The sequence below is a fragment of the Miniopterus natalensis genome, chromosome X, assembly GCF_054644295.1.
Source record: "Miniopterus natalensis isolate mMinNat1 chromosome X, mMinNat1.hap1, whole genome shotgun sequence".
In the NCBI taxonomy this organism is placed as follows: Eukaryota; Metazoa; Chordata; class Mammalia; order Chiroptera; family Miniopteridae; genus Miniopterus; species Miniopterus natalensis.
This window is the reverse complement of record NC_142103.1, coordinates 65121200-65234051: the sequence shown is the minus strand read 5'-3', so window position 1 is coordinate 65234051 and position 112852 is coordinate 65121200. Positions and strand designations below refer to the sequence as shown.

Sequence of the window (112852 nt, the reverse complement as noted above, 5' to 3'; positions counted from 1 at the left end):
TAATCTGAAATTTTATTAAGTCCTCTCCTGTGGTCTGTTGTTTCTACTGGTTTTCACTGAGGACCTTCTGTCTTTGCTGTTTGCTACTGTGAGCAGTTCATTCTCTTTGGAAAATTATTTGTGAGAAAACGCAGAGACCTGGAATCAAGGTATGTTCCTCTAGAGCAGGGGTGGGAAAACTTTTTTCTGCCAAGGGCCATTTGGATATTTATAACATCATTTGTGGGTCATACAAAATTAACAACTTAAAATTAGCCTGCTATATTTGGTCAAACATTTAATTAACTCACCCCTAATGTGATGGCTGGAACTCTTTCTCTATGTTGAGGCCTTGGCAGGGCCAGACATTCCTCACCCCTGCTATATATGATCATACTTAAGTCTTCACTCAAAAAGCCCATTTGCTTTGCCTTCTCTCCAAATATCCATCATGCAATTTCCCTCCTTTCTTTATAGTCAACCCTCTAGAAAGAGCAGCATGTACTTGTCTACCCTTCATTCTTTCATTTAGTCATTCATGCATTCCAACAAATATGTATCATGTTTCACGCACCCTGTTGGGCAGTACAGCCAAGAATAAGACAGAAATGGTCCTGCCTTCACACAGCTTATAATGTAATGAGGAAGAAAAACATTCAACACATAATTTCAATAAAGTATGGCAAATGGAATGATAAGGGGCGTATAGAGTTCCAGGGGAGCTTAGGACAGTGGGACTAAAGACATTATTGAGGGGAGGGGCATTGGGGAAGACTTTTATAATTGAGTGACATTTAGGCTGATAGAGCTATTTAGATACTTGTTGAATGAATGACAGCAAGAAGTGGGGCTATTCCTCCTGTTTCTTTTTCCTCTCTTCACTGTAACATGGCTCCTTATCCTGGGATATGGAACAAGCCATAGCACCTCCTTGCTCCTTAGTGGTGCTAAAACAGGTCTGGTGCCAAAACCAGTTTCTCAAAATTGAGCTTGTGCTTCCCTGTAGCTGTCTGAGCTAGAGTCCTGGCCAGTGACTTTTAGCTATTATTTGGCTTCTGTCTCAATGAAACAGCTCTCACATAGGTCCCCCAGTGACCTCCTACTCTCCAAATTGAATGGACATTTTTCACCTTGAATTTATCAGCTCTCTCAGGTTGCTTGCTCTTGGAAATTCTTTTCTGTTACCTCTCATAATACAGCTGTTTGCTTCTACATTTCTTGGACCTTCCTTCTCCATCTCATTCCAGGTCTCCTCTTCCTCAATCTGTCCCTTAAAACCTGGAGTTGGGGCTTGTTACTTATCTTCACTCACTTGTATGGGCAATATCATCCACTCCATGGTTTTATCTCCAAATTTGTTTTTATCCCTGACTTCTTTTGTGAGCTTCAGGTCTTTATCCTCAACATCTTGGATGCATGTCCTCTTACACTCAGCATGTCCCAAACTGTCTTCAGCACTGCCCCTTTACTCCTCTCTTGATATTCCATTTCTGGAAATGCTACCATTTGCCACTCAATTACCTTAACCAAAACCTCCATATCATTGACTTTTTTCTTGCCTCTTCCTTCCAATCAGTCACCAACTCCTACTTACTGTTTTTCAATCTGTGTCTTTATTCATCTGTACTCCTCTGTCTTCCATATCTAGTCAACTACAATACCTCAAACTGGCCTGTCCCCAGTCTTATCACTCTGCAATCCACCCTCCAAATGGCCGCCAGAGTGACTCATATTTTATCCTATCCCTTCCATGCCCACAACCCTTCAATGGCTCCTAGGGTAATGAGAAGAAAATGTAAGTTCTTTAACATGGCCCCTAAGGAGCTCCATGACTGGTTCCTGCCTACCACTCAGTCATCTTCCGACCTCTAGAACTGTAACATACTAAATGTGTCATAATAAATCGCCACTAGCTTTGTGGTGATTTCTTACAACAGGAACAGAAAACAAATATACAAAGCAAATGCCATCTTGTGCCGTAAATATTGTATGTGCACAAGTGATTAAAATGCATTTCTGAGAAGGGCTGTTTTTGAGGTGTGCAGCCCATACCCCTGATGAACAAATGGACACTGAGGCCCCTCCCAGGCCTCCAACCTTCCATCCAAAAAGTAGTTCAGAGTCCAGACAGGAATCCAGGTCTCCACATGTCCCAACCAGGGCTCCTTTTAATACAGGTTTATGATCTAAAGCTCTTGAAATGAGGTGAAGAACTTTCTTTTATAATTTATATGGAATGCACTGTGAAACAGTCAATTTCAGAAGCACATAATTTTTTTTTTTTAACTTTTTATAATTTTTATTTTTGTTTAAAGTATTACAGATGTCCCTTTTTCTCCCCAATGACCCGTTCCCCCCCATTCCTTCCCCCTCCCCAGTCACTCTCCCCACCATTGTCCGTGTCCTTGGGTTGTGCATATATGCATATAAATTCTTTGGTTACTCTCTCCCCCTCCACCCCCTTGCCCCCCTCCATCCCTCTGACATTTTGTCAGTCTCAACTATGCTTCCATGTCATTGAATCTATTCTGCTTGTCAGTTTATTAAGTTCTTTAGATTTCACGTATAAGCGAGATCATGTGATATTTTTCTTTCGCTGCCGGGCTTATTTCACTTAGCATAATATTCTCCAGGTCCATCTATACTGTCCCAAAGGGTACGAGATTCTTCTTTCCAGCTGCGTAGTATTTCATGGTCTAAATGTCCCACAGCTTTTTTATCCACTCATCTACTGATGGGCACTTGGGCTGTTTCCCCAGATCTTAGCTATTATAAACTGTGCTATGAACATAGGGGTGCATAAATCCTTTCTGATGAATGTTTCAGGATTCTTAGGATACATTCCTAGGAGCGGAATCACTGGGTCAAACGGCAGCTCCATTTTTAATTTTTTGAGGAACCTCCATACTGTTTTCCATAGTGGTTGCACCAGTCTGCATTCCCACCAGCAGTGTACTAGGGCTCCCCTTTCTCCACACCCTCGCCAGCACATGTCGTTTGTTGATTTGGTGATGGCAGCCATTCTGACAGGTGTGAAGTGATACTTCATTGTGGTTTTAATTTGCATCTCTCTGATGATTAAGGACATTGAGTATTTTCTCATGTGTCTCTTGGCCATCCGTATGTCCTCTTCGGAGAAGTGTCTATTTAAGTCCTTTGCCCATTTCTTAATTGGGTTGTTTGTCTTTCTCTTGCTGAGTGCTATGAGTTCTTTGTACACTTTGGAAATTAACCCCTTATCAGATACATCCTTGGCAAATGTTTTCCCAGACTGTGGGGTTCCTTTGTATTTTGAGGCTGTTTTCTTTTGCTCTGCAGAAGATTTTTAGTTTGATGTAGTCCCATGTTTTTTCCTTTGTTTCTCTTGCCCTAGGAGTTGTATCAGTGAAAAGTCCACTACGTGGGATGTCTGTGACTTTACTGCGTATGGTTTCTTCCAGGATTTTTATGGTTTCATGACTTACATTTAAGTCTTTTATCCATTTTGAGTTTATTTTTGTGTGTGGAGAAAGTTGGTGGTCTAGTTTCATTCTTTTGCTTTTTTTAATTTATTTTTATTTTTTAGCACATAAGTATTAAATGCTGTAAATGAATAAATCATGTTCTCCAAAGCTACTAGAAAAATGAACTGTTAGGCCTTCACAGTCATGTGTAAACCTTTGGCTACACTACGTGGCTTAAATACATTATTGCCTTTGCTTTTAAAGGACAAATTATTGCAAATAAGGAATAAGCCATATCTAAATCTAAATCCCATAAGGAAATGAGAATACTTTATTTTGCTGATCTTTCCTCCTCCAAATATATTTAATACAAAAGACTGCTGATAATTCTTTAATTAAGTTATAAATCTATCAATAGATGTTGGAGTATTAGACTTTTACTTCAAATATTGGTATTTCAGCATCATGCATTTGGTGATTCTATGAACCTACAAAATTCAGATGCAATCTACAACTATATAAGGTTTTTCTGCAAATGTGCTAATCCTTGTTCTTGTTGGTGGGCTCCACACTGTATATATTTATTTCCTTTGGGTGTCCTCTGCTTTTGATTTATGGCTACCAACAGCTATGTTCATGAAAAATGTTTCATGAAATTTCAGTCATTGGTGTGTAGACTCTAATAAAATTCCTGTATTTTAAGAATGTTCCTTTTATATAGTTCTGTTTTTGTCCTATGTCTCCAAATGCCACAAGAGCTGTCTGAATGACACCGCAAATCTGCATTCTGTAGAGAGGACTGCAGATGATGAAATACTAGTCAGCTTATTTTGAAACTTCTGAGTATTCCTTTCAAAAAACATAAAGATAAGCTTTGTTGTGTTATCAAAAAAAAAAAAAAAAGATCAAAAGTGCTTTGACTTTATTAAGAAAAAACTGTTATATTATTAAAAGTATGTATGATTCCAAATTATTTGGAGGGCTGTCCCAGGAAGAGAGACTGTTATATTTCATTTCAGAAGGCAGAGCTAAGGTATTCAGTGGGAACTTGAGGCAGAATTCAGTTTAATCTCTGTATACATTTGTTTTGATGCTGTGGGACTTGGGGCATGTTGATAACCCTTGGATCAACAACCTCAGCTGAAAAATAGGGATAACAGAATACATGTAGCCCATGAGGTCCTAGTGAGGATTAAACACAGCAATGTCTAACGAAGAACCTCGCAAAGCATTTCAAATACTCATAGTTTTAAAAGATACTTAATCTTTTTAAAAAAAAAAAATATCTTTATTGACTTCAGAGAGAGGAAAGGAGAGGGAGAGAGAGAAATAGAAACATAAATGATTAGAGTCATTGATCGGCTGCCTCCTCCACACCCCTGACTGGGGATCAAGCCTGCAACCCGGGCATGTGCCCTGACCGGGAATTGAACCCCGATCGCCTGGATCCTAGGTCGACGCTCAACTGCTGAGCCACGCCCGACTGGGTAAAATACTTAATCTTTTAAGAGATCTATTTGGATTTTAAAATAATGGTTAAATTTAGTTTCCTGCTACACCTATTTAGCATTCTTCAGATGCATATAGGTAAACAATGTTATTTCAAATTGGCAATACAGTTTGAAGAATTTTAAAAATTCTTACCTAAACAGACATCCAGTATGCCTTATTTCAACCAAAGTTTCACTCTCCCTTAATATCAACTGCTTTTTCCTCCATCCAGAGTCTGAAGTCTTGCGGTATGCACCCCCAGCACTTTTGTGAAAACTGTCCTTACTTTAATAAAGACAATTATGACTATTAAAATCTGAATTGTTAATACACTTAATGTCTAGATAGTTGGGATCTGGGGAGAGCCCTACAAGGTTATTAGTAAGACGAAGTGCATGTGAAGCTGAGCCAGGAAAAAAAAAGATGACACCATGCACATTTAAGACACATATACAGTTACATCCCTGAAAACAGAGTGCTATATTGAGTTAATATATTTATTACAGCAGGTCTTTAGTCATTATTGCCATGAAAAATGTTTCATGAAATTTCACAAAATCCTTTAAAGCTATTAGTATTAACTATTTTTTTCTTTTTATGGACTGACACTTTGTTAATTTATGAAGTATTTACAGCGTTTACAAAAAGCACGAGAATGTCTAATAAAATTTCTTATACATACAAAATTTATACATTATACTACTGTTTTTGAGATCTTAACTGGTAGATCAATTAAACTATGACATAAAATAATTTACAAAGATATATTTAATCTCTTATTCATTGAAAACATAACCATATTAGCTATAAATAGTCCTTTACAGATCATTGTAAAACACATTAATTGCTTTAACTCTAGCCTTAACTTTTACAAATATACTTAACTAAATTAATTAGTTGAAATATCAAATAGAACTGCATTTGAACTTTCATTTAATACTACTGGAAAAAAACCACCTGAAAAAGCAAACTGCCAGGTACTTCAAGTAACAATTTTGTAGAACCAGTTTTTATGCACACTTAGGAGGAGGGGCACCCAACACCATTTGAATCGAAATTAATAAACACAATACTTCCAGGAATATGCTCAACAAATGTACATCTGCAGCTTTTATTTCAAAAATTGTTGTTCTAACAATAGCTCAAACATCCAAGATGGTAAACCCTATGGCAGATAAGCAGATAAGTCATTTCGCAAATGACTAGAGCAACATTTGCGAAAACAGTCACCTCAGCAGTATATCACATCCAACATCCTTGCACAGAGCTATACAAGTGGTTTCTCACAACCTGAAAACAGGTCATAATTTTAGGCAAGCTCATGGAAAAACTTAGAAAATAGAACTGGCAAAGTTTTCAAAAAATAAAATCATATTTAACTGGGCCCCATCAGGTTTTTTTTAAATATAAAAATAAGCTTCTCTTGAAAATTAGGGGAAAACACTTCATATTTCAAAATTTCAAAATAATGGAAAACTCATCTACACAACTATTTCTCCTTAAGTCACCACTTACGGTGGTATAAAATTTGGCAATTATTGAAATACCTTGCTTTTGGATAATGCCTCAGAAGCTGAGCTCAATTTGGTTTTGGCAGTAACACATCCTTCACATCTGCATTTGTTTTAGATAATCTGAAGCAATGGCTTTTAAGCAACCTGAGGAAAATCCATCTTATAAACCCCTTTATCCCCTTTATGTTGTTCCAATTAAGCCCACAAATTACATATTGTATACATAGCATTTCTAAAGAGGCAAATTAAATTTAAACTTTATATTTTTCAAAAACTTCTTTGGAAAAGTATCAGGATTTTCCAAAACCCCATCTGGGCTTCTTTCTTCTGACTGCTGTGTAGACACTGTAGTTTTCTTGTAATATGTAATCTAGAAGGCACATATTCAAGAGTTTAAGATTATGTTAGTTCAAGTTCTACATGGAGGCAAATATTTTAATCTACTTTGTACAGAAGCCCCAAATGAAAGTCAACTACTTCCTTTATTCAGAGCTTGAATGCAGTGCCGGGCAAGGCTCCCTCTCAGAAGTGAGTTTGCACGTGGGGCAACATTTGTGAAGGGCTGGAAGGTGAAGTCGAGGGATCAGAAAGCTTGGCAGAGTTGGAGAGCTGCAACTCCTCCAGCCGCTTTATGTATTCGTCACGCAATGCCAGGAGTTCCATGTAACGCTGCTCCACTGGATTTGGCTGCTGGAGAGAAGCACGAGCCTGAGTTACTGCCTGGTTCCTACCATGTTACAAAAATTCACCTGTTCCACACACATCTGCTGCGGGTCCTGCTTTCTGAATATGCCCTCTAACCAAGGTTAAACATTCATACATAGTTTCCTTTCACACTGCATAATTTAAAAATACAGAAAAGTACCAAGAATGATAAAATGCCACCAAGAAATAACTATACACATTTCCTTCCAAATGCATCACTATCTTTTTAAAGTTTTTCAACCCAGACACAGCTTCTGTCTCCTGTGTTGCCTGCCCCAGAGCCAATGTCCTTTTGCTCCCAGAGGCAACAAGTCTTCTCAAGTTGGTGGGTAGCCTTCCTTCCTGTGGAGATTTGTGACACTTGTCCTATAAGTGAGTATCCAGAAACAAAATACACTATTATTTTCTATTTTGTGAAAGTTCACATCAAAGGTGGTATTCTGTAGTTAATTATCAATTGACATTTCGACCTGACATTGTGTTTCTGAATTTGATCCTTGAGTTCCACTGAATGAATAAACCAGTTTATCTATCCATTCCCACATGGATGGGTAGCTGGCAATTTCCAGTGCTCCCCACTACATGCAATGCTTTATCCTCAGATACATCTCCTTGTGCACACATGCAAATGTTTCTTGAAGGAATCTGACCAGGTATGGAACTGTTGGAGAGGACAATATGATCTCTCTAACTTCACTAGATACTGCCAAATTGCTCTCTGAGGTGGTGATAGGAATGTAGGTACCCACTAATGAGTCCGGTAGCTCCTGCTGCTCCATATCCTCACCAGAACTTGGGAATAGAAGAGTATTTTTTTTGCCAATCTGAGTGCAGTAACATGGTAGTTTTCAGTTGCCTTGCTCTGCTCTACCACATCTTTTACGTGCTATTGCTCATAGTAATAAATGCACACAGCTGACAGCAGCAGCTCTGACACCTGCTGGCCTTGGTGTGAATCTCGGGTCTGCCTCCTACCAGCTATGTGGTGCCTCCATTTCCCATCTGTCAAATGGGAATCAAAACAGCACAGACCTCACAGGGGTGTTGTGAGAGTGAAGCCACTCAATACAGTCTGCTTTGCTACAATGTCAAACACTTTGATTGATAAATAGTGCATTGATGGCAATATAAAGTGAGAGGTCATGCTGGAAAAGAATGTGTGATTCTCCCTAGAATGTTAATTTTTAAAACTTTTGTGCTGAGTCCTGGCTGGTTTGGCTCAGTGGTGAGAGCACTGGCCTGCAGACTGAAGGGTCACAGGTTCGATTCCTGGTCAAGGGCACATACCTCAGTTTCAGGTTCAATCCCCAGCTCCAGTTGGGGTGCGTGCAGGAGGCAACCAGCCGATGTGTCTCTCTCACATCCATGTTTCTCTCTCTCCCCCACCCATCCCTTCCACTCTCTCTATAAACTGATGGAGAAAATGTCCTTGGTTGATGATTAAAAACACACACAAAAGACTTTTGTACTGAGATAAAAATTATACATTAATGTGCACAAATCTTAAAAATGTTCAGCTCAACGAATGTTTACATATGTTGATGCTAATGTAATCACCACCCTGGCCAATGTATACAACAGAACAGCCCTGGAAGACTCCCTTACCTTTACATTAATATTCTGAAGTGATCAAGAGCAAGCTTCTAGAAAGCTGAGCAATACATGAAGACATTAAGAAAACAGATAAAAGTCTACAGAAGTTCCTTCCTTTAGCACTAGTGGCTTCCAGAACTGTCCTGCTTTTCAATGGTTTAAGCTATTTGCCAAAGCTGTGAACACCAACAAGGAAGCTGTGAAGACGATGCACTAATGAAGGAGGATATACCTTGGATCTGACTATTAATGCTGAGGGAAATGGTCCCAATTAGAAGCAGATGCCCTCCAGGACCTGTATCTCAGAGGAGGGAGCATGAGGCCTGGGGTTTAAGACTGTATTAGTTTCCTGTGGCCACTAACAAATTAACACGAACTCGGTGGCTTAAAGAAGAAACTTATTTTCTCACAGTTCTGCAGGGCAGAAGCCTGAAATCAGGGTGTCAGAAGGGCTATGCTCAACTCTGGAGGCTCTAGGGGACAATCCTTCCTTGCCTCTTCCAGTTTCTGGTGATTCTAGGCTTCTGTGACTTGTGGCAGCATCCCTCCAATCACTTGTTTTCACATGGTGTTCTCTGCTATATGTGTCTATGGCTCAAATCTTCCTCTGCTCTCTCTTCTAAGGATACCTGTCATTGTATGTAGGGCCCACTCTGAATTCATGAGGATCTTATCTAGCAATCAACTTATTTCCATCTGTAAAGACCCTTTGTCCAAATGAGGTCACATTCACAGGTTCTGAGTGGGCATGTGTTTTGGGGGTCTCTATTCACTCCACTACAGGTTGTCAAGGAGTGATCGATCAATGGAAGCCAAGTGCAAATGCACCAGACATGTAACTATGCCCACGTTTCTACTGAAATTGTTGCTTTAGAACTCTGGTTACAAAGGTCCATAGATTTGGAGAGGTCTCCTCCTAATCCTATTCTTCCTGTAAACCCTATTCTTTTTTTCTGCGACTTTACAGAATGTGAGGTTTCTCTGAAATGCATCTATAGCATTAGGATAGAAATGTTTGGTAGAGTAAGTCCTGTGTGCTGCTTGTTAATATCCTTTGCCCATTTTTCTCTTTATGCATTCCACTGAGGTCCAGACACTGTTCTAGGTGCTCAGGATCCATCAGTGAACAAATGAGGCCCAAATCTCCATTTTTATGGTGTTTATCTTCCAGCAGGGGGAGACAGGCAAACAACAAATACAATGATCCTGTGAGTTACATAGAACATTCAAAGGTGATGAATATAATGGGAAAGAAGTAGAGCAGGGTAAGAGGGATGGGGGCCAGTGGGGTGTTGGTTACTCTCTGAACAGTGTGGTCTGGGGGGCTGCACTGAGGTGACTCCTGAGGGAAGGCTTAAGGGAGAAGAGGGAAGGATCCAGGTGGATATTTGAGTGTCTGAGGACGAACAAGAGCACAGTGTGGCACAATGAGAGAGTTGTTGATAAGGAGGCGAGGGGGTTAGAGAAATAAGGGGGTAAGGTGGGGGTCACATAAGGCCTCCGAGGCCTTCATAAAGATGTCAGTTTTGGCAGCCATTCTGACAGGTGTGAAGTGATACCTCATTGTGGTTTTAATTTGCATCTCTCTGATGATTAGTGACATTGAGCATTTTCTCATGTGTCCCTTGGCCATCCATATGTCCTCTTTGGAGAAGTGATCTCGCTTATACGTGGAATCTAAAGAACTTAATAAACTGATGAATGGAACAGATTCAACGACATGGAAGCATAGATGAGACTGATGAATGTCAGAGGGATGGAGGAGGGCGGGTGGGTGGAAGGGGAGAGAGTAACCAAAGAATTTATATAACCAAGGACACGGACAATGGTGGGGAGAGGGACTGAGGAGAGGGAAGGGAAAGGTTGGAATGGGTCATTGGGGAGAAAAAGGGACATCTGTAATATTTTAAACAAAAATAAAATTAAAAAAAAAAAAAGATTTCAGTTTTGACTCAGGGTGAGGTGAGCAGCTACCTGGACAGTTTTGAGTAGAGCAGTGGTGGGATCTGGTGTATATTTTACAAGGGCCACTTTGGCTGCTGCGTTGGGAACAGAATAGAAGCAAGCAAGGGTAGAAACCAGGGCTAAGGGCAGGTGGCCTGGTTCATGGTCATGGTGGGAACTGGTGAGAAGTACTTGGAGGCCATACAGATTCTGAAGGCTGGGCCCAGCAGGCTCTCCTGACAGACTGGATACGGAGTGTGAGAGAGAAAGCCATTAAGGATAACTCTAAGGTCTCTGGCCAGAATGACTAGGATGGAATTGCAGAGAACTGAAAGGGGAAGATGGAAGGAGGAGCAGGTTTGGGGGAAACATTAGGAGTTCCAGTTTAGACATGTTAAGTGTGATTTGCTATACCAGCACCATTTACCAGCCAGTCCATCTTTTTCCTATGCATTAATGATGCTATCTTCTTAACCTACCAAGTCTCCACTTCTATGTGTTCTGTTTCTGGGTACTATTCTGTTTCAAATAAGTCTTGATATCCAGCAGGGCAAGCTCTTCCTCAATAATCTCCTCCAAAATTATCTTGGCTATTTTTAAAACCTCCCTGTTTCATATGACTATTAGAATCAGTTTGTTACTGTACCAGCAAGTACAGTTAGACAAGAAAAAGAAATCAGAGATAAAAAAAATCATTTTTGCTGATGACAAGGTTGTGTAATTAGAAAACTCAAGAGAGCAGATGGAAAAAAACTATTAGAGATAAAAAGACAATTCAGTCTAGTAATGGGTACAAAATATATGGAAGTCATTAGCCTACAAACAAAAATCATTTAGGGGATATAAATAGAACTATCCATATGTGACAGAATACCAAAAGACAAAATAATGAAAAATGAAATTTAAAGTCAAGTGACTTTAAATAGTACATCTCAACTTTTTAGTTGGAAAATTATGAAGTAAAGAGTGTGCCAGTTCAGCAAAGATAGAAGATAGGCAATCAGCTACATATGGAAGTATTTTAGGGTTCAAATGATGTTTATATTAATATTCTTTTCACTTGTCTATCAGAAATGACTTATACACCACACAGGTCAGTCTGCTAATATCTGACTATCTTTGTTCTCATTCTTGAGTTACCACTATGCAAAATGTGAACTTGCCCAGTGCAACCCTGGTTGACAGCTACATGAGGTGCAGTGGTTCCCCAAATGTAAAATGAGGTTTACCAGCAGCAGAGGGTTCCCATTTAGGTTTATAATGTGACTAATTTGTACTTCTGCTTTCAACATGAGTAATTTCCTTATATTAAATAAAAGTACCAAATTTGCTTATTGATAGCTTGTCAAATGTAAGCACTGGTTTTTCCATCAACTCTGATGAGTTTTTATGTGGTACCAAGGGTCAGTGTCTTTTGCTTTTAAAAGCACACTTAACCCTGCGTTCTTCTAGGTGAATAGCTCATTATTGGGAGGGGCTGAATATGCTTTTGGATCTTTCAGTACTGACAGCATACTGTAGTGTTGGGAATGCTCTAGATACCTAGGAATTGTTTGTATACCAACTGGGCCACACAACTGAATAACAATTTAACTTTTAAGTGGAAGTGGTGAAGTATATTCTTTTAGGTTTATATTATATAATTTAAAAAGCCCTATGTGATCAAATTTTAATCTATTTCTGTATAAAATAATGTTCTACATAAGATCACTTAAAAAATCTAATGCACTTAAGTCACACCTCTTTTATCATATTTTCCCCCAAGCATAATAATCATTGGCTTAGGTTCCTGGGTACTCCCACCAGCCTGGGAGTTCCTTGTGTGTGAAATCACCTCTTCCTAATATCCCTGTCCCCCTGTGCCTGATGCATGGGAACACTCAGTATTTGGATGATGAAAATACAGTGTAGAAGCACAGAAAGATATGTGTGGGACTCTCCATATTCAGAAAAATCTATATTGAAAGGATAAGTTATTTTATTTTTTGAGTAAATTTCACAGACCATAATATAGGCCAATTACTGTCTTAAAACAAAACAAAACAAAAAACAAAACCTCTACCAACGAATGCTTAGTCCTATCTGGCCCAGTCCATTTTGCTAAGCTCTTTGAGAAGAAGGGGATGCATTACAGCAAGGTCTTCTAATGATGCCCCTTCCAACTTCCCTTGTCACACTATTATTATTACCTTTATATATTCAGAAATGAATTGCTCTAAATTCCTTGAATTTCAAGAATTTCTCCAAGTACAAATGGGTGGGGGGAGATTATATAATCTATACAGAAACTGTCAACATTTTCTAATAACCAGCGATTTTTAAAAAAGCCATGATAAATACAGAAAAGGCTTAATGTATAGGACAAACAGTGCTCATCTATATAATATATATTTAAAAAATATTTTTATTCATTTTTAGAGAAAGAGGAAGGGAGGAGAGAGAGATAGAAACATCAATGCCCTGGCCAGGAACAGAACCAGTGACCTCTTGGTGCATGGGTCAATGCTCAACCACTGGTCCACACCAGCCAGGAGATATATATGTATATATATATATATTTTTTTTAATTAGAAAAGGGACATGTCCTCTGTAACAACAGTTAGAACCCTGGAAAAATTCCCATTTCTTTTCTACTTGATATTCCACTCACTAGAACTACTGCTAAATAAATGCCCTCAACATGTTTCTCAAATCCCAAACTAAACAAGTGAATGTTCTCCAGCCCTTTCCAAAAGCTTACACATTTCAACCATTACTAAGTTACATGAGCCTTTCATGCATGCAGCAGAGACCTTGAAATGAGAGCGCCAACTTGAACCGGGCATTTCCCCAATGAGAAGAGAGAGCACAGAATGGTGTGCAGCCAGCTGCCTAAGTGGAATAAACCTCAGAGACAGACTGCAGCACCGGGTCCCTGCTGTTGCCCAATGATTTCTAGCAGGATTAAAGCCAGCACTTATGTAAGACTGGCCTGTGAGAACAGGTAGTTGACCATCCAACCACAGGAAAATGTGCAAACCTTTACATAGAGCAATCACAAATGTTGAATACTTATAGCACTTAGAACAAATCATTAAATGAAGCCTTTACAAACAGGCTGTATTTTCCTTCTGATTTCTAATGAAGTCAGGGTGGGAAAATGGAAAGCCTGAATCTGTCTTTAATAAAATGCAGAATGTTTTGGGTCAAAAACCACTGTTTCCATTTTCGAATGATGAATGTCTAGTTAAGTGTACTATCCATTGACAGAGCAATTATCTTTATTTCAGAAGTAAAGACCCTCAGTAAAAAAAGCACTCTGATGTTAGTTGACCTGTACATACCCCTGAATCAAAGAGCAGAAAATGTTTTCTTTCCTATGATGTGTAAAAACTTCTAGTGATTAAAGGAAATCCTTGACTATCAAAACTCAGAAATTTTCACCCTGACCAGGTAACTCAGTGGGTTAGAGTATCGTTCTGATACACCAAGGTTGTGGGTTCGATCCCTGGTTAGGGCACATACAAGAATTAACCAATGAATGCATAAATAAGTAGAACAACAAACTGATATTTCTCTCTTTCTCTGTCTAAAATAAATCAATAAATAAAAAATAAATTCAAAAAAACCTCAGAAATTTTCCAGAGCTATAAATCACTTTACATTTTAGTGAAAAAAATTATTATTCCCACTGACAAAAGAATGTAAGTTTAATCCCAATCAAAATAAACGGTTTAGTAATTAAAAACAATTTTTAATGAAAGGTGTTTAAAAGCAAGTATGACTTTTTAGTCTGATAATTTCCCCCTCATGATATTAAAAAAACAAGAAACTACCAAATAACATTATCAAAGTGCCAGTTCATTTACCTGTTGTTTGATTCTGGGGTTCCATCTAATGTAGTAATTCACCCAAAGTTCCAAATGACGCATACTGGCAACTGGATATAAAACTCGATTGATTTCTTTAGTATAGAAGGGATTTTTGAATATGTCTTTATTACTGTTTATCAGCGACCACAAAGAAACTGTTCTTTCTGTAACTTTCTATAGAGAAAAAGAAAGTGGAAAGCCTAAGTAAAAACATATGTGAACACACAAAACATTTCACAGCCTGTGGCAATACAGTTGAGCACCAACTTGAATCACACATTTACATTATACCCAAAATAGCTCAAAAAGCGTCATGGGCCACTGTGTGCTCTGTAGCCATTTACTGATATTTGCATAGATAATGGCCAAACTTGAGCCACTATTTCTGCCGGGAGATAGAGGTGCAGGATGCTATAACATTAAATGTAATTCACTGACCTAAGAAGATTATTACTGGCTAGGCAAAAAAATTTATGAACAGAAAGGCAGTATGCTTTTTCAAATTAAAGAAAAATACTAAGACTCCACTGACTTTTTTCATTTCTGTATGTTAGAACTATGAAATCTTAACCTGTATCCACTTGACCGTAGGCATCCAGATATAAAGTTATTTTAATCAATGATCCAAATGTTTAACCTATATCATGCGAACATCCAGATATTTGAAAAAACCTGGATAACTGACTTTACTGAATCTTCACTTTTTAGTCTGGTGTCCATCATCTCATACAGATATTCACATTTTCATTTTTTTTATTATAGATTTTTACCTATTTTGACCAAAAACTAAAGAAAAACCAAAGCTTAGGGGGGGAAATGCAAGTATTAAAATGATCAAAGGCAGAATTTAAAACTCTTACTATTAGTCACTTCAATAAGAAAGGACCAATAAGCTAAAACTGGAAACTAAAAAGAACAACTTGAAATAAGTGACTGAAGAAATTTCTTTAACATACATACTTGATTAATGTGAACGATAATGGCAACATAATTTGGCCTTTGTTGGAATCCACCTAAAACTTCATCTGTACCTTTCTGATACCATAATATATACTTCATTGTGTTTATTTGCATGCTTATTTTTATTTTTATATATGCACATAGTTTAAAAAGTCAAATAGCTCAAAACAGTTTTGATTTTTACAATCAGTTGATTTAATTATTTGGTATTTACCTCCAGATCTCTAAATATCATGCTTTTCTTGCTACCTGTTGGCTATCCAGTTATAGGCATGAACTACAACAATGACACACTGAGAATGTCTCTCCTCCATCCTGCCACATGCACACACTTTACATCCTGCCTCATACTCCCAATATATAGCATAGCTTTGACCACATTGATGTTTAGTGTTTAGATTCCATGACAAAGCAAGTGCTGTTGCTAGGTAAGCCACACAGTCACTATTCTGTGATTTATTTCCCTGCACATTTTTCCCCCCTCTATTTAACAACTGTCTGTTCTGTTTATTTACTTTTCTTGGTGCTTATCATTAATTCAATCCCAAATTTTTCCTCCAGTCTCAAACTTATGTCAAGACATTGCATATCTGAGCCCCCAGTTTCATCTTCAGAGGAAAGAAAGCTGCACTGGGTGCCCCTGCACCTTGTACCCAGCCGTCATTTTGGATCTCTTCTGTTTTGCCCTGAGGATCCCCTCTTGCCTTTCTCTGTACTGGAGCTCCTGCTTCCTCAATTCCATGCAATCTTCTTTTTTTTAAATCCTTATTGTTGAAAGTATTACAGATGTTCCCCCCCAACTGATCCCCTCCACCCCGAGTCTGCCCCACCCCCAGGCCTTCCCCATACTATTATCTGTGTCCATGGATTATGCATTTATGCATATAAGTTCTTTGATTAATCTTTCTCCACGCACTCCCCCATCCACACCTTCCCTCTGAGATCCCTCAGTCTGTTCCATGCTTCTAAGTCTCTGGATCTATTTTGTTCATCAGTTTGTTTTGTTCATTATATTCTACATATGAGTGAGATCATGTGATACCTGTCTTTCTCTGACTTGCTTATTTCGCTTAGCATAATACTCTCCAGGTCCATCCATACTGTCCCAAAGGATAAGAGATCTTTCTTTTTTACAGCTGCATAGTATTCCATGGTGTAAATGTCCCACAGCTTTTTTATCCACTCATCTACTGATGGGCACTTGGGCTGTTTCCAGATCTTAGCTATTGTAAATTGAGCTGCTATAAACATAGAGGTGCATAAGTTCTTTCTGATTGGTGTTTTAGGTTTCTTCGGATCTATTCCAAGAAGTGGGATCACTGGGTCAAATGGCAGTCTTCTTTCTTGTTTGCATGGAGCACATATCCCAGTAGCTTCCAGAGAAAGGGTGTGGTGTGAGAGGTAAATCTTTCTTGTTGCCATGCATGTCTGGGAATATCTTTGGTTTAGTTTCGATTTGGTTAACAGTTTGGTGGCTACATAATTCTATGTTGAAACCATTCTCCTTTAAAATTCTGAAGCTACCTTGGCTGGTATGGCTCAGTCTGTTGGGCATCGTCCTGTGCACCAAAAGGTTGGTAGCTTGATTTCTGGTCAGGGCACATGCCTGGGTTTTGGGCTCGATCCCCAGTAGGGGGTATGCACGAGGCAGCCGATCAATGTTCTGCTCTCACATAAATGCTTCCTTTTCTCTCTCCCTCTCCCTTCCTCTCTCTCCAAAAATCAATATTTAAAAAAATATATTTTTAATAAAAGAAAAAAGAAATAAAATTCTGAAGGCAATGCTCTACCGAATTCTAGCTTCCAATATTGCTGTTGAAGAATTCAGTGTTCCTGATTTGTGTATTTTGTTTGTTTTTTCAAATAACCTATTTTTTCCTCTTTGGAAGCTTACAGTTTCTTCTTTGTTCCTGTTGTTCTAAAACTTCAGAAAGATGTGCCTTTTTATGGGTCTATTTTTGTCCACTCTGCTTGTGCACTTAGCAGGCTTTCCAATGTAGAAATCCATGTACTTCAATTCTGGGAAATATTTTCAAGTTATTTCAGTAATTTCCTGCTCTCTGGTTTCACTATTTTTCTTCCTCTTTGTAGAAGTCCTATTATTTGGATATTGGAACTCCAGGGCTGATCTTCTAGTTTTCTTGTTTCTATTTTCTACCTGTCTCTGCACTTTGTTTTCTGGGAGATTTCAACTTTATCTTCCAACTCTTCTTTTGAGTTTTTAATTTCTGTTGATAGCATGTTTTTATTTCAAGTTATTTTATGATCTCTAAATGTCCTTTCCAAACAATACACTGTTATTTCATGGTATCTATATTATTTTTCTCTTTCTTGGGATATTATATGCTAGCTTCTTGTCTACATTTCCCCTATACAGTAGCTATTTTTTCCAAGCTGCTTTCTCTCTCTCTCTTGGTTGTCTGCTATTATGTAAGAGTGGAGGAATGAAGAGTTTATTGGAAGCTCTGAGATCATGAAGCTTGTCAACTTGAGCTTCACTGTGAGGAACGCTAGGTGTTAGTTTCTCTAGGTCCTTTATGGGCTAGTCAAGTTTCTCCAGAGATTTTTTTTTTTAAATTGAGGTGGAGTTCACATACTATAAAATTCACCATTTTAAAGTCTACAACTGAGTGGCTTTTAGTACATTCACCATGTTGTGCAACCATCACTTCTAGCGAGTTCCAAGGTATTTTCATCATCCCAAATGGAAACCCTATACCTAACCAGTCATTTCCCCCATTCTCCCCTCCCTCCAGCCCCTTTCAACCACAGATCTACTTTCTGTCTCTATGAACTTATTCTGGATATTTCATATGAACAGAATCATACAATATGTGGCATTTTTGTGTCTGGTTCCTTCAACTTAGCATAATGCTGTCAAGGTTAACCCATGTTGTGGCATGGATCCAAACTTCATTCCCATTCTGGGCTTAATAATATTTCAATGGGTTAATATAGCACACTGTGTTTATCTATTCATCAGCTGATGGACACTGGGGTTGTTGCCACATTTTAGCTATTATTAGTTGTGCTGCTATGAACATCTGTGCACAAGTTTTTGTTTCAACCCTTGTTTTCATTTCCCTTGGTGTATACCTAGGAGTGGAATTGCTAGATCATATACTAATTCTATATTTAGCTTTCTGAGGGACCACAGACAGTTTTCCACAGTTGCTACACCATTTTATACCCCCGCCAGAAATAAATGAGGGCTGCATTTTCTCTCCATCCTTGCCAACAGAGAAACTTCTTTCATGCTTCCACCTAGAAAACAAACCTGCTGCCAGAATGCTAGGAGTCAGTAGAGGAAGTGAGTTGTGGCTCTCACAAGCCAGCTCGTCTCCATTCACATCACCCCTCTGATGACCTAGGTCCCAGCCAGAGACCCACTCATACCCTCTCTCACAAAGAAACCTGTCGGGGTCTTCAGCTCCACAGAGTGGTAGAGGGGACCAGGGGAAGCTAGCTGTTTACTCTAAACAGACCTTCAGGTTATCTTTTTTTCCCACTTCATCCCACACACCTGGTATACCTCTGCCCCAGAACCCCTGAGTCACCTGGACTTCCTGCAATGTAAAATGGGCTGGTTTTTTGGCTTCCCTGCTGCTGGTTTGAGGTTCAGTTTTCTCAAACTAAGTTATTTATCACTTATCTAATAGCTTTCCAGCTTCCAAAAATTTGCTATGTTTTCCTTTCTCATTTTCCCTGTTCTTGTTGGTTTACACCTTTAAAAATTTCTCTTTACTGACATTTTTATGGCTTTTTGGGGAGGGAGACCTTGCATATCTATAGCTTTACTCCTACTCCCTGAGGGCAAAGTCAATGTCTTACCTGTGCAGTAAATACCAGACACTCAATAAACCTTGGTTGAACTGAAAACACCCAAGCTTGAGGTAAAACATAGAGACACTTTGCATTTACCAAAAATCAAGTTATTGAATTCTTTTAATTTCATGGCACACTAGATACAGGTAACTATAAAGATTAGCATTTTCATTCACCTGTCTTTCTCGAGCAGATTCACAGTTGTATAAGAAAGTACCAAACCGGCAACTATACAGATGATCCAAAATTGTCATCAGAAATCGTTCATTGAATTCAAAAGCTGTAGGGAACTAGACAAAAACAAACAAGTAAACAAAGCATGAAAACTAGAGTTGACCTTTTACAGAACTGAAAAGAGATGCATAGACTTTACTACACTTTGCCTTCCAGGAAGGACAGCAAAGGCTGCATTTGGCATATGCTCCATTCTCATTTGTTGGTGCTTTACAGAGGACTGAAGAGTTTAAATAAGGGTCAAGTAAAGTAATAAAGAGGAAATGGAGGAAAAAAACAAGCTAATTTTCTGGGTTCTCCTGAGTGTACAGAGCATACTGGATAGTTTAATTATTTAAGGTATTTTAAGTTATCAGACACATCTGTCTACAAATGCCAGTATAGAATGGATGGAAAAGATAAATTGGTATTGTCAATTCCATTGCTTCTTCATTAGTACAGTTAATACAGCTAAATATTGAATTTTTAAAACTTTATTATGGAAAATCCCACATACATAAATAGTAGTGAGAATAAAAAAGGGAAATCCATGTACCCATTAACCAGGTTCAAAAATTATTTGCACATGACCAAACTCGTTGTGGCTCTTATTTCTGCCCTGTATTATTTGGAGGCAAATCCCATATATTATAACAAAATATTTAAACATTAAGTTGAATGTATTTTTATCCTATATATCCCTTACCTGTTTTGACATCTGCCATACACAATCAATAAACTGGAGAAAAATAGGAGACCGGTCAGCATCTGCATGGTTTTTATCACCATGACCTATTCTCTGAAATAAATTGATGAAGATTAATTTATAGGTACAAAACCAAGAAAGCACATAACTCACAAAATGTGACAATACAACTCAGCAATCTGTTTTTCAAATACCAAGTCTCTCAGAAAGTAAACAGTGTATTTTTCCTTGGCAATATAGAAAATAATATAAGGTTTTGAAATAATGAAAATTAAGCATATAACCTTTCATAAAATACCAATACAAATTGTCAAAGCATCATTATATGTGAGTGCTACAACTATATAATCTGATTGGAATTTTGTCCAAGTCCTGGGCAGCTGCAGGTAGACTGGACTGGATTATCCTGCAGAGCATTACCAGTTGCTAAGGGACCAGCCCTAAAGTTTCAGGACTTGAAACCATACACAAAAGGGTGTGATTATTATAATTAAAAGTAAGTTATTTCTCTCTTAAAAACAAGACAAAAACCTCACCATTTATTCATTTTCTAAACAATGATTCTTTTTACTTAAAAATGTTATTCACACTACTTATGAAGTTTGGATGAAGGATAAAAGGCTACGTAGCAGTGTTTCTGAATATTATCTGGGGAGCTGTTGAAAAATGCTTATTCAATGAGTGTCTAGAAATAAGACCTGGAAATAGAAATTTTAATACATTCTCTCGATTTTCAAAATGTATATCAGAGAAAAATAATGCCAAAAGCCTTTACTGAAAGCCTCGTGTTTCTATAAAATATATTTGGCTCTAATAGCTATATTAGTTGAAAAAGAATTGTCATCCTATCTTCCTCCTTTTCTGCAGTTTCAATTTAAACATTTCCATGCAGACTCTTTGTATTACTTTTAAGTGAAACTATAAATAGTGCAGGTGGATAAACATGTCTCCTAAAGAGACTTTCTAGCCCAAGGCATCACCCATTTTTAAACCTGTAAAGTATTGTTTATTATTACATTCCTCAGACTCAGATTTTCTATTTTAAAGTGAAGATATGGTTTAACAACTAGTTTTTAAATGCCAAATGGCAGTGATCTGACTTTTAAAAATCAGCTTTATTGTTTACTTACAGATGCAAATTTATGTCCAAAACTTATCCATTCTTTTTGTACCAATATTTCAAACCCTTCAATGCTCCGATAGAAGCTGTCCAACATTAGCATGGCCAGGGACGTCAGCTGGGCAGTCCTGTCCCATCCATCACTACAGTGCACAAGCACAGAGCTCTTCCCCGAAGAAACTTTGTCTGCTACTTGAATGGCTCCTGTCAAAATAAGCTGGCAAAGAAACACATACAAGTCAGTAGGTAGCTACAAGGTACTGCTTCAATTTGGAATGATAGTTTTTAACCTTAGAAAAAGTTCTGTTTTAAAATACTATTTATGTCTAGAACAGAAAGAGTTCTGAAAATGGAAAACCAGGAGCTGTAGGATCTGTTGTTCTTCCTCTATAGAAACTGTATTTCAATGCAACTAGGTATTAAAACAAACAAACAAACAAACAAACACAAACAGCCAAACTGCATTTCAAACTCCTATTCATATATTCAATCATCTCAGTCTGCTGGGGCTGTCATAACAAAGTACTACAGACTGGGGGCTTAAACAACAGACATTATTGTCTCCCAGTTCTGGAGGCTGGAAGTCCAAGATCAAGCTGTTGGCAGAGCCATGTTCCCTCTGAAGGTTCCAGGGAACAACCTGTTCCAGGTCTGTCTCCTAGCTTCTGTTAGTTCCCTGACTTGTGGCAACTTAATTCCAATTTTCAGATGATGTTCTCCCTGTGCATGTGTCTCTGTGTCCAAATCTCCCTTTTCCACAAGACTTTAGTCTTACTGGATTAGGGGCCCACACTTTTCCAGTATGACCTCATCTTATCTAACCACATCTGTAATGACCCAAGTTCCAAATAAGGTCACACTCCGAGGTACTAGAGATCAGGACTTCGACATATGAATTTTAGGGGGAACACAATTCAACTGATAACAGTAATCATATTAGAAATATCACTGGCCCAACAGGTCCAGTCTAGACCTTAAAGGCATAATGCAATGGAAATCACCTTTTAGCATCTACTTGACCCAGTTTCCTATTATTGACATCATATAATAGTGTGGTATTTTTGTCACAGCTAATAAACCAATGTTGATATATTAAAATGTTAATAAACTTATTAACTTATTTTTAATAAAGTCCATATTTTATACCTAATGTCATTTTTGTAATCCAGGATACCACATTACATTTAGTTGTCACAGGTAATATTTTTGCAATTCATTTTTGAGGATGATAAATTAAGAAAAAATGAAAGACAGGTGAAATAAAAATACAATTCCTATTGAGTTGGAAAATAAAATTTCACTAGAAAACAATCCATCTTAATAATTCACCAATTTTAAAGTAGGTTTTTTATTTGTTTATAGAACCAAATGGCAGCTTCTAAAAGTGCTAATTCCCTCAGATAGTATCAAGTACTTTTACTTTTAAAATAATGGAGGTTTTTTATACATATATCCAAATGAAAGATAGAATACAATAAAAACACAAAATTTATTCTTTAAAATTAGTCAATTTGAGATTGGTTTCAATACAAATGGTCTCTCTCTGGCCCTTGAAGGTCATAGCAAGTAGTGGTTAGATAATAAACTGGCTATTCCTAAATAAACCTGTGTGAAAGACTCAACTACTTACTATTGACGAGAGGGAGAATGACATCTCTAAATATGCTAAAAATATTCTGGAGGTGATATTGTGAAGTCTTTCTTTGTTGCTGTTGTTAATCCTCACCTGAGGATATTTTTTCCACTGATTTTTAGAGAGTGAAAGGGAAGGAGGGGCAGGGAGGGGGAGAGAAAGAGTGAGAAACATCAATGTGAGAGAGACACATCAATTGGTTGCCTCCCACATGCGCCCCGAATGGGGCGGGGATTGAACCTGCAACCCAGGTATGTGCCCTTGACTAGGAATCCAACATGACCTCTTGGTGCATGGGCAAATGCTCTAACCACGGGAAATGCTGTGAAGTCTTTAATTTAGGTACACAAATTATAAGGAAATACAGAACTGTCAAATGCAGAACCCTATACCACAAATATTTCATCTCTCACCGTTCAATATTTTTAAATTTAAGGATTGAAAATTCCTGTTTCACTAAACAATTACTGATTTTTAAAAAATATACTTGCCTTGATATGTTCTAACCAATGAGTCGACTCCAAACTGGACAACCAGTGAGATTCTTCCACATTAGGATAAACAATGTCTTTGACTTTTTTTAAAGATTCTCGCATAACATGAATGTTATGAATGTCTAAGAAGAAAAGTTCAGTGTTATGATATGCATCATCACTTTCATATCCTCCTCCTGTTGCCTAAGAAACAAGATATACACACAATCAGTTGCATTTTCTATTCCTTTTTTTTTCTAATTCCATTTTGTAATTACAGTTTACACTCAATAATATTTTGTATTCATTTCAAGTATACAGCACAGTGGTTAGATAATCATATACTTTACAAGGTGTTTCCCTCAATACTTCTAGTACCCACCTGGCACCATACCTAGTTATCAGAATATTACTGACTATATCCCCTACATTGTAATTTATATCCCGGTGAGTATTCTGTAACTACCAATTTGTACTTCTTAATTCTTTCACCTTTTTCACACACTCCCTCCACCTTTCCCTCCCTCTGGCAACCATCAGTTTGTTCTCTGTATCTATGAGTCTGTTTCATTTTTTTTTGGTTTATTTTGTTCTTTAGATTCCACATATAAGTGAAATCATATGGTATTTGTCTTTCTCTGACTGACTTACTTCACGTAGCATAACACCCTCTATGTCCACCCATGCTGTCACAAATGGCAAATTTAATTCTATTCTATGGCTGAGTAATATTTCATTGTATATATGTACCACAGCTTTATCCACTCATCTACTGTTGAACAGTTGGGTTACTTCCATATCTTGGCTATTGTAAACAATGCTACAATGAACATTGGGGGTGCATATATTCTTTCGAATTAGTGTTTTGGGCTTCTTCAGATATATACCCAGAAGTGTAACTGCTGGGTCATGAGGCAGTTCCATTTTTAATTTTTTGAGGACCTTACATACTGTTTTCCACAGTGGCTGTACCAATCTGCATTCCACCCTACAGTGCATGAGGGTTTCCTTTGCTCTACACCCTTGTCAACATTTGTTGTTTGTTGATTTACTGATGATAGCCATTTTGACAGGTGTGAGGTGAGGTGATATCTCATTGTGATTTTAATTTGCATTTCTCTGATGATTAGTGACAATGAGCATCTTTTCGTATGTCTATTTGCCTCTTTGGAGGAGTGTCTATTCAGGTCCACTACCCATTTTTTTTTTTTTTTAAATTGGATTGTTTGATCTTTGGTGTTGAGTTGTATGAATTTTTTAAAATAAATTTCGGATATTAATCCCAATTAGATGTATCATTGGCAAATATGTTCTCCCATGCAGTGGGTTCACTTTTCATTTTGTTGATGGTTTCCTTTGCTGTGCAAACCTGTTTAGTTCGATGTCTCATTTGTTTATTTTTTTCTTTTGTTTCCCTTGCCTTAGGAGATATATCAGAAAAAATATTGCTGTAAGAAATGTCAGAGATTTTGTGTTTTCTATTTCATCAGTAACTTACACAAATATTTGAAAAGTTATTGGGCCTCCAAATCTCAACCCCAAACCTTGCAAATTACATACAATAACTGATGGGACTTGACTTCCTATCCAACACTAGTCTCAACATTTTGACCTAGAAAAGGGATGGCGGCTGGCAATTTTGGAAGGATGTGTATTTGTGAGAAAAAATAATTTTCAAAATGTTCTAGAATTATTAGCTCTTCTTGCAGATGTGGAAAGGCAAGAACAGGTTCTGAATGGTTCTTCTCCATCAGTTTTATAACAGTACATTTCAGGGGGAGGCACTGACTTTGTAATATTGCTTGCATGGGACACACGGGCTAGAGGAAGACAACAGTCTTTGAAGTCAGACAGAACCATATTGATAGCTCAGCTTCAGTCCTTCCTTGCTGTGTGATCTGGGGGAAAGGCACTTAACCTCTCTGAGGCTCAATGTCCTCTCTTGCAGAATAGAGGATAATACTACCTAGATCTCACAGGATTAAAAGAAGCCTACTTTATAAGAGCTAACACCAGCCACTTTTAATGAGTCCCTATGATGTCCCAGATACTGTGATTCTTGCTTTACATAATTTTATTTAACTCTTATAGCAATGCTACAAGATATGTATTACCATTCCAATTTGCAAATCAGAAGAAATGCTACTTAACTATCCTTCAAAATCATATAGGTAATCAGTAGAATTTAAGTCGTCGACTTCAATGCCTGAACATTTTCTAGTGCGCCATGACTGCTATGCAAACACCAAGGACAGCGTACTGCACATAGTGGGCTCTCAAAGCACAAAAGGTGTCAAGAGGAGATAAGACAGCTGCCACCTACTGTAATACCTACAAGTATTAACTGCTAGGGCAGTCATTGGTTCACCTTCACAGCATGGTGAAGATTCCCCTTTTTCCATGTAAACAAAAAGAAATGCTGTAATTCTGTTTAGAAACCTGGCTGCATTCTCCTTAATGTTTTTATTTATTTTTTATTATTTTATTTAATTTATTTTATTGATTTCAGAGAGAGGAAAGAAGAGGGAGAGAGAGACAGAAACATCAATGAAAAGAGTCATTAATTGGCTGCCTCCTGCACACCCCCAAGTGGGGATCGAGCCCACAACCTAGGCATGTGCCCTGATAGGGAATTGAACCATGACTGCTTGGTTAATAGGTTGATGCTCAACCACTGAGTTATGCTGGCCAGGCCTTAATGTTTTTAAATGCTATGGGACATGTGGCCTCTGGCTCTTTAAGAAAAAGTTAAATAATTCAGAGAGCTTGCTAAGAAAACAATGTTCTATAAGCTGAAATGAAAGGATGCTAATTAACATCATATACATATGAATGTGTGAACTCATCAAAATATATATATACACTGTCAAAGCAACATTATACTAACTTCAGAGTAGCAAGAGGAGGGAAATGTGCTTGGAGCTGAAGTCAAAGGTGTAGGCACCAGAAAAATGTGCCATCACTAATTTATGTGCTTTTCCTTTTTATTTATAACAGCAGAAGGAATATAAACTTGTAGCTCAGGACAGAAGGGCCAAACACATCCTGGGTTTTTTCTAGGTTTAGTCACAGAGAAGTTCTCCTACAGTAGAAATAAGGCTACCACTTAAACTTCAAACCTGGAGACTTACGTACAAGCCAGAAACCTTGGTCTCCACAGAGTCTAGGTAAGAAAGTATTATTTTATTTAGACAGAAATGTGTTTTTTGCTGAGCCACACACACATAAAAGAAAAAAATATACTTATTACTCATTGCCAAAATTTCTGGCAAAAACAGATGTTAATACAGTTTCACTTTAATTCATAACAGTGTGCTGCTGAAAAATTAAAGCAGCTTGATACTGAATCTATTCACCCCTGGGTTTTGTTCGTTTCTTGTTTAATTTAAAATGGTGTGATGTTGCTTGTTTTATCTGGGGTTATGAACATCTAAATATCCACAAGAGAGAAACAATTAGGTCCAAAGAGAACAGAAGTAAGAAGGGTAAAATCAATTAGTCAGGCATAGATTGAGTTCTTAAAAGTGCAAATTCTCCATCTCTGGTTAGTTTTAAAATACTCTTTCCAGTTTTCTTCTTTTCAACACAAAAAACAACCCAGATTGCCCAGTATGCCAACATAAAGGTCCAAGAGCCTGTTGCTATGGATATAAATGACTAGGCAAGAGACACAGCCTAGGGAGGAGGAGGACGTGAGGATGCTTTTTAAAGAATGATGCAGAGCCTGGCCTCCATGGCTCAGTGGTTGAGCATCGACCTATGAACCAGGAGGTCATGGTTTGATTCCTGTCAGGGCACATGCCTGGGTTGCAGGCTCGATCCCCAGTAGGAGATCAGTGCAGGAGGCAGCCAATCAATGACTCTCTCTCATCGTTGATATTTCCATCTGTCTCTCTCTCCCATCCTCTCTCTGAAATCAATAAAAACACAATAATAATAATTAAAAAAAAATGATGCAGAGATCTTTAAAGCCTAGGGTTTTTTTTCCTTATTTTTTTTCCTTCCCTTCATTCTTAAGGGGACTAGAAACATGGGCATATTTCCTGAGTGTTAAAATGGCATTCAATAATTCTATTGCTATAACAATGAGCTTTACATGATGTATGCATTTTATACATTTTAATATTTTAAAATATTCTTTCTAAATACCTCATTTTAATGTTATATCTATTTCAGGTTAAATATATACATGGAAATATTGCATTTTCTACATGTATTCAAGCCTGAATTCTAGGAAAAGAAATATATAAAGTTAAGGATAATCCAAGAAGATATTCATATTTAGACTTAATTTCCTAAATATTTTACTTATAATTCCGAATTTAATGACTGCATTTCCTGATTATTTTACATATAATTTCAAGATCATTTTCATCCCCTAAACAAAAATCACCTGAAGTAACAAATAGCTGGTTCAAGAGCATGCAAGGGGCAGAGAGGCCCCCAGGAGTCAGTGTGTAAGATGCACCACCATGTAAGTGGAGACCCCTACACACGCCTTCTCACACACATGCATGCAGACAGATGCCACAGGCCCCACTAAGGAAGCTGCTGCAACTGTCTGAGCTGCTCAAGGACTTGTTTTGCTTTGAAGTTCTTGTCTTGTGCTCTGAAAAACTGAAGATGCCAGATAAATGACCTTAGGATAAGCAAAGTATTCAAGATGATGAAATTGAAGCCTATCGCTGACAAGAAACAAGGGATCTCAAAGGCAGACTGGGGATGAGCAACTTGGAGCAGGTCCAGTGTGAGCACTTGTGATGGCTGGCAATAATGGAAGAAAGAAAACAACAAAACAGAAAGGAAAATTCAAACATAAAAAATATAGCACAATCTGAGGCCATTTAGCATAGGGGCAAACAGCCTTATACCTTGCAGCAGCCTCTGAAGAGCTCCTGAAGGCAACACTATGTAGTCACTGATATTCACAGTGACAATCCCAGTCAACTTCAGGGGCATTCAGCATTTTCTGCTTAAGAAGGCTATGAAGAAAACTGAGACAGATTTCTTTGAAAAAAATAACATTGTACGTATGGTTATAAACTTCACATACATAGATCTACTCATTTCTTGAATTATTTTACATAAATGAGAATACACATTGATGAGTATAATGAAGAGACTATTTTGATAAAGCTACACAATTAGGGTTTTAACAATTACAGCTTCCCGCAAATCCTCACAGATGCCTCAATAGTGCAGAAATTGAGAATAACCATCAAAGCCTAAGGAGCTCCAAAGAGATTCTAACTTTTGCCTAAGGAATATTGTAACCAAAACCCAAATTCATCACAGTTCTAGACTTGCCTAATTTACCTAAGGAATGTTTCCATTTGATTTTAATATACTCAACTTTTGAGATACGTTTTGTGATTAAAACTTTCTACTTCAGTGAACTATTCTTATTTAAGCTAAGTTTAACTATTAATTTAAGCCCACATGTTGAAATGATATGGCAAAAACATTCATGTGAAACACCATACGCTGTATATAAGACAAGTTTCTATCATGTCATTAAATACACTCACCTTGTTGGCCACTGCATTTACATTGGGTCTTGCATCATAAATCGTGAGTTTAGAAATTTGTCTATTAGTCTCTCTGATGACGTCGAGATATTTTTCATCATCTTTATTTCGTTTACCACTCATACCGACAAGAGGCTGACTGCAGCGTACAATGACTGTCTTGTTTTCTGGATGAATCCATGACAGCACCTATAGTTGGTACAGAAATTTTAAGCTATCAAAACAAATCTCAAAACACAACTAGAAAAATAAAGCACTAACAATCATGATGAAGTGAATCTGCTTTTTGCTGAAATGGAATATTTATTCACCTATGATTTCACTGTGTGTGCCCAGAAACACACATTTAACAAAGTCTCTATTAAGAGACAGCTAGAATAACCAATTGCTTTACTTGTGCTTTCTTAATTAGCACCACATCTAACAGAAACTGTTAAATCACTTAAAGGAAATAGAAAGCTTCTGATATTATTTCAGTTCTGTAGCTTGCACTGATTTATCATCATAAAGAAACAGCTTTAGCAAAAAGTGAGAGGTAAAGGAAATCACCTCTGATATAACGTGTTTCTATAATGACAACTCACACCTGCAGGTTGTTTCCCCAACAGTCCCAATTCTAGAATCTAACATGGAGAGTAGGCAATAACCCAAGGAAAGCAAAAAAGATGTCTGGACAGCGAAAAGAGCTGACAGTCTCTACAATGAAGCATGGATACCCAGCTTCTAGGAGAGCGCTTCAAGCCTTCACTCACACTTAGCCTTCTCTAATTTTATACACATGCCTAGCACATTTGATACCTGGTTTCCCAGCTCACAACACAGGAGAAACAGTAACTGTAAAGGGTAGCTAATAATGTAATACATCAAAAGCTATAGAGCTGTCCATTTTAAATGGGTGAGTTGTTTGCTGTATACCTCAATAGAGCTGTCAAAAAAAAAAAAGGAGCCAGGAGGTGAGAGTGTTGGGTAACAGCGTGAGCTCTGGGGTGGCACATCTCTGCTGTTGCTCTAACCTGCAAAGTGAGCTCACAGCCTCTGTTGCTTCCCTTTCCTTTCATCAAATGGGGAGTAATGTTATCCTATGGTGCTGCTGGGAGGACAAAGTTAGAATGACTGCAGGTAAAGTACGCAGTGCAGTACAGAGGGCTGGCTGGCCTGAGTTAGCATCTAGAGGAAAGTGGGCAGCCAGTAAAGTCAGATATGGAAAACTATGAAAAGCAGACATAAGAACTAAAGAAACATAACAGTTTGAGCTCATTTAATACAAGGCCAAATACACTGTTGTCTTTTGAAGTCATTCACTCCATGGCAGCAAATGATAACCATTGATGTTCATAAAACTGATGTTCATAACAATGACAATGGGTTGGTGAGAATGATTATATGATAATATGAATACTCATTCACTGAGTCTTTGTGCCATGCCAGAGACCATTTAAAAACACCACTGTGGCCCCTAATTGTCCAAAGGCTCAGAACTATGAAACCCTGGGAAAAGCACTGGCCCTTCCTCAACCTCCATTTTCTAATCTTTAATATGGAGAGGAGACCTGCTCCACCTACCTCCTATAGCCTTTGCTTCAAGGGAGGAAATACATTAGATCTTTTATGTATTTATTTTTAATTGAATTTTCAGGTTTACTGAGATATAACTGACATACAACATTGTGTAAGTTTAAGGCATACAACAGCTTGATTTGATATATCACTTACTTTTGTTGTTGTTAATCCTCACCTGAAGATATTTTCTCCCTTATTTTTTAGAGAGAGTGGAAGGGAGAGGGAGAAACAGAGAGAGAGAAACATTGATTGGTTGCCTCCTGCATGTTGCCGGACCAGGACCAGGGATGGAGCCTGTGAACAAGGTCTGTGCCCTTGACTGGAATCGAGCCTGAAACTCTTTAGTCTGTGGGCTGACACTCTAACTACTGAGCAAACCCAGCTAGGGCTGATATGAGATCACTTTTAAACAGCAAATCACTACAGATAGAAGAGATTTATTATTTGATAAAGACCATTATCAAGTTTTAAATTTAAATGAGGTCATATGCAAGAAACTGTCCTGTGCCACCAGTACCCTCCTTTCTAATGCCCTTCTCTCTGCTTGGGAGATTTAAGACTAGGATCACCAAGCCATGTTAAGAAACACTACTCTTATGAGTTGTTTCACCTCTTACTTTCTTTTTCTTTTGAGATCTCAACTAACTTTTAAAAGAATGCTTGCTGTATGGCTGACCAGGTACAAATAATGTTAATTTTACTAATGGCATGTGGATTATCTCATTAATCAGTGATATAAGTTTTTTTCTTATTTACACACAAAATAGCAAGATTGCTTTTTCATCAATCCTTTTTGTACTTTTATATGGGCTAAAAAACTAAATATCAAATATTAATGATTTCACACTGAAAACAAATGATTTCTGGGTTAAAGCCAAGAGTCAGGTGGTTAGAAAGTATATAGGAAAGAGTACATTATCTACTATTAGATATTATTAAGCCTGGTCATCTATAAAGATGTAGGGGTAATGGGCAGCTTAGCCTCAGTTTTGTTAGGAAAAATAAATGCAAATTGGTGGCCTCACAAAGTAAGAAGGATCCATAAAATGGTTCAACAAGTAAAAAGTTTAGCACTCTATTTGCTCTGCAGTAGGCTCTCATTTACTCATATTAGTGGGAACTACTAGATCAAGATGGCAGCCTGAGCATAATGGATTGGGCACAGTTGTTTCATTTCCTCTCTTGTTCCAAATCCCATCACACACACACCTTTGACACAGTAGATGTTCAGTAAACATTAATTGAATGAAGGAGTGAACAAAAGCAATTCACGCTACCCGAATCCAGTTCTCCTGTGGGCAAGGCATGTATTAGCAAGACAGATGGCCAAGGCAGATGTGGAGTCTATGGCTATAGCATAGAAAAGTATGTCTTAATAGAGCACAAGAGGAGTGAACTTGTAACTCTAGCTTCCTTAGCATCATGTTCTTAAAAAATGAGCTAAAAAACATACTTTCAAATACAATATATATCATGAAGAGATGAATAGATAAACATAAGTAGAAAACCAAGCGAATTTTAAAAGTTACAATTCATATTATGTTGACAGTATACAAAAGTTTCACACAAATATCCTTTTATGGATAAAAATATCTAGACTTGGGATTTAAAGGCAAGATGACATTAAATCTTAATTTCTTCAACCCTTGTTTTTAAACCAAACCAAAACAAAACTATGTACTTATTATGACATGTCCTGAAAATTAACAGAGGGAAAAATATTCTCTAAATTCTTAGTCAGTAAAATTTATATACATAGAGTAGACAGTATGGCTTGTACATAAATATTTAAGAAGCAAAAGGAACTTCATGAACTAGGTCCAATGATACCACAAGTATACTGTCTGGAATAATCTTCACTTGGCTCCAGTTTGCAAATGGTACTAAAGCAACTTGCAAATGTGATGAGGATAAGCTCATCCTAATAAAGGCAAGCATATATAAAAGCCTGTACTTACACATTCTATAACATAAGATAGTATCTTTTTTCCAGCAAGACTCAGCTGACACTTATCAAAAGCCTATCATATGTCAGGTACTGTGCTACAAAGATGAAAACCACAAAGACCCCGCTCTACCTTCTTTCCTTCCACCTAGCACTTGGTTTACATATCGTTATTTGTACCCTCCCTTGAATAAGAATTACTTGTGTTCATTCTCTGTCCTTTATTGCAAGCTCTTGGAAGGCAGGTGTTTTTCTTCATTTCCCATTTAACATGGTGCTCTGTGCTCAGAAGGCACTTGATAATTATTTGTTAGATTGAAATCCTAGAGCGTTTCTCTGAATTACTTAACTACTGCTCTTATGGAATAAAAGGCACCCTTTGAAAAAAAAAGATTAATTGCATACTCACTGGAATTCGATTTCGGGATCTGAAAGTTGCAACTCTCTTGAGATCTTCATCTGTGGCACGAAATGGAACCACCAAGAGAGGAGGATAAGTGTCACATAGTTCATAGCACTTATTAATAAAAGTTATTCTCCAGTGGTGATTGGGCAAGCCCTGCAGGAAAAAAGGAAGTCCAAGTAAGTACTGCATGACTTCATCTCTGCATTAGCCTTGGGTCTCCTTTCTTCATACTAGCAGAATTTGGAGATGCCTCTTTGACCATAGTGTAGTGACAGTATATTAATTTATAATAAGGAAGCTAAATCAATGATCCAGACAACGTAAGAAAACAAGACTGAACACTGGTAATTTCCATAATTCTAAACTGTCATTGGTAAATAAAGACTCTCTTGAATTTCTTTATTTCATGTCAAACTATTCTTTACTACTAGTACAATAAAGATAAACCCAAGTTCATTCCCCACCCATGTGTCACTCCAATCTAGAAAAAGTGTATCATGTACTCTTATTCTGTGTCTAATTGAGGATAGAAAAGAAATCAGGCAACTCCCTCTCCCTGCTCAAAACAGTAAATGCTTCAGTTTGCTACAAAGTAGAAAGAGGCTAAGTATATGAAGAAAGTCACATAGGAGAAGTAAAGGAAAACCCCTCCTAAAAGGCTCATTTCGCCACCTCCAAAGTTTTTTTTCAATCAAGTTGTTTGGAATTGGTGACTGCCATATAGGTTGCATGAGAAATACAGTCATTTGCAGTCTAAGCAGACTGCTAATGTGACAGGGAGACATGGAAGACACCTCCCACGCTATCTATCATCTGCCCACAAAATTTTATCTAGTGTGGAAAAGAGCCAGAGGTGGTAAAATATTCATTCCCCATACTAAAAAATACACAAATATACACACAAAAGTAAGCTATGTGGGTGCTTGTTTTCAGGACAAACATTGTACCTTTGCTTCAGGTATGGTCCTACAGACGATGGACCAACCAGATAAGTCTGATGCTTAGTCCAATTGGAGAGTTATAAGTCACATCATAAAGTTATAAGAAAAAAGATGGAATGTAATTGCAGTCTAGAACAAAATACCTTCAACAGTTCATATATGCATGCAATCTTAAAAACAGGAACTATTTTGTATCAAGCTAGAAGCTTTGACCTTAAAAATGTCTTAATATTATCAGTGAGGCTCCTAAAATAAGGTACAAATATTTTAATACATACTGCTACTACAGAGATCTCCAAACTATGTAAAGTGTTTTAATGGTCCTTCTGCCTCAATAACTGACCCAGAACAAAAGTCATTAAAATGAGAGGTATAGGATTCCAAGATGGCAGCAGACGGAGTAGAAGCTATACTGACACTCTCCCAGGACACAACTGGAATTACAACTAAAATATAGAAAAACCATCCTGAATAATCAACTGCAACTGAAGACAAGCTGGAGAGCACCTTCGTAACACAGGATGAAAGTGGAGACCATACAGAGACTTGTAGTAGGAAGTGCAGAGGCACAAGAAGGCAGCTGGGCTCCTAGAGGAAGCAGCTGAAGGTGCTGAGGGATATCACAGCTGTGGGAGATTCCCAATGAGAACTCTGGGGCTTAAACCCCAAGCTCGACTCCCCAGGCCACAGCACCAAAACCGAGAACGGTACCCACATAACAACTAGCAGTGAAAAGCAGCAGGGTTTCTGCCTGCCAAAGAGAGATGGGTGGAAATGCAGGCACCTTCTTAAAAAGCCAACGCACAAAATTTTGTGTGAAGCCACTCACCTTGAGCTCCAGTGGAGGGAGGGCAGAGTGGACTAGAGCTGTGTGAGAATCCAGGGCTCTGGGCTCTGGGAATAGAGCTCAGAGGGCAGCCATTTGAATTCCTGTGCTGAGTCATTTCTCCAAAGGCAGAGGACATCTTTCTCAGGCAGACATTTACCTTCAAAGCAGTTTTTGCCCGGGGGAGAAGCAACTGCCATGCCCTATGAAGTTTCTACAGCCTGAGGCTCATTAAGAGACTGAATAACAATCAGCCAGTGGGGGCTTTGAGTCTTTGCCTGATTTCCTACTGGACCCAGGGCTTGGAAGAGCAGACCTTGGTCCTGTCCAAACACACCCAGTTCCAGCAGAGGGAAATAAAAGCTGTGGAGTGCGGAAAGCTTCAAACAGGGTACTCAAGGCCAGTCACAAACAGCATGTGACATTGACCTCTGCCAGAGACCATCAAAAAGACTGGGAATCCTACCAGATCTACCTAATAAATAGAAATAAATCCAAACAGACAGCCAAACTGGGGAGACAAAAAAACAAGTGCTAAATGAAAGAACAAAAGAATTCTCTAGAATAAAAGCAAAATGAAATGGAGATAAGCAATCTATCAGATACAGAGTTCAGAATACTGATCATAAGGATGCTCAACAGCATCAGAAAAGAAATGTAAACTATGAAGGAAATTAAAAATGACATAATAGAAGTAATAATTAAAAAAAACACAAAAAACACAGTGGAGGGAATAAAACAGCAGTTTAGAGGAAGCTGAGGATCAGATCAGTGAATCAGAAGACAGGGTAGAAAAAAATCAGTCAGGACCAAAAAGAAAAAACAATTAAAAAACAGGAGGACAGTTTAAGGGAGCTGTGGGGCAACATGAGGCGTAACAATATTCATATCATAGGAGTTCTAGGAGAGTTAGAAAGTAAGCAAGGGTTAGAGAAACTGTTTGAAGAAATAATAGCAGAAACCTTCCCTAACCTGGTGAAAGATAAAGTCACACAGGTTCAGGAGGCACAGAAAAGTTCCGAGCAAGAAGAACCCAAATAGGCCCATTCCTAGACACATCATAACTAAAATGCCAAAAATTCAAGACAGAGAGAATATTAAAGGCAGCAAGAGAAAAGCAATCTGTTACCTACAAAGGAGCTCCCATAAGGCTGTCCGCTGACTTCCCATCAGAAACTCTACAGGCCAAAAGGGAATGGCGTGAAGTATTCAAGGTAATGCAAAACAAGGTTCTGAAACCAAGACTACTTAATAGATGGTGAAATAGCTTCCCAGACCAAAAAAAAGCAAAAAAAGGCTAAAGGAGTTTATCACCACCAAACCAGCACTACAAGAAATGTTAAAGGGACTGCTGTAGTAAGAAGTTGAAATAAGAAAAAGAGAAACAGGCATAAAGAAATAAATGGCAATAGATAAGTACCTATCAATAATAACCTTAAATATAAATGGATTAAATGCTCCAATCAAAAGACATAGGGTAGCTGAATGGATAAGAAAATAAGACTCAAATATATGCTGTCTACAAGAGACCCACCTCAGAACAAAAGACTCACACAGGATGAAAAAAACCCCACAAAACTTCTGGAGGATTCATAGTAGAGGACTTTAATACCCCACTGACTTTACTGGATAGATATTCCAGATAAAAAAATCACCAAGGAAACAGTGACTCTAAATGACACATTAGATCAGATGGATTTAATTGACATTTACAGAACATTTCACCCCAAATTTGCAGAATATGCATTCTCCTCAAGTGCACATGCAACATTCTCAAAGATAGGCCACATGTTAGGACACAAAACAAGTCTCTACAAGTTTGACAAGACTGAAATCATATCAAGTATCTTCTCAGACATTTATACCATGGAATACTATGCAGCTGTGAAAAATGAAGGGCCCCTTACCCTATGAGACAGCATGTAGGAACCTGGAGAGTATTATGCGAAGGGAAATAAGCTAGTCAGAGAAAGACAAGTATCATATGACCTCACTCATATGTGGAATCTAATGAACAAAATAAATCGATGAACAAAATAAGATCCAGAGACATAGAAGCATGGAACAGATTGAGGGAATCTGTTCCCTTAGAGGGAATGCAGGGTGGGTGGACACAGAGAATAGTGTGGTGAAGGTTGGGGGAAGGGGTGTAGGGTGGAGGGGATCAATGGGGGAAAAAGGGGGATATTTGTAATATATATACATATATATATTTAATATATCTTTATTGATTTCAGAGAGAGGAAAGGAGAGGGATAGGGAGATAGAAACATCAATGATGAGAGAGTCATTGATCAGCTGCCTCCTACATGCCCCCAACTGGGGATTGAGCCCGCAACCCAGGCATGTGCCCTGACTGGGAATTGAACCCGATCGCCTGGATCCTAGGTCGACGCTCAACAGCTGAGCCACGCCCGGCCAGGCTGTAATATTTTCAATAATAAATAAATAAATAAAATGAGAGGTATACACAGACTTTGAAAACAACAATCTAAAGCTGATTTCTAGAAGCAATAGCACATATTTCCTCATACATGTGTTCTACAGAACTCCTACACCACCACTTCTGAGCATCAAATTTGCTTATGAATACACACACCACTGATCAACACTAAATGGAAATCAACCCAGGTCCTTAGTAGTGAAGGTGGTGGCTAGAGGGTTCTTCTCAAGTCTATGGTTCTGCAATTTTACTTTACATTCACTGTCTTTACCTGTAACACTACTGGGCTTGATTTGATTCTCAAAGGTCACTCAACAAAATGTCCCAATTATTGTAAGAGCTTATAGAATGATAATTATGAAAAATTCCATCACAAAACTCCTAGCTGTCCTAGAGATTTGGTTATACCAGAGGTCAAATTGTGGCTGTTATTACATAACATGCACAGGCTCTTCTTCACAAACATGCCCCAAGAGACCTTTGTCCCTAAACAGCCATCATTATTCCAAGCCTCTTCCCTTTATTACAGCAAATAAATATGCATGTAGGTGATGTTTACATAAGAGAGAGATAAGGGCAATTCTAATATATATTCATCAAAGCTTTCTTGGAAAAGGCATTATTATAGGAAAACAGTTTTAATTCATTTGAATCTATAAACCAGAATGCATATAACTAAAATCTAACTGCCATTAATAATTAAGCTTCCAAATATATAGATACATATTGACATCAACTCTTAAATAGGAAGCTATAAAGGTTTGACTTTTCTAGATTCCAAGTATTTGCTTCATTTCATGAACAACATATAACTGATATTTTTCATGTAGGGGAAGGAAACAGAACTTAGCCAGCCAGCCTTCAATGCAGCTTAAATATGGCCATGGAATAGACAGAATAAGCTATATTATACCACTGCCACTAAAATCATATTTAGCAAGGCTATTATTGATCCTCAAAGAGCATGACTGGTGACATATTTTCACCATGCATGTTTCAGATTCACCACATGCCACAGGGCCTATTGGCTTACCTGCCTTCTGTATTCTTCAACTGGATTATAAACCATCCATCCATCCACAATAAACTTTTCTTCATTTAAAAATGCAAATATTGGCTAGAAAAGGCAGAGACAAAAAATTCAGAGTTCAATGTGAAGAAACAAATAGTCTACTAATACTACATCCTTTGATTTTTCACTAGATTTACCTACCCTGAAATCACACCCAAACCTGAAACTTTCAACAAAGAAATAACAGTGAAAAAAAATCAGACTAGACTTGTACTACACTGAAGATAAAAGTATCTTCAGTAATTACTTTTGATACCTCAATTTCTTTGGCTACAAACATTTCTTTTAAATATTTTTAAAATGATGTTCCACAAAAATCAGATTTTCAGGCCAAAAAATGCCTATCAATATTAAACAGTATTAGCAATCCATCAGATAAAAGCCACTAAAAAAAGCAAAAGGGAAAGGAAATTCAGGAATGATTATTAAAAAGTGCAACCGGCCCTAGCAGGTTTGGCCCAGTGATTAGAGCAACGGCGAGTGGACTGAAACATCCTGGGTTTGATTCCAGCCAAGGGTATGTACCTCAGTTGCAGGCTCGATCCCCGGCTCAGGTCGGGGCAAGTGCAGGAGGCAACCAATCGACGTCTCTCACATCGTTTCTCTCTGTCTGTCTGTCTCTCCCCCTTTCACTGTCTCCGAAAAGCAATGGAAAAAATATCCTTGGGTGAGGATTAAAAAAAAAAAGTGCAAAGGAAGCTGGTGGCACTCTGACAAGAAGCCCTGTGCACTTGCTCCCAGCCACAGACTGAATTTACAGCTAAAATACTGCATAGGCAGCTTAGAAAAACAAGGGAAATATACCGAATGAACATATTTCAAGTAAGGAGCACTGAAGAAACATCATAGTCTGGTAAGAGAGGGGGGTGTAGATAGGAGGAGTCCCCCCTGAAGCTAGTGCTGGGCTGCAAGGCATGAGGGTTAGAGGCTGCAAAGCTCCCTCCCCTTGGGTGTGGACAGGCATCCAAAAGCTGGGATCTCAAACCTGGAGCAGAGGAGAAGGGAAGGAGAGCCCATGCACGGCAGGCTGAGGGAGCCAGGGGAACAGTGTGCCTGTGTGGAAGGGGCTGCACCTTCCCAAAGAAACAACATGCCTAATGGCGGCAAACAGGGCAGGAGACTTTTACCCCAGGTGCTGACTGCAGGAAAGGCTGTCCTGCAGGGTTTGGATTCCGAATAGAAAGGGGCCAGAGGGCTGCACTCAGCAGCAACCTAAAAGGGACCCTTTGCTTTCCTGTAAGGCACTGTGTAGAATTCCAGAAACCATTTGAACTGTGTGGTGCAGGGAAAGGGAAGGGAGCCCTCCCGCCACCAGAGAGGTACCAGGGCTGCTGATGTGGCAAATAGGGGATTTTTGACCTTCTCTGAAGAGAGCCAGGATAGTGTGCAAAGAGCTGCCCCAGCTTTTCTGAGATCAGCTGTGCAGGGGACCTGAATGGGGCTGACTTTGTAACCCCTCCTGCTTGGATCCAAGGCTGAAGGGTGCCAGATCCTCACAAATCAGGTTTTCTGCCTATTTGTTGCTTTGTGCGTTTTTCAGTTTTTGTCTGCTGAACGGACGTCCACCTTCCTGGCTTGCATTGGGTAGACACACCAGTGAAAGCTGCGACTTGTGTCTGCATTGTGGAGAGTTTGAACTGAGGGTCCTGTGATATCAGCCAACCAGAACTGGGAAAGGAGGGGTGAAGCACACCTGCCTCTCCAGGAGGCTAAGAGCACCACTCCCAACAGGAAAGGGGCTGCTGGTTCAGCTCACTGAGACCCCAGATATCCCCTGCAGGGCACGGTCCTGAGGGGGAAGGTAGAACAGCTCACAGGATGACAATACAGGAATAAGACTCTCAGGGACTATTGTTTGGGAACTGGAGGAAAAGCTTAAAACCCCTTCTGGGGGCTGGGCAGGCAACATGTCCTCTTTTGATCAAACCCACTGAGCCCAGGCCTCTGAAACCGCCCATACAGAAAAGGCAATAGACTGAACTCAATCTGAACCTGCAGCAGGTCATTGTATGGGGAACTAGAATTGGAGGAGGGGAACTAGAATTGGAGGATTTGGTAGAAAAAGAGGAGTTGGCTTTGAAGCAGGGACTAACATCCCCACAGTGAGTGCCTGACAGCGAAATCTCTAAGTAAGGGGAGCAATAGCCCAAGCTACACTAGCTGGTCTGTACCCTAAAGACTCTCTTCAGAAGATTCTGGAGAAAGACCAGTCAACCACAATGGGGAGGCAAAATAGCTGACAGAAGGAGGTGGTCCAAAGAGAGCCTCAAACTAACCAGCTATGTAAGAACACGAGAGCCAAACCTAGACAGCTCCTGACATTGGTGGACACATAAGTACCTCATAGGAGACCCCGAAATAAGCATATAAAACAGTAAGCCTCAGACAACATAAGCTGATGAGATGAAACTCAGCTGGTTGACTTTTTAAAATTTAAATTTTTATTTTTAAAAAAAAAAGAAGGAAAAATGTATTTTAATTTTAAAATTGATTTTAATGTTTTAATTAATTTTTTTAGGATTTGTTCTGTCTTGCTTTGCTTTTATTTTAGTTTCCTTTGTTTTATCTTTTGTTATATTATAAAGATTTTGTTAACATTGTCTGCTATATTACTGGGATTATCATTATAATCAATAAGTTTATTGCTTTTCCCTATTGTTACTCCAGATCTCTTATTGGCCTCCTTCCCAGACCATGCTTTACCTCTCTCTCTCTTCTTATTCCACTGGCATAACATATTTTTTTTCATTTTTCTCCTCCTTTTAGTCTCTGTCTTCCAGACTTTTTGATTGTTTTTGTTTTTTTGTTTTAATTTTTTTCTTTTTGAACCATTTTTTTATTTCTACTCTCTACACTCATTTTTTTGCTTGCCCTTCTTTCCTTTCAGACTCTTTTCTCTGCCCATTTATCTCCCAGCAGATTCTCTATTTTTAAATTTTTTATTTATTTTATTATTATTTTATTTCATTAATTAATTTTATTTTATTATTTTATTTTTACTAGTAGGATTAATATCCTTTTCTCTCTTATTTTTGGCTATACTATTTGTGTTTTCACTTTGCTCACCAATTCGACTTTCTCTTGGGTGGTTTTCATTGTGATTGTCAAGATATTTTGTAAGTTCTTATTTGTTTACCGGAAGTTTGGTTGGGTTTTGTTTTGACCTGTCAGCACGTGTACAACAGCTCACATGATGTGGTTGGGGCAGAGCCTCACCGTTTGGCAACTTGAGAAGAGGATCCTTCCATGAACAAGTCAACAACAATCTAGACCCAATCACAACAGGAGAGCTCAAAGAACCCATAAAACGGTCACCCACAAAAGGGACACACCGAGAGCATATAGCTCAGAAGTATAAGGAAAACACACCTCTGGGTCTCACTGGACATACACTACAAAATCCCACCCCACAAGACTGGGAGACAGCAAATATATCTAATATACAGATACAAACACTAAGAGTCACTAAAATGGGGAGACAAAGAAACAACCCACAGACTAAAGAAAAGGAAATATCACCAGAAAAAGACTGTGATGAGATGAAGTTAAGCAAGTTATCAGAAACAGAGTTCAGAGTAATGGTTATAAAGATGCTCAAGAAAATTAATGAGGACAACAAGACACTTAATGGGAAGGTTCAGGGACTTAATGAAAGCTTCATCAGCATGAAAAAAGATATAGATATGATAAACAAGAACCAGGTAGAAATAAAGAATACTATATCTGATATCAAGAATATGCTGGAAGAAATTAAAAGCAAGGTTAATGAAGCAGAGGGGAGAATAAGTGAATTAGAAGATAAGGTAGAAAAAAAACACTCAATCAGAGCAGCAAAAAGGAAAACACACTTAAAAAGCATGAGGATAGTTTAAGGGAACTTTGGGACAAAATGAAGCGAAACAACATTCACATCACAGGGGAACAAGAGGGAGAGGAGGAGGAAATAATAACAGAAAACTTCCATAAGCTGATTAAGGAAAAAGCCACACAAGATCAGGATGCACAGAAGGTTACAAACAAGAGGAACCCAAAGAGACCAGCTACAAGACACATCATAATTAAAATGGCAAATGTTAAGGACAAAGAAAGAATATTAAGGGCTGCAAGAGAGAGACAAGCAGTGACCTACAAGGGAGCCCCCAAAAGGCTGAGAGCAGATTTCTCAATGGAAACACTTCAGGCCAGAAGGGATTGGCATGAAGTTCTCAAAATAATGAAAAGCAAGAACCTGCAGCCAAACCGCTTTTTTCCAGCAAGGCTATCATTTAAAATTGAAGGTGAAATAAAGAGCTTCCCAGAAAAAAGAAGGCTAAAGGAGTTCAGTATCACCAAACCATCATTGCAAGAAATGCTAAAAGGACTGCTTTAAGAAAAAGAAGAAATATTGAGAGAAAGGTACATTGGCATAAAGGGAAAAAAAAATGGCACTAAATAAGTATATATCAATAATAACCTTAAATGTAAATGGAATAAATACCCCAATCAAAAGACAAAGAGTAGCAGAATGGATAAGAAAACAGGACCCATATATATGCTGCCTAAAAGAGACTCACCTGAGAGCAAAAGATTCACACAGGCTGAAAGTGAAGGGATGGAAAAGAATATTCCATGCAAATGGAAATGAAAAAAAAGTTGGAGTAGCAATACTTATTTCTGACCAAACAGACTTCAAAATAAAGACCATAACAAAAGACAAAGAAGGGCATTACATAATACTAAAGGGGCCAATCCAACAGGAGGCAATAATCCTTATAAATATATATGCCCCCAATATAAGGATACCTAAATAGATAAAAAATTTCTCAGTGGACTTTTTATTAAGGGAGAGATTGATAGCAACACAGTCATAATGGGGAATTTTAACACTACACTGTCATCATTGGACAGATCACCAAGACAAAAAATTAAAAGGGAAACGGAGACCTTAAATGACACACTACTTTTAGTGGATTTAACTGACATTTATAGAACATTTTATTACAAAGCAGCAGAATATACATTGTTCTCAAGTGCACACAGAACATTCTCAAAAATAGACCACATGTTAGGGCACAAAACAAGACTTTAAAAGTTCACGAAGATTGAAATTATATCAAGCATCTTCTCGGATCACAATGGCATGAAACTCGAAATCGACGGCTATAAAAAAACTCCAAAACACTGAAACATATGGGGGCTAAATAGCATGTTAATAACAATGAGTGGGTTAGCAATGAGATCAAGGAAGAAATCAAACACTTCCTTGGAAAAATCGATCAAAGATGAACAGATAACCCAAAATCTATGGGACACGGCAAAAGAAGTCCTGAGAGGAAAGTTCAAAGCATCACAGGCACATGTCAAGAAAGGAGAAAAAGCTCTAATAAACCATCTTACCCAATAACTAAAAGTATTAGAAAGAGAAAAGAAGAAAAGCCATGGGGAAGTAGAAGGAAGGAAATAATAAAGATCAGAGCAGAAATTAATGACATAGACTAAAAAAAACAATTCAAAAGATCAAGGAAACCAAGAGCTGGTTCTTTGAAATGATAAATAAGACTGATGCACCTTTAGCTAGACTCAATAAGAAACAAAGAGAGAAGATCCAAATAAATAAAATCAGAAATGAAACAGGATACAAGGGATTGTAAGACAATACTATGAGCTACTATATGCCAACAAACTGGACAGCCTGGGTGAAATGGACAAATTCCTAAAAGCATGAAATCTTCCAAAGAGGAATCAGGAAGAGGCAGAAAACCTGAATTGGGCAATAACAACTAATGAAACTGAAGCAGTAATAAAAAACTCCCAGCAAACAAAAGTCGTAGACCTGAAGCACTTACAGGCGAGTTCTACCAAACATTCAAAGAAGATTTAACATCTGTCCTCCTCAAACTATTCCACAAAATTCATGAGAAGGGAAAACTCCCAAGCTCTTTTTATGAGGCCAGCATCATCCTAATCCCAAAACCAGATAAAGACACTACAAAGAAAGAAAATTACAGGCCAATATCCCTAATGAATATAGATGCTAAAATTCTCAACAACATACAATCAAACCACATCCAGCAATACATTAAAAAGATCATATACCACGACCAATGGGATTTATACCGGGGACACAAGGTTGGTATAATATCTGCAAAACAATAAATGAGATACAGCCCGGCCGGGTGTGGCTCAGCAGCTGAGCGTCGACCTAGGATCCAGGCAATCGGGGTTCGATTCCCGGTCAGGGCACATGCCTGGGTTGCGAGCTAGGCAGCCGATCAATGACTCTCTCATCATTGATGTTTCTCTCTCTCTCTCTCCCTCTCCTTCCCCCTCTCTGAAATCAATAAAGATATATTTAAAAAAAAAAAAAAATGAGATACATCACAGATGATGGATATTGTACATAGAAAACACTAAAGACTCCACCAGAGTACTACTAGATTAGATTAATGAATTCGGCAAGATAGCTGGATACAAAATTAACATCCGGAAATCAAGCATTCTTATACACTTAACAATGATCTCTTAGAAAGAGGAACTAAAAAAAAAATACCATTTACCATTCCAACTAAAAAAATAAGATACCTAGGAATAAACTTAACCAAGGGTGTAAAAGACCTATACGTGGAAAACTACAGGACACTGAAAAAAGAAATAGAGGAAGACACAAACAAGTAGAAGAATATACCACATTTATGGATTGGAAGAATTAAAACCATTAAAATGTCTACACTACCCAATGCAATTCCTATAAAAATACCAACAGCATATTTCACAGAGCTACAACAAATATTCTAAAAATTTATATGGAACCAAAAAAGATCCCAAATAGCCACAGCAATCTTGAAAAAGAAGAATAGAGTTGGAGAGATCACTTTACTGGATATCAAACTATACTACAAAGCCACTGTAATCGAAACAGCCTGGTATTGGTACAACAACAGAAATATAGATTAATGGAACAGAAAGGAGACCCCATGCCATTATGGTGATTTAATATTTGAAAAAGGAGGCAAGAGCATACAATGGAGTAAAGACAGTCTCTTCAATAAAGGGTGCTGGGAAAATGAGACAAGTACATGCAAAAAAATTAAACTAGATCACCAACTTACTCCATAGACAAAAATAAATTCAAAATGGATAAAAGACTTAAATGTAAGTCGCAAAATCATAAAAATCCTGGAAGAAAACATAGGCGGTAAAGTCACAGACATCTCACGTAATGGAATTTTTACTGACACGTCTCCTAGGGCAAGAGAAACCAAAGAGGGAGATTAAAGATGTTGGCGGACTGAGTGAAAACTACACTGACACTCTCCCGGGACCAATCTGGAATTATAACTAAAATAAGTTATAATTAACTGCAAATGAAGACTAACTGGACGGAAGACTATTAACCAAGGATGAAAAGTAGAGACTGCATAGAGACCGGTAGGAAGTGCAGAGATGTGAGAGGGCTGGCTGGGCTCCCACAGGCAACAGGTGAAGGTCCGGAGGGATTTCTCAGCTGTGGGGGCTCCCACTGAAGACTGTGGGGCCTAAATCCTTGGCTGAGTTTCCCAGCCAAGAGCACCAGAACTGAGAAAGGTGCTCACATAACATCTGGTTGTAAAAAGCAGCTGGGTCTCTGTCTGCCAGGGAGAGATGGCGGGAACTGCAGGCACCCTCTTAAAGAGCCAATACACAAAGTTTTGTGTGCAGCCCCTCATGTTGGGCTCCAGGAGAGGGAGGGCAGAGTGGGCTGGAGCTGTGTGATGAGAATCTAGGGTTGTGTAGGCTCGGAGAGAGAACTCAGAGGGCACCCCTCTGGATTCTTTTGCCAAGTCATTCCCCGTACTACAAAGGATATCTTTCTCAGACAGACATTTTGCTGCTTTTGCCTGGGGAGAGAAGCAATTGCCCCATCCTGTTGGATAACCTCTAGCTAGTCCTACCCAGAGGAGTTTCTACAGCCTGAGGCTCATTAAGAGACTGATAACAACCAGCCACCACACTCTGGAGTTTCATTAAGAGAATCAGATTAATCAGCCTGCAGCCAGAGGCAGAACTGAGAGTGCATTGAGTCTTTGCCTGATCTGCTTGTGAACCCAGGCCTTGGAAAAGCAGACTTTGGTGTGCATCTTGGTCCTGTCCAAATGCACCAAGCCCCAGCAGAGGAGACGTCAAGCCCAGAGTTTTTGATAGTTCCAAACAGGGTACTCAGGGCCAATCACCAACTGCATCTGACATTAGACTATACAAGAGACCCTCCAAAAAGACTGTGAGTCCTAGCAGATCTACCTAACACTTAAAAACAAACCCAAAAAAGTAGCCAAAATGGGGAGACAAAAAACAAACAAACACACACACACAAAAAACCAAAAAGCAAGCTCCAAATGAAAGAACAAGAGAAGTCTTCAGAAAAAGAGCTAAATGAAAAGGACATAAGCAATCTCTCAGATATAGAGTTCAGAATACTGATTGTGAGGATGCGCAACAGCATGAAAAAAGATATGGAAACTATGAAAAAATGACCAGTCAGAAATGAAGAATGACACAGCAGAAATAAAGAATACATTGGAAGGAATAAACAGCATATTAGAGGAAGCTGAGGATCAGATCAGTGAATTAGAAGGGTAGAAAAAAATCACTCAATCAGAGACCCCAAAACAAAAAAACAATTAAAAACCAGGAGGATAGTCTAAAGGAGCTGTGGGACAGCATGAGATGTAATAATATTCGGATTATAGGAGTGCCAGAGGAGGTCAAAAGTAAGCAGGAGTTAGAGAACCTGTTTGAAGAAATAATGGCAGAAAACTTCCCTAACCTCGTGTAGGAAAAAGTCACACAAGTTTAGGAGGCACAGAGAGTCCCAAGCAAGAAGAATCCAAAGAGGCCCGCTCTGAGACACATCATAATTAAAATGCCAAAAATTCAAGACAAAGAGAGAATCTTAAAGGCAGCAAGAGAAAAGCAATCTGTTGCCTTTAAAGGAGCTCCCATAAGGCTGTCAGTTGATTTCTCATCAGAAACTCTACAGGCCAGAAGGAAATGGCATGAAGTATTCAAGGTAATGCAAAACAAGGATCTGAAACCAAGGCTACTCTATCCATCAAGGCTATCATTCAAAATAGATGCTGAAATAAAGAGCTTCCCAGGTAAAAAAATGGTTAAAGGTGTTTATCACCACCAAAGCAACGTTACAGGAAATGTTAAAGGAACTTCTGTAATAATAATAAGAAATATATATAGGGAGAAAGGTGGGCATAAAGAATTGAAATAGCAATAGATAAGGACCTATCAATAATAACCTTAAGGACTTTAAGGGTGAGATCAACAGCAATACAGTCATAGTTGTGGACTTGAACACCCCACTGACTTTACTGGATAGATCTTCCAGACAAAAAGTCAATAAGGAAACAGTGACTCTAAATGCCACACTAGATCAGATGGATTTAATTGATATTTACAGAACATTTCACCCCAAAGCTGCAGAATGTACATTCCTCTCAACTGCACATAGGTCATTCTCAAAAATAGATCACATGTTAGGACACAAAACAAGTCTCTAAAAGTTCAAGAAGACTGAAATCATATCAGGCATCTCTGATCACAATGGCATGAAATTAGAAATCAACTACAGTAAAAATACTCAAAAACATTCAAATACATGGAGGCTAAATAACACGTTATTAAACAATGAATGGTTTACCAGTAACATCAAGAAAGAAATCCAAAACTTCCTGGAAACAAATGAAAATGCACAGAACAACAACCCCAAATCTATGGGACACAGCTAAAGCAGTCCTAAGAGGGAAGTTCATAGCACTACAGGCCTATCTCAAAAAGCTAGAAAAAGTTTTAGTAAACTATCTAACCATACAATTTAAAGAATTAGTAAGCTCCCCTGCGAAGCTGTACAGGCAAGGGCTTTTGTTTGCTTAGAGTTTTTTTAATTACTGCTTTGATTTCATCAGTTGTTATTAGCCTATTCTGGTGTTCTGATTCTTCTTGACTCAGTTTTACATGATCTCCCTCATATGTAGAATCTAACAAACAACATAGACTGAGGAACCAAATAGATACAGAAAAGCACAGAACAGAATGATGAATCTCAGTGGGAAGGCGGGGGGGGGGGGGCGGAATGGGTGGGGAAAGATTAATGAAATTACTTGTATTCATATATGCATAACCCATGGACAAAAACCATAGTGTGGGAATGGCCTGGAGGGGGGCCCGATACGGGCTGGATGAGATCAATCGGGGGAAAAAAGGGGGATATCTGTAACACTTTCAACAATAAATGTAAATTAAAAACAAAAATACAAACAAAAAAAGAGAAGCAAAAGAAACAATAAACAAATTGGACTACATCAAACTAAAGAGGTTCTGCGCAGCAAAAGAAATCAGCCTCAAAATACAAAGAAACCCCATGGTATGGGAGAACATACTTGCCAAAGATACATCTGATAAGGGGCTAACTTCCAAAGTGCACAAAGAACTCATACAACTCAACAAGAGGAAGACAAACAATCCAATAAAAAATAGGCAAAGGACCTGAATAGACACTTCTCCAAAGAGGACAAATGGCCAAGAGATATATGAAAAAACCTTCAACGTCGCTAATCATCAAAGAGATGCAAATTAAAACCAATAAGGTATCACTTCACACCTGTCAGAATGGCTACCATCAACAAATCAACAAATGATATGTGTTGGTGAGGATGTGGAGAAAAGGGAACCTTGGTACACTGCTGGTGGGAATGCAGAGTGGTGCAGCCACTATGGAAAACAGTATGAAGGTTCCTCAAAAAATTAAAAATGGAACTGCCACTTGACCCAGTGATCCCACTTCTAGGAATATATCCTAAGAATCCTGAAACACCAATCAAAAAGAATATATGCACCCCTATGTTCACAGCAGTGCAATTTTCAATAGCTAAGATCTGGAAACAGCCCAAGTGCCCATCAGTAGATGAGTAGATAAAAAAGCTGTGGGACATTTACACCATGGAATACTATGCAACTGTAAAGAAGAAAGATCTTGTATCCTTTGGGACAGAATGGATGAACCTAGAGAAAATTATGCTAAGTGAAATAAGCCAGGAGAGAAAGGCAATTATCATATGATCTCACTTATATGTGGAACCTAAACACAATAATCTGATGAACAAAATATATTCAGTGACAGAGAAGCATGGAACACAATCTCAGAGGGAAGGTGAGGGTGGGTGGGTAGGGAGAGATTAACCAAAGAATTTATATGCATATATGCATAACCAATGGACACAGATTATAGTGTGGTGGAGGCTTGGGGCAGGGAGAGGTGCGGGGTGGAAGGGGTCAATTGGGATAAAAGGGGACATCTGTAATATTTTGAACAATAAAAAAAAGTGTAACCTGTTCAAAAGGGTACAATGACATGTTTTTGTTTTTTTTTAAAAAGACAGCTCGTTAGGAAAATTCTTAATTAACTCTTCTCTCTGAATTCTGAATCAAAGCCCTGATGTCTGTGAAATGACAGGATTCAGACCTCTCATTTCTTTTCTAGTATGCTCACTCTTTAGGAGACCACACTGATGAATTTCATGGCTTCGGATACCATCCATACCCTAGTGACTCCTGAATGTCTCTCTCTCTCCTGCTACTACTCTGATCCAGACATCTGTAATACTTTCAACAATAAAGGTAAATTTAAAAAAATAATGAAAACAACACAAGCTTTCAAATAGAGTAACATAAATGTGAATTATTTAAAAAGAAATAAAAACTACTAAGCATTAAAGCAAGGATAGCAAATTCATTCATCTGTACTTCATTATTAAAAAGTACAAAATTTCCTACAAATGGTAGCTTGTTATAAGCCTAATAAAGTTCCTGTCTGAAAACTGTTAAAACCTAAAATAATGGATTGCGTGTCTTGAGGTTTTTAACTGTCTCTTTTTCTTCCTCTTACAAATAATACATTTGTAAGGCTTTGAGTTTTTTAGTGCTTTATTAGCGGATTGACATTATCCCTAACTAACCTTGGGTCAGGGCGCATGCACGGGGATGCTGGCTTGATCCCCAGTAGGGGACATGCAGGAAACAGCCGATCAATTACTTTCATCACTGATGTTTCTCTCTCTCTCCCTCTCCCTTCCTCTCTATGAAATCAATAAAGACATATTTTTTAAAAAGTTATTTGAAATAATTATAGATTTACAAGAATTTGAAAAGAAATGTACCGGGAAGTCCTATGCACCCTTCATTCAGTCTCCCCAGTATGAACATCTTACATAACAAAAGCACAATATCTAAATCAGGAAACTGACATCAAAAAACATACACTCTCAAGTGCTTACCCCTAGTTTCAAGTGAGTGGGTCTTCCTTTATTTGGCTCTATATTAGTATTTGGGCATTTCACCAATTTACATTCCTTCTAGTCAAGAGATACCAAGCATGGAAACTTAATAAACAACAACAATCATGTGCATTTTTCCCAGTATTAAAAATAGCACAATGTAACATTTGAAAAATGTTAAAAGACAAAGTTGAGATGAAATCTCCAATTTCACACTAGGGATAAAAACAGTTCTGACAAATAGACTGTAACTTGTCATTTTAATTTAGCTACATTTATCATTGTTGCATCATATAGAGGAAAAAATCTGAAACAACAGATTTTAGTTTTCACTTAATTAGTCATTATTTTAAATAAATATGCACCAACTCATTTAAAGCACATCTAGATTGAATTTATTTTTATTGAGTAGAATCTATTAATGAGAAGCAATTCATGAGTTTCCTTTTTTGAGGAGGCAGTGCTGTCTGTCACCAGATTAGGATTCTTTGGGCTTATGGAAACTCCCTCCAGGACAGCCTCTTCCCCCAAAGATGTGTGACATGGTGGCTCAGAACTGGATGTTTGACAGCAAGATTTACAGAAATTAAATATCATCGAAAAGGGATATAGTTACAGAAGAAAACCACTTTCATAGTATTCAGGGCAATAAATCGATAAACTCTAGATTTAACAGTGCTTTCAAATGATATTGCCACCATGCAGTAGCATGGTCATTGATGGACATGATTTTTAGGAAGAGCAGACCCTTTTTATGCAGCAAATAAACTATAACTTTGGATATCTGGCCTTAAAAATTCAGGGGACTGCTCACTAACTACTTCTTTCCTGATAGAATTTTGCAATCTTTGAACAGGAATTTAAGTAAGCATTCTTTTTCTAATTTGATTTCTGAAATTGGAGACATTTCTTTTTAGAAAGCTTCAATCTGCCATGTAAGAATATAGCAAGGTAAAATTACCTCATTTTCTTCTTTTACATTATGCTTGAAAAACAAGACCCCTTTCATATAAGGAAAAAAAAGCTTTCATTAAAGTTGGAGGGAAAAGCCTAAAATTTTAAGGAAGAATCGTAGGAGGTACTAAAATTTTATAAAGAGTATGATTCCAATTAACATCTTCATGCTAGATAGTAATTTCAGCCTATTTCACATAACTTGATTCGGTAAGTTAATTCATATAACTGTACTGAAAGTAATTATATCCCCAAATCACACAAAAGTCTCATAAGTCAAAAGCAACTAGCACATAAATTACCATTTATACTTTGTTTGCGTAAATAATTCTTTTTGTCCTGTCTACCACTTTCCCTGGGGAAAATAGTTTAATATTCTTGGATCACAACTATCTTCATATATATATTCATCTGTTTAGGAAAGGACCACAAATTACACTTGAAATGTCATCTGAAACCATTTTTGGAAAAATAGCATTCTTTACCACTGGTTACAATCATAATCATTTAAGGCTGACACTTCTCAGGGTTTGCCCACTGTACTTTTCACTCTAACTTTCTCTCCTGATAATTTTGGCCACATCTATGAAAATGCCAATGATCACATTCAGGCTTACCAAATAAACCTCTCCCCATGCCAGAGCTCTACATCTTTGTAGCCACCTACCTCTTAGTTGTCCCCTAAATACTTGTGACAGCATATCCAAAATGGAACTCACCACCTCTTCCTCACTCCCCTTCCATATTCCCCATCTCAACCACTGGTCCCACCATCAAGCTGGTTATCCAGGCTGGATTCTTCCCTCTCTATCATCCCATCACTTCATAACTATATTCAATTAATAAATTCTACTGATCTTACCTTCTAGATCTTTCTCAAGTCTATTCTCTTCTGTCCCAATCCATTGCCCCATTTCAAGTCCTGATCATCACATACTTAGGTGACTAACAACCATCTCCAGAAATATTCTCCTGCCCCCTTCTATTCACTCTGCATGCTGCAGCCCAAGTAATGTTGTTGTTGTTGTTGTTGTAAAAATATATCTTTATTGATTTCAGAGAGAGGAAAGGAGATGGAGAGAGAGATATAGAAACATCAATGATGAGAGTCATTGATTGGCTGCAGCCCGCAACCCGGGCATGTGCCCTGACCGGGAATCGAACCCCGATCGCCTGGCTCCTCGGTCGACGGTCAACCGCTGAGCCACGCCCGGCTGGGCCCAAGTAATGTTTTTGAATAGAAGTCAAATCATGTTATTTCCCTGCTTAAAACACGGTAATGACTCCCCTCATCTTCAAATAAAAATCAAAGCTTCTTGGTGGGGCACGTTAGGTTCTGCAAGCTTTGGCCCAGCCTTCCACTCCAGCATCATCTCTTTCTGCTACACCTACACGCAGACCAACCCCAGACACCAACCTATATGCAGGTCCAGCCTGTGTCTGGCCTCTTCACACTTGCACACACTGTTTCTGCAGTTTGCTATGTCCATTTATGCCTGGCGAATGCTCCTTCAGGATTTGCCTCCTCTAGGAAGCCTTCCTCAACATCAACCTTACTTTCTGCTCCCCTGACATCCTGCGTGTATGCATCTATATCATATACATTTGTCTGTCCACGTCACCTAGGAAAACTGTGCTCCTTAGGGACATGGAGTGAATATCAGCTCCCCAGGAATACCCAAACATGTAGAGGGATTTAGTGTGTGACAAAGGTGGTACAGTATTTCAAATCGGTGGATTAGTCAACAAATAATATCACAACTACAGGGTACAAAAGAATTGGATTCATACTTAAGGTGGTAATCCCAATTCCAAGTTGATCAAATATTTAAATTTTAAATAAGAAATGAATGTATTAGAGGAATGTGGGATAATTCTTTGATAATTCTGAGTGAGGAACACCTTCCTAACTTGGAAGCAAAACCTAGAATCTATAAAGGAAAAGTATGCAGACAAGAGTTAACCTAGCAGGTCTGAGACTACTCTCCTTAAAAAGGCCTGCTTGCATGGTTGACCCTTAGCTGGCATCTGGAAACCTGGGTTTTGGGAGAGTTCTTACCATTCCTTAACTGCTTAGAGTGGTTTTCAGTGCATGAACTGTATTTTATGCTACACCCCTGCTTTCTCCTTCTGGGAGTATGGAATGTTGGTACATGCTAGGCAGAGGGTGCCTATGTAAACAGCCCCCAATAAAAACCCTGGGTGCTGAGTGTTGTCACAACTTGTTGCTGGGGGAATTAGGTATATCCTGTGAGACTCTACTGGGGAAAGACTCTGGAAGCTCACGCCTGGTTCCCCTCAGACTTCACCCCATGTGACTTTTCCTTTTGCTACAATAAATCACGCTTGTGAGTACGACTATATGCTGAGTGGAGTTCTCCTAGAGAATCATTGAACCTGAGGTGGTCTTAGGGATGTCCATCATAAAAAAAGAAGACATATTCTCCCAAAAAATATTTTTTAAAATTCTTCATAGCAAAAGTCACCATAAGAAAAGACAAAAGGTATATGGAAAAAAATATTTGCAACACATATAATAAATCTGTATAGTTATTACATAAAGATTTCCTACAATTAACCAAAAAAAGAGCAAAATTCCAAAAGAAAAATGGGCAGAAGAGGAATGCAGAAATATAAATAGCTCAAATCAAAAAATATTAAATTTCATTCAAATAAAACAAATACAGAAGAAAACTACAAATCTGCATTTTCACCTATTAGATTAGCAAAGATCAAAAAAATTAGAAAGCATACTGGGTTCGTGTGGAAGGCAGAACAATGGCCGCCCAAAGATGTCACTATCCTAATCCTTGGGATCTGAGTTATATTACCATACATGACAAAGAGGAATTAAGGTTGCAGATGGTATTAAGACTGCTAATCAGCTGCCTTTAAGATAGGAAGATTACCCTGGATTTCCTGGGTGTGCCTAATGTAATCATAAAGGTCCTAAGAAGCAGAAGGAGGAGGCAGAAATTCAAAATAAGAGGAGGAGATGTGATGATGGAAGCAAAGTCAGAGTGATTCAAAGAGCCTGACCCACTGTTGCTGGCTATGTGGTGGCATGTAGAAGCTAGAAAATGCCAGGAATGGATTCTCCCCTAGAGCCTCCAGAAGGAACACATGTAACCCTGCCGATACCTTGATTTTAGCCCAAAGAAACCCATTTTGGACTCTGACCTCCAGAACTGTAAGATGATAGACTAGTGTTTTTATAAGCCACTGAGTTTGTGGTAATTTGTTATAGCAGCTATAGGAAACTAATACAGCTGGAGATAATATCTGGAAATAGGCACTCTGACATGCTCCATGTGGGAGTAAAAGCCAGTATATCATCCATAAAGGGGAATTTGGCAGTATCAGTAATTCTACTTCTGAGAATTTATCCTACGATATACGTGAACCCATACAAAATGATGTATATGCAAGGTTATCAACTGTAATAGTTTATTGAAGAGCAAATGACTGGAAATAATCTCAATATCCATTAATAGAGGATTGAATAAAGTAGGGGACAGTCAACAGAGTACGGTACAGTCATAAAGAGAATGAAGAAGCCTGTTCATTAGGCACTAGCTAATGATGAGTTGGAAAAGCATATATAAGTACCAAGTTGCCTGTATACGTCTAAACTACCACTGGGTGGATAGTAATAAGCTGAACACACCAACTGTGTGTGAGGAGGGGAATGGGGGTGCTGGGAGGGAGATATTTTTACTGTATACCTGTCTTAGTTAGTTCAGACTTTTACAACAAGATACCACAGACTGGGTGGCTTAAAACAACAAACATTTATTTCTCACAGTTCTGGAGGCTGGAAGTCCAAGACCAAAATGCCAGCATGGTAGTGTTCTGGTGAGGGCCTGCTTCTTGGTTTATAGAGGGCAACCTTCTTGCTATACCTCACATGGTGGAGAGAGTGAGCTCTTCCATAAGGGCACTTCCTCTTCTTATAAGAGCACTAGTCCCATCATGGAGCTCAACCCCATGACCTCATCTAAACCTAACCACCTCCCAAAACTCCCAGCTCCAAAATACCACCACATTGAGGATTAGGGGACCAACATATGATTTTGGGAAAGGGGACACAAGCATTCAGTTTATAACAATACCACTTTATAGTTCCTGAATTTTCAATCATGGGCATACGCTAGCTATTTTAAAGTTTTTAAAGTAAATGCTATTGAATAAATGCTCTTTCTAGACAGCAGAATATTCTTTTTTTTAAAAATATAGTTTGCCTGGCCGGGCGTGGCTCAGCGGTTGAGCATCGACCTAGGATCCAGGAGATTGGGGTTCGATTCCCGGTCAGGGCACATGCCCAGGTTATGGGCTCGATCAATGACTCTCTCATCATTGATGTTTCTATCTCTCTCTCCCCCTCTCCTTTCCTCTCTCTGAAATCAATAAAGATATATTTTTAAAAAATAAATAAAATAAATAAAAAATATATCTTTATTGATTTCAGAGAGACAACAGGAGAGGGAGAGAGAGAGAGAGACAGAAACATCAATGACGAGAGAGTCATTGATCGAGCCCACAACCCGGGCATGTGCCCTGACCGGGAATTGAACCCCAATTGCCTGGATCCTAGGTCGATGCTCAACCGCTGAGCCACGCCCGGCTGGGCGACAGCAGAATATTCTTATTGATAACTTGCTGCTGGTTCCTATTCATTCACTCTACTGACATTAGTATATTCACTCAACAAACACCAGAGGCCTACTATGAATAAGGTATATCACTAGAGAAAATGATGAGTAAAACATAGCCACTGTCTTTAAGGAGTAAGAAATTCTCCAAAGGAGAGAGACAAAGAGGGAACAACTATTGATCATGTAAGGAGGAAAATGGCAAATGCCATGAGCGGTAAAGATAAAGCACTATGGGGCTCCAGAGAAGGCCAAGTTTACTTCCTGGACATAGGTGCCTGGAGTGACATTTATGGCATTTCTGCTACCATGTAAGGATAAGATGACTTTGGACATGAAAACAATCATGATGACAAAAAGTCACAAATGGGAGCAAGACTCAGAGACTATGTGCCATCAGCAAACACCTCATTCTCTTCACCAGAGTATAGGAGGGGTAGAAAAAATGGAGATTGTTGAAAGGTGGGGCCACACTGTGGAGGAGACAGATTTTTATATTTACACTGACAGAGAGGCAGGAACCACTGATATTTTTGGGGGCAAGGGAATGTGACCATTAGAGTTGCATCCTGGGGAGATTAATCTGACAGAAGGCACATGTGGGGCAGATTAGAGGACAGAAGAGAGGTAGAAAAATGAATTAAAGCACCATCCCAATAGCTTAGAAGAGGAAAGAGGAAAACCTGAACTAAGGGTAGGAAGGAAGAATTCCCAAGGTATAGTAAATGTTAAGGAAAAGGGAAATCTTCCAATGGCTTTGATTTTGGAGGAGGAGGAGGAGGAGGAAGAGAAGGGGGGAAAGGAGGAGATAGCATCAGAGAAACTGGGAGCAGAGGAGCAGGTTTGGGGAGAAAATAAGAGATTAATTTTAAACAAATGTTTAGGTGTCAGTTGAAGTTATATAGCAGTTAAAGGGAAATATAAAGTTATGCATTTGAAAGTCATGCTCAGAAAGGCAATGCTGTAGACAGGAGAGTAAGAAAGACTGTCAAGGGGGTAATACAGAGCAAGAAGGAGGGGAAGAACAGACTTTTCTAGAAAACCCAGTTAGACAGCAGAAAAAAGCAGAGGAATGAGAAAAGAAGCTAGAGACATAGGCAGGCCAGGAGATTCACATCTCAGAAGCCACAGGGAGAGGTATTTGGAAGCACAATGGTCTAGATACCCTAAGAGATTTCTGCTGAAAACATCTAAAAATGCTGGACAAAACAAAACTAATGATCTGGCTAGGGAGGAATAAATACTCAGAATCCAAACACTTGCTGCAAACAGGAATGCAGAGAGCAAAAGGAGTGCATTGGTTTTTACCTTTCAAAGAGTGGGAGGGGGAGAAGTGGGATAATGAGTTCTGAAATGTGTGGCTGCTGAGGACTTGTAGGTAAGCAGCGAACATTCTGCTTCTGAACACTGATGGCAATGTAGGGGACAGCCCAGCTGGGACCACCGTCCCAGGAGATGGGGGAGTGGAGAGAAAAACCGAGCATGTCTAAAGGCTGGGAGGGAGAGGGCAGCGGGGAGAGAGATGGAAAGAAGATGGCCAAGTCTTGGAGGAGGCAGGAAGGGAAGAGAGTTAAAAGCATGATTAGACCCTCTATTAGCCAAGACTACTGTTTATTCAAGATAAAAAATGTCCTGGCCAAAAAGAAAATAGAGAACTAAGACATCAGTCTCTAGGCCACATCTAAGCTAAAAATCAGCTGTGTGTATGTAATGTTGCTTCTTATTTCAACTCCTGCCTGAAAATAAGCTATTTACTTTTATCTATCAATTCTGTAATTGGCCTGGGAAGTAAGAGCCCACTACATTTCATTCTGATTTAAAATCTCAAAGCAATTTATAAAAATTTCCCCATTTCTAAACTAAAAATTGAGGGCACAGGGAAAAGTACCCTGTGTGCTTTATTCTCTTATCCCTGTCGTTCAAATGATCAAAAAAGATGTACTCTCCATAACACACTTTAGTAATTTTTATGTAATTATTTTTACAAGCAAGCACAAGTGGAGTAGATCAAAAGAAGACACAGGTAGAAATGGTACAGTACTTAAGCCACACGACAGAGTTTGATGTGGTTCACCAAAGCTAGGTCAAAAGAAATAAGCAGCAAAGACTATTAAAACCAAAGGCAGCAGTAACTACCACCTGCAAATGCAGATGGGCCCTGCTCTCAAAGATGCTGCTGTTTAGAAGATACTGCTACCAGCCTCTGCATACAGTCAAAAAGCACTATGCCATCAGTTGTGGAAGGCTGCTAATCTCTGCAACTCAGTTTTGCTTCTCTCTCAAAATTAGAGCCAGAGAGGAGTCTTCTCCCCTGCACCAATTTCTACTGCCCAAAAGAAAGTCAGATTTACCAAAAAAAAACCAAAAAACCAAAACCCAAAAAACCCACCAGAAAACCTTGCAACTATATGACTGCTCATAGAATAACAAGTAGGAAATACTGTGATGCCAAGAGCTTAATCTAGAATGGCACAGAAAAGTGGAAAGTGCAGAAACACAAACTCAGTGAGCCAGGTTACTCTAAAAGCAGTAGGCCTGTGTAGGGTCAAAGTAGAAATAAAAATATGGAAAACTATTTCTGAAGGATTCTGTCTATTACATATCACTGCTGCCCATGTTTCACATTTCGAGTTAAAATGCTTTCTGGATTTAATACTCTGAAATTTAAGACTTTCAACTAATCCTTTATCAAGGTACAACCAATGATTGTTAATAAAAATACTGACCTTTAGCTGTATAGTATCTTTCTTTTAAAGGGCTTAAAGTGTCTCACGTATTATCACAATTACTTTATTAATATTCTTAGAAAAAAGTGTGTTGGGGTCCTGGCCAGTGTGGCTTAGTTGGTTGTGTGTTGTCCTGTGCACTGAAAGGTGGCTGGTTCAATTCCCGGTCAGGGCATATGCCTGGGTTGCAGGCTCGATCCCTGGTAGGGGGCATGCAGGAGGCAGCTGAACAATGTTTCATTCTCACACTGATGTTTCCCTCTCTCTCTCTCCCTCTCCTTCCTCTCTCTCTCTCAAATCCAACTGAAAAATTCTTAAAAGATTTCAAGTGTTTTGTGGTAATCATCCTTTATTCTTTGCACCCTCTGGGAAAATGGTGCACTAATAACAGAACAGCTGACATTTACTGGACACTTACTGCATGCCAGGCACTGTTGTAAACACTTTACATTTAATCCTCACAAAAACCCTATGGGGTTGAGACCGTTATCCCCATTACGGATGAGAACACTAAAGCACATAAATATTATGTGACTTTCAAAGTCACCAAGCAGGTAAGTGACTGAGCCAGATTCAGACACAGGCTGCTGGACTCCATGGCATGTGTTCAGAACCACACACCAAAAGGGATCTGCAGAAAGGTGATCTCACTGGGCCTCCCTCATCAGTGGCTGCTGAGAGCCTGGGAGCTGGATCTCAGGCTCCATTTCTTCTAGCCCTACACTTCTTTTATGTGAGTCTCTGTCACATGAGTTCAGTCACAAACTCAAGCCCTTCAGTTAGACAAAATTCAAGAAACTCCATGCATGCGTATAGCTGTAAAGATCGATTTAAGTGACTTTATTAATGCCTAAATTAACTTAAAGTACATTTTACTCTACACATTCTACCATTATCTAAAACTGTTTTTCAAAATTTCTAGAACATGATTAACAGAGAGCCATACACTTTACACCATGACCCAGACATACACAGATAATTGACAGAAACATTTCAAGAAACTGTATTTATCTATATTATGTGTTATGCTCTTAGTACTTCCTCTTCTATCCCATTTAAAAATGCTGGTTGCAATCTAGTAAATTAACTTCATAACTCAATAATAGGTTGGGATTCACAGTTTTAAAAAAAAAAACACCTCTCATCCAAAATTTATACTATCTTTGACTATCCCATCTGAGTAAAAAATGAGCAAACAATAAAATAAATCAATAAAGGAGGAACTTTATCATTGAACACACCAACCCAACAATTAAACTCTATATTTTTCTGTAGCACTATCAGGCTCTATTCATACATACTCAATTTCTGCACCTGCCATTAAAAAAAATTACCATCGTATCAGAAGCACTTCCACATTTCTTATCATAAAAATGTATCAGTTACCCAGAACTAGTATTGAGTTACAATGCATCTTGAAAAGGAAAGCCAAAATAAAACAAGAAAATAAATTCTTTAGCTGCAATAGAAAATGTTATCTAAACAATTTTCAAGCTTTATTGGATTGACATAATACAAAAACAATCAAGTTAATGGTTTGGTGTCGACTCTATGTGACTAAGCTGTTCAAGTTAAATTAAAAGTTTAAATCCCAACATGAACACACTGAGTGGTGAAAATACTAATGGAGCAGGAGGTGAGAGAGTGCCAAAAGATAAAGCCTACTCATACACTATTCACCCCATGGCTGGATTTGGAACCCACCTCTCTTGGCCTCCAGACACTATTGCATGGATACAACAGCAAGTTTACTTCTGACTTCAAATGCCAATAAAAGTCACTGAGATAATCTGCAGTTGATTGAACAGCTCCAATAATATTAACAAAGTGATATTTTTTCAAGTAGGGCTTGTGCATTGTTCAATGCAATCAGGCTTAGGTTACGCTCCCAGGAAATCCCTTTTTGGCACACTCTCACATTCCCCACTGTGGCAGTTTGGAAACTTTTCTTTCCCTTCTGTCTCACAGGAATAACTGTCCCTTTTTTCCAAAACTGCCCTACAAACTGGGCTTAATCCCATCCCCCTCTGCCTTCCCCAGCATACTGCTCAAGAAAGTATCCCTTGTCTCTCTTGCCTTGAAAATACGTGTCCATAAATATATCCATTCACCTCTCTCAGACTCTAAGGAGAACACATCTTCCCTCAACCTGGCTGCTACCATTACTTTTTTTAAAACACCACCTACTCTCTCTTTAAACCCCTACAAATTGGCTTACATCTCCTCCACTCAGATAATTTTCCTGGATTCAAAAAAGTTCAACAAATGTATGCCAGGCACTATACTAGGCACTGGGGATACAAAAGAAAAAAGGTCCCAACCTCAAGCAGTTCAGTTAAGGAATCTAGTCTCCAGAGAGCTTTAGTCAAATCTAAAGGACTCTTCTTGATCCTATCCTCTCCTTGACCCTCCACAGCATCTCACACCCATGATCATCTTCTTAAACTTCTCTCTGCCTTAGGCCCTCTGCAGCTTATAGGGAGTGAAGGTGGGAAAAGAACCAGCAAAGTGAATGAGAACGGTTAGAGAAATGAGAGAAAAACCTGCAGGGTGTGGTCTAGATAAAAGTAAATAGCTCATTTTCAGATGGGAAATGAAATGAGAAGCAACACTAAGACAAGCGAGTGCACATGCATGCACACACACGCACACGCACACACACACGCCTGTTTTTCAGCATAGGTGTGGTCTTCACACCACCAGCGTCCTAGTTCCGCACTATGGACATCTTGCCTAGCCCTCTGACTTCCCTTCCTGGCTTCAGGAGTTCTCTTCTCCTACCTATTCTTCATGATGTTGTATTCAGTCCTATCACTTATCTGAAAACCTTCAGTGGTCTCTGCTACTTCCCAAAATACAAACTCCTAACCCTACCAAGGACCTCCACTGGATGACCCCAGATCTCCCCCTCTTCCCCACACTCCCGCCAAACATCACTGGCTACCCTCATAAATACTTTGCAATGCTTCTAGTTTTCCCTCCGCTATGTCAAGGGTCAGGGTCTTGCCTCTGCTTTAAATTCTACTTCCACCATCCTCATCCACTGAAAACGATAACCATCCTTCAAGGTCCAACCCAAATGACTATCAATTCCATGCAGGCTTTTTCAATCTGTGTTGGATGTGCTTTCTTCTTCTTGAGACTTCCCAATGGAATTCCTCTATATTTCTCTTATAGCACCAAATGTACACGGTCCTATATCGGGGCCACACATGCTTGTCATATCACTTCTGTCACATCCCTGAATGGGACTAGGTATAATTAATCCTGTAGTACTCCTCACCTGCCATCCCTGTTCCCCACCACCACCCAAAACAGTACTCTGAAAGGAAATCGATTCATGAAACAGTTGCACATGTTGACTTGAATAGCAGGGTCTGATTTTCCAAAAGCCATGTCAGTAGCTGGTCTGTTTTTATCTGTACCTTGTATTGCTTTGGTGTCTACTTTAACATTTTTAAAGATGATTTTTAGTGGTTAAAACTCAGAGAATTTATTTTTCCAAAACTTTGAATGAGCAATTCAGCTCACATTTTTCTCTCCAGTTTGTCACTTTATTGACTTCCTAAAAGAAGAAGTAGGGATTCCTAGCACAGATTTAAAACAAAAAAGGCAAAAAGTATCATAGACTTGAGAATCAAACTCTCTGTGGACTACTCCAATGACAGCAATATCCAGAAATCCAACCCATTCATTTCCCTATAATGGATTTCCCCTTCATATTCTACTAAACCTAAGATCAATAAAAAAGCCATCATTATACAACTCCCATGCAGAAGTCATTATGCTGAGGTGAGAGAGATTAAAAAAAGGCTGATCCCTGCCCTGATAAGCTCACAGTATAGGAGGAAGGATAGGCAATTACTACAGAATTATTATATAAGGCAAACTGAGATAAGTGCTCTGATAGAAGGACCTGACAGGTCTAACAAGTAACAGGTGAGATGAACTCCCATCAGGGGAATGCACACAATGTGGAAAAAGGATCTAGGATTGAGCAAGATGGTGGAGGATGGGCATTAAAGAGACAAGAGAACTGCAGATGAAGGGGATAGGAAAACCAAGGGCTCCAAGTCAAGAAATTTCTACGTATACCAGAGGAGCATAGGATGGTCCTGTGTGGTTGGAGTGTAGGGTATAAGCCATGGGAAGTAACTGAGAAGTTTTTTTGTGGGAAGTGGGACACAGAGTGACATGATCAAAACTGGCAGCATTGTGGAGGATAAATTGAAAGGAGAGGAAACTAAAAGAAGGGAAGCCAGTTGGGAAACATGGCTTAAATTAGAAAGCATAAGCAGAAATGGGAAAATATTTGAGAGTTACTAATAAGTAGATCCTATAAGATTTGGAACTGATGTTGGGTATGATAGGTAAAGCAGGAGAAGAATAAAAAAAGTTGACTTCAAGTTCTCAAACTTGAACAACTGAGGATCATCCAAATTGAGGGATACAAAGGGTGAAGAGTAGGTCTGGTAAACTACAAAGAGGTTAGGGAGATGATTAGCTTGTGATCCTCATGGACTTCCAAAGGAAGTTACTGCAGCTTAAGCTATGGGACTAAATGAAACCATTAAGGCAAAGAAAGTAACATGAGGAGAGGGCTGATGGTACCGTTGATGAGATTTTTACATTTAAGGAAAAGATAGAAGCAGTGGGTACTGGGAAGGAATAGTCAAGATGGTAGAGGAACACAGAAACCAAGATTTGCAAGAGGGTGGTCAAAATGGTTGAATGCCTGGGGGAGAGCAAACAGAATTAAGACTGAAGTGAGGCACTAGATTTGGCCAGTAAAAGGTCACGAGTTCTAAGAAGGTACCTCTAATAAAGCTGGATACTGGAATGGGTTGGAGAAATGAATGAACTGAAGATAAGGACAGACTGTTCTTTCCAGAAGACTGAACTGAAGTGACAGTTTAGGGGAAAGCTGGCCCAATACTTGACATTTTTAGGGGAGTAAACCCTAAACTGCTTCTGCTTCTTTAGAAGCAGAAGATGCCAGAAAATGGGGGTGGGTGATGGGGCACGATCTTGAAGATGGACTGGAGCCTCATCTACTTCAAACTTATGTGAGACATTCTTTAAATTTCTGATAATTTAGGGCCAGATATGTAAAACCCAAGACAGAACTTTTGTTAACTGAATTTTCGTAGATTAGACTGACATTCTAACTTTCATAAGAATTTCAAAGATGTTGTCCCATAAAACTCTTTTTATACTAATAGTTAAAAATATTTAATATTGGAATATCTTTTAAATCACATATTTAGAGAGGGAAGATGGTGGCACTGTGAGAAGCAGCAGAGCACCCCCGCTGCCAGCCACAGACTCGATTTATTCCTAAAATACTACATAATCACCTTGGAAAAACCAGAGAAACATACCCGAGTGGACATATCGCGAGTAGGGAGTACTGAAGAAACATAATAGAGTCTGGTAAGAGAGGGGGACGTAGAAAGGGGGAATCACCCCTGAAGCCTGTGCTGGGCTCCGAGCCCCAAGGCTTGGAGACTGCAAAGCTCCCTACCCTGGGGAGTACAGACTGGCATCCAAAAGCAGGGATCTTGGACCCCGAGCGGAGGAGAGGGGAAGGAGTGCCCCGCACGGGGGGCAAAGGGACCCAGGGGAGCGGGGTACCCACGAGGAGGAGACGGCACCTTCCTAGCTAAACAAAGCTTCTAATGGTGGCCGCGACCTGCATCTAATGCTCAGGGTGCCAACCACAGGAAAGGCTGTCCCAAAGCCTGTGGCACCCGAGTAGTAAGGGACCAGAGGACTGCACTGAGCAGCCACACACAGGGACCCTCTGCCTCTCTGTAAGGCACTGTGTTGAGCCCCAGAAAGCATTTTATCTGTGTGGTGTGAGGAAGGGGAGGAGAGCCCTCCTGCCCTGAGCTCCCAGTGGGGAGAGTCTGGGATTTGTGACCAGCCTTGAGGGGTGCGGTATTGGAGTGTGGAGCCACCACAGCTTCACTGAGATCAGTGGCTCAGGGGAGCTGCATAGAGCTGACTTTGGGTCCCCTACCGCTGGGTAGCTTGGCGCGCGGGCTGCAGGACTCTGCAGGGCAGACTCTCTGCCTGTTTGTTCCTTTGTGCATTGTGAGTTTCCAATCACTGAAATGGCTCCCACCTTCCAAGCCTGCACTGGGCAGACAGACCAGCAGAAGCTGGGATTTGGGTCTGCATAGTAGACTGTTGGAGGGGTGTGCCTGGTACCACCAGCCAACCCGAAACTGGGAAGGGAGGGCGGAGCACGCCTGCCTCACCTGCATCCTGAGAGCACCACCTCCAACAGGAAAGGGGCTACTCCAGCTCAATGAGGCCCCAGATATCCCACTGCAGGGCACAGTCCTGAGGGGGAAGGGAAAACAGCTCACAGGAGGACATTATAAGAATAAGACTCTAAGGGACTGTTTTTTGGGAACTGGAGGAAAAGATGAAAACCCCTGCTGGGGGCTGGGCACGCAAAGGGCTCACTGGAATGTTTTTTAATCGAAGCCACTGAGCCCAGGCTGCTGAAACCACCCATACAGAAAAGGAAATAGGCTGAAATCAATCAGAAGCAGCAGCAGGCCAGTGCATGGGGAATGAGAATCTGAGGACAGGGTAGAGACTGAGTTGCTGCCTGTGGAGCAGAGACTAACTCCCTCACAGTAAGTTGCTTGACAGCAAAACCTCTAACAGGAGTGATACCCTGAGCTACACTAGCCTTCCTGTACTCTAAAGACTCTACAGAAGACTCTGGACTAAGACCAGGCAACTACAAGGTTGCAAAATAGCTGACAAGGTAAGGTAGTCCACAGAGAGCCTCCGATCAACCGTCTACCTAAGGACACCAGAGCCAAACCTAGACAGCTCCTCACAATAGCTGATACACAAGTACCTCCCAGGAGAACGGAAATCAGCATACAAAACAGAAAGCCTCAGACAACATAAGCTTCCCAGAAGAAACTCACCTGGTAGACTGTCTTTTTTTTTTTTTCTCCCTTAGGAAGAAGAGAAAGGAGGAAAAAAAGTATTTTCTTTTCCTCTTTTTAAATTTTTTAAAATTTTTAATTAACTTTTATTTTTAAATTTGTTTTGCTTAGCTTGCTTTTTGTTTCGTTTTGTTTCTATGCTTTGTTTTCTTTTATCTTTGCTTCTACTATCAAGACTTTCTTGATATTCCCAGCTTAATTGCTGGGACTTTATCATTATAACCAACAAGTTTACCACTTTACTCTATAATTTTCCCCAAATCTCTTATTGGACTCCCTCCCTGCCCGGGTTTTATCTCTATCTCCTCTCCATCCATTGGCAGAACTTTTTTTTTCTTCTTTTTTTCTTTCTTTCTTTTGTTTTCCTCCCATCTGTCTTCCTGTATTTTTGTTCAATTGCTAGTTTCTCTAATTCTCTTCACTGTATTTTTATTTTTTCATTTTCAATTATTATCCTGTTTCTATTCTCTCCCTTAATTTTTGCTGGCCCTTCTTTCAGAATCTTTTATCTGCCTCTTTTATCTCCCTGTAACTTCTCTATTTTTTACATTTTAGTTTAGTTTATGCTAAATTTTCATCACTATTACCAACAATATACTTTTCTCCCTCTAAGTTTTATTTTTCTTTTTTTTTTTCTCTCTAAAATTTGTGTTCTCCCTTCACTCTCCCAGTTCTATTTTCACTTGAGTTCTTTTCATTGTGACTGTCAAAATATTTTGGACGATACTCCTTGTTTCCTGGAAGTTTAGTTGTATATTGTCCTACCTTGCCAGCACCGCTACAAGAGCTTACAAGACGAGGTTGGGGCTGAGACACAGTTAGCCAGTCTGAGAGGAGAGTCCTCCCAAGGACTGGTCAACAACAATACAGACACAACCACAACAGGACAGCACAAACAACCCACAAAAGGGACATCCCTAGAGCAAAGAGCTCAAAAGAATAAGGAAAACACAACTCTGGACTCCACTGACTCACAATACAAAATCCCTCCCCATAACACTGGGAGAAAACATTTATTTAATACATAAATAAAAAGAGTAAGAGCCACCAAAATGGGAAGACAAAGAAACAACCCTCAAAATAAAGAAAAGGAAACATCACCAGAAGAACACTTTGATGAGATGAGGTTGAGCAAGTTATCAGAAATAGAGTTCAGAGTAATGATTATAAACATGTTCAAGGAAATTAGTGAGAAAAATAAGGCACTAGATAGTAAGACTGAGGAACTTAGTGAAAACATTAAAAAAGAGATACATAACATAAACAACAATCAGACAGAAATAAAAGAATGCTGTATCTGAAATCAAGAATACAAAGGAAGGAATTAAAAGCAGGTTCAGTGAAGCAGAGGATAGAAAAAGTGACTTAGAAGACAAGGAGGAAAAAAACAATCAGAGCAGCAAAAACAAAAGAACACTTAAAAAGCATGAGGACAGTCTAAGGGAGCTGTGGGACAACATGAAGTAAAACAACATTCACATTAAAGGACAACCAGAGGGGGAGGAAAGAGAGCAAGGGATAGAGAACTTGGTGTAGGAAATAATGACAGAAAACTTCCCTACGCTGGCAAGGGAGAAAGCCACACAAGTTCAGAAAAAACAGAGGGTTCCAAACAAGAGGGATCCAAACAGACCGACTCCAAGACATCATAATTGAAATGGCAAATGTCAAGGACAAAGAGAAAATATTCAGGGCTACAAGAGAGAGACAAGCAGTGACCTACAAGGGAACCCCCATAACGCTGACAGCTGATCTCTCAACAGAAACTCTTGAGGCCAGAATGGAGTGGCATAAAGTTCTCAAAGTAATGAAAAGCAAGAACATGCAACCAAGATTGCTTTATCCAGCAAGGCTGTCATTTAAAATTCAAGGTGAAATAAAGAGGTTCTGAGACAAAAAAAGGCTAAAGGAGTTCAGTAGCACGAAACCAGCATTGCAAGAAATGCTAAAAGGACTGCTCTAAGAAAAAGAAAGAATACTGAGAGAAAGGTACATCAGCATAAATGGGAAAAATGGCATTAAATAAGTATTTATCAATAATAATCTTAAATGTAAATGGAATACATGGTCCAATCAAGAAACACAGAGTAGCTAAATGGATAAGAAAACAGGATCCAAAAGGATGCCATCTATAAGAGACCGACCTGAGAGCAAAAGATTCACACAGGCTAAAAGTGAAAGGATGGAATAAAATATTCCATGCAAATAGAAAGGAAAAGAAAGCTGGAGTAGCAAAACTTATTTCTGACAACATAGACTTCAAAAAAAAGACCATAACAAGAGACAAAGATGGTCACTACATAATACTAAAGGGATCAATCCAACAGGAGGAAATAACCCTTATAAACATTTATGCACCCAATATGGGAGGACCTAAATATATAAAAAATTTCTTGGTGGACTTTAAGGGGGAGATTGACAGCAACACAATCATAGTGGGGGACTTTAACACCTCACTATCAGCACTGAACAGATCATCAAGACAAAAAATAAACAGGGAAACACAGATCTTAAATGACTCACTAGACCTAATAGACTTAATTGACATTTACAGAACATTTCATCCCAAAGCAGCACAATAAACATTCTTCTCAAGTGCACATGGAACATTCTCAAAAACAGACTACATGTTAGGGCACAGGGCAAGCCTCCACAAATTCAAGAAGATTGAAATCATATTAAGCATGTTTTGGATCCCAATGCCATGAAACTAGAAATCAACCACTATAAAAAAAAACTCAAAAATATTCAAACACATAGAAGCAAAATAGTATGGTATTAAACAATGAATGGGTTACCAATGACATCAAGGAAGAAATCAAGCACTTCATGGAAAAAAACGAAAATGAACACACAACAATCCAAAATCTATGGGACACATCAAAAGCATTCCTGAGAGGAAAATTCATAGCATTACAGGTCTATCTCAAGAAACAAGAAAAAGATCTCATGAAATATCTAACACAACAACTAAAAGAACTAGAACGAGAACAGTAACAAAAGCACCAAGGAAGTGGAAGGAAGGAAATAATAAAGATGAGAGCAGAAATTAATGACATAGAGACTAAAAAAACAATACAAAAAAATCAATAAAACCAAGAGCTGGTTCTTTGAAAACATAAAAAGGATTGAAGCATCTTTAGCCAGAATCACTACAAAACAAAGAGAGAGGACCCAAATAAATAAGATCAGAAATAAAAGGCGGATATAAAAACTGACCCAACAGAAATACAAAGGATTGTAAGAAAATACTATGAGCAACTATATGCCAACAAACTGGGCAACATGGTTGAAATGGACAAATTCCCAGAAGCATACAACCATCCAGAGCTGAATCAATAAGAGGTAGAAAACATGAATAGGCCAATAACAACTAATGAAATTGAAGCAATAATCAAAAAACTCCCAGCAAACAGAAGTCCTGGACCAGATGGATTTACAGGTGAGTTTTACCAAACATTCAAAGAAGAATTAGCATCTATTCAATTCAAACTATTCCAGAAAATTCAAGAGGAGTGAAAACTCCCAGACTCTTTTTATGAGGCCAGCATCATCTTAATCCCAAAACCAGATAAAGACACTGCAAAGAAAGAAAATTACAGGCCAATATCCCTGATGAAAATAGATGCTAAAATCCTCACTAAAATACTAGCAAACCGGATGCAGCAATACATTAAAAAGATCATACACCACGACAACGTGTTATTTATTCCGGGGATGTAAGGTTGGTATAACATCTGCAAAACAAATAAATGTGATACATTACATAAATAAAATGAAGGACAAAAATCATATGATCATATCAATAGATGCAAAAAAAGCATTCGACAAAATCCAGCACCCACTTCTGATAAAAACTCTAAGCAAAGTGGGAATAGAGAGATCCTATTTCAACATAATAAAGGCCATATATGACAGACCTACAGTCAACATCATACTCAATGGGCAAAAATGAAAACCATCTCCCCTAAAAACAGGAACAAGACAGGGATGTCCACTTTCACCACTCTTATTCAACATAGTACTGGAAGACCTTGCCACAGCCATGAGACAGAAAAAAACATAAAAGGTATCCACATTGAAAAGGAGGAAGTAAAACTGTCATTATTTGCAGATGACATGATATTGTACATAGAAAACCCTAAAGACTCTATGAAAGTAGTACTAGATTTGATAAATGAATTTGGCAAGGTAGCTGGATACAAAAACAATATCCGGAAATCAATGGCATTCTTATACACCAACAATGAACTCTCAGAGAGAGAAACTACGAACACAGCACCATTTACCATTGCAACTAAAAAAATAAGATACCTAGGAATAAACTTAACCAAGGATGTGAAACACCTGTACTTGGAAAACTATATGACACTGAAAAAAGAAATAGAGGAAGATTTAAACAAGTGGAAGAATATACCATGCTCAAGGATTGGAAGAATTAATATCCTTAAAATGTCCATACTACCCAAAGCAATTTATAAATTCAATGCAATTCCTATTAAAATACCAACAGCATATTTCACAGATCTAGAACAAACATTTTAAAAATTTATATGGAACCAAAAAAGACCCCGAATAGCTGCAGCCATCTTGAGAAAGAAGAACAGAGTGGGAGGGATCACTTTACCGGACATCAAACTGTACTACAATGCCACTGTAATCAAAACAGCCTAGTATTGGTACAACAACAGACATATAGATCAATGGAACAGAGTAGAGACCCGAGAAACAGACTCACGCCACTATGGTCAGTTAATATTTGACAAAGGAGGCAAGAGCATACAATAGAGTAAAGATAGTCTCTTCAATAAGTGGTGCTGGGAAAATTGGACAGCTACATGCAAAAAAATGAAACTAGACCACCAACTTTCACCATACACAAAAATAAACTCAAAATGGATAAAAGACTTAAATATAAGTCGCAAAACCATAAAATTCCTGGAAGAAAGCACAGGCAGTAAAGTCTCAGACATCCCATGTAGTGGAATTTTCACTGATACATCTCCTAGGGCAAGAGAAACAAAAGAAATAAACAAATGGGGCTACATCAAACTAAAAAGCTTCTGCACAGCAAAAGAAAACAGTCTCAAAATACAAAGGAACCCCGTGGTCTGGAAGAACATATTTGTGAAGGATGTATCTAATAAGGGGCTAATTTCCAAAGTGTACAAAGAACTCACATTACTCAGCAAGAAGAAGACAAACAACCCAATTAAGAAATGGGCAAAGGACTTGAATAGACACTTCTCCAAAGAGGGCATACAGATGGCCAAGAGACACATGAGAAAATGCTCAACCTCCCTAATCATCAGAGAGATGCAAATTAAAACCACAATGAGGTATCACTTCACACCTGTCAGAATGGCTGCCATCAACAAATCAACAAAGGACAGGTGCTGGAGAGAATGTGGAGAAAGGGGAACCCTAGTCCACTGCTGGTGGGAATGCAGACCAGTGCAACCACTATGGAAAACAGTATGGAGGTTCCTTAAAAAATTAAAAATGGAGCTGCCTTTTGACCCAGTGATCCCACTTCTAGGAATATACTCTAAGAATCCTGAAATACTAATCAGAAAGAATATATGTACCCTTATGTTCAAAGCAGTGCAATTTACTACAGCTAAGATCTGGAAACAGCCCAAGTGCCCATCAGTAGATGAGTGGATAAAAAAGCTGTGGTACATTTACACTATGAAATACTACTCAGTTGTAAAGAAGAAGGAGCTCATACCCTTTGGGACAATATGGATGGACCTGGAAAATATTATGCTAAGTGAAATAAGCCAAGCAGAGAAAGACAAACATTACATGATCTAACTTATATGTGGAATCTAAAGTACTTAATAAACTGATGAACAGAATAGATTCAATGACATGGAAGCATGGATCAGACTGAGGAATGTCAGAGGGACAGAGGAGGGTGGGTGGGTGGGAGGGGGAGAGATTAACCAAAGAATTTATATGCATATATGCACAACCCAAGGACACAGACAATGGCGTGGAGAGGCACTGGGGAGGGGGGTGGGAAGGGGTAGAATGGATCATTGGGGAGAAAAAGGGACATCTGTAATATTTTAAACAGAAATAAACACAATAAATAATAAGTAAATAAATAAATAAATAAATAATAAATAAATAAATAAATAAATAAATAAATAAATAAAAAATCACATATTTAATCAAAAACTGAGAAAAGCCTGAAAAGGTATTCAACTCCATGATATCACTGCATTTGTCTTAAGGATTATATTTGAATCTATAATCAAAGCACGACTCAGGATGAGTACTTCATATCCTTCCAGACCTCTGCAGTCTTAATATAATTGTCCTTTTTATCAATCATGAATTTCCTTTGAAACAAGTGCTGATGAAATTTGGGAAGAAGCCTTTTTCTTACTAGAATAAAATCTGAGGCATTTACTGAAAATAAATTATTTAAAAGGCAGCCATAGGAAGAAGAGATACATTACAAAGTCACTTTTCTATTTAATTATTTATTTCATCACCTTCAGTCTCACTGACAACATATTTATCTTTATCATATATATATATGATATCATATATATATCATATATATGTGATATATGATATATATATGATATCATATATATATATATATATATATACACATTTTTATTTTTTTTTTAAGAATTATTTCCTTGCTTACCCCTTAGAAGGTGTTTACCTCCAAGGTTGTTTAGCACCAAGCAGAAGAATAGAGGAGTAAGAATATGCGTGCAAGACATGAGAAAAAAAAAAGGCAAGACAAAGGCAGAATACAAAGATTGTTTTAAGAACAAGATGTATGGAAAGCTTTATTTAAATCCCGTGGTAAAACAAAGCTAGATTACTCAGTTTGGTGAAGAGGAAGGAAAAGTTCTAGGTATACAAATCCTGAATCTTGTCATAGACGAAATCATAGATTATAAGTAAACGCCGTAAGACAGACATAAGTCTGTCTTGCCAAATATAAACTAAATGCTATCAAATGACATCTAAAGTGTCACTCCTTAAAAAAATATTAAGCCTGCCTTATTCAGCAACTGCCTGAAGTACCTGTACAATGTATCTGAATTTTAGAAGTGTCTTTGCTTAAATGGCATTTAGGCTCAGAGGACTTGTTCCTATTTACAACTGGTGCCGCAAAAGCAAGGGACCCACATTCCTTGTTAGTTCCCAAGTTGAGAGCAATGACTTTTGGGATGTGACTTCCCTGTGTGGCACTAAGGCCGATATGTCCCACTTCACAACCTCAAGCCTTTTACAGAGGCCTGGCTAAGAACAACAGCATGCTCTGGGGTGGGAGAGCACAGCTGCTCTGAGTCAAGCTCCCAGGCTCACTCTGGGCTCCAACCTACCCCAAGGCCAACACTACAGTTGCCTGGGGTGAGCCATCCCACAAGAGGCCTACTCCCTCTGGGAATGGTTCAGTCATCTTTAAGAAACACCCTCACATAGACATCACACTGGGAAGTGCAGCACAGACAGTATATGAAAGAGGAAACACCCAAGAACCTTCCAACGCTGAGGAGAATCCTGGAATTTACCAGACTATGGGCCAGGGGGAAGGCGTATCTCGTGAGGATCTCAAACATGTCTCTTCTGCTGTGGCCTTCTTGTTTCAATGCGAACCTCAGGTTTCTCATGTCCTATGGGGCAGGAAATTTGACAGATCAGACTTCAAATAAAGTCATATTTGTTAGCCAAAAATTTATTCAACAAAGGTAGTAGAAAGACTCACTTACCTAAAAGGGCAATTCATCTAGATTACAAAGAAAATTACTTTGCTTTGTATGATATTTTGAAATATCCAGTTTAAGAACCCATGAAAATATTCCTACTGTAATCATGAATGTAGAAACAAAGCAACTAGTGCTAAAGAGAAGACAGAGCTAAAATTTTTAATTACAAAACTGTATTTTATTCATAGAACTTTTCAAATGTATATCTGCTAGCAAATGTAATCTCAAAATTGTCAAACATGTCATTAAAATACAGAAGCTTTTCCCTTTACACCTGTTTTTAAAGTCTTATTTTTAAAATTAGGAAATGATTGGCATTTTAAGCTCTCATACAAGTAATGTAATACACTTTTACTACACAGTTTTACTTTCACAGAGTTCTATGTAACCAGAGTTCTATATTACTCCATGTTAGGAGTGGCTATGCTTCCAGGAACTAAAAATTAATGATCGAACCATATTTTAAGGATAGCTTCTATTACATATCTCTTTAATAAGCAGGAAACCCTTCCTTTAAACCAAATCTAAACAAAATAAGCTCCCATAAATATCAATTTGTATTATACATCAAAATAACATTCTATCTTATTTTCAAAGCTGGAGATTTTAGGTTGTCTCTTAAATCAATATTGTGTACTGCATGCACTTTCAATCAGAAATGAGCACCATGCTGGACCCTGGGGATACAGATACACATAAGACAGACAGATCCAGTCCCTTCCCTTTTGGATGTCACCAGCTTCACATTTGTCAAAGTGTTTTTTAATTTATTATCTCAAGAGCACTCTTATAGCTTCCTAAGTCTTTGATGTGAAGGACCAGCAAAGGCCTTGCCATATATAACCCAAAATGCAAATGGCAGCAAAGGAAGTATAAAGAACCAGACTCTAAGACCTCTAATGAATGACCCAGGACCGATCATTCTGTATACAGATGGCATCTACTGGGCCTTGCCAGTTCCAAGATTCTGTGCTTTCGTTTTTAAAAACACGTAACTGGATAAAATTCAAAAACTGATTTATGACATATTCCAAGAAAACTGGAATATTAGTTTTTGGCTCATGATGCCAAACACTAGTCAAACAGAAGGAAAAACTCATTTCAATAAGATGATACGCTTTTAAAGAATATGTCATGAGATACAAATATAACATAAGAAGTATCAGGGCTCAAAGAGCTGTGAGGAACTTTCTTCTGAACAGCCTTGGGCCAGATGATAACTCAGAAGCATCATTTTCTTAACCACTCAGCAAGAAACTAGACCATTTCTGGATAAATATTTATTCTGATCTATCAGTGATTCCAGCAACTACTTTCAATGTGCCAAAGCATAAGTAATTCAAGCAACTTATTTTTGCCATCTGATGCCAATGTAATTAAAGGTCAGAAAGAACTACTACCTCACCTTGCCAACAAGAAAACTGAAGTGGAAAAGGCAAATAACAAATAGGAGACAGATCACATTTGTAAGAGAAATATGAGCATAAACTATTAAGTTCTAGCTGCTCTCCTTAGAGTCTGCCTCATCAGGGAAGCACACCTGGAAAAGTGTCTTGTGACGTAAGAGTCTCGTAGTTAGACCCTCAGCCTCTTTAACAACTGGGTCACATGGGGATGAGCCAAGCCTCACTTTAATAAATGAGTCCAAGTAAACACACCCTTGTTGCAACAACACTGGAGGGTTGATCTATTGAGGTATCATTTTTAGAATGTATTTCTAAAGAAATAACACCATCACTGCTGACTTCAAAATAGCACAGTGTTGCCCTGGCTTGTTTGGCTGAGTGATGAGGGCACTGGCCCACACACCGAAAGGCCGAGGGTGCAATTCCTGGTCAAGGGCACGTACCTGGGTGCAGGTTTGATCCCCAGCCCAGTCAGGGCACATGTGGGAGGCAACCAATCCATGTGTCCCTCTAACATCAATGTTTCTCTGTCTTTCTACCCACCCCCATCACCCTCACTCTCTCACTAAAAAAATCAATGGGAAAAAATATCCTCAGGTGAGCATTAACAACAACAACAAAGAAATAATAATAATAATAAATATTATTATTTTTTAATCCTCACCTGAGGATATTTTTCCCCCATTGCTTTTCAAGAGATAGTAGAAGGGGGAGAGAGAGAAACATCAATGTGAGAGAGACACATCGATTGGTGGTCTCCTGCATGCACCCATCCAGGGCCAGGAATTGAGCCTGCAACCGAGGTACGTGCCCTTGGCCAGAATTGAACCTGGGACCCTTCAGTCTACAGGCCAATGCTCTAACCACTGAGCAAAACCAGCTAGGGCAAATAGCAGTGTCTTTAAACTGAGTAAATGGGAGTGAAGTGTGCAAGAAGACAGAAAGCTTTTTGATGATATGCTTTGGGGGGGGGAGGTGGGGGGGGGTGTGGGGGTGTGTGTGTGTGTGTGTTAAGGCTCCAAGTTGTTAGCAGGGGTTATGCAACCTGGGCAGTCAGGATTCACATATTCAGAGCTATCTTTGCTTCTGTTGCTAGGCAGCATCCACTGGAATGTATATCCACCATGTGAAAGCTGCTACAGGCAAACAGAAATCCCCATGTTCAGAGCTGGCATAACCAAATGTATAGGGGTTATGACTACTTGCTTTAGTACAGAAACACAGTTTTATGACATTTACTGACTACAGATGACAGCTGACCTATGAGAGGGAGGAGGGTGAGTCTTTATCCCACTGCTGCAGATCCCCTTTAATCAACTTCAGGTCTTACTAAGAAAATGGAACTTGTTTCTAGTGACATTGGTGTTTCCAGGGAGATAACTGAGTTAAAAGGTTGTGGTACAACACTGTTCTTGGTCATTGTCTTTGAGCTTAATGCTAATTCCAAGAAGTATAGGGTGTCCCCCAAAAATGTACACACTGCTGATAACACACGTAATTCTGAAAATGAACTGTATTAACACTGACTTTATAATCATTCAAAGTGTGTAGAATAGCTGATAACTCACTTAATTTTGAAAATGAGCTACATGTTAATAAACACTAACTTTATAGTCATTCAAAGTGTGTATACATTTTTTGGGACACCATGTATATATGTAACACTTGAGAATTATGCCTGGTGAGGTGTTCCCAGCCCTTTGTTCTTACAATAAACAGTCAAAGGGAAATAATGTACTTTCTCTTATTAATTTTGGGTGATTAATAGTTAATACAAGCTTTTCCTATTGATAAGGCAACAAGTAGGATTTGTTAAAAACTCTATTAGAATAAAAGTCACTTCAAAAACATCAAAATAGCAACCCCATTTTCCCTTGAGTACTGTAATATAACACTATACTCCCATGGATCCTTTTATGCAAAACACAAAAGCTTTCCTTAAAAGTAAATCCCCATATTTCTAGGTCTCAAAGGGTAGACTATAGCTGGGATCATAGATAAGGCAACAAGGTAGCTTGGATTAAAACAAAAACAAAAACAGCAAGGTGGGGAGTGTGATGGAGAATTTTAGTGCAAGTCTAAAAATGACATAATCCTTTGTTTCTGATAGAGTGTACTAGTCTTGATCTTTTATAAATCAGAGACAAAAAACTGCATTGTGTTCCTAATCCAAACAAAACCATAGGAGATTGATTTTAAGAAATCACAGTGAACGAGACTAGGAAAAGAAGACTTGAGTTTTCATTCTTGGTTCTTCCACCAGCTCCTTGGACAACCCTAGGCAAGTAATCCCACTTAGCAGAGGCCTCATTTCCCCATACATAGAATACAGGACTTGGAATGCCCAGGAGTCACCAAACTTCAGCCCAGGTGAGTCTTTGTATGGTCATCAAGCTAAGAGAATGTTTTTTTTTATATTTTAAAAGGGTTAAAAAACAAAGCAAATCACAAAGGCGTATATATGACAGAGATGCTATTGGCCCACAAAGTCTAAAAAATATATGTGGTCCTTTACAGAAAAAAAGCTGCTAACCCTTGCACTAGAATAAGACATTTGAAAGAGTCCCAACCTTCTGGGACCCAACATTCAGAGATTACAGTAGGATTTGTGGTAGAATCCAAAGATCTACATTTTTAAAGAGGTTTTTTTTTTTTAGGTTACCCTGAGGCATATCTAGGTGTGAGATCCACTGGGACAGATGATCTCCAAAGCCCTCTAGCTCTTTCTAGGATTGGGCATTCTTCTATAGAGTGTGGTCTTCTGATAATACCCTGAAACAAGTTTTCTTGCCAGAGGGTTTATTTTGTTGTTTGCAAAATGATTATCTCACTGTATTTGGATCCCAACTTTGCCATTTGTTGGGTAATCTTAGCTAAGTTACCTAATTCTTCTTATCCTTAGGTTCCCCATCTATAAAATGGGGATGTCACTGTCCATCTCAGAGGTTTGCCCTAAGGACTGAATGCAAACCACCTAGCACGTGTTTGGACCGACCTGGACGCTCAATAGATGATTACTATTATAACTGATTAAACTGTGTTATCATTAAATCTCGGCCACTCACCATGCAAAAACAAAATGTTAGGCTACTACCTTTGAAAATTATCTATGAAAGAGTTAGAAAGGTTGTTAGAAATAAGAACATATCCTGTTAACAGAGGCCAAAATCTCTTGCATTTCTCTTTACTTTCACAGTGTGAAGGTATCTAGCTGGTAACACATCACATGAAAGGACACTAGGAGTAGACCTGGGCAAAAACTAAAAAGTGTGAAATTTTACTTATAAAGTTTTCTTCCTACTCAGTCAAGCTAACAAAATGACCAGTTCAAGTCCTCACACTTGGTCACAGCAGCAGGTCACTTTTATAGGGCTATTTCCCTGTTTGGTTTTGGAAAGCCTGATCATGAAGGAAGAACAGAGGTCTTTGATTTTTTTTAAACCACATTAACTTTTACTTATCATTCAACACTAGCGAGCCTTTTTTTTTTTTATGTAAGAAAGTACTGAATCTCTTACTTTACAAGTAATATCTAGACCATAGGAATTTTCTCCTCTACTTGTCGCGCCTCCCATTTTTTCAATTCTTGAGATCACTCCCAAAGGAACATCAAGTATTAGAGCAGAATCCTGTAATGGACAAAAATATAAAAGTCAATATTTCTGTCAGTATAATTAAAATGTCAAAAATAAATTTAAATCCACCGTATGCTTTCAGGGTGTTTAATCTTTGCCCTTTTACCACTTTTTATAAACGAAAATATGATATAGATCACACATGAAAGAGCAAGCATTAAAATAATCAGTTATGCAACCAAACTGCATTCCCAAACATGTGCCATTCTGCACTGCCTACAAAATGAAGACTAAACTCCTAGGTACACAATTCAAGGGCCCATGATGCTGCTTCCAGCCTGTCTCTGCAGGCTTCTATCCCATGACATTCTGTGCTCCAACTAAATGAACGCCTTCACTGTTCTTCAAAAATTTCATCTACAATCAGGCCTATGTACTTTGTGCATGGTGCTCCCTTTGACTAAGATGATCTATCTTTCCCAACTACCAAAATTCTTCCTGTGGCTTCAGTCTAGGCTCAGCACGCATCTCACGTCTCACGAAGCCTTGCTTTCCAATTAGATCACACAGTATTGTCCACTTTCTCTTCTGAAGTTCTACACTTGATTCAGACTGCTGTTACACCACTTGCTTCACTCTATCTTGTTACCATGAACTTCTATGTCTGTATTCCCCCACTAGAAGCCAAGCACCTGGAAGTCATGCCGATCTTAGGCATGAGTACATTTCTCAAATCGGAAGGACCTGAATGTATAGCAATGCTTCTCCATCATTTCTTATTCAATGCTGGCTACAAGGATTCCATAAGACTGCTGGCATGATGAAATCACATTAGCAAAGTCATTCTGTAATCCTTGCAACAAGGTAACTACAGCTGCCACACACAGAATTCCTCATCTGTGTCAGGTAGCACAACAGGGGCTTGGCATGCATCATTTCATTTTATCCTCACAACCATTCTGGATATAGGTGAAGTATTCCCATTTCTGGTTGTGGCAACCAAGGCTTTAAAAACTTTTAGTAACTTGCTTAGAAAATACGAGGAAGGGTTGAGATTCAAGATGAGGTCTGGGAACACATATCAAAAGAGCGATAAAAATGGTCCTACACTTTGACTCCATAACTGCACTCCTAAGAACTTATATTACAACTATCATGCATCAGAAGGAAAAGCAGTATGCATGAAAATGCTCAAGGGAGCCAGAGGTGAAAATCAGGGTGTAGAAAATTACAGTTAGCCCACTCAATTGAATTAGCATGCAGCTACTAAAATAATTATGGTACATGGAAAAATAAGTTTAAATGGAAAAAAGCATACAAAATACACTGTGACTACAACAATGCAAAATATATATTTATATGGACAAAGACAGGAAGATGACTGTGTTAGATGACTTTGATAAAAAAAAATTTTAAGGTGCTTATTGAATTTTTGTTCTTTAAAAGATGTCTTTTTGGGGATACGAATGAAGTTTTTTCTCTTACTTTAAATCATTCCCCTTAAAACACAATATAAAAATTAAGCATTTCTTCATAAAATATAATATAGTTCATGGGTATTCCAGAAATTCAAAAAGTATAAGACTGTGGTGCATCCATGACATGGAATGCTACTCAACTACAAAGATGAGTGAACTATGGATACATGCAATAACCTGGAAGAATCTTAAGGGCATTGTGCTGAGTGAATAAAGCCAATCTCAAAAGGTCATGTGCTGTATAATTCCATTTATAATATTCTTGAAATGACAAAATTGTAGAAACTGAGAAGAGAGAAGTAGTTGTCAGGGGTTGAGGGGAAGGAGGGTGTGGCTATAGAGGGGCAGGATGAGGGAGTTGGTTAGCATTGACAGAACAGTTGCATATCTTGACTGTTGGTGATACTTACATAAATTTATACATGGGATAAAATATGATAGAATTGTATGGAAAAACATGGAAAAAAAATGAGGGCATGAAAAAACTGATGTAACTGTATTGTGCCAATTAATTTCCTGGTTTTGATAAAGCAATACAGCTATTGCAGAAGTTGGATGATGTATACACTGGACCTCTCTGTATCATTTTTCAAAGTTCTTGAGAGTTCATAATTATGTCAAAATAAAAAGTTTAAAAAGTGTAAGAGTATGGTTATTATGATGTAGAGAAAAGAGCACAAGCTATTAAGTTGGACAAAAATGGTTCAAATCTGAGTTTTGACATTTATTAGCTGGATGATTTTAAGAAGTTACTGTATCTCTCAGCCACATTTACCTGTAAAGTAGGGATGATTAGAGATAATGGCCATAAATTACCTGGCATGGTGACTGTCACACGGTAGCTAAAAAACAATGGAAGTTATTATTATAGCAAAGAATCCCTTACTATTTGAAAGACGTAGCTGTGCTATGCAACTATAGTGGCTCAATATGCTCTGGCATGCAGCTACAGGTCTTTCTGTTTGTATCTATAAGGAGGTATTTTTTTAGCTGTTCATGGGATAAGATACATCACTACATGACTGAAATCCAAATCCCTGGAGAAAAAAGACACTACTCAGTAACTATGAACATACATAGCTGTATACTATAATGTGTTTATTTCTCAATACAATCTAATTATTAAAAACATACTATCAGGCAGTCTGTTATTATGCTTAGATTATAGTGAGATTATCAGTGTCTGTCCAACTGTATTCCTAAATACATAGAGTAGACACTAAATAAAAGTTGGATACTCTAACAAAGAAGCAAGAATGCAAAAAAAAAAAAAAAAGGAGAAGAATTAAGAATTAAAAGTTAGCCCGGCCGGGCGTGGCTCAGAGGTTGAGCATCGACCTAGGATCCAGGAGATCAGGGTTCGATTCCCGGTCAGGGCACATGCCTGGGTTGGGGGGGCTCAGTCCCTAGGGGGGGGAGGGTGCAGGAGGCAGCCAATCGATGATTCCCTCTAATCACTGATGTTTCTATCTCTCTCTCCCTTCCTCTCTCTGAAATCAATAAAAACATATTTAAAGAAAAAAAAAGAAAGTGGAAAGTGACTGAGGTGGAAAGCAAAAGGAGATGAGCCACTGGGGAAGAATTAAAGATGACTCAGACTTAGACTCAAGTGTCTGGGACAACCACCAAGAGATGTAAAGAACGTACGAGGAGGTTCAGGAGGAAGATTAACCTTGTCAGTTTTAGACACACTGGATTTGAGATTATAATAAATTATTCAAGAACAGATATCCAGGAGGCAGCTGGAAATACAGAACTGGAAGAGATCCCAAAGGCCCCTCAAACTCAAAATGTCCAGAACTAAACATGTGATGTTTCTCTCTCCAAACTATACCTTCCTATCTCCATGGCTGGCACTCCATCCATCCAGTTACCAAAGCTGGAAACCCAGGAGTCATCCTTGTCATCCCTTTTCTCCATTATCCTTAATCCAATCTCTCATGTTTACCTCTTAAATCAATCTCCAATCTGTTAACCTCTCTCCAACTCTACCAGAACCTTCTCTGGATGACTGGAATAGGCACAGCGGTCTCTTTGTAGCTACTGCTACTCCACTTACAATCTGCCCTCCAAACAGCAGCCTGAGTGATCTTTCACAAAAGTAAATTTGATATTATCATTCCTCTGCTTAAACCACTTCTGCAGCTTCTCACTGCTCACCTCTAAACACCTCTGGCCACTACCTGCCTCTCTTGCTCATCTCTCACCTCTTTCCTAGCCCCCAACCCAGCCACACTATCACCTTTTCACATGATCCCTTTGGTCTCAGGGCCTCTCATATGCTGTTTTCTCAGCTTATTCTCTTCAACTCAGCCTCTGCCCAGCATCTAGGTAACTCCTATTTGTTCTTCAGACTATGGGTCAAGCAGCATTTTTCAGGACAATTTTGCGGGCTCCTCAAACTGTCACACCCCTGTACTGTTCCCATGCAACTGGTGTGATTATCTGATTAATGTCTGTCAATGCCATCAGAACTAAAGCTTCATGAGGGAGAGACTGTCTGCTGTACGCACCATTATATCCTAGCACCTGGCAAAGTCCTTGACACACAGCAGGCTCTGAAACAGTCAATGAATGAAAAATGAAAAATCAGGAACAGAGCTATAGAATTGGAAAGCAACTGACAGCTGAGAAAGAAGAGGGCGAGGACAAAATTCTGGGGAAATATACGTAATTCTGGGGAAATAAGAAAGTAGGAAGGATAAAAATAAACTGTAATAAAGGCAAGAGGCAGAAAGAAGTGGAAGAGCCAAGAATGCATGGAGAAAGTTACAAGGAAGGAAGGAGTAATCAACAATACCGCATAGCTGCAGAGAAGTTAAAAAGTTGAGGGCTCAATCAAGGCCACTGGAATTGAGCAGTGAAAGAATAGTTTCAATAGAGAACAGAAGTCAGACCACAAGAAGTAAAGGAGTGAATAGACAGGAAGTGGAAGCAGCATGTGTGGACTAATTTTTTAAAAGAAGTCTGGCAAAGAAGGAGAAGAAAGAAGATAGTAGTATCAGGGGGGAACAGGGATGCAAGGTGTTTTAAAATAAAGAGACTGGAGCAGGTCTTTGGGGTGGGGGGCAGGGGAAGAGCCAATGAAAACCACATGCATAAGACATAGAAGCATAATGGGGCACTAAGGCTCCTGAGAAAGGCTCAATTAGAGGGATTTGCTTTGGACAAGAAGATGGATGGGTGAAAACAGACATCATAAGGTGATGAGAGGGGAATTTATAGGAGATTCAAGAAGATGACTTTTAACTTTTCAACACAGCAAGAGATGAGGTCAGCTAAAGAACATAGAGGGTTTGTCACTTATGTGATGGGGGGAGAAACAAGAATTCAATTAGAGGTTAAAAGAATTGCCAAAGCAGCGATGAGACCCTTTCTGAGGCCTAAAGTGTCTGAACTTGCAGGGGGAATAATTAATTAAATCCACAATATGACCTTCAACAGCAGGGCTCAATAGTTCCCCGAGTTTCAAGTTTGGGGATTGGCAAGTTGGGATGGTATGGCAACAAGGGGCATAGGGATATAGGGTATTAGCAGGGATTGTTTTAAACTGAAAACAGCACTCATTTTGCAGCAGCAATATAAGATGATTTAAGACTGAAGTTTAAAAGAATACCTATAGTGTGGATACTATGTTCCCACTTAGGTTCTTACCTACAGACACACTAGGATGCTTTATTATTTTAGTCTTTTTAACATGCTTTCATCTCCTTTAAAGAAAACAGGTACCAAATCCACTAGACAGTAGGACCTAAAGAAAGAACAGCCTTGATCAGTTTCCAATGTATTTTCCTGAAAAGAAAAATACTACAAGAATCCGCTTATAATGAATTGGTTGGGCCTTCCCTCTGGAAAAAAAAATACAGGTCTGGCTTTGAAATGTCCTCAATGGAAGATAAACTTTGCCTCCTTCTGGGTGGTATCCAAGGCTTACAGCTGAAATTGCAGTAATTAAAGAGATAATGGAACCTAAGTGTTAGCACACTTGTTATATGCCCAGCTTTTTGGTGGCATGATACCTATCACCTGTCCAAAGCTCATTTCAGAACCAGATATTTGAGAGAGTCTGATGGAAATGCAGGCTATCCAGCCATCTTGATTCTCCAAGTCCTACCTCTGCACTGGTAAACCATCAAAAGGCAAAGTAAGCAGACCTGTTCTTCTGGTCTCTCACAGAACTACCCTTACTGAATAAAAGTTAATGTGTGTTCTGTCTTTATAGAGGGTCTTGAATGGTATCCAAGAATCTTTGGGTGAGACTCTGCCTGAAGAATTGAATCACTATGTTCCCAGCTTTTAGAGAAAATCCTAACAATAAGTTTGTCCTTGAATTTAATCCAGGAAGAACATATTGTTTCTGAGTTACCATCCAAAAATGAAAACTGTATATCCAACACTTATCAGCAGTCCTAATTCTAGAACCAAATTATACTTCCAAGGGTGGTCAACTACTTATTTGGAAAGCTTAAAAGCCTCCATTCCTTTAGCTTCCTACACATCCCCTATATTCCATCCTATTTTTAAAAGAGGTGTGTGGAATGACCAGGAGTAAGAAATACCAACTTTCGAATGATGATTACCTCTGAAGTGAAGGGGAGAAATGGGATTTCTTTAGCTGGGTGTTGGATCCACAGATAGTTACGTTATCCTTTATAAACTTTGTTAAATATTTCAAAATAATTTTTCAAAGTGTGAGTGGGGGTGGGGCATGAAATATAGAGGGTAGAGGGAGGAGTGAGGAATGGGCGGCAATGAGGCTGTACCCACATTACCTGGAGAATGACATATCATATGTGTATTTCAGGAAGGGAAGTCAGATTACAGCATGTATGATGGATTAGGGGAGATGAGTTAGGGGCGGGTTGCAGAGGACTGTAAGTACCTGGCTAAAGAATCTGAAATGAGGGAGGAAAGGAGCCATTGAGAGTTTCTGAGCAATGGAATAAGATTGTGAGAACATCTTACAGAGCCAGCAAGAATAAAGTGGGAGAAGTTACTTCAATGGCCTTGGAGATAGGTGCTGGTGATGAGAACTTGGACTAGGGTGGGACAACAGGACTAGAAAGAACCGGGAAAATCTGAAGAAGACTGCAGAGAAGAAGGGGGGAGGGGGTTAGAGAAATGATTCCAGGGTGACTAGAAGAAAAGTAGCACCATCAAGAGAAACAAGAATGCCAAAAGAAGGAACCAGGAAGGGAGAAAGAGCTGAAGAATTTCAGTTTGGCCATGCACCTGGGCTGTCAGATGGAAAGTCAAGGGATCTCCAACAAGCAGTAAGAAATGAGAAACTGGGGTCAGAAGAAAGGTCAGCACTAGAAAACAAAGTCGAGTAGGGGGAGGGTCTAAGGGAATGGGCCAGGTAGCATATGCTTTACCTGTCAGCTGTTGTCAGATGGGATGAGAATGTGTGGGAAAGGCTTGGTAAATTCAAGGAGCTTTGTTAACATATGGTGTTATTTGTAGAAAAGTGACTGGAGTCAGGGAATAGATGAAGCCAAGGGGCAAAGACTGAATAGAAGTGTGCTCAGGACCAGAAGCTGGCAAATCTTCCATTGGGAAGTAGAAGGAAAAGCAAGAGAGACCAATTAATCAGACTCACATCACCAGAGTCAGTTCTACCTGAGCTCCCAGTGCCTCCTAATGGTCACCCTCCAAGGTCCCTGCTCATTCTTTATCTTACTGAACCCTGCAACATTTTACACCATGCTCCACTCTCACTTCCTGAGATTTTTCTCTTCTACCAACTTCCACCAAAGCCTTCTCTCAGATTTTCTACACCTCTTCTTTCTCTTCTCCAGTGGCTCTTCTCTCCCCATCATGGAAAAATGTTCATATCCCCTAGGGTTCTCTCCTCAGCCCACATCTCTTCCCAAGGAATCTTGCGGATGTATACGGCTTTTACCAATAATGATATGCTAATAACTTCCAAAACTTTAGAGCCATGCTTCCGACTGCTTCTGAGCTATTTCCACCTGATAGTTATACCACTGTAAGCCCACACATTCAGACTTATTTGGCCTGGGGTTTGTCTCCAACACATTCCTTTCTCCTGTAATGTCTATTTTTAAAAATATTTTTTTATTGATTTTTAGAGAGAGAGGAAGGGAGAGGGAGAGAGAAAGATAGAAACATTGATGTGAGAGCGAAACCTCCATCAGCTGCCTCCTGCACACCCCCTACTGGGGATCGAGCCCACAACCCAGGCTTGTGCCCTGAGTGGGAATTGAACCGGCAACCTTTCGGTACATGAGACGATGCCCACCCAATTGAGCCACACTGGCGAGAGCTATAATGTGTATTTTGATGACTGGGAGCAGCTTCAATTATTGAAGCCAAAAAATAACAGGAATCATTCTCAACTCCAGTCTTTTCTTCAACTCCCACCTCCAATGGCCACACAAATCCTCCTGGATCTCTCAAGGCTGCTCCCTCCTTTCTGTTGCAACTAGGGCTGTATTAGGCCCTTATTGCTTACCTGGAAAACTAAAATAACTTCCTGCCTCTAGTCTCTCTCTCCCTAATCCATCATACATGCTGCAATCTGACTCCTCTTCCTGAAATACACATCTAACATAACATTCTCCATGTAATATGCATACAGCCCCATCGCCTCCCATTCTCCACTCCTCTCTCTACCTTCTATATTCCAGTTCCAACAGATCACTCAACCATTTCCACAGTATATCGTATATTTCCATATTGTTATACATGTGATTTGGAAACTCTCTACCTGACATGCTCCTCCCACTTACCCTCCTGTCCAGGAAATTGTTACCATTCTTCAAGGCTTGGTTCAAGTACTACCTCCTCTATAAAGCATTCTATGACTCATCACATGTTTAATCATCCTCTCCCTTGTAAACTCATAGTATTACGCAACCACTGCAGTCTTTTCCATGTTAAACCACAATTATTCATGCCACATCATTCACCTAGCATGGTGTTAGATTCACCACAGGGCTCAATGAAAGCTTCTGGAATAAAGATATGAACACATGAATAAACAAAGGGTCAATTTGTCTTTCTCATCTTCTATAGCACCTGAACTCAAAGTGTTCCTGGAAAGGAATCTGGAAGCACTCTTCCCAGTGATAGTCTACCAGATTACAAAGCAGTACATACCTAAAGTGCCCCTACTGGAGTGACAAGGTCAACTTCAAGCCAAATTCCTGAGCACCCTCAAGATCAAAAGATGGCTATGGGTCTTCGACATGTGGTCAAATAACAGTAATGAGGCCTGTTCCCTCCCAAGTTCACTCACTGAATACACTTTTACTGAGCACATCCTGTCTACTAGACACTGTGATAGCTAGGCAGAGGGCCACAAGGACTCACTATTACTTATGACCACAGAAAAAGCAGCATATAAGCAAGACAGAATTCCTTCATCCAGCACAGCCTGATCGAGCACCTTCATGTGCCAGGCTTTGTCCTATGTGCTGAGGGTACACCAGTGAAAGGATAGACAAGCAACCCTGTCCTCAGATGGACAAGGAACAAGATAAAGCAGTGAAATATATAAAATAGGAGATAGTGGAAGGGAGAGGAAGTGTTGGGAGGGGTATTACAGGTTTAGATAGAGAGTGATTTCTTCAAGGGAAGCTGGAGAAGGTTTCATAGAGGAAACAATTTTTGAGGTGGGTTCTGAAGGATAAATAGTGGCTTCTGAAAGGGCATTCAGGTACAGTGAGAACAGCACATGCAAGGGTACAGACGTATGAAAGGGCTTTGCATGATGGGAAAAGGGAAGAGGTTTTGTGTAGTTTGAGAAGAGTATGGGAGATGTGGTATGAGTCAAGGAAAGAGAAGTCAGGAGGATTTTTATGCCATATAAAGGAGAATGGATTTTATTCTATGGGCAATAGGGTACCAACAAGAATTTTGGAACCGAGAAGTAAGCTGGCCAGCCTAGGTCTGAGGAGGATACTCTGGAGGTAGCGTGCAGGCCAGAGTGGTGGGGGAAGACCATGAAGGAGGGCGAGGTGGAAGGCCACCATGACAATCTAAGGAAATGACCACTGTGCTTAGACAGCTGACTCCAAGTCAGACTGCACTTCCACTGCAGTGTTTACATACCTGAAACAAACAGGTGTCCACTTCAAAACACCAGTGAGATGACAGCTCGTTGTCAAACACACACAAAAAATTCACGTTTTGCAGCAGAATCCACAATTAATGCTCTTATTTAGAACTTTAAGAAACACTATGACGACTATGTTTTTAGGCTTCTACATAACCACTTAAATGCCTTTCTTTATATGATGTCTTCTGCCATTAGCTGCTTGCTTTTATACTTGGACTAAATGTTGTAGCCAAAATGCTTATGTAACACTTAGTGGAAGAAGAAAAAGTTAGAAGGCAGTGTCAAATGGGCATTTTATTCAGCCATTCAGCGCTAATCTCCATCTTCTAGAGTGCCATATGAAAACAAAATAAAGCTTGCTAAGTACTCTATCAATTATAAAAGGAATATATGCTCCCTCCAATTCCATCCACTCTCCAAATACTCCAAGTACTAGAACTTTTGGTGTATTTCCTTCTGGCCTCTTTTCTACAGGTAGTTTTTGTTTGTTTTACATCACTGAGATCACACAATATACACAATCTTGTCACAGCACCACAGTTTAAATAATTTTCCCAGTTCATCATCAATGACAGGATAAAATGGAATCAGGCATATGAGTGGCTGGTCAACAAAACAAAAGTCTCAGAGGTGAAGACACCATAACACTTGCATTAATTCTAAATTTTTTATGATTCTCCCCTATATTAGCATAAGATATCTTAATCTGTCCCAATTTGACCCTTGAGAGCTGTATAGAATGAGTCTAACCCCTTTTCCACAGAAGGCACTTCATAGCTCTGTGATGTCTCCCTTTGTCTTCCTTTCTTCACATGAAAGATCAACATTTATTTCCATCATTGCTCATATTACAGCCCCTTCACTAGCCTGGTTCCCTTTGTATGAACTGTCTCTAGTTTGTCATTGTCCCTCTTAAAGTATGGCATCTGGATTTGAATGTGCAGCTTCAGACAAGACTACCACCTCATTTTGTCTAGCCGTTATTATACTTTTCTTAATTCAGTCTACAGTTCTATTAACTTTTTAATCAGTCATGTCCAATTACTGGATCAAATAAGTGTGGGCTCCTGTTAAGACAAACCTCCTCCATCCTTTTTGATACAACTGTAAATGTTATTTATGCTAAATTATTTATGCATATTATTTGTTTCACTCCAAAATCCTGGCTGATTCAGATAGTTTCCAACCCCAACTCTGTCACCTACCACATTGGTTAGTTTTGCGTTTTTCACACATTGGACATGCATGCTTTCTATGTGTTCATTTGTACTGCATTAGAAACACTGGAAACAAAGGACCCACACTACAAGACATGAGTGACCACCCTTGCTGTTTGGCCTCAAGCTTTTAATACACAGACAATAACTCCACCTAAGTGTACCACCACCATTTGGCTCATGTTTCTTTGTTGGAGTCTGTCATATGCCTTGATTCAATTAAGACAGCACAAAAAACACTCCCAATGGTTTCTTTTTTTTCTAGGTACTTAAAAGTCATCTACTTAAATGAGTAATTCTAGAATTGCTGCCAATTGTTGCCAAGGATTGACATCCAGCTCACTGCTCTGTTAATTTCCAGATTCTTCTTTTTCTTTTTTAATATATCTTTACTGATTTCAGAGAGAGGAAGGGAGAGGGAGAGAGAGATAGAAACATCAATGATGAGAGTCATTGATCGGCTGCCTCCTGCACGCCCCCTACTGGAGATCAAGCCCGCAACCTGGGCATGGGCCCTGACTAGGAATTGAACCTCGATCTCCTAGATCCTAGGTCAACCGCTGAGCCACGCCAGTCGGGTGAGATTCTTCTTTTGCATTTTGGAAAATGAGGAACATTTATTCAGCTCCAGTCTTACTTAGGAGCCTGAACAGATCTACATAAATAAAATATCCAATCTCAGAACCCTACAGGTCTATGAACACCATAAAAGTGGACTACCACAACTAAGGCAATATGAGTAATAAACAGCATTTTTCAGACTTTGGACACAACACTGAACATAAAAAAAAAAAATCAAAAGATGCAAACTAATCTAGATTAGAACTGTTTTAAATAAGAAACTGCAAGGTAAAAGCAATAAAACAAAAGCGAGGTTCCCCCAATAGTCTCAATGTCTCCTGTGTACAAGCTGCTGATGGGCTTTCTTCCATGTACCCTGGACCTATTTACTCCCTCTTGGTCCATCTCACCAAAATAAGTCTGTCCCTTCAGGCCAGCCTGGGCAATGGTGAGCCACCACATCTACTATAGGTCCTTTTGTGACAGCCACAGTGGCTATTCACTCCTTCTTTCCCTTCCGGAGCATATCATCTCCATTTCACTGTTCCACCAGTAGAACGTAACTTGAAATGTTGCGGCAAACATTTCATGGCTGTGGAATGAAAAGGTAGAGTGGCACTAAGCCACACCATAGTTAGCCTAGTTCTAAACTGCTACCTGGTGCTTTATAATCAAACATTTGGAAAGTTCTAGAGCAGTGGGCCTGAACAAAGGATTCACATCAGCATCTTCCACTGTGATGTTTTAAAAATTACAATTGTGCCAGGACCACAGGCCTGGATGTTCTGATGCAATAAATCTAGAGCATCTGTAGGGTTTTTAAAGCTCCACAGGTGGAATTACTCTGTGCTTCTGCTAAAGAGCCACTATTCTATACCTAGCAAACTTCTCCAAACTAGCAAATGGCTATAGTTACCAAGCACTCCCCACTATTATGAGAGACAAAACTTATTTTTTTTGCGTCACTCTATTACTACATATACAAGTGTTAGTGTTAAATAAGCTTTACATAAGCCAAAAATTAAGAGTTGAGAAGCAAATGTATCCCCCATGTTAATCTGAGCCACAGTCAATCTTGCAACGTAGAAGAGAAACAGTTTAGCATTATCTTTAACAGTTAGGGTCATCTTTATGGTCTTAGATTCTACTTACCGTTTCCAAACTTCTTAAATAAAGACGATAATTTGTGATGTAAACTCTTCCCTTAATGGGGCCATTGAAAGGACATATGTAAATAACTTCTTTGTCTATTAAGATAAAAAAAGTACCCTAAAATAATGGAAATATATACCAAGATACACAACAAATGGCACTAATTTAATACAAACTATTTGGCTAAGAATAACTACAATAAAAAAAATCACTGAAAAGTTTAAAAGCAAGCATTGGCAATGTTTCTACATTACCATGCTAAGTCCAGTGGAGTCATGAGGGAACTAGTGGGGCCACATGTCACCTCCAGGCACTAGTAGTGCTTCCCTGAGCTTGCCCCCCACACTGTCACTACCCGGGGCAAGGTGATAATAGCTGCAGAACAGAAGTGAATGAGGGTACTGCTGCTACTACCCTCAGGAGGTTATAAAGGTAACTGCTGAGCTACTTCAACCAGGTGATTGCAATTCCTGTAGGACAGTCTCATGGACTAACCACCAGATAGGCTTTGAGGTTTGCCAACCTCTAATCACACAAACATTGTAATGTTTTTAATAAATGAATGTCAGCAGTAGAGATGTTTCTATAGTCTACTCTTTCTCTTTTAATAGTCTAGATGAGAGTTTAGTTAGATTGATCTCAAACATTTAAATAGGGGGTGGGGAACCTTTTTTCTGCCAAGGGCCATTTGGATATTTATAACGTCATCTGAGGGCCATACAAAATTATCAACTTAAAAATTAGCTATGAAAAAAGCTCCTAGATTTATTGAATTTCAAGTCCCACCTGCGGTTGCCTTGGCAGAGCCAGACCAAATGATTTTGCTGACCATACAGGGCCCGTGGACCAGATGTTCCCAACCCTGATTTAAATAATATAAAACAGATGGCCAAGAGAATAGTACATCTTTGGTAGAATCAAACATAAAGAGAAAATTAGGAGGGTTAATTTATTATAAAAATGTATCTTTCCCTTATCTTTCTTGGATGTCCTTGAACGTGTTAATGGCTTTTAATTTTTAAAAACAAGTTTGAAATCCCTTTATCCTCAGATGCTAAATGATACCCAGTAAGGCTACCACATGCTAATTCAGTTACTATGCACCAGTTAAGGTCCTGGCACTGATACAGAGCACCAAAACTTCATATATGAAGATCACCAAAAGTAAGCTATCCTCTTTGCTCTTATCCAGAAATTGGAATGGTTTCCTTTTCAAGACTAGGATCATGCTTGCAAGTGTGTGGACATGAAATAGTTTCTCCTGGTGCATAGTTAAGTAATTCACAAAGGCACCATATCTATGATCTTAATCTAATAAACACCATATCTTATCCATTTAAGCTAAACAGCCAAGATCTTAGTCAATAAAACAAAAGGTTCCCTGAAACAATGGTAACTGTATCATCATCAAATATATGGGAATCTGAGAGGATGCCAACCCTAATTAAAATGTGAAAGCCCACGATATCAGCCCTTTGCTTAGAAGCTGTCAGATGCATCTGTATTCTTAAACCAGAACAATATGTTCTTCCAAAGTAGATACCTTCCTCTTACTATGAATTTATCATGAAAAAATAAGTTGACAATCAAATTGTTACATCAATATTACTAACTTCAGTTATCTAGCAAATGAAAGATATTTTAAACCATTATGGTCTCCTATATTTCAAAGAAGAGAATACTGAGACTTTTAAGCCTTTAACTTGATCATTTTAAAGCATACATCATAGACTAGTAAACCTTAATATCATCTGATCTTACAAACTAATACCATGAGAGCTTTCACTCCAATAAGTAACTTTTAAGAGATAATCCAATTTTTTTCCAAAATAATTCTGTCTTTGGTACAGAGAAAAATATATCATTATCCTGGAGAGCACAAAGTTCTTGAAGAACTCTTTGATCAAGAAACTAATGCACAGAGTTCTCTCTATATTAAAACTTTAGCTAGCCTATTTGTCCAAATTTGACTTCTAAAAAGTATGAGGAATTGAAGCCACCTGATCCTGCTGGATCTCTCATCAATCTATGCAAATCCTAACTTTATAGGACCCTTACCAGTAATGCGAGTTTCTCCTGGAAGTCGAGGAACAGTGTCACTGAGATCCCGACTGACGCCATCCCTAGAAGTCTGGAAATGAAATAGTGGCATCAGAAGTAATGACATGACATTTTCACAGGTTTTTAAGCAACCTGGAACACAACTGACCAGAAATGTATTTTTTAAAGGGAAAAAAAATCAGAGAAACATTTATCATTATAGAACATTGGCACAGAAAATTCAAACTAAAAAATACAATTTACCCTCAAAATTCATTAGCTGTGATAACTTTTATTCTGCAAATAATATTAGCAAGCTTTGTAATAATGTTATTTTTAAACACCCCTTCCAAGTACTTCCCTGTTAATATCATTCAGAAAAATGATAAAAAGTAAATATTACATGTATTCTAAGATACATGTATACTATGGCAGCTTTTTTTTCTATATTATATATTTAGTCATTTATCTTTTTTGTTATGGGTAGGAATAAAAACTTCTTTCAATGGGGCCTTAATTGAGCCATAGTAATCACAGAATCTTCATATAGTGCCAGATAATAACCTTGATTACATATTGGATTTCTTATTTTCCTAAGATATTTCCTCACATAGGTAACTTGATAAGAGGAAAGGGGTCTGTCATTGAACTCTGGAGCTGACAAGGGCCTTAGGTACCATCTACACAAATTCTTCCCATTGCTGTACTGTCTCTAGGCCTCCTAGCTTCAGAAGTATTCCCAGGCCTGTGCCTTATTCAATGGCCACAGCAGCTCCCTCAGGCAGGCAAGTATTAACCACTGAAACCCACAGGGGAGTTCTAAGTCTAATTTGCCATAACTGGCCATTGTGACCTGGATGCCTGGTAAGATGTCTCTCAATCTGTTCAACTGCCCTAGTGGATTCATAACAATGATGGGCTGCCTGTGTCCACTGTAGGGTGTATGAGGCACATCATTAAAATCTGTTTGGGCAAAAGGGTTTTTTTCAGCACTACTTTTCATTCAGTTTTTTAAATTGTTTTCCAAAGTCACACTGCAATCATTTCATGTGTGAAGTTAGTTAATACTTCCCCCAAGGGATTTTGTGAATGTATTAAAGTGAAACAAAATGCACAAGCACACTTTGGTGAATTATCAAGGGCTATGCAAACGTAAAGTATTACCAAATGAGAGAAATGTGAACTGTGTATGTAGGTAAAATATAAGCTGTCAAAGAGGGATACTTTTTTATTCAGGCACAAAATGAAAATTCCTGGCCAATTTTAAGTATGTTTTAGTGCTTGCAAGCTAAGCATTTTTAACTAGGAGGAAAAGTTGTCCCCCAGCCAGGAATGCCTTCCTCAATAAGGAGCAAAACCACACACCTTATATAAATAATAAGACTGGAAACAAATTACCATCATCCTTTAACACCGCCTCTCACTAACTAAAAACAAGTATAACAAGCAAATTTAAAATTCGGTATGCCTTTTAAATACCACAATTCTGGGTAAGAAGAAAGCAAAATTCAACCACAAAATAAGGAAAACAAAGGTTTGATTAACACAGGATAACATGAAATTAATATAGGATATACTTTATTTTAACGTTACACAAGGACTTATAATTACCTTCTTGGAGTTACTTTTGTGTTTAGAACTGAACCTTGTAACATAACATTACTAAAATACAATAAAAACTTATGTAATCTTGGTGAGGAAAAGGTCCTTGTAAACATGATACCAAAAGCAGAAAATATAAAGAAAAAGCTTGATAGATGTGACTACATAAAAACTTTAAACCTGTGACTTTCAAAATCAAAACAAAATATTATAAATATATTTAAACAAAATACTAAATATAATTAAATACTAAATATAATTAAATATAATTGAAAGGCTGACAATAGGTAAAAAAGGTGAAGAGGAATAAGAGGTACAAACTTCAAGTTATAAAATAAGTAAACCACAGAGATATAGTGTACAGCTCAAGGAATATAGTCAATAAAAAAGAAAAAATAATTAGGGCAAAGACTTGTAATATATATTATAAAGAGTTGGTTATAATATATAAAGAATACATAAATCAATAGAAAAAAATCCCCCAAACATCCCAAAGGCATACAGGAAAAGCACATGAACAGTCACTTCACAAAAGAAATACAAATAGACAAAAACCATGCCTTTTTCTTCTTTTTTTGAAAGGCCAACCTCATTAGTAATCAGGGAAATACAAATTAAAAGACACCAGTTTGCTCCCTTCTGATTGCATCCCCCTACACTGCCATTGGGAGTGTAAATTAACCTTTCTGGCAGATAATCAAAAGCCTTAAAGGGCCAAGAATAAAGCTTATTTTAAATTCATCACTTACTTTCAATATATGTTCCAAAATCTCCCTCTAATTACATAAATTTCTCCTCAGTACTTTGAACCATTTTCTGTTAATGTTATTTTTGTTTTGGTCATGCAACTATTTTATCATCATAATTGGAAAATAATGCCAGTATCTAGGAGGGTGTAACAAGCTTCTCAGCAGGCCTTGGTTTTCCAATATCTCTTTCAGAAAACTTTCAGGGGTGAGGGACTGCCTGGTACCTGAAATGTAATATTCACAACACAGAGGTTCTCAAAAATGAAGTTATGTGAAAGGATTTACAAACCAAACTCATGTAACACATATAAAGTAGTCTGTCTCTTCTAGAACAAGGTGGGATAATAAATTAAACCACATGTATTGAAGTATTTACATTATGTGAATGAATAATGTAATTAATAATTCAATAAACTCAAAATGACCACCTAATATTCAAATATGAAAAAGAGAAATGCAAAGAAAAAGACAGAATAAATCTGAAAACACAACTTACCCTGTTAATAGACTCATTCTCCAAGGAGCGTGAATTATATTTAGAAGTTGGTGCAGAAGCCATACTGGAAACTCTATCAAAAAAAGACGACATTCAATATCAACTGAATTGTATGCAATTTCAGACATATGTAACACCTGATATTTAAATATTGCAATTGAGAACCAACAGTACTACACTTTACAGGCCCTATTTCCATTGTAGTCTCCAATGGGACTGACACACACAAAGGACTAAGCACAGCACAGGGCATAGGACAGGGCTCTGGTAAAGGTGGAGGGCACTAAGGAAGAAAAAGAAAGGGCAGCTAGCTAAATATGCATGGGGGAGTCCAGCGGAAGATAGCACACATATTCTGGGACTTTTTATTCATAGCAAATTGTCATCTAAAAGAACATAATGTTAATAATTGTGCAAATTTCCACACTTCTTAATTTTTAAAGATTATTTAGAGGCAGCAGAGCAATAAAAAGAGTAGACAATTGAACTCACAGTATTTTCCCCTTTAAGAATTCTATTTTCTCCAAATTAAGGCAATCTGAAGTGGCATGAATTTGATGAAAATCAAATTAGTAAGATTTGATTTAATCAGTATTTTCTAAGGAAAACATACTTCATTTAAATAATGCATATTCATCACAATTCGGACATAAATGAAAGCATCATGTTCAGAACATAAACAGTATCTTAAAGCAAGATTTACTCTTGTGAAGATTATAACAACAACAGGAAACTAAGTAATGTTTTGGTTACTTTATTTATCAAATTTAATGATAGAAAGACACACTGAAGTCACAGGGAGGTACAAAGCATCCAAGTCAACAAGGTGATTGTCGTTATTTGTGGGATCTTTTCCCCAGGCTCATTAAGTGAGTAACCACTTGCTAACAAAATCCAGTATGGAGAATATCAGCACAAAACCTAGTGATCTGATAGCTTCACAGTGTCAGTCACTGTCTTCAAGTAAGGTCCAAGAGCCCAGCCGGGCATAGCTCAGTGGTTGAGCGTTGACCTAGGATCCAGGCGATCAGGGTTCGATTCCCGGTCAGGGCACATGCCCGGGTTGTGGGCTTGATCAATGACTCTCTCATCATTGATGTTTCTGTCTCTCTCTCTCCTTTCCTCTCTCTGAAATCAATAAAGATATATTTTTTTTTAAAAAAAAGTAAGGCCCAAGAGAGATGACAAGATGCAGATAAGGGCAACCACCAGGATGAAGACAGAGAGGTGGCCAGGTGAGGACAATCTTAAAAGATTAGTGCCGGTTCCCCACCCCCCGAGTTCAGCTCTCCAAGGGCAAGGCTTCGGGCCTGTCTGGGTCATGGCTGTATCCTGGCACACGGTTGACACTCCTAACTATTTGGCAAATGAATGAATATGTGCAAAATACACAATATTGTGAAACATCATGATGGGGTTAGATGGTATATTGGTTCACCAAAACCCAGAACACTGGAACTAGGGAACTACTGCTGAGGCTTAAAAATTAACAATTACAATACTTCTTTATAAAAAGCAATACTAAACTTCAAAAACCTAAAATGACTAAGACATGGCACAACCTAAAATTAGAAATAAATTTTTAAAAGATTAATGAATGATAACTCTAAACTGAATTAAATTCAGACAAAATAGCCTTGAAAAACCTCTCTAACCTTAAATTCAAATCCCAGCAAAATAACCCTTTATTCTGAGACAGTAGAATGGATGAGACAGATTAGATAGAGCAAGTTTTTGCCCTAAAATTATTTTATTGACTAAACAAGATTATATATTGGGGGATTTTCTTCAGTAACAGATATAAAATTACTTTGTAGTAATCAAATACTATAATATTTAAAACATTTAACAAGTCAGTGTTTATAAACAAAAGTTAAATTACTACTATAAAGTCAATAGGAGAAATTTAAAATGTTAGGTTATACAGTCAACTCAGTTTTCACCTTCCTGTTCCTGTTTATAAACCATAACAGATGAATCTTCCTGTTTTCTTCAATCCTCACTTAAAAATTTCAATTTAAAATGAACTAAATATAATAGAGGAAAGTCCTCACTTTCCCCTTATTTTTAACTACATTATCGAGACACAACTTACATGTTATACAACTCACTTTTTTCAAGTGTACAATTTAATGACTTTTAGTATATCAACGGAGTTGTGCAACCATAACCACAATCAACTTTAGAACATTTTCACCACCCCAAAAGAGAAACCCCATACCATTATTAGTCACTCATCACTCCCCATTCTCCCAGCCCCTAAGCTACAATGAATTTGTTCTCTCTATAGATTTGCCCATTCTGGACATTTTACATAAATGAATTCACATAATATGTAGTCTTTATGTTTAACGCCCTCATTTTTAGAGGTACACTACAAACTCCCCAAAACAGAAATCCAAGGGGCCAGGTAACAGGGGTCAGTTTCATGATGAGGTTCGCTGTAAAAGCTCATCAGTGAAACTCTTTTTGTTGAATGGTTCCAGTTATTTTTGAAATACACAGAAGCTGAAACAGTATAATGCTGGAAAGCACAGATGTTGGAGCTGACTCCATTCAAATTCTGACTCTGCAATTCACTATTTGACCTTGGGCAGGTTATTTAACTTCTCTGGCCTTAGGTTGCTATTGTTTATTTTACTGCAGCATAGTTGGGAACCAAATGAATGAAGTAATACATATGAAGGTCTTAGAACAGTGCCTGGTATATTTGTTAACAAATTATCATATTTTCAATTATGAAAGGATAATTATTGAATGCTCACACCATAACCTATTCTTCTACAAATTAGTCCTGACCCTATAAATACTAGGAAGAAAGATAACGACTACTGGGATAGTACATGGCTAGTGGTGACCCAGTTATAAAACTTCTCTTAAAAAGTACATGAAAATAGCCCTAGCTGGTTTGGCTCAGCGGTTAGAGGGTCAGCACGCAGACTGAAGGGTCCCAGGTTTGATTCCAGCCAAGGGCATGGAATCTGGGGCACATGTGGGAAGCAGGCTCGATCTGGGGCACATGTGGGAAGCAACCAATCAATGTCTCTCACATCGATGTTTTTCTCTCTGTCTCTCTCCCTCTTCCCCCCTCTTCCACTCTAAAAAATCAATGGAAAAAATATACTCGGGTGAGAATCAAAAAAAAAAAAAAAAAAAGTACATGAAAATAATGTCTCATTAGGACCAGAGGAAGCAGTGTAGTGATGTGTAAAATGTACTAGATGGATGAGCACAGGCCCTAGGCTGTTTTGAACTTATTAAGCATGGAAAGTTCATCCATACCTTCATCTATAAAATGTCTATGTTGGTCTAAATGCAGTTCATTAATAATTCAAGAAACTATAGTGAAGTTTACAAAAGTCAGCTACCCTTTTGGTTACAGAGTATTTTGCCCAAAGCCCCTAAAGCTCAAGTTTTAATGTTTTTTATTTTAAAAATGTTGAATTGGGGCTACCTTGGCTTTAAAGTGAAAACTGAAACTTAATTCCCTATATATGTGCTAATTAGAAGATTCTAACCAAAAGTAGACTTCTATCATTTTTATCCTAAAGACAACTTTTGTGATGATTTAAGCCCAATCTTCCCTATTACGGATGACCAGGAAAGCCTAGAGGGTGTGTAACAAGGCCCTGGCATGAGTTAGTGGCGGGGCCAGCTCTAGCCTGGGCCTCTTGACCAACACTGTAATGTACTTTCCACCCAGAGAAAAGTAATTCCAAATGGTCTCTATTTTGAAAAAAATAAATAAAACAATCTGTTAAATGTGACTGGTCCCAAGCTCAGCAGAGAAGAAGTTTTAGAGTAAGACTCATAGTTAAGAAAACTCAACTCATCTAGGCAAGAAATCTTTGGGGTTCCCAACCTCCTTCAAATAAAAGTGGCATTATTTAATTAATCAAATTTTTAAGTCACAATGTGGCTGTAATTGTGTCTTTCTTTAAATTCAAGACAAATAGCCTCAATGGTCTCATGGTATCCCCTTGTCTCCCCCAGTTTCCCACCCTCCTCTCTTCCCCCCCTCACTGTGTCTTTGTCTTCTCTCTGCCTCTCTCCATCTCCTCTTCCTACCAGTTACCAACTTTCAGATATCTGTTACTACTATGTACCTCTACCCACCAGAATACAATGACCCACCAGATGGGGATTCTGGTCTGTTTTATTTACTGCTTCATTTACAACACCTCTAACAGTGACTAGCTGGCTCCCAGTAAGTATTTAATAGGTATTTGTTAAATGAATGAATGAACTGGGCAATAAAGATCTGGCCAAAGAACTTAACTGTTGTTTGGCAAATGTTTCATTTAAGCCAGAAATTCATGCTGGCTTAAAAAATGGTAGAACAAATATTTGGCTAATCAAGGCATGATGGCTCTGGGCAGCAGAATGGCAGCATTAACGTATGCCGCCTTGAAGCAACTGCGCTAAAAAAGAACTTGAACACTACCATCCTGCTTCCCAAGAAATAGATATTTCAAAGTAAGCCCCCCAAACCTCTTCCATCATGCCCTTCTTCCAGACTAAGAAACTGTTTCACTCTCTGTTGAATATAAAAAATAAGATTCCACAAAACACCTGCAGCAGACATAACTATAAACATTTTCAAACAAACAAGGCCATTTTTACCCTATTGTAAAAATCTAAAAGCAGTAGAGTCCGAAAATAAGTTTGACCTCCACCTCACAGTGCCTTTGCAAGCAAAATCTAAATTCTAATGGGAGCTCTAGTGCCCATGGTCACCTGATTTGAGATCAGTGGGCCTCAATCAGTGGTTTTTTTGAACTTTCCATGTACCAACAGTGAGAAAAGGTATGCAGACCTTTTCCAGAAAATCTCTGGATTTTCCGCAGAGTGCTTTCTTATTGTGTTGGCATTTAAATGAAGCTTAAGGATGGTCTTTCTCTGGAGGGTCCACTGAAAGCTACAGAAACCTACCCAGTCTGAAAACGGACTTCTAAAGCCTATCAGTGAGCAAGAACTTATGCATAAGTAAGTAGCCTCTGAGTCCAGAATTCCAGGTTCTTCTAAGGGATCTCTCTTTACTTGGAAGTCTGTTTTGAAAACAAATGCCAAATACTTAGGGCAGGCCCAATGCTCCTTTTGTTATAAATTTCTGTAAATCCCCTTTGCTAGCCTGAAATGAAAATCATAGATATTATCAACCTAAACACAATTTCAAAAAATAACATAATGCCTTAACTCCAGTATAAATGAGAAATAAAAGGACACTGAATTATAATTAAATAATGTATATTTCAATGCATCACACTAAAAACAAAAACAACCTCCCCCCATTTCCAAGGTGGCCTCTAAGGGAAGTGTCACCTCTCCCCTATGAGTACCAATAGCAGAGAGTTCTGTTCTGTACCTGGAGTACCCGGAAACCCAGGATTCACTAAATCAACTTATTCTGACTTTTGCATTAAAGTTGCTCTGACTGTAGGACACCCAAACCATTCTCAGCACAAAAGAGAAATGGTCACATCCCAACCATTTTCAGATTGGTACACTATCAATTCAACTTCTACATTTGCCCACCCCACATGAAAACAAATGATGATCTGCAAAACTAGAAATGTATTTCATTTCTACACATTTTCCTTTGAACAGGGGGTTGGTAAACTTTTTCTGTAAGGGGCAGACAGTAAATAGTTTAAGCTTTGTGAGCCATATAGATTCTGTTGCAGCTACTATGTTGTAACATGAAAATGGTCATAGGCGATGCAGAAATGACAGTGTGTGGCTGTATTTCAGTAAGACTTTATTTACAAAAACAAGCTGTCACCCTCTGCCTTAAACTATTAAAATAAATTATTTCCAAGTGAACTTCCCTCAGCCAAAGCAAATAATAATTGTGCCCTTTTCAACTAAAATATAAGCTATTAACCCCACCATTCATAGCTTATACCTTGTAAAAATGTGCTATGACAAGCTGCAAAACTGAGCCATGTAGTTGACAAAAGGAGGGAATTCTGTATTCAGACCAGTTTGTCACCTGATTAATAATAATAGTCTTGCAACCCTGGACAAACTGTAGTTCCCTATGAAATGGACATGATACTACCTACCTCATGACGTTGCGATGAGGAACATGTAAAGTGCTGGCATAGCATATGGCAAAACCAAGGCACTGCAATACCAGGACCCTTCCTCCTACAGGAGATGTTTTCATGAACTCTAAGTCATTCCTCAAACTGGAACTAATATACTTGGCTGGATTCTTCATAAAATACATGATATCTAACACTGCCTAACTATTCTACATACACATTTTCTAAGAAGATCCATATAATCTTGGCAAGGCTCTGAACAGCTTTAAAGCAACTTATCCTCAAAGCATGCCTACTTCCATTAAAAAAGTTAAACACTCGAGTCCTAGCCCAGGGAAACTTTCCATGGGATCCCTAACATGGACACCTCGTCTTATTACCTTCTATTCTAACTCAAGAATCTAGAAATACACTAGAGGTATCTTAGAGTAAATATAACTGTATTTATTCCAAAATAGTACCCCCCTGTCAAAGTAAATTGCTTATTGTCCAAATAGGCACATGCAAAACATATGCATTAGAGTTTCTCAATTTGTTTTGGTAACATCAAACCTCAGGGCTGAAGGGGATTTGTTTTGATGATTCTCCTTTGGAAATTATGAAATATTACGTAGTATTTCATTTAGGAACTCACTCTCTGGATCATTTTGATATTTATTATTCATTTTAAAGGTCACAATATACTTACTTTTACTTCATTATATGTTCCAAAGACCTTTGGCTAAAAAAAATATAACTTAGACCCAGTGAAAAATGTATCTTGAATCATTTTTTCCAGTGGTTAGTGATGGATTTGAGCTGATCCATTCACCCTATTACTTGGTCCCCTCTGAACTAATGGCATATCTTCAAGACAGCTGAATGGCTTTAGAGGCATAAGCTGTGGCTATAGAAGAGTAACTTAAGAAATGCTTCATAACTTGAAATTGATATGCTAAATAAACTATTAAAAAAGTCAACCACCAACAGGTTAACTTTTTTAATACAAAAAGGCTACCTAGTAATATTACATACATTTAAATGGGTCTTTATTAAATTTGCCAATGGATTTTGTAACCGTCAGATACCTGCCAGTAAACAAAGTTTTAAAATAGAAACAAGATCAAGTTCCCCATCCACCTGTCAATTCCCAAACTCATGAACCCAGCTGATCTGCTCCATGACAAAACTGTATTTTGTTTAACTATTTTCCCCTGTTAGAAACTGTTCCCAGAAAGTACACTTTAACTTTATAAGTAAAAAGTACCTTAAGCAAAATTAACTAATTTTTGATGGTAAGAGTAAACACATGCAAACAGTCATAGCTATAATAGTAATGAAGATGCCAATTCAAAGCATCTCCTACTTTCCAAGGACCTACTGAGACTGAGCATTACTGACAAATATTCCTCTAACTGGAATTAGTGGTGAAGGGGGAGGAACAGAAAGGAACTAAAGAGCAGATTTCCAGTTTTTAGAAAAATAAAGAAAAGACAAAAGACTGGAGATGATAATCTGCCATTCAGACCAATTCCTCCAGGCACTTTCACTTGGAAGAAGCAGAGATTTTGCTGGCATAGGGTTCTTATTTACCTGCTTCAAGATACACAAAGCTTTTCCTGACCTCCTCATACACATGCATACACACACAACCCTCACTTCTCTGTACACTGTACAAACTTCTAATATTTCACTTGTCATGCTGTACTGTTTATTCATTGACATTTTGGGTTTCTCTGTTAGATCTGAGCTTCCTGAGGGTAAGGGCTATTTCACATTGTGGCACCAGCACAGAGCAGCTTGAGCATTCATACAGTCAATGAATAACTGAATACAGTATTGCCCTCATACTTTCATGACTGTGGAGACACCAGCCTTCAGCCATTAAAGGTACTCCAGCTTCCCTCTCTAGGGCTGATTTTTGTGTTTATAACTCATTTGCATATCTGTGTAATTTTCCACATATGTAGCATATATCCCTAAATATTATGTTGATTTTTAATTTTTATATATAACTGGAATTGTTACACATTCTTCTGCCCCTTGTTTTTCCTGGGCAGCATTGTTGTGAGAGCCATAAATGTGAATGTGTGGAGTTGTGCTCTGCTCATTTTCACTACTGCATAGTAGTCCATTGTTCCATACTTTGTTTGCCATTCTCTTCTTAGCAGTTATTTGAATTGGTTCCAGGTTTCCCTATTACAAACAGTGCTGTTATGAACAATCTTGTAAATGTTTCCTACTTCCAGCACAAGTTTAAGAGCTCCAATGTCTTTTTTGTGCCGGATTTTCCAATACCTTTGTCTTCTCTTGCAGCGTGTGTGTGTGTGTGTGTGTGTGTGTATAAAATCAAACTATATTGAGAAGATGGCTAATGGATGAAAATGTAGGCAAATCAACCATTTGTGATTAAATGAAAAATAAAAGCCAGTGTTGTCAACACTCTAATTCAAGCAACAAGGGGAAAAAAGGAAAAAGAATGGATGGGCAATGTCTGAGTTTCCTGGAGCTGCTGAAACAAAGTGACACAAACTGGATAGCTTAAAACAGAAATTTCTTCTCTCCCATTTCTGGAGGCTACAAGCCTGAAATCAGGGTGTCATCAGGGCCATGCTTCCCTGAAGGCTCGATGGGAGGGTCTTTCTTGCCTCTTTCAGCTTCTGGTGGTTGCAACAGCAGCACTTCCATCTCTGTGTCTGTCATCACATGGCCTTCTCTGTTTGTCTCTACATGGTGTTCTCCTCTAAGGACACCAGTCCTATTGGATTAAAGGCCCACCATAGTCCAGTGTGACCTTAGCTAGTTGCATCTTGTTTGTCTACTACAATATTACTTTGTATCATGGAAGAGTTTTTGCAAACTACATTTAAAAAAGAGGAAAAATTTTATTACTAGTAGACAAAAATAGAATAAATACCCCATGAGGCACAACTATGATGTAGTGAGGTCTTTGTTAAACTACCCATCAGCCATCAGTGTGTATGTAGCTAGATGAGTTATTCTTCAAAGTAATCCCTTTAGATCAGGGGTGGGGAACCTTTATTCTGCCAAGGGCCATTTGGATATTGATAACATCATTCGCGGGTCATACAAAATTATCAACTTGAAAATTAGCTATGAGAGGGAGAAACAAGATGGCGGCATAGGCAACAGCTGTACCCGCTGCCTCCCACAACCACATCAAAATTACAACTAAAATACAGAACCACCATCACTCACAGCCTCCTGAAATCTAGCTGAACAGAAGCCCTACAACAAGGGAACTGAAGAAGCAACGAGACTGGTAGGAGGGGCGGAGATGAGGGCGGATCCGGGGTGGATCTCTGAGACTCAGCCACAGGCCCACACTCGGTGCAGCGGTTTAAACCCAGGAGGGACATCTCAGGGTGGAGGTTTCCCGTAGGAGTGAGGGGTCCCAGCCCTACATCGGACCCTCAGCCCAGGACTCTAGGGCCAGGAAGAGAAATCCCCACAACTTCGGGCTATAAAAACCAGCCTGAGGGTCATGGAGGCTACGGGAGTCCCAGAAGCTCCTCTCAAAGGGCCCGCACATGCCCGGCTGGGCGTGGCTCATGGGTTGAGCATCAACCTAGGATCCAGGTGATCGGAGTTCGATCCCTAGTCGGGTTGCACACATGCCCAGCTTGCGGGCTCAATCCCCAGCCAGGGGCATGCAGTAGGAAGCCGATCAATGACTCTCTCATCATTGATGTTTCTATCTCTCCCTCTCCCGCTCCTTTCCTCTCTCTGAAATCAATAAAGATACATATATTTTTTTTTTAAAAAAAAAGGGCTTGAGCAGGAATTCATTCAGATGCGCTCCCTCTGAGCCCCAGCGCCAGGCAGCAGCTTGAAAGGAAACTGTAACACTTGGGGAGGAACTAACCTGCCTGAAATTGGGGCAAGAGGTGGAGGGGCAGCTTTCTCCCAGAAAGAAGAGCTGGCAGAGGCCGCTGTTCCTGTGGCGAGCCCTTCCTGACAGAGCCGGAAGGCAGGTACCATATTTGAATCACCAGCACCTGACTCACACCTTTGGCCCTGCCCTGGTGATTCCCAGAGGCCCCACCCCTTCCCACCTGCAAGCTCATCCAAACCACTTCCAGTGGCTTTCTGAGCAAGTGGCTTCTTGAGCCTTACGCTTAGGACTTTCTTAAAATCTCTCAAACAAGCAGCAGAGTGCCCCATATGGCTTGATAAGTGGTCCCAGGCCTGGCACTAGTGGCAGCCTCATAGCTTGGCCTCTCCTGGACAACGCCAAGCCCAGCACAAGTAGCAGCCAACTACAGTTTGCTGTGTAGCTCATGCTGGGTGGCCCTGGGCAAGGCACTGGCACAGGCTGACTTTGCACCTACCAGGAGGCCCCAGAGACAGTGTACCTGGTGGTCAAACTCGACCACACTGGATTACAACCCTACCACATCCACGAGTGACACACACAGGGGGCGCACTTAGTGAACACCAAAGCTCCACTGAAGTAAATCCTGCTCGATAGGGGTGTCGCCAGCACAGCAGCACTTTGGCTGTAGTTGCAGCTGGTCCTCACAGCCGACTGGCCTGGGGGCCAATTCCTCCCAGTGACACAAACAGCAACCAAGGCTAAACTATAACAGGACAGCGCACACAGCTCACACAGGGGAGCACTTAGAAGGCCCAGCTCAGGTGACTGGGGAGGCTGAGCCACTGGATCCTACAGGACACCTACTACAACACAGAGCCACTCTACAAATTCCAGGAGACATAGCAGCTCTACCTAATACATAGAAACAAACACCAGGAAGCAGCCAAAATGTGGAGGCAAAGAAACATGTCACAAAGGAAAGAACAGAAGAAATCTCTAGAAAAGGAACTAAATGAAATAGATCCAAGCAAGCTAACAGATACAGAGTTTAGAATTTTGTTTATAAAGATACTCAAGCATATTAGTAAGAGTATTACGAAAACAAGTGAGAAAATCGATGACATAATAAAGCACCAATTTGAAATGAAGGCTACACGAACTGAAATGAAGAATAATTTACAGGGAATCAACAGGATGTTGAGAATCAAATCAGCAATTTGGAACATAAGGAAACAAAAAAAACCCAACCAGAAGAGCAAAAAGAAGAAAGAATCCAGAAACATGAAAATAGTAAAGGAGCCTCTGGGACAACTTCAAGAGGCCCAACATTCATATTATTGGGGTGCCAGAAGGAGAAGAAAGAGAGTAAGAAATTGAAAACCTATTTGAAAAAATAATTACAGAAAACTTCCCCTGCCTGGGGAAAGAAACAGACTTACAACTCCAGGAAGCACAGAGGGTCCCAAACAGAGGTACTCAAAGAGGCCCACAGCAAGACACATCATAATTAAAATGCCAAAGGTTAAAGACATAGAAAGAAACTTAAAAGCAGCAAGAGAAAAGCAATTAGTTACCTACAAGGGAGCACCCATACGACTGTCAGCTGATTTCTCAACAGAAACTTTGCAGGCCAGAAGGGAGTAGCAAGAAATATTCAAAGTGATGAAAAACATGGAACTACGACCAAGATTGCTCTACCCAGCAAAGCTATCATTTAGAACTGAAGGTCAGATAAAGAGCTTCACAGATAAGAAATAGTTAAAGGAGTTCATCACCACCAGATTAGCAGTACACGAAATGTTGAAGGGTCTTCTTTAAGAAGCTAATGAACAAAAGAATCTGATGAACTAAATAGATCCAGAGACATCGACGCAGGCAACAGAGGATCATATTTCAGAGGAAAGAGGGAAGGAGGGCAGGAAGAGATTAACCAAAGAAGTTATATGCATATATGCTAACCCATGGACACAGTGAATAATGAGGTGAAGGCCTGGGGAGGGGGTGGGAGCGAGGTGGAGGGGGTCAACTGGGGGGAAAAATGGGACACCTGTAATACTTTCAACAATAAAGATAAATTTTAAAAAATAATAATTAAAAAAAAAAAAAGAAATAGTAAAAGCCAAAAAAAAAAAAAAAAATTAGCTATGAAAAAAACTCCTACATTTATTGAATTTCGAGTCCCGCCTGCAGTTGCCTTGTCAGGGACTGGACAAATGATACGGCCCACAGGCCAGACGTTCCCCACCCCTGCTTTAGATGGTGTTCACTTATTCCATCAACATTGTCACTATTCCAAGCATTCTTCCAATCCCTTTTTTGAAACTGATTTCAGAGTTTTTAAAATAATTTTTTTAAAATATGTTTGTATTGATTTTGGGGGGGGGGGGAGAGAGAAACATCCATTAGTTGGCCTCCTGTATGCACTCTGACCAGAACCAAACCTGCAACCTGAGTATGTGCCCTGATCAGGAATCAAACCAGTGACCATTCAGTGCACAGGACGATGTTCAAAACAACTGAGCCACACCAGTCAGGGCTGCTTGTAGAGTTTAAAGCCACATAAGACACCTTCTCATGAATTTTACCATACTCAATATTTAAGTGAAATACAATGCTTCCCACAGCATGAGTGCCCACTCTCTCTATGTAATAGATGGGCCTCAAAGTTATTTTAGCCTAGATCCAAAAGCCAAGGCCTCACTCAAAGATTTGATGCCACTGAGGATATTTTTTTAAAAGTGCCATGATCTCTTAAGACAATTCCAAAGAAGAGTTCCAAAAATGGGTTGGTTTTGATTTGGAGCTTCTTATTCCTTCTCTTCATGGGGTAAAAGTAAAAAGCATAAAGTGAGGTTTTCAAATGTTACCTAGGGTCTCCTAATTGTTGAAGTGCTCTTTGATACATCTTAATTAGCCATAATTTACAAAAGCAGGTTGACCTTGAAGGTTCACAGAGATCAGCAGCAGGATTAGTAGCCTGCCCAACAGGAAGTTTGCCATAGTAGTCAGAGGAGTGTCCAAAGGCAATCTCTAAAGACTGGCTTCATTAGAAGCCTTGGAGATTCAGAAAGAAAGAATTGGAGTGACCCAGAGTATGGACAATGTTTATCTTCCTGCCACTATTCTAGCCATACATACAAGTGGCCACCGATCCCTGCTATAGAAGAAAGTGAGAGAACTGAACAAATGAACATATGTGCATACACATACACACACACACACTAGAGCTTGGCACTGTTAGCAGGGAGGAAGTTTTCATAGATGTGGAAGAAATAATCTAAAAGGCAGAAATAAAAAAAGCAAGGAGCCCAGCCAGCATGGCTCAGGGGTTGAGCATCAACCTATGATCCAGGTGATGGAGGTTGGATTCCTTGTGAGGACACATGCCTGGGTTGCAGGTTCGATCCCCAGCAGGGAGCCAACAGGAGGTGGCCGATCAATGACTCTCCCTCATCATTGATGTTTCTCTCTCTTTCTCTCCCTTTCCCTTCCTCTCTCTGAAATCAATAATATATATATATATATGTGTGTGTGTGTATATATTTTAAAGCGAGGAGATAAAGAAGAACCAAAACCAGTGTCAAAAGAATGGCAAAGGAAGGAAAGATGAAGAAATTCCAGTACTATAACGATGACACATACAAATCCAACACAATTTCCATGGCTTTTGAAGGAGCAATATATGCTGCTCCATAGACAAAAAGAATTCCCAACAGGGCTATTCATGAGGTATGTTATCTTCCTAAAGATGGCATCTGAGACATACATAACTCTACAAGCATAATTCAACATCTAATCATAATAAAAATAAACTCTCAGCAAACTAGGAATTGTCACGGGAACCTAAGAAAAACCTATAGCTAACATTATACTTAATGGTGAAAGATGGAATACTTTCCCATTAAGTGTAGGAACAACTGCGTATCTTTCAGAGATCCTAGCAAGTTTAATAAGGCAAGAAAAAGAAATAAAAGGCATAATATATTGGAAGGAAGAAGCAAATTGTATTTGCAGATGGCATGATCATGTATGTAAAAAAAAGTCCTAAGAATATTACAGAAAACTATTAGAACTAGTAACTTTAGTAAGGTTGCATGATACCCAAGGTCAACATAAAAATTAATTGTATTTGTATTGTTAGCAATAAACAAACGGGCATTAAAGTATAAAATATCTTTTGAATAATATAAAAATGAAATATTTAGGGATACATGTAACAAAACATATACAAGATCCATACACTGAAAAGTATAAAACACTGCTGAGAGACAGAAATTAAAGAAGACCTAACTACATGGAAATATATACCATGCTCAAGGATCAGAAGACTCAATATTGTTATGATGTCACCATTATGTATCACCATCAAAGCAGTCCCTATCAAATCCACATGGACTTTGTTGTAGAAACTGACAGGATGATTCTGAAATGTATATGGAAAGACAAATGACCAAGAATAGATAAAATAATCTTGAAGGATAAAAAAAGAATAAAGTTGGAGTACTTCCACTATTCAATTTCCAGACCTACTATATATAATACCTCCATAATCAAGATACTGTGGTACTTGCATAAGGATAGGTATATAGTTAATGGAACAGAATAGAGTCCAAAATCAGGCCCATCTTTTGGAAGTCCTAGAAATGGCCAACTGATTTCAAACAAAGGTACTAAGGTAATTCAATGGGAAAAGGATAGTCTTTTCTACAAATGATGCTGGAATAATTTGATATTCATATGGAAAAATAAGTGAATCTTGATCCTTACTTTACCCAATACACAAAAATAACTTGAAATGAAGCATAGAAGTATTAGTTTTTTAATACTACATAACAAACTCAGTAGCTAAACACAATGCATTAATTATCTCAGTTTCCGTGGGTCATGGGCCAGGATTCTGAGCACGGCTTAGCTGGATCCTCCGCTCAAGGTCTCACAATGCTGTAAACTCAAGGGAAGGGTATTACACAGGGTGTGAGTACTGGGAGGTGAAAATCGGGGGGGGGGGGCACCTAGGGTCTGTCTGCCACGATAGAGCTAAACCTAAGAGATAAAACTGCAAAAGTCCCAGAGGAAGGCATAGGGGAAAATCTTTGGGAACTTAGGTTAGGCAAAGATTTCTGAGAGCACAAAAAGAATAAACCATAGAAGAAAAATGATAAACTGGATTTAAAAAAAAAAAATAGTTTATTGATTTTTAGAGTGAGAGGAAGGGAAAGAAACATGATTTGAGAGTACATGGATCAGCTGCCTCCTGCACGCCCCCCCCCCCCACTGGGGATTCAGCCAGAAACCTGGATATGTACCCTGACAGAAATCAAACTGGTAACCCTTTGGTGCACAGGATGAAGCCCAACCAACTGAGCCACACTGGCCAGAACTAAACTAAATTTTTATCAAAATGAAAAATCTTTGCTCTTTCAATGGCACAGTTAAGAAAATGAAAGGATAAATCACAGTTTGCGAGAAAGTACTTGCAAATCATATATCTGATAAAGGTCTGTATCCAAAATGTATGAAGACCTCTTATAACTTAATAAAACAGACAACCCAATAAGAAACAGACAAAATATTTAAGCAGACACTTCACCAAAGATATATGAATGGCCAATAAGCACATGAAGGCATACTCACCATTACTAATCATAGGAATATGCACATTAAAACCACAATGTGTTACCATTACACTACCACTGGAATGCCTTCAATTTAACAAGACAGATAACAAGTATCGGTGAGGATATGGCCCACGCAGAACTCTCAGACTTTACTTAGACAGTGGAAATGCAAAATGGCACAGCTACTTTGGAAAATAGTTTGATGGTTTCTTATAAAGTTAAATATATACTAAGTATATGTCTCAGCAATGTAATACTTCAGTCCACATAAAAGACCTATAAGCAAATATTCATAGCACTACATTCATAATGGCCAAAAACTGGAATCGACTCAAATGTTCATCGAAATGGACAAAGAATACTATTCAGCAACAGAGAGTCACCAACTGCTGATAAACGAGACAACGTGGATGAAACAAAAAGCACTCTGCTAAGTCAAAGAAGAAAACCACAAGATACTATATAAACCTACTCTCAACACATCTCAAAGAACTACCAGTATTCAAGACCACATTCTTTGACCATAATGCAGTCAAGTTAGAAATCAGTTTTAAAAATACCTAGAGCCCTAGCCTTTGTGGCTCAGTTGGTTAGAGCATTGTCCAATGTACCAAAGGGTTGTGGGTTTGATTTCTGTTAAAGGCACATACCCAGGTTGTGGGTTCAATCCCAGGTTGGGGCACGTATGAAGGTAACCAATTGATGTTTATCTCTCACACATTGATGTTTCTCTCTCTCTCTCTCTCTCTCTATCTAATCTATCTAGAGTCAATATCTATCTATCTATCTATCTATCTATCTATCTATCTATCTATCTATCTAGAGTCAATAAAAAACATATCCTTGGGTGAGGATAAAAAAATAATAATAAAAATACCTAGAAAATGTATTTGAAAATTTAAAAATAGACTTCTAAACAACTCACAAGTGAATGAAATAATCACAATTGAAGTGAGACTATACTAGAAATAAATAATAATACTATATTTTAAAATGTCCAAACAGTAGAATAAATCCAGACAAAAGGGAGGAGAAAATGAAGAGTGATTTCCAGGATATTTTAAGTGAAAAAAGCAAGGTGAATAGTGTATATAGTATGCTTTTTTGGTGTAAGAAAAGGAGGGAATACAAATGTGTATGTGTGTGTACGTGCTTGCTCAAATTTGCAAATGAAGAAACACAGAAGAATTCATTAAAAACTAATGATATTGATTGGGAAGGGTGGGGGTGAACAGTATGCCTGGCAGGAAACAGGGATAAAAGTAAAGCTTCTCAGAATATACCTTGATATAAATTTGACTTTAAAGTCATACGAAGTTTTTACTCACTAAAATTAATCAAAATAACCAGAATATAATTATGCTAATTTATTTCCATATACTGACAAACCTCATACTGCATAACCACAATTGACAAACCTCTGGTAAGACTAATCAAGAAAAAAGAGAGCAGACACAAATAAACAATATTAAGATTTAAGAATGAAAAGACAG

The 112852-nt window shown here is 38.7% G+C and overlaps 1 protein-coding gene across 3 annotated transcripts; it reads right to left on the bottom strand.

Annotated features, from left to right (window-relative positions):
• Positions 1-4688: 4688 nt before the first annotated feature.
• MTM1 (myotubularin 1) lies at positions 4689-95946 on the bottom strand. Of its 3 annotated transcripts, none has more exons than XM_087813451.1 (14): positions 95878-95946; positions 93049-93121; positions 90991-91085; positions 78443-78553; positions 73324-73425; positions 38133-38216; positions 32893-33042; positions 28979-29167; positions 23469-23654; positions 21355-21561; positions 20225-20317; positions 19482-19595; positions 14518-14694; positions 4689-7117 (listed from the first exon to the last, which is right to left on the bottom strand). In XM_087813451.1, the coding sequence occupies exons 1-14, from the start codon at positions 95938-95940 to the stop codon at positions 6950-6952; spliced, it is 1812 nt and encodes a 603-aa protein (XP_087669577.1). In that variant the 5' UTR covers positions 95941-95946; the 3' UTR covers positions 4689-6949. The 3 variants fall into 3 exon arrangements, with proteins under 3 accessions (XP_087669577.1, XP_087669578.1, XP_087669579.1); XM_087813452.1 differs by having other exon boundaries at positions 4689-7114; XM_087813453.1 differs by lacking the exon at positions 90991-91085.
• Positions 95947-112852: the final 16906 nt, after the last annotated feature.

Excerpts from the sequence above, each read along its gene's own strand:
- MTM1 (XM_087813451.1), bottom strand. The coding sequence starts at position 95,940 with ATGGCTTCTGCACCAACTTCTAAATATAATTCACGCTCCTTGGAGAAT. Across the intron at positions 73,426-78,442 it reads GTCTAGATATTACTTGTAAA|GACATGAGAAACCTGAGGTT; the intron begins GTAAGAGATTCA and ends CCTGCCCCATAG. Across the intron at positions 29,168-32,892 it reads GATCCCGAAATCGAATTCCA|GTGCTGTCATGGATTCATCC; the intron begins GTGAGTATGCAA and ends TACCAACTATAG.